Source organism: Mytilus californianus, unplaced genomic scaffold (genome assembly GCF_021869535.1).
Source record: "Mytilus californianus isolate M0D057914Y unplaced genomic scaffold, xbMytCali1.0.p SCAF_51, whole genome shotgun sequence".
Taxonomy (NCBI): Eukaryota; Metazoa; Mollusca; class Bivalvia; order Mytilida; family Mytilidae; genus Mytilus; species Mytilus californianus.
This window is the reverse complement of record NW_026262703.1, coordinates 460,611-604,789: the sequence shown is the minus strand read 5'-3', so window position 1 is coordinate 604,789 and position 144,179 is coordinate 460,611. Positions and strand designations below refer to the sequence as shown.

General features: G+C 31.4%; 1 protein-coding gene and 2 long non-coding RNA genes across 3 annotated transcripts; 1 reads left to right on the top strand and 2 right to left on the bottom strand.

Annotated features, from left to right (window-relative positions):
* The first annotated feature begins 36,623 nt into the window (after window positions 1–36,623).
* LOC127703811 (uncharacterized) lies at window positions 36,624–42,986 on the top strand. Its single transcript, XR_007983058.1, has 3 exons — window positions 36,624–36,932; window positions 38,325–38,597; window positions 42,888–42,986. It is a non-coding gene; the product is annotated as an uncharacterized LOC127703811 (long non-coding RNA).
* A 14,469-nt stretch (window positions 42,987–57,455) lies between these two features.
* On the bottom strand, window positions 57,456–126,602 carry LOC127703793 (uncharacterized). The gene is made up of 7 exons (XM_052207874.1): window positions 126,506–126,602; window positions 84,043–84,116; window positions 73,400–73,705; window positions 68,191–68,297; window positions 67,523–67,721; window positions 65,180–65,284; window positions 57,456–62,950 (listed from the first exon to the last, which is right to left on the bottom strand). Coding segments are annotated over exons 1-7 (849 nt in total). The 5' UTR covers window positions 126,508–126,602; the 3' UTR covers window positions 57,456–62,894.
* LOC127703794 (uncharacterized) lies at window positions 96,503–107,386 on the bottom strand. Its single transcript, XR_007983045.1, has 4 exons — window positions 105,226–107,386; window positions 100,861–101,012; window positions 98,157–98,229; window positions 96,503–96,787 (listed from the first exon to the last, which is right to left on the bottom strand). It is a non-coding gene; the product is annotated as an uncharacterized LOC127703794 (long non-coding RNA).
* Window positions 126,603–144,179: the final 17,577 nt, after the last annotated feature.

Here is a 144,179-nt window from a genome sequence, read left to right as displayed (position 1 = left end):
ATTCTCATTTGCCAATGGCAGTCCAAAATTGCACGATCGTTATCTCGGCCTTTATTACAGGACCTACTTGTATTTATTGTGAATTTGTTCTAGTCCTGAACATGCATGAAATATTTTCCACTGGACGTTAAGCAACCAAAAATCAATCAAACAATTTTTTAATTCTTTTTTCGCCTATTGTTTCGCTGTTTAGCCTGCGTAATCGTGATGTATGGTATTGATTTTTTTTTAAGTTATAAAAAAAATGATTTGTTCACGAAAATGAATGGTCGGTATCTTCAAGAAAATCGTTCTACTGATTTGGATTTGGAGAACTCTCATCTTAAAGGTACCCACCATTCATTTTCGTGAACAAACCATTTTTATACGCCCGTTTACCGGACGTATTATGGCATACCGTTGTCCGTCCGTATGTCCGTCCGCCCGTCGTCAACATGTCGGACATTAACTCAAAAATGCTTTAACCAATTTGCATAAAACTTTGATGAATTATTTATATCTATTGACGTGAGCTCCCTTTCGTTTTTTTATAAATTTTCTATTTTACGTTTCCGAGGTTATGGGGTTTTATTCATTAAAAAAAAGGTGGATTTTCCAGTTTTCGGACAATAACTTAAAAATGCTTTCACCAATTTGCAAGAAATTTTGGGGAATTGTTTATATCTATTGACATAAACTCCCTTTTGATTTTTATAAACTTTAGATATTACGTTTCCGAATTATGGGGTTTTATTCATTAAAAAAAGGATGATTTTCCAGTGTTTTGACAATAACTCAAAAATGCTTTCAGCAGTTCTCATGAAACTTTGTTGAATTGTTTATATCTAATGACGTAAGCTTCCTTTCGATTTTTATAAATTTTAGATTTTACGTTTTCGAGTTGTGGGGTTTTATCATTAAAAAGAGGGGATTTTCCAGTTTTCTGACAATTACTAAAAATGCTTTCAGCAGTTCTCATAAAACTTTGTTGAATTGTTTATATCTATTGAAGTAAGCTTCCTTTCGATTTTCATAAATTTCTGATATGACGTTGAGAAGTTATTGAACTTTATTCTTTGAAAACACGACGGGCGTATCATGCGCTCAGGGCGCAGCTGTTTATTTTTATTACTTTAATATGAAAAAAAAAATAACATACAGGAACATTTTTTAAACTCAATGTTGAATCCATTTTTGGAACCAAAAGATTTTTATTGCCTCTAACCTGAAAAAAATATATTTAAAAAAAAAAAAAAAATGGATTTAGACAATTTATCTACTCCCCCTCCAAACAAAATAGAAAAATAGAAAAAAAATATGAATTGGTCTGCGCCTAATTGATACAAAAGTTTACAGAGAATTTTTTAATTCAATTCTTATCGTATGTAATGTTCATGTAAATTACGTTTACATGTTGTTTACTGATGTGAACAATTTTCATGTACAGGTAATTAAAACCGATGTACAGATGAGAACAAATTTAAATTTCATTACACAAAACTAATTGTAAACAAGTTTACAGTACGCGAGGTTTGGTGTGAACACGGCCATAGTCTTGGGATGCAAGATTGGAGAATGAAATTGTATTGATATGAATCTTATCATAACTTTGACAGGTTTCCCAATCTACAAATAATTTTACGTATCAGAAGAAAGAACAAAATCCGAAAACAACATATATGTTATATTCTCAAAAACGACTTTGAAAGATCAATATAAACAATATATCCTTCAATCATGCTAGTTAATGGTTATTTAATCACAGTAGTTGTCTAACTACACGAGTAAATATTATGTATACTGTATAGATGGAAAGGCAAATGTAAAGACGGGAAACAAAAATTCGCTTTTAGTAATTATAATATTTCACACTTATCTATGCATGTATTACACTTTGAACTAACCAAGGCCGTGTTCTAATTATTCTACACTCGTTGTGGTGTAAGTGTCCTAAACATTTAAACTATTAAAACTCTACTATCAAATTTATACTTTCTACTTTAAGTATTAGATACAATACAAAGGTAACAAAGAAACAGGCCGGTAACAACCGTTGCCGGATAGTTTTTCTGCACGAGTAGTCAGGTCAAGGTCCGAGGCGATAGCCGAGGACCTTGACCTGACTACAAGTGCAGAAAAACTATACGGCAGGTTGTTTCCGGCCTGTTTTTTTGTTACTTTTGTTTTATATCTGACTTGTACGACGTTTCAAGAAAGTAATAATACATTTTGCAAGACTAAATATTTGAGAAACTTAGATAGCCATAAAGCAGTAAATGTAAGTTATAGTATAAACACACTTTTTTTTTCATTTCCCTTCAACCGAGAGTTTTTTTCAAGAAAAAAATCAGGAATCTAATAATTTGATAAAAAAGAACCATATCAAGTAAAAGATGAATGTTGTACACATTTAAGACTTTTTAAAATGCAACTTCGTAAAAAAGTAATATATTAAAGAAATATTTTAGTGGTAAGTAAGCTAACGTTTGATTTTTATGGATGAAACGGAAAGCGGGGAGGGGGGCCTAATTTAATTTAAAATAAACATGCTGTGATCTTTATTTTGATGAAAAAATGCAGAATGTGCCATTCCATCCCCCCATTCCCCCTTTAAAAAAATCGTAAAAATAGCACGTTTGTTGCCAAATACATGAATTCAATATTCAGTGGTGGGGGTCCCGGGGGTTGTAACACCCCTTTTTTGAACGATCAATACATTTAAATGGGGACATATAGTTGGACCCCCCCCTTTTTTGTCCTGGATTGGGAACCCCCTTTTTTAAAATGGCTGGATCCGCAACTGATATATATGTATATATAAATTCAATAACAATATAAATGTATCAAAAGAATGAATTTCCTACTTCATTAGTGAATGAAATGTTATGAAAAAATGGATTTTGTCTTAATATTATATATATTCAGGCATATACTTTGATTTTTTTTTTTAAATTCATGCTCGTCTCTAGATCTGCAAGTGTTGATCGGGATTAAACACGTGTTACTATATGGTCCAATCGCAGCTTACCGTCCAAAATTGATGACATAAGTTGAATGATTTTCTTCTAGATTTGCTGCTTATTTGGACGTGTATTACACGAACACTTTTTTTTTATAGGATCAATCGTGCATTGGTGAGTTGATAGGGATTTTATCTTTTGATAAGATTTGATTTTTATTTACTTATTTCCTGTCTTTTTTTTATTGAAATATGAACGTCGGTATCATCATTTCTTTACTTTCAGCATTGTCCAAAATACTATTCATGTCCATATATCGAAGAAAACATTTATTGACCGATTATTTTGCTTCATAAATGGGGCGGTATGTTCTTTTCTGAGTATATTAACTATTTACTTTTCAACGCCATCACCCAAATATTTTTGTTTAAATTAGCACTATACGGTATTCGGAAAATCAGGAATCATGCAGAACATTAATTTGTCATCTGCTTGACCATAGTAAATTTTTTCTCATAAAATTTGGGATCAAAATATCTTTTTTTAGGAGAAAACCATACCCCCCCCCCCCTTTTTGAAGTTAAATGTCTAATCCCTTAGTGTACTGATATGAATAGTATTTTACTGAAAATGTTTGAAAAAAGATATTGATGCTAACGTAAATATTTTGTTTAATAAAAAGACAGGAAATATGTCGGTGAACCAAAAAGTTCAAATCTAATTGAAAGTTAAAGTGCCCATGAACTCACTGATCACGCACGAGTGAATCTATTCATAAAAAGTGTCCGTGTAACAACTAAAAAGAGTCCGTGTATCATCTAAAAAGAGTCCGTGTAACACCCGTTAATGTACTGTTTTTCTATAGCTCTGCGGGGGGCAAAGTCGTACAATGGCAGTTCGGTCCATTAACGAAAAGCATATAAACTGTTGAGTACTAATAATATCTTTAGACAATCGGAAAGATCAACAGATAGCATAAAACCACACTGCTTGAGTTTACATGTTGGCCTGACGGAACACCTGAAAAAGAAGTGAATTGTGATACGCAAGAAACAGTTTACTTATTGTGTAGAAATTCTATTAATCCCCCATTATTTGCGTATATGCATGTTAGATTTTACGGTCTTGACTGAAGGATTGATTGACATTGATTTTCTCTTTTTGTAAATTTATACACCATCTAATAATACGGTTTAGTAAAATTTCTTTTAGTGGTATAATAGGAACGGCAAATTTTATTGGTCCCTAAGGACAAAAATTAAGTTCAAACAAGTGCTTATAATGAGATAGATTTTTATTTAAGCATATTGCAGCGAAAATGCAATAAATTCGCGTTATTTACCAAATTGTATGTATATCCCCATAAACTGGTTTATATATCTTCAGTATAGAATTGATAACACGTAAAATTTCACTTTCCTCGACATTGTTTTAAAATAGATAAAAATACAGCTACCATAATGTATGTATATGTGTTAAAAAGTTTAACCATTCTCGTTAAATAGAGATTCCAATTAGAGGTTTCTCAACATCTTACGAACGGACGAAACTCTTCGAACGTATGGATAAGGAGCAGTGATTTTGTTCAGTAACAAATTTCTACCGATATTGCAGTGTGTTTAAAGACGACAGTAAACAATTTGATATTCTTTTTTGCAACCTTGCATTTTATTATTGTGGTTAAATATTAGTGTTCCAATTTATTTTGTGTTGTTGCATGTTGCGTAATCTTACGTTGAGTTCCGTTTGTTTACATGTCGTATATGCGTTCGATTTATCTCCCTTATGCATTAAAAAAAGAACATTGTTTTTGTAATGTCGCTGTTAAAAAAAAATTCCGCGCATCTAGTTTGCATTTGATTGATTGATTGTTGGATTTTTAACGTTCAGTGGCAAGTATTCTATGCATATATATCACGACGAGATTTTCATCCCCACATTTATTAGATAGTGTTCAATAATAAATTTTAGGAACCACTTCTTGCAGTAACATAAGACGGCATGTTCTATGCTTTCTTGGATGTATATGTCGTTAACACCGCTCTGTGTGTAATTTTTTAAAATATTTTTTTTTGGGAATCAGTAACAGAAATATAAAGGGGGAAGTTATCTCGGATCTGAGAATGCTTTTTTTCACATTAAATCAAAAACCGATTTTTTCCTAGATTTGTTTTACCTCATTTTTGCGCAGGACTTTTTACATTTGATCTGAGCCTAAATAAATTTTCAAAAGGATTCCTAGCCCCTCTGATCCCAAAGTTCTACATTTACCCTTTTTCACACGTATGTACTAAAATATTCGACATGATGTTGTCATGTTTATCAAAATCTATTGTACGATTACTGTCCTTGGTCTAAATATTTCATATTCTTTTCCAAAATTTATTGATAAATTAGATTTACTACTGTGTTGATTGAATCGTTAATTGTATATTATATATTATATATATCAAGTCAATATAATAAGCAGACAAATCAAAATGGTTTAAAAAAAACCTGCATGTATATGTTTATGTAAAAGACATTTCTAAGGGAAGTGAACAGACGATAGTCCAATATCATTAAATAAATGAATGCTCCCTCTTTTCTCGTTATGTCACTTTACGTCAAGTTAAGGCGATTTTTGTTCGTTCGTAAGATGTTGAGAAACCTCTACTAAAATGACATTACTCTACATAACCAACGTATTTGAACGTATCTTGGCCTATTGCATTGAAGCATGACTGTGGGGAGCATAGACTGCATGATTTCAGTTTTGCACTTTGAATACACATATTTTTTTGGAATAGATGTTATTCAAAAATTAACCCAGTCTGCTATTTTAATTTATTGTCAACGACCTTGAAGAGAATAATTAATCCAGTTACCGGTATCAAAGGAACCAATCATTACTTGGTCATTTCTCTTGACCTATATATTTAGTTCTCAAATGAGGAATTTTCAAAACCACTAAAATCAAAGTTAAGTTGAAATAATAAAAATAATGAATCTGAAGCGAGATGATATTCTCATTTTTTTTTTTTATAAGTTATTAAGTTGAATCAAGAGTTTCAAACACGCCGGCATGACTAACTTCTGTTTAGCATAATTTTAAAATTATTTCAAGAGACTTTTTCCGAGGCAAAAATAAAGATCACTGATGTATCTATCTGATAGCACTTTGTCATCTTTCCATAGAATTGTATATAATGGAATATGGAATTTATTGGAATGCATCTTCAAGGAAAACATGATTACACTTTACTAAATCAGTATTGTTTCCCCTACTTTTTTTTAAAGATGCATGGGTGTAATTTAACGTCATTGCTCACAAATTGCTTTTGTGAAATGTTTGAAGTGCAACTAAAACAAATACGTCTGAAAAACGGACACGGACATGTATGGATTTTTTATTTATAGTTTTGTTGAGTCGGATTGTTTTATTTTCATTACCAACTTATGATAGCTAAGGTGTATTATATTTTCTTGTCTTTGTGTCCGTTCGTCCATCCGTCCCGTTCCTATATTTAAACTTTTAAAATTATACACCAAATCAGAGTTTTACCCGAATTAAGTGGTTTTCTGAAAATGGAAATGTGATAATGACAGGGGGCATGGTGTCTTACTGCCACATATTTTTGTTTCTAATGTTTTGAATATACAAGTACCTGTATGTGTATCTTACATATTCATAACCGCCTCTGTGGTCTTGACGCAGCTTGCTTGACTCTGGTGCGGGATGTCCTGGGTTCGATCCTCGGCTGGTTCAAATTAAAAAATTGGCTGCTTCTCTGGTAAGAACGCGATATACGGTATAGGATTAATAGCAACCGCAATATGTGTATGGATAAAAGTGAAGGCACTTATAATATTTTGCCTGGAAATGTCTGTTGTATTTGGACTCGTATAAAATTTTAAACTGTCATTTCCGTTAAACAAGACAACACAGACAAGCCTTATTCGAGCACACCTTCTAAAATACAATCTAATTAAGGGATTTTTTAAAATAAATTTTATGATAAATAGAAAATACTTTTAACTAAAAAATGAACTGGAAGCGATAATTTTACCCAATTTTCAACTTTAATAAATCATAGACAAAGCAAGACAAACAATGATTTTGACATTTCTGAACTTTTCAGCAATATATCCTTCGAAAACATTTTCCCCCTCAAAATAGAGTTAAATGGATAAAGAAAGAAAAAAGAACAACGAATAACGAAAACAATGAGCATTTTAAATATAGAATAATGGAGCGTTTATCTGCAATGTGTATTGAAAAATAAGTGTCATTATCAAAACCATGAAAGATAACTCAAATCGATCGTATAATAAGTAAAGGATACGTGTTTATACGTGATCTTATGACATAAAAAATTAAGGCGGGAATCAGGAGAACCACGTGATATAAAAACATATCTGATTAGTTTCATTTGTTATCCTGTAAAAATGATTTGATATAGTCTAGTGTATGGTTTTAATAGTCTTGAAATACTTGGTTTAAACTCGAGAGACGTTTTTAACCAAATTCAATAGGTCCGTACGTCGAGTTACGTACGTATGTCATTTGTTGGAAATCTCTAACAAAACTGCAATTCGCAAAACATAAGCCATTTAGAAATTAAAAGATAGTGTTCTTTTCAAGAAATAATCAACTTCGAACCTTTAATCCTCTTCCAAATAAGATAAAAAGAAAAAAAATATTGGAAAATAATATCCACAAATACCTGTAAAAGAGAAACAATAACAGATGAATGATGAAAAGATACAAAAATATTTTCTAAAAAATGTCAATTTAGGAAGTTTCTAAACAAGTTCTATAGTCCCATCCATTAATTTTTTTGGGGGACAAGAATTTTATATTTGAAATGTATACATTTGATTATGCAGTGTGGGCTTTGCTCATTGTTGAAGGCCGTATGGCGACATATAGTTGTTAATTGCTGTGACATTTGGTTTCTTGTGGAAAGTTTTTCTCATTGGTAATCATACCACATCTTCTTTTTTTTAATATTATGACCTTTCATTTGATATGCGACAACCTTACCATCTTTGAAGTTTTTATTTTTTCACTTAATACCCCACCCTTTTCCTAAGGATGGAAAGGCGGGTTAAAATGTTTACTATTGAATTGGACACATTTAGATGTTCAATGTTAACATGGTTAAATTTGGCAAAGTCCAAAACGTCATGCAATATCAATTTTATAAATAGAACTTATGAAACTTACAAAGTCAATGTAAAACATGAAAATTTCAAACTACTTATTTCTCTTTTATTTTTATCAAAAGATTTTGGTATTTAGTCAAATATATAACAATGTTAAACTCTTCAATTTCGAAAAATTTAAGGGGGCTATGTGTTGTTGATTCAGAAAGTTTTGCCCCCCTCACAAAATTTAATTTTATCTTGACATTGACCTCAAACGGAAGGTCTTTAAATAAAGGCAACAGTAGTATTCCGGTGTTTAAAAGTCATAACTCGATTGAGAGAAAACAAATCCGGGTTACAAACTAAAACCGAGGGAAACACATCAACTATAAGAGGAAAACAAAGGAACAACAGGAACACTAAAGTGCAACAAAAACAAACGCAAACACACATAAAAACGAACTATTTGATAACAACTGCCATATTCCTGACTTGGTACAGGACATTTTAAGAAAAAATGGTGGGTTGAACCTGGTTTTATGGCTATCCAAACCTCCCGCTTATATGGCAATGTAAAACATATCGCTAAAATGACAACACTACGTGACAGAAATACAGCACAAACACACGCAAGAACACTCATCACAGAGAAACGCACAAACAAATAATATAATAGTCGACACAACATGCAAACGGCAGAACAACAGCGAACATCCACAGGACATCATAAACAGTGACGCACTTATGTAACGAATATGTAATCTTGAACTTCATACAATTATTTTCCCAATACCAATCCAAACATTTTCATGACAATGATGGTATTGAAAGGCTACTTTAAAATTATTTGGACTACAAACGATAAGACAACACATTATCCAACCGAAACCATAACAGAAACATCAAAAATAAATACATGAATGTTGGATGTATAAAATACCAAGACTCGTCGTATAGCAATGCAAATTCACACTCGGTATAACAGTCATATTCGGGAATAGGTCACGTTCGGTACTTAGCAGACAGACTACATAGATGTTAAACCACAATCTAACACGTGGTAAAAATGTCATTAGTTAGTTTAGACACAGACACATCGTATAGATCAACCAATTCGTGATGGTGTCCATAAAATTTACGGAGTGCCATTTTTAATCTTTCCTCCTCATAACTCTGTTGGAGCAGTTTCTGCGTAAGAAGCACACTCCTGTATATGAAGTCCGTATAGTGTGAACATGCACGAGTATAACGTATCAATTGAGATATGTAAACATCATACGACGGAGCAGAGGATATGTTACTGCTGAGAAATGGGAAATTGATAATTGGGAAGTTAAAATCATCCCGTTTGTCATAGATTTTAGTGTGAAGTCGTCCATCTGTGTTGATATTGAGGAAAAGATCAAAGTATGAAGCAGTCCTTCTTGTATCTGTAGTATTCTAAATTTCAAGTTCAATGGGATATATGAGATGCAAGTACTGACTCAAATATGGGTTATTCAGTGATAGGACATCATCAATATATCTGAAAGTAAAATTAAAGAATTTTTCAAGGTGCTTTTTCTTTTTATCTTTTAGAAGGTTTTGAATGAATTAATACTGATCATTTCTGGAGTTTATAGCATGTCGATATCTGTTACCGTTTCAAAGATATACATAAACCACTATACTTTCAAGAATTATCAAGTCGTAACTTTTGAACAGATGATTGGAAAGTTTTGGATCTAATATATAAAATGTAGAGCTCTTCAAGAGGAACATTTTATACGCTATGTGTTTGCGAATATCTCTTATCGTTTTCCTTACATTTAAACCTGAAATTTAAGCGTAAACTTTTTTGCACTATGTGACCGATTGCAAATGAAAGGTCGCATAAACTAAAGACTATTGGTGAAGGTCCCATGTCTGTACAAACTTTAGGTTCTCGAAATATATTTTTTCACCTGGGACAATGGTGTGACAGTTCAACATAAAAATAAACTATAAAAATCTGTTGAAAAGGGCTCAGATCGATACAAATGCGTTTACGTAACTTCACATACATCTCTTAAAAAGCTTAAGTATAATCCTTTAAAACGTATGAAAGGATATGCCTACATGTAGCAGTTTTGTCATTAGTGTTAGATCCTAACTACGAAATTATTAACTTTATTAGATGTAGGATCAATCTGTCTAATTTTTAGCATCGAAATCAGACAATTATTAGAGTAATTTGAAAATTAAAGTGCATATAATTTGTTTTACGCGCAATGGTTTGAACAATTTTACATGTTTTAATGATTCTAACTTATATTGTTATATAATAGCGCAATATATGAAGTTGTGGACGACAATTTTTACGAATTATTCAAACAAGACACGATTTTGTCATAATATTTTAAAAACAAAATGTTATAGTTAATTCGGAAATAACGATTTTTTTATGTTTTTATAAAAATAAGAAGATGTGATATGATATCCAAGTTAAACAACTCTCCACAAGAGACCGAATGACATAGAAGTTAAAAACTATAGGTCACCGTGCAGCCTTCAACAATGAGTTTAACTCATACCGCATAGTCAGCTATAAAAGGCCACGAAATGACAAATGTAAAACAATTCAAACTAGAAATGTAACGGCCTGATTTATGTACAAAACAATGAACTGAAAACAGGCTCCTGACTTGGGACAGGCACGTACAAAATGTGGCGGGGTTAAAATAGTTTGCTGTTTCCTTAGGAATGACCTATAAACCCTCGTTTTACACCTATCTTCAAAAACTCTATTGTTACTAAGCACTATTCCTACCTCCTTGATAAACATGGTGTTGTCTTCCATACAAAGCGTCAAACAACATCGTTTGCGTTTTTGAATCAAGTTATATTAACTGCTTGATAAAGATATTATGTGTTCACGATTTACTCGGAAAGGCAGAATATACTCCCACGTAACAATCATAGATCGGATGTATGTGATTATAGAATGTATACCATAGTTGAAGAACTGGATCTTCTCGATACCTTAATTTAACCTACTGCTTCTTCTTAAAACTCTTGTACCAAGTTTCAGTCGTTCCGTTGATTTATAAGGTTTGATTTTGTCAGTGTTAATAGAGTCCCCCTTTTCGAATTTACCTTTGACTTCGGTATTTTTGTTAAACTTTTTATTGCATATGTGTACTAACCCTTTTCTACCCTATATACCACTTTGCCTCATAATCTTCGTTAAAATTCACACACCTAATTAAATGGGCATTTTAAAAGTCATAATGCGAATATATATGTTCAAACTCTTTTAGGTCATGTTTTAGTAACAACAGACAAAAAAACTATGTCAATTAGACCTGCTTTGATACTATAACTGCCCTGGAATTTTTACTAGATAACATTTTTGTTCGCTATGGAGATTGCGTATATCGGCAAGTTATCGGAATTCCAATGGGGACTAACTGTGCACCACTTATTGCGGACCTGTTTCTGTATTGTTATGAGTTACAATTTACTAAATGACTAAAACCAGCAAAGACCCATCGAAACAACATCTGATACAAAAATTTAATAACACTTTTAGATATTTGGATGATATATTGGCTCTCAATAATGACGACTTCAGTATGTACACTAAAGAATTTATCCTGCTGAACTGACTTTAAATTAAGCTAATACTAACAATGAACACTGCCCTTTCCTGGATCTTGATATCTATATCTTTAACGGGAAGCTTAATACCAAATTTATGATAAAAGAGATGATTTTTCATTTCATACTGTTAATTATCCATTTTTAGATGGTGACGTTCCCTTGTCACCATCTTATGGATGTATTTATCTCAACTTGTTCGATTCGCTCGTGTATGTAACACCGTGTTTGATTTTAACGAAAGAAATCTCTCTTTTACTGAAAAATTATTACACCAGGGTTTTCGATATCACAAACTAGTCAAAACATTTACTAAATGTTATCATCGGTACAAGGACATCATTCGTAAATATAAATCAACATACAGACATCTTATACGTTCAGGTATTTCACATCCAATCTTTAATGATAATATTCTTTACAAAGCACTAAAATGTCGGCATTCACCTCAAAAGCTAACCAAACCTTTAAACAGACTTATTCAGAAGGGATTTAGTTATGATACTGTTGTCAGGTCATTAAAGATGGCATATTTTGGTATTAATATTAATTCACTCATAGGGTCTTTGCATCGGAAATAAACACATTTATTCTAAAACCAGTTGTTGGCATGGTACGGATTATGTTCTTCTCATATATTTTATGATGGTATGATGGTATGATACTAAACCCCTCGGTTGTTTTCTGCTCTTTGGTCGGGTTGTTGTCTCTTTGACACATTCCCCATTTCCATTCTCAATTTATACAAACACCTTTATATTGTTTGGTCTGTCGAATGCTCCACGAATTCTTAAAAAAAAAACCAATCAGCATCTATTTTATGAGGTACTGATCCAGGCGTTATAGTTATAGTAGTGTGAAACTACAGATTCTAGGAATGAATTATATGTGAATACCAAAAAATTCAAATAGTCTGTTCGAGTACCTACAATAAAAGTACACTATGAAATACGAACACTTTTCATTTTCCTATCATTTCAGTAGTATTAATCCTTCAAAACTTAGACAGATTGAAAGAATTACTCCAGCTTTGTTTCAAAAATTCAAAATATTCTGTTTTATGTAAGGAACATCACGGTTAAAAAAACTCTGATTCAAGCAAAATATATGTAAAAACTGACACCACCAAAACGCTTGATTTTGATAAAGACAACATATTTGTAAAGTTTTTTTGAGGACGTGTTTTTCAACAGAAAATCGGTATTCCTATGGGAATTGACTGTACTCCTAGTCTTTGCAACTTGTTCCTTCTTATAAATAGCACAATTTTTATCGAAGCTTATCAAGAAAAAAATTGTTGGCGTTATCCTTTTATTTCCAGTAGGACAACCGGAAGCGTCTGAGTAAGGATTTCGGTGCTCAGTGATACAGTTTACTACAAGTTGTTATCAACACGTAATGGCGGCCATTGTTTGATGTTGGTTTTGGCATTCCTCGACTATAAAGTTGCATTTATGACATTCGTTGGTACTAAATTAATGCTATACAACATAAAAGGTAAAATTTTATTTCAGATATTCAACAAAATATTTTCAAATAAGTGTGCTTTCAAGAAATGATTTAAACGGAACAAATAAAGTGTGAAATTATTTGAACCATGAAACCTCATTCATCATCATTTCCCATTTATATATTGAACCCACTATTTACATCCAACATTCGTGAATTTAGTTCGGATTTCGACCTTAGGTATCTGCCCTTATGACCGGAAATATTATACCCAAATCACATATCATCCGTTTGCAAACTGTCCGAATTGTTCTTCACAACCTCCCTTGAAATATTATTGATAACAATCACTAGGTGCTCAGAGATTAGTTCATTTTTGTAAGTCTCAAACAGCAAGTATGGATCAAGATGAATAAAATTGGAATGCATAAGTGATCACGTCTCGTTCGGAGTGTAAATTTCCCAATAAGGGGTTTCTTTTCTTCTCAAAATGTTCAATGCAACACATGACAGGTATTACTTTTCAACTGTACTAAAACTGAACGTCTCAGTTTATACACCATAATTAATAAAGGCAACAAGAACAGGTTAAAAACCAATTGTTGAAGGTCTTTCCACATGATGATGACATTAGTGTTTTAGATCAGAAAGATTAAAAGGGTAGACAATAAGCACTTTATGGTTTGAGAAAACAGATAACATAAACACTGGTTCCAAAAATATATGGATTCAATTTACTTTCACTTGAAATATGGGACATAATTAGCTACTTCCAGTTTAGAAAATTTCACCTCTGATGTTATTTAAAAGGACATTTTATACTGAATACAAAAATATATGGTTACTAGGAATTTTTCTGTGAAACAATGGAGATAATCCTACACTTCCGGTTTATATAAGGTCTCTTTCGGTGTCATTTGAAAGGACATTTCATACTGATGTAAAACATATGCTTCCTAGGGACTTTTTTTGTAAAATTAGGGAGATAATCCTCAACTTCCGGTTTATATAAGATCATTCCCGGTGTCATCTGAAATGATATTTTATAGTGATGTAAAAACTATATGGTTGCTAGGGACGTCTTTTGTGATATAAGGGAGATAATCAGCCACTTCCGGTTTATAGAAGGTCACATCCAATGCCATAAGATAGCTTTCTTTATACTGATTCCAAAAATACATGTTTTCTAAGTTTTTTCCCTTGAATAAGTGCAAAAAAAGCAACTTCCAGTTTGCACAAGGTCATATGTCATCTTACCCCTTGTAAAAGACTTCATGGCTTCATATGTACCAGTATGAAATAATAATCAATAAACCTAAAATTTCACTATTTCAGGGGCAATAACTCCAATAAGATGTCATCATATAGCTTTGGACCGAATGTGCCATTTTTTCCCTCTCAATTACCCAAACATATTCCATCTGTTCTTTTGTATCTACCTTTTATAGTTTGAGAGAAGATGTCCACACAAGCAAAAGGCAAAATTTAGAACAAGACCTTGACCTATAACCTTGACCCATTTTTTTTGGTAGACAAAAGACTTTAAATCAATATACCCTAGGTCTCTATCAGTTACGATTCATGAGTAACATTTATATATCACTTAATGTAAACACAAAAGGGGAAATAACTCTCATATTGAGTCTCAGTATCGCCTTGAATAAAAGTGTCCAGAACATCCTAAGGATTAAACGAGCAATTTTGGAAAAAATAAATGTGTCGATTTCTTTTACGCTTGGGAGGATGTGCACACAAGAAAAACAGTGTTCGGGGAGATAAATCTTACGAAGGAATTTGTTGTTTAGCAGGTTAAAATTTGAAAGAGAATAAACTGTTCGATAACATATACCAAATATCTAATGACATGATGCGAAACAAAAATAACACGCAAGAAACAAATTTGATGGAAGAAAAACATTTTTTATTAAAAACCAATTGTTTAGAGAACAATTCAAGGTCTTTTCACCCCAAAACACAGATATTTTCATCGGAAAACTTTCACTTCCGGTTTAAACTGTCAATTCTAGTGTCAGAAAATAGCTTACCTTTACGTTGATTTTAAAAATATATAATTTCTAAATACTTTTGCTAAAAATAAGAGAGATAAGTAGGTACTTCCGGATTATAAATTTTACTTCCGGTTTTATTAAAACATATTTGTACAATGATTATAAAAAAATTGTTCTTATTACTTTAACATGAAAATAATGCAAAATTGGCAGCTTCCGGTTTACAAAAGGTCACTCCTTCAAGGTCATAAGTCTGCAAACTAATGTTACACACCCTTTGATTTTATCAAGTACCAAAAATAAGTTACAGCAAAGATCAAAATCAAGAACGTCAAATTTAACTTTCACCTTGACCTCAATTTTGTAAAGTCATAAAGCAAGGAGCTCAAATAAAAAGACCCAAGGTCTTTACTGTATATAGTTAATGAGTTATATCAACATACAGCTAATTTTAAATAAAAAAGAGGAGAAAACTCACATTTAATGTCAAATTTATCAAGAGAGATATATTCATGTGCAGAATTGTTTCCAAGTTGGTAACCCCACTAGATAACCAAGGTTGTTTGAGTGATTATTAGCAGAAAATTTTTGTTGAACTAATGCAGCATTTGATGAATGAAATTTAAGCGTACTAATGGCCCCTACTGCCCACAAAAGTTTATAAAAAGAGTAGTTGTAAATGTACTAATTTCATCAACATAGATGTGTATTAGTGAAGTGTATCTTTTTATGAGAAGCCATAGTATGGCCATCCATCTGTCAGCAGGTCAACAATTCATAAATGACTATTAATTGCTTAAACCTATTATCCTGAAATTTAAAACAAGATTAGAAAGGTCCCTTTCAATTTTGAAGATTTATTTTTTTTTCATTCCAGAGTTATTTGACTTAATTCATAGAAAATTAGACATTTACTCAAAAGTTGTACAAGAACTCAACTTTGTGATATTATTATAGAAATTGTATCACAAGGCTAGATTTGATCAAATAAGCTCACTTTTGTCATTCCATAGTAATGGGTCATTCTTCATACAAAATTAAACATTTTTTTCACGTACCAAATACTTAATCCAGTACATAAATCCATGAATTGATTTCCTTCACTTTTTGTGCTGTTGTTGAGATTGATAAAAGGAGGCTCTCGTTCAATTTAAAAATTAGTTTTCTCGTTTGAACTGTTTAATATTTGTCATATTGGGGTCATTTCTAGCTTACTATGCATTATGGGTTTTGCTCATTGTTGAAGACCATACAGTGACCTATAGTTGTTAACCTCTACGTCATTTGGTCTCCAGTGGATAATTCTCATTGGCAGTCATACTACATCTTCTTATTTGTAAATTAGAACTGAAATCAAGCCTAAAGCCGGCAAACTGGTAGGGAATTATATTACAGTAAGTAAATACTTCAAAAACAATTTTACATAAAACAATAAATCAGTGAAAATATGTCATAGGATATCTAACCATATGAAATATATTTTGTGTTTTGTGCACCTATATTTCTCTTTATTGTGATGGTGGTTATGTTGTATGGTTGACTGTATCATAGCTTGTGATATGATATAGGTGTGTAGTTTCAAATGCCCCTATGTTTACCTTTACTACAAGCTACGTTTCATTTCTGCCATTTGTATGAAAACTAAAAATAATATGTTTGTAATAATATGAAACAAATTTAGATCATACTTGTTTCCAGTGTTTTCAGAGAGGTTATTTAAATGTTTACAAACTCCTAGCTGCGAAGATCGTATATAAACATCAATAATATTATCAGTAATTTATGTATGATTACCACAGCGGTTGCAATTTTGACTTTGACAATTACACATGTATCGCAGGCAATAAAAAACTAGCTTCATAACATTGAACACATTGTATAATCGCTAGTGAAATTAGTATCACATTTTGTAATACTACATTTAACTATTTTATCATTTTATAACATCCGATCTAAGGGCGTGAGATTTCACCTCAGTCAATAGATCGTGCTACTAATTGCATAAACAAGATTACCTCGTGAAAAAAAAATCATCATTTTAGATCTGCCGTTATTGGTTGATTGTTTATTTAAAACCCAGTGGCAAATATTTCACACATATGCAGGAAGACATAACATGGAATATATTCTGCGGTGTTCAAAAAAACCATCCACGACTAAAGTGTAGTAATTGTGCTCTTTGTAAACAATTATCTGCACTGACTCTTTGAATCAACCAAACTCAATAAACGACATACTATTTTATGAGTTAATGATAAATGCATTTACTTCAACCATTACCAACCAAAGAATCAAATAAAGGAAGATTTTTGTCTTTCACTCATGAAAGAGAAATTCCATGATTAGTTTTACACATACTTAGTTTCTCATGACATACTAGTAGAGTAACATTCTATTTTGGAATTGAACTGAGAATTTTTTAAGTATATAATGGTCCTTCATTTTGGGTGACTATCAACTATGAATATTGAGCTTATATTTTTGAAAAGGGAATTTGTAAATGGATGTTTAACAAAATGCACCCAGTTCCTGCTTTTATTTCTGAGATATACATGATATATTGGGGAAACGAGTTATCTAAATGTGGTTCCAAAATTAATTTCTTCAATTTTAAGCTATATAAGGTAGATGCTTCTTTTAGCTTTTAGTTAATCCTTCTTTATTTTCAAAAGTAAATGATACAGCTAACTATTTTCTGATTTATTTAATATGAAGATTTATTTACAAATTCCTTAGTCGATACATCAATGTTTGTCATAAACTGATGAACAATATACTTTATACACACAATTAAAAAGTATAACTTCCGCAACATCATATTGATACTGATAAATTGGAATATATATAGGGAAGTAAACCTCAACGGAACATTATGCTATGGTAACTTGTAAATGCTAAAACTAAATGAGAGGGAAGATAGTTGGTGTATTTCTGAAAAATTGCATTTGATAAGGTATGTTTTTTCTTGCATGTACCTGTACATTTTATATGTATCTAGTAAGTTTAGTAACACGTATTATACTAAAGGATGTAATTAGGTGAAATTAAAAAAAATCTAGAATTTAGAATTGATACTATAAGCCAGAAGATAATTAGTTTACGAACAAAATTAGCTAAAAATATTGATAGGTTATGGAACTCCTTTTTGAGATATTTGATTTTTAAAAAGTGTCGAGAAAAGGCTGACTCGGACTTTTACCTTATATTGAGCATTATTTGGGTCTCAAATTGTAAGAAAAAAATCTACAACTTGCTAAAATTTTGGTGATGACCTTTTTATGAGCTATTGAAATCTTCTATGAAAAGAAAAGTGGGTGATGTGGGGCAAAATATTTTACCCTGTATCGTAGGAAAAATTCAAGGAGTCCGAACATTTGACAAAAATTCCTAAATCTGACATGACTTCATCCTTAATACTTAATATCCTGGTATCTATGATGAGTTTATTTACAACCACTGGGTCGATGCCACTGTTGGTGGTTTCTTCTCCGAGGGTATCACGAGCTCTGCACATATGTGTTGACATGAATTATCATTGAGATGGTCATAATTATTAATCAACTGTTTACAAAGCTTGGAATTTTTCAAAATACTAATGATTTTCTACCCCAGGAACAGATTTGATCTAAGCTGTATTTGACAAATCTTTCGGAATTTTGAATTCTCCATGCCCATCTACTTCATACTTTATTTGACTTTTTAAAATTTTTCAAGCGTCGCTGATGAGCGAAACGCGCTTGTGGAGTACAAAACTAAAATCTTGGTATTTATGATGGCTTTATTGTCATATTATGCTTTTTATTAATGCAATATATGTTTACAGACTGGCACCATGTTAACCTTTTTAAAAAGGTGCGAAATGCTTTGCAGAACCAAACATTTTCTAAATTGTATAATATGAGCTGCGTCGGATATAGATCGACCCTATGCAAGTGCACGTATATGTACATGTATAAGATGATTGATTTGCATGGAAACATTCAAATACGAAATAAAAGATGTGGTCTGTTTTGTAGGGTTCTTATAACAATTTAATTTTCAAACAGTTACAGACTTTGAATAGAGATTTTTTCAACCCCAAATAGGTTAACAGATGTATTGTTATTCATTGCATAAGGTCGATTTCTATCGGACGCAGCTCCTATGATAGTTAAGCAAATTCCTAATAAAAAGATTGATAAATAAATAAAAAAAATACATCATACACATCGTATTATCAGATATCGACAGGGTTGGCAAAAACCCGGGTTGTATGAGTATTGCCCAGGCCAGTGGGAAATACTTGGAAAACACGGGTTTTACTGGGTAATACTGGGCAAAACTTGGTAATATGAAATAGTGGCCTGAATTTTGGCCTGAATTTGTCTAAGAGGATTGATTGATCTATTACAAATGCAATATATAAAAGATTATAACACATTTTCATGATTATAGTAGTCTCAGTTTATACGTTCACTTGTTTGAAAGTCTTGGTCTTAGGATAAAGTGTATAAATTTGTGAAAGTATTGGCCGAGCAACTTCACGGCATACACGAGCACACATACACAAATGTAAAAGTTTTCTCGATAAGTTTAAAGATAATCCCGCTAAACTTTTATTAAGTTGCTATTCTGTTTGAAAAAGCAAATATCATATTTTTATCTTTTTCAAATATATAAATTTCTTAAATTAATAAGAGTCAACAATTAACTATATGTAATGAAAATGACTATTTTTGTTTTAAAAAGTCTTTACCCAATTCCGGTATATTTATATGTTACACTAAATAATAAATAATTATTCAGATTATAACACAGATTTGTTTATATTGCAATAATAAGACTTGTCATCTTTACAAGTGTGGATGACATGCCCCCTTAGGGTTTTTATTTAATTGTATGAGTGTAAAGCAATTAAAATTACAATTCACTAATGACACTACACTAAACTATATGTTTTCAAACTTTGGATTGATTCACACAAAGCTGGGTATTAAACGAGATATCCACAAATAAGCAAAACCTAATTTCATTCTTTCGATATAGTATTATCGATTATTGGAGAAACATGAGAAAAGGAAGAAATGGATTGTTTTATCCTCTGAATGTTTAATAAGTATATATTAAGTGATAATACTATGAAACTAAAATAATTCCTTGCTACTTTGTGTATAAATAAGCTTAAAAAATCATATTACCCAGTATTGCCCAGTTTTAACCGTTACAGGGAGTATTGCCCAGGTTTTCCTGCCTGGAAAATACTTTACCAACCCTGGATATCAATGATAAAATAACATTTATTGAAAGGGGCTATTTATGTATCTTTACGTACATGTATATAACATGATAAATACGTTTAATAAAGTGTTCTTGAACATCAAGTATTTGTCTCTTGAAGGATATAATGTGCATAACACCTTAAATGCAGATAAAGAAAGGTAATGCATACTAATGCATGTATCAATATTGCTTATCATAGATATTTCAATAATGAATGACGCGATCCTATAGTAGTTTAAAAAGCCATCGTGTTCTGAATAACCCTACGATATTCTGACGTCAAACTGAATTCAAATTGTCGGTATATGATATCGGCTATCCGTAACATGATCCAAATATCATAACGCATTCAGGCCAAACGAATTTTAAAACATCAATAGGAAACCAATCAGAAATATCTTTTGTTTTAAGTTATAATTTCAGATTTCCTGATGCATCGTATAAAACTATTAGCATTTACATTTTGAGATAATGACAACGATTCTGTCATGGTTTTCAACATCTCCTTAGGTATTCATAATACTTATATAGACTACACAAATCCAACCCCTTGTTATGTTTTTGTTATGTAACACCATTTCGGGCAGTTCATGACCTACATTCACTAACAGAAACGCAGTAGCAAATAAAGAATGGCAAATAAGTTTTAAATAGAGTCTTGGAATTCAGTTATGTTCAATAAGTTGCGAACAATTTCACAACAGTTATCTATAAAAAAAAACAATACAATCAACCAAACCACTTGAACGAAATCTCTTATTGTCCAAAACAAAACATATGGTTATTATCAAATAAAATAAAACTGAGTATGGTTATTATCAGTAGGTTTGTACCAGAAAAATAGTATTTAGCTTAAAAGAGAGGCGAAAGATACCATAGGGACATCCAAACTCTAGATATTATTAAACAGTTCCTAATTCACTGCGAGCTACTTGTCTGAACAGTGCTTAATTTACCGGTTACGAGGGGTAACACATGTCGAGCAGGATCTGAGATCACCCCCAGTTTTTGGTGGGGTTCGTGTTGCTCAGTCTTCAGTTTTCTATGTTGTGTTATGTGTATTATTGTTTGTCTGTTTGTCTTTTTCTTTTTTAGCCATGGCGTTGTCAGTTTATTTTCGACTTAAGAGTTTGAATGTCCCTCTGGTATCTTTCGCCTCTCTTTTACCGCAGTTGATGAGTCTTAAAATTGACATTTCATAATAATTGGTTGTCAAGACTTTCCAGGTGATGCTAAGACCAGAGTGGCAGTTTAAGACCAAAGTTCATCTACAAGTGGTGGATGTTAGCAACTATGCAACTATAGGTCACATACGGCCTTCAACAATATACAAAATAATACCTTATAGTCAGGATTAAAAGACACCGATAGGACACAATGCGAAATGACTGAAACGAGAAAACTATTGGCATTAATTATTTAAAAACAATAAACGAAAAACAAAATATGAAAGACAGTAACTAACGATTACCAATGAACAACAGACTACGATTTGTCACTAGCATTATATATATTGGAGTATCCTCTGGTTGCGGGATTTTCTCGCTGTGTTGAAGACTTATTGGTGGCCTTGGGCTGTTTTTTGCTCTATGGTCGGGTTGTTGCCTTTTTGACACATTCCCCGTTTCCATTCTCAATTTTATTTTGAGCTCTCAAACTTCCCAAAACCTGGGACAACGGTGTATCAACGTCGCTGAAAATTGTCGGTTGGTCAACTTAGAGCTACAGATGAAAAGTTTGTGAATGAAAGGTTCATATTCATGCATGGAGTAAATGAACAAGATATCAAATAAGGTATTATTTATCAACTATCTCATCGATTGTGGACACAGCCAAAGTTTGTTTGAAATGTTATGTTTGTACTGCACTTTACACTTCTTACTGTAAACATGGATATTTTCGCGGTTTATTGTTTCAGTATGTTCATGCATAAACCTTTCGAGCGGGGGTATTATGCGCACATTTACAACAAATCTGCACTTCATATCAACACTTTTCCTAAAAGACAATTCAAATACGTAAAAAGCATCAAGCGTAACAATTTGTATTTAATTTTATACGCCTGGTATCTTTGAGGAGTGTCTTTATCTCTTTCTCTTACATTTTTTTGTCTCTCTTTCAAAAGTAAGAAATAATAGTTTATTAACTTTCGTATAGTTTCCTGTTTCATATGTTCAGTTATATTACCTGATCATACATTGAATAAATTTTTGGTTATATTATATTTTAAGGAATTTTATATACCAAGTATGGAAGGAGTATTTAAAGAAACCATTATGTGGTACATAGGTTTTTACTTACTTTATGAAGGTAAATAGATTTTATTTTGTTTTTTTCTTGTCTAGAATCGCATTGGAAAAAATCCTCTTCAAACACTTAAATGTATTTGGTAGTTTTATTAATTATCGATTATTTGAGGAAGTATATTAAATGGGTTTTAATATTTGACACATTAGTTTCCGTAATAATTGTCTAGTTCAATGCGTAAATTTTAAACATATTTTTTATGTCCATTTTTTTTTTTATCTCATTTTGTTTTCTTGCGTGGTGGTCATCTGTGTTCAACATTTGGTTTAATTTTTACAAAAGATGTAAATCTTTCAATTTTAAATGAATTATTAATTTCAAAACTGTAGTTTATAAAGTAACGACAAGCATCAGCCCTAAAATTTTAGCACTGACATATTTTTTTCAATCTAACATATAATGTTAAGCATATAGCAATAAGCTTAAAAAAAGTCCTGGAAAAGGACAAACACAATAAATGAAACATTTGTGAAACATATTTCGCCTCATACTATACAGTCCGCCAAAAGTTAAGCACCACCTATTTTTATTGCATCGATTTTTTATCATTTAAAAAAATCAGTTAATCCTCGAAAAAGAGAAAATATTCATGTAGCAATTTTGCTAACATATACCATAAACAAACCGTAGATTTAAGTTCGTTCGCGTATGCAGGTTCTATGCATTTGAAATTTGCGTTCATAGAAATAGTGAAAATTACACAAATCAGAAACGGAATTTAAGATTCACTGTGATTTTATTTTTTTACAACAATTAGTCACCCAATATCATTAAAAGTCTCTACAAATAATCTTTGGTATGTTCGGCAAATTTAATGTCAATATTTGAGTCAATAGGATGTGTAACACCCTCTCTTCCGGTACAGTTCCATAACACGGAGTCTCATAATCTGTACAAGCCTTCTGAACTTTAGTTGAGTAAATTTATTCCATTCAGAAACAATTGCGCTTCTTAAATCGCAAAGATTTTGCAGAGGTGGATCTCTGCGATTGAGATTTCTGCCAATGGCATCCCAGACATGTTCGATAGGGTTCATGTCTGAAGACATGGAAGGCCAAAAGATAGTGTCAATGGCATTTTACCCTTTGTACTCGGTTACAATCCTTGCCCTGTGTGGTCTAGCATTGTCGTACATGCACAAGGGTCTTGAAGCAAGGATTATCAAAATGAGGGACTACAATGTTTCTAAGCACCAAATCCCTGTATGTCTGTCCTTTCATGTTACCCTGCAGAATATGCATACCCACCTTACAACAGTATGAGAAGAAACCCCATACTGTAACACCACCAGCAACGTATGCAGTCGTTGGGCAAATGTTGTTTTGGTCATTAGCAGTTTTATTTCCACGACAAACTCGTATTCTGCTGTCTATTGGTCGTAACAGAAACTGACTCTCATTTGACCAATGAACATTTTGCCAGCTTCTCATGTTCCAGCGTCGATGGTCATTAGCCCTTTGAAACCTGATTATACGGTGCCTGGTTGTTAGGGCAGGTCTCTTGACAACACGACGTGCTCTTAGGTAGCCTCTATGAAGTCGACGGACCAATGTTCGAACACTAACATGACCACCTTGACGCTAGTGGTGTCTAAGTTGTGGGGCAGGAGTAAATGGGTTGACTTGAGCACAACCAATAAGGAGTCTGTCATCGCGATCGGTAGTTAAACGGGGCCTTCCAGAACATGGTCTAACATTTACAGTGTCTGTGTCAACATGACGCTGTAAAAATCTGACAATGACGGTGTGTTTAACATTGAAATGGTTACCTATGCAACTAGTGCTCCTACCGGCATTTGACATATCAATTGCTTGTCAAGGTTCAGTCACATATAACTTACCCCTTGCCATATTTCACAGTGACTTGGCGAAGGTCAAATTTCACCTGTACGCGGGACAGTAGGAAGATGATTTAAAGGCATCGAAACAGTGTATTCGAAAAAGTGCAGATGACCTTTAATAAAAAATTGCTTGGCGTATTTATCGGAGTTTATTTTTTTTGGTCGTAATGAATTTTCTTAGTGTATGTTATAGGCAATTCATAACACCAAACATAAATATTTTTTTCGCAATAGTTAAAAAAATATTGCCAGTTATATTTAGGTGGTGCTTAACTTTTGGCGGACTGTATATAATATTGATTTAAGTCCATGAAGGACAAATGAGATAAAAAAAAATGGATTTGTAGTACACCATCTTATTGCAACACACCTACATTATTTTAACTGAATCCATTTATCCAATTGGTGTGATTATATTTTTTTTCAAATGAGAAAAAGAAAGTTTATATAACATGTATAAACTATGCAAATATCCAGTATTTTAAAACTCGTAGAATGAATGCATTATTATAACATTTAATGCCTATTGATATACTTAAGTTTTAAGTATAATTTGGCAGCAATGTCCTGACATCAAAGTCAAGGTTTGTATAACTAAATCGACACCAAAGACACATTTAAAAATTTCCTTGATATACTACTTTACCAGATTTCATTATACAAACAGGAAATATGTGATGGTTATTCAAATTGAAAAGCGTATTCGAGAAGTAACTGTCAATGAACATACAAGTAGATCAATTATCACAGAGTAGTTTTGAAATAACATTATGTGTGCATAGTCTTCAGGCGACCAAGAGGTGGGACAGCTGACTAAACATCTTCTAAAATATTTATGATGCGGAGGCATTCAGTAACACTCTCACGTTAAATTACTTACACTCAGAAACGTGTTGTTCCTTTCCATCATATCAGTCATGTGTACATTACTGTATGCCTAAATCGTATTGGACATTGAACTATGTTCTTACATACACACATATAGTTGCCATCAAATACTGGTTTTGGTAAAAAATTTAGAAAGTGCCAATCGCGTTAATTCGAAGTGCCGTATTTTACTTGGCGGAAACGAAATCCTGAAATAACCACTACTGGTCTTCCCTTCCTTTTATTATGATTTCACTATACAATAATGACCTTCACACTGTCACAGAAGGTTTTCCATTGTAAAACCTCATTCTTGGTTTCAACGAGAGCCCGTTATTCACACAACATTCGTTACTCTTTGGAAATATTCGGGTCATTGATATGATACAGTTTTCTGCGCCTTTACATGTACACAATAACACGAGTTATGTAATCGACAAGATACACTGAATGGTATACGAAGAATCAACTAAATGATTTATTCAACAGAGAAGCAGTGAAACAAATCATACATATAGTAATTACATTATGCAGTTTACTGAAGGTAATACAATCAATAAACATGATTATGAGTAAGATGCAACCGATATGAGGTTGGAGGCAAATGAGGCGACACACTTACCAGCACAACCGAATGAAAATGTTTTTTAAAGTCAATTAAATGGTATGATTCATCATTCTTATAAAGTATGTTTTTCAAAGATGATTTTCTTTGAAATAAAATTATTTGAAAATCATTTAGAAAAATTTGATGATAAAACCCTCCTCCTCCTGACAAACGCGTAATTTTTCAAAATTCTTTTATGTCTACTAATAAGTTATACAGTTTGAATGAAATGAAGGTAATAAATTCATTGATCTAAGTCATGCAAGTATTTGCATTTGACAACATGATTTTGTTCAGTCTTGAACTGTCAGTAGATGCTAGATTGTTTAGTTCAAATATTTCAAATGTTATTGTTGTATCCCGTGGAACTCTTTAATCAATACCACAACAATGCACTTTAAAAATGTGTTTTTAACAAGAATTCTGCAAGTACTATCAAACTTTTAAAAAAAATTATGAAAGAACTTTTTGAAAGGTTTTAAGTAAATTTCTGAGAGTGGGTGATGCATGCATAGCAGAAGAGAGGCGGAAGATACCAAAGGGATATTCAAACTCATAACTCGAAAAAAAAAAATGTCAATGTCATGCCAGTTCAAACGACGCCTACCCTGTCGTTGCGTAGTAAGGTTAGTGCGATTCTCTCACTTTCAGTTGTTTACCTTGTTACGTATCTTCTCAATGAATATATAAGATATGAAAATCTACAAACTACTGGTGCCTCAAATAAATAATTAACAAGTAATACATTTTTTTGAATACTAAGGTTTTTCTACCACAGGAATTGATTACTTTAGCTGCATTTCAGAATTTGGAGGCGGGGGTCCTGCATGCTCTTCAGTTTTGTACTTTATTTGACATTTTTAAAATTTGTTTGATTCGAACGTCACTGATCAGTCTTTTGTAGATGAAACGTGAGTCTGGAGTACAAAATTTTAATCCTGGTATCTATTATGAGTTGATTGCTAATAAAAAAAACCATTTGCTTGCACATCATACTTTTACCACAGCTTGTTTTTAAAGCAGTATGAAATAATGTACATGTTATAATTGTCTTTCAAGGATACAATTTTCGTCAATTAATGCTTAAATAATGATAGTTGCAATTAAAAGAATTAATTAAAAAAAATCGGACATTTCACTTATTTTATATATCAGTTTTTATCAGATTTAAATAAATATCGGTTAAGAAACATTTTAATTTTCTCTGTAGTCTTCTTTGTTGCCAAAAGTGCAAATACCCTCAATACATGTATACATATATTGGAAATTGTCTTATCCATAGCATTCTTTTTTTTCAAACAACAATATTAACATATTCCTTCCTTTTCAACCTAATGCTTACTTTGATCAAAGTCAACACATTGTGGAATAAAAAGTAAATTCCAAGACAATAAACTGTTCTCCGTATTGAGGATATAAAAAAATCAGCGTCTTTGTTTTTCAGAGCCTCTTGATGCTTTGACATGGTCACCGACTGTGACTTCTTGAGCAGTCATATATTATCCTTAGCAACAGAAATTGCCTGAATTATGAACCTTGGTGACAGTTTTCTGGTCAGCAGTCATGTAAACTGCCTTTACCACATCCTGCATAGCGTTATCACTGGCATCAACATCAACATGTCTTCTCCCGTTTTGACCTCTTAATCCCTAAAATTTAAATTTTGAATTAATTTCCCCATATGATAAAAAAACTAAACAAGTTTATATGTAAATGTTGTGATTACAAAATCAACTGAATCTTGGTTGTGTGATGATTTATTACTACATTTGGTGTATGGAAGGTTTCTAAGGTTGAAATGTCCACCTGACAAGATGCATTTGATCTAGATAAAATGTTCATGGTTTATTGATCATGTTAAGTTTAATAATTATCCGCGTTTCGAAGTATAGAGGACAATTATTGTACTAACGGTTCTTTCATATATACATGTATGGACACGTGATAATAACTGTAGTATCACGTGACTGGTAATTTTTCGCGCGTTAATTTCTTAATTAAACCATTCTCTCGCCAACTTCGAACTGGTCAAGTTTGCATATTATGTTGACTCATATTTTTGTTTGCGTTTTCATATTTTGTACTAAACAGGTATATTTTTTACCAGTATACATTTTTGTTGTATTTTGTTTATGTAAAAATAAACCAATTTTCAGAACTTGCCAATGTACATCTCTCGAGAATATCTTCCGAGCATTAGGATTTGGACACAGGTTTCCATATCAAATGAGGTAACTTGGTTGTTGGTTTTTCCTGGCTGGCGGGTTCGTTTATGACAGAGTAAAACTTTTCAACTCGTATTGGCAGTTTGAATATTGTTTATATATATAGATATTGTTTTAATGAAATTAATATGTGTATTAATAATAGATTATAATAAAATCCGGTGTCCTCTTAGTCTTGTGTGCGATCGGCAATTGTAAAATGTGTTTGAGATATTTTTGCCATATGTATTAGAATAGTGTGTACTCTATTATACCTGTAGTACTATATTCCCTATACAGATTTTTCATCATTCTATAAGCTTTCTTATGATATATAGGATATACCTGAAAACTCGATCGTAACGTGCTTTATTGTGTTTTTTTTTTCTTACGTTCGGAGGTTTTCGGTATTCGGCCGCTCCATTACCCCTTAAACCGGATCTGTGCACTATATTCACTATATAAATTTTGTTTCCTATTCTATAGTAGCGGTTTCGTCCCAGTGATAGGAAACGGAAATTACAATTTATAAATTTCGGGCGTTATAAGCCCTTTATGTTATGTACTTTCATCGAGAACGCTCAAACCCAAGCATTGTTAAGCCTGGGATGTATGGATACCTAAAATCTTTAGGAGAAATACATACCATATGACCAAAAATGAACACAAATAGTAAAGACAAATTCATTTGAGGTCAGGTTTGATTTAGGTAGTCGAAAACTCAGTTTCTTAATAATTTATTCATTATCAACGCAGAATTTATGTTGCATTAATTACAGGACTTATAATAAGACCAAAGACAATGTTACTGAAGTCACAGATGCCAATTTAGTAATGACGTTTTTTGGGATTGGAATACTTTGGAGCTAGAAAAAAATGGGACTAATTTTATAAATTTTAATTGGACAAGTATGGGCAATTTAGTAGTGTTTCATAAAGAAAAAATATAATGTTATGTACTCGGTCATTGTGTGATGGGTCTAAGACCAATTATAATAACTTGTTGATGACTTAGATAAAGATCTTCAGTAAATGATACAACTCCGGTAAAGATATTTCAATCAGCTGGCATTTATTCGAGAGCAACCAGTTAATTTTCAGCTTACAATTTAACTTTTTTTATGGTACTTTATATATCTTAATGATAGTAATCATTGCGTTCCAACAGTATATCATTGATTCAAAGAACGAGTTATGACTGGACAATATGTTTCAATGGGTGTTTAAATCTTCTTTGTATGTTTTAGGACTCCAAATCACTGAAGCGTCCGTGCAATTTGCCAGTATAGGTGAGAGCATTGGAATTATATGTCCGTACAAAAACGTTTATAGTTGGCAAAAGCTTGACACACAAAATATATTGGCGTCATGTGAGAATGGAATGAACAAGATTAATTCATCGATATCATACAGAATATCGGTCAGCGATGACTGTGAAAAACTGAAAATAAATGAGTTTACAGCGAAAGATGTTGGTCTGTATCGATGTTATGTATTTGGCGAACGCACCTCAAATCGTCACAAGTACGATTTTAATATAACTATTCGGAGTAAGTATATTTAGTATGTAAATTTCAAATTCAGACGTCAAATGCTGAATGTAAGACAACTTTTTTTATAGGGACAACGTACATATAACTTTATGTGTATATTCATATTGTGTTTTTATTTAATTAGTCGTGTTAATATTTCTTCATCTTAAAGCATGACATTTACAGTTGTTTGAAAACATTAAATGTTTAAAAGGATACGCCTACCCTTCGGAAGCACCAGTGTTCATCCCTAGTTTCAAGAGTATATTGCTGATTTTGCTTTAGTCTTTGTCAGGAACTGCCTTGTCGATTCATAGTTTCAATTTCAAATTTTCAAATGAGGTAATCATGGTAATGTAACAAAATGACTTGAGTTTCATAAACCGATGATTTAAACAATTTAAATATAACTATAAGGCAAAACTAGAAGAGTTTATATTTTGGATTCGAGCATCAATGAAGTAACACTTATAGTTAAAATGGTCATCAGGTGTACATGGTGTAGTCCAATTTTCACCATTTAGATTATAACTTTCTCTGGGTCGATACCTCTTCTAGTGGACAGTTAGTCACCGATAATATCACTAGCCTAGTACGTATACGATGTACTGGGGCATGGAAATACATATTTAACTTAACATGTTTAATAAAAAATTGTTCCTATGCAATTTTGAAAATCATTTTAAATCAAGTGCCGTTAATATAAATTAACCAAATCAGTGTGCGATGCCTTATTGTCACTGAACTTTTTTTCATTCACTTTTTTTGACAGGAGTTACACGACTTTCACTGTTTTGAATTGGTTAATACTGCAGCTCTGTGTACGTTTAGCTTATCTTTATCTATAATTTTGATCCTAATTTAAAGCTTTATATGTTCCGTTCAAAATTTTCGGATACGATTTTCATTTGAATAACACGTTTTATGGATAAAATTTCATCAGGAATCTACAGGCTTTAGACTTAAAAAAAAACCATGTTAGGACAGTCTAACATCAATTTTTCTTGAGGAGTTTGCTAAATTGGTTTCTGTATAATTACCTACTATAAAATAAAGAACAAATTCTTAAATATAAATAACAATTCAAAATATAATAAGATCGAGACTGTTTACAGTTTAAATTAACCTTTTAGCCCTGAAAATTGTCGAAGCAAAGAATTCCAGTGTTATTAAACGTAAAGAAGGAGAAAATATAACATTGACCTGCGTGATTGAAGGACAACAACCAGATACAATCTTGTTTTGGACAACTGCAAATGTGCTACTGGCGTCAAATAGATCACGATATGTTATCCATTGCTTTCGGGCGCATCGAATGGATGACATGAAACAGTTTGTTTGTACTGCAAACAGTAGCAACGGTAGCCATCTTCTTGAAGTTAAAGTACAACTCAGGCTAATATGTAAGTAAATAGCTACTAATACTAAAAACCCAAATTATTCAAGAAAAATGCTGTATTTAAACTAGGGATATCAACTCGGTGAAAAATAAATACTCGAGTACTCGTTGGTTTTACCGAGCGATACTCAGCTGTTTTACGTTGACATCCCTAATTTAAACTGCTGTTCTGGATTTAAACAGCATTGAAATGAACTCTGATTTCAAAATCAATAAAACAAAAAATATATGTATTTATTTGGAAAATCAATTATATTATATGATTACTAGTAAGTATTCTAGTCGTAGTCAAGCTCATTCCAAGTAGTGAGGATACCGAGGTTTCATGAAAAAAACAAGTGTACAACTAATTCCAAGGTTAATCTGAACGAAAATAGATTGGTGAAAAGTTGACGAAAAACATCCTCATTGCACATTTTAACGTCTATATTTTGTCGTTTTTGAGTACTTGGTATTTTAAGCACAATCGGATAAATGAATACATTGATTGAATGATAAATTAACTAGGGACACATATTACAACCTGACGTTCAGTGGTTGTCGTTTGTTGATGTGGTTCATAAATGTTTCTCGTTTCTCGTTTTTTATATAGATTAGACCGTTGATTTTCCTATTTGAATGGTTTTACACTAGTCATTTTTGAAGCCCTTTATAGCTTGCTGTTCGGTGTGAGCCAAGGTTCCGTGTTGAAGGCCGTACTTTGACCTATAATGGTTTACTTTTACAAATTGTGACTTGGATGGAGAGTTGTTTCATTGGCACTCATACCACATCTTCTTATATCTATGTTTAGGACCAACACTAATTAACAATTAGCACAAAGTAGGTCGACGAAGATAGATTGATTGTTCCTTGATGAACATCATTGGCAATTATTTCATGCATATTTAGGATGAGAAACAAAAGGTATGAAACGACAGGGATAAAGGATGGTAAATTTGTATGCTTGCCAATGTAAAACAATGGTTTGTTGTAAGCGCAGATCTTTTGCGTTGCATTATGTTACCTAAGGACACCTTCAAATAGTTGTTCCAAGGGTTCTAAAACATACACAGAGCGTGATACTGTCGCTTCACGAGGTGTCAGATCTAACATACCTATTTCATCCATAAAGAATTTGATGTTGACGGAATGCCACCTTTGGTTGTCATGGTTGCTTATTTCATATATCATTTAGACCAATTAAGACCCCGATATATCTTATATAAACTATTTTTAACACCGTATGTTGACCTCTATATATCTGTTGTTAAGGGACTGTGGTAAAATTGCTTTCTTATTTACTTATTACCTTACATATCATTTTATCTATAGAACTTTTGTTTTTAATTTGAATAACATTGTTCTTTTATCACTTAACATTTGGACGTTGTTTTTATGTTCATTTAAAAGGAAAGTAGTAAGTATGAGACCATCAAAACACATATTATTCTAAATAAATACTTCTATGAATTATTGGTATAAAAGCAGATCTTCGTATTCTTCGATGGTTTACAAATGAAAATCGATTAATGCTTAATTACATTTGTCATTTCAGGTTTACATTGTTTACATTGTTTACATTTTATTTAAGGTATATACTGTTTACATCGTTGACATCGTTAATATCGCGATGTATACGATGTAGTCACGATATCGCGATGTCAACGATGTAAAGTCAAAGGTATAGACTTATTATACAATATAAACACAATGTTGACTTGCTATTGTCAACATCGCGATATCTACGATGTCAACGATGTAAACACAAAGGTATAGACTTGTTAACAATTATACAATATAAAAACTATGTCGACTCGCCATTGTCAACATCGCAATGTATTCTATGTAAACACAAGGTATAGATACATTGTAAGAACTCTCATCTACTGTTTACATCGTTGACATCGTTAACATCGCGATGTATACAATGTACTAACAGTATCGTGTTTACCTCGCGATGTTGACGATGTGAACGATGTAAACACCAAGGTATTGACTCGGTATGCAATATTAACGATGTTGACACGCTATTGTCAACATCGCGATGTCTATGATGTGAACGATGATAATACAAATGTATAGACTTGTTATATAATATAAACACGATGTCTACGATGTAAACACGAAGGTATAGTCTTAGAATACAATATGAACACGATGTTGACTCGCAGTTGCCAACATCGCGATGTCAACGATGTGAACGATGTAAACACAAAGGTATAAACTTTTTATACAATATAAACACGATGTTGACTCGATATTGTCAACTTCGCAATGTATACTATGTAAACAATGTAAACAGAAGGTAAATAAACGATTTAATGTAAACACAATAACGACACGATACCGTAGACATCGCGATGTTGACAATATTAGTAAAACATCGTGCACTGGACATACTTTGCAATTTATAGCTAACTATGCGGTAAGGGTTTTGCTTATTATTGAAGGCCGTACGGTGACCTATAGTTGTTAATTTCTATGTCATTTGATCTCTTGTGGAGAGTTGTCTCATTGGCAATCATACCACATCTTCTTATTTTTATATGGAAGATTTATTTTGATCCTTAACGTTTTGTTTACAGTTAGACCTCGTGTATCCGTTGTATCATTGCCGAGTCCATCGACGATAACAAAGGGTGGCACAATTAAATTATTGTGTGAAGACAACAGCGAAAATAATGAAAATATCAATAGTTTTTCATGGAGCCATGACGGACAGTTGCTGCCAAACAATACCAACCTCTTACTATTTGAAAATGCAGATCCTGTAGTTGCTGGGGAGTACACCTGCTTGGCAAGGAATATCGCTGGCGAAGATTTTGATGTTTTAGAGATTATTGTTACATGTGAGTATGTGAGCATAATTTACCTAAACAGTAATTTTGCAAAGTAATGTTTAAAAATGCTCTCGATGTTGTTTAATTATTAGTATGGCTTCCAAAAATCCATTTTAAAGGTGTTATGATTGCAGAAACATTTTAAGCTGGCACCCAATTGATATAACGCGAAAAATACTTTATTGGATTCTGCAAGTATAGTCTCAATTAACAATTGTATTAATATGAGGAAGTTATTGATTTCAATGCAAGTCAAATTTGAAACGTTTTTGTTGTAGGTATCATTTTAGCAAAAGAACATAATTACAGAGTTTAGGGTCCAAGTTGTGTTACGTTGTTTTAATTATTCCAATTGAATTTAATAAATGAACTTTTTTTCCGGTTTCGTATGATTCAAAGTATGTTAAAGATCTAAACATAAAATGTTTAATATATTTCTTTTCAGTCCCCCCAGTCGTTCAAAACGAGACGGTCGTCTTTGAAACAAACAGTTGGCCAAGAACTCTTCAGTGTAAGGTATTAGGTGTTCCAGACAATTATACATTCAGCAAGTGGTTACATTACACTTACAGTAATCAGCAGATTAGAATTTTAGATGGACTAGGCAATGGAACACTCATTTTACCACACAATGACCGTGAAAAACTTATGTACGAAGACACTGGTATATATATCTGTAATGTAACGAACAACATTCCAGATGAAGGCGGCCATATATGGCAGACTGGAAAAATCAAAGTGATCGTTGCAGGTAAAAGTTATCATGACATCTTTTATGGGGGAATTAAAACAGAAGGAAACTCAAGTAGTTTGATTTTGTTTCCAGCAAGACATAACGTGCCAATTAGCTAACGGCACTCTCTAACATTTGGAGAACAAGTGCAGACATACGCACACACCTGTCACGGGATTAAAAAAATCTTGAGGTCTATCCCCTTTTCAATCTTGATTAGTGGAATAAGAAATGATAAATAAAACGAAAGAGTACTAACTTATCAGTATTATAGATAAAATGGATAAGCGTTGATTCTTGAAAAAGAAACCATGAGCCCGGAGGAACTTAATCAATACAAGTATGTAAGCTTGTGTTAATAACTCTTAGAATACAATAATGAAATACAAAACAAAACTGTCAAGTACAAACAGGTCAATAACATAAAATAAGATCTCCGGTTGAGTTTGATAATATTTATTTATTTCCCTTTCCCTGGAGAGATAATAAAGAGATGAAAAAAAACAAAAAAACAAAAAATAAAACAAAGGAGAACCCAATATCATGGCGATAAAAGATAGATTACAATATTTTTTTCCAAATACAATTCATTGTGTATCGTCCAATAGAAATATGACAACTAAGGAATGATCAAATATATTCATATATTGCACTGAATAAAATCATTGTGCTGTATAAAAGGCGTAATAATTATGTTAACCGCATGTTTTGTCGTTCAGTGTAGACGCTGTGGTTAGAGGGTTATAAGATAATCAGAGAGGAATACGATGATGCGTTCGATGCCACAGAATAAAATCTTAATTAAGTGAACATTAATTGAGATAGTAATATTTCCTTATATATCTTCAGAACACGAACGGATATGGTCGTAGCTGACTCTGGTTTAAATTAAATAATTCATTTTATAGTACTTCCTTTTTCTCATCCCTTTACTTTCACAGTGTTTCGTAATAGACCCACCACCGTTGTCATCAAAAGCCGAAAGCTGTTGTGAATTTAAGAAGATTTTAATTGGACATTGTAAAATCGGGAATTCCTTCATTCTAGAAAACATTCCTCAGTAAAATTGATTTTTGATACGTGAATCTACATAATTTAAGTTTAAATATACCACATGTCTATTTTTATATTCATCAGTTCTTTCAAATTGTAACTGGTCATCAGCATTTCAGAATAGGTCTGCTGTGGAATAAATACCATTTATACAAGTCGTAAGGTTCTGAAAAAGTACTCGTTAGTAATGAGCATATTTTAGTTAGTTAATGTATGCCTCATGTATACTGACTTGTATACTAAAATGTAGTTAACTAAGTACAAAAAGAAGCCATTAAAGGTTTTCCTTGTTTGTAATCTATACATTAGTTGGTTTAGTCGTTGTTGTTTTAAGGGCTTCTGTCCATATTCCTAGATTGCTTACGTATAAGGGTAAAGTTGAACTAGCAAATCAAGTGTAATACATTTCTACATTAACTGTATCATATATACCAAAGTTGACTTGTGAGTCTTAAAAACATAGAAAGCTATTGACAGTTTTACGTCATTTATTTTTGCCGTCGAGAAACCAGATAAATTAGTGGATATTGAAAGTAATCTTATGATTATTAAAAAAGAAATCATCAGTAGAGTATATTGGTTTTTATATTTGTATGAAAGTGAAAGAACCATATTTCAGTTTAGATCCATAAAATTGTCGAAACAACTAACCTTTTGTTTAGTTTATATGACAGCTTTCTAACGATTCAAATTAAAAGAGCTTTAAATAATTCATTAATCATTAGAAATGTGAAAAGATATGTATCAGCAGAACGACGAAAACATGTCTGTTTCATACATTTTAACTGAAACCTTTAAACTTAAAGTGTTCCTTTCCAAGATATCTTTACAATTATATTGCAGGCAGACCAGTTATAGCTAACCCACAAAAACACATCAACATTGGATATCTGAATGAAACTTCCAGAATAAGCATATATACTCTAAGTTCTACAAGATACCCAATAGCGACGTGGTTAGATAAAGATGGATATGTACTGAAAACTGAAAGTTGTACTTCATCTGAAGTTGAAACGGAATTTTATGGTAATTTAGTCAATGTGTCTGCTTACAAATGTGATTTTCATATTAAAAAAACACAAGAGAAGGATTTTCAAAAGTATGCCGTCAAAGTGAGGAATGATCTAGGAGAAAGCCTGTTCGAAATATCACTTATTCCTGCACGTAAGTAAACATAAGATTATTTACCAACTGCATGATTGAAATATAAACTTGTAGTCAGGAGTCGAATTTTTATCGTCCAAGCCAAAGTTTTACTGCAAAAATGATTTGGACATAAACCTGTAATTAACGTTATCTCATTTGGAATTCTTAGTCCGGTTCTTTATCCTGATTTGGCCGCCAACAGAACACATTTTCATATCCCTTATCTGTGTAAGACTAAATAAGAAAATCTTAGGACATGCACAGATATATATATATATAAATATAAATATAAAGAACGAATCATTAACGCTCGCTTGAGAAACAAAATCTTTTTATCATTTTTCTTTAAAAAAATAAATTAAAAACAATGCCGCTCGCTTGAATATAATTAATTTCATTCATTTTGTTTAAAAACAAAATTTAAGATATTGTCGCACGCCTGAAGAAAATTCTTTCGCCTCCGAAAAATACAATTTTGGAAATAGATTTAAAAACATTGTTTTGCTCGCTGGCTCCTCTTTTCGAAAACAGGAGTCCGAAGAACTAAACATTAATTAAGAGTGACTCAAGGCTTCAAATACTATACTACAAGGGAAGTCAAGGAAACAACACAAAAGAAAACAAAAGAATGCAATTCTACTAAAGTTGGTTCAATCGGTATGATGATACATATAATACATGTTTGCACTGGCACTTGTCTATTTTTTTCATACATGTAGAGTGCACAATTGTTCTCACATAGACATTAAATCCAAAATGAATTCAACTCATCAATTGTTAAATAAAGACCGGGGTTTCGCAGTTTTGCTTCGGACTTCATTCTCTTTGTAAAATGACTTGTGGTATCTTACGAAGTTCTAGTCACCACAGTTATGTTACAATAGCAAATGGATAAACGAGAACTACAGTTACCTAGTTACATTTTTCATTTTTCCTTAAGAAGCCCTCGTCATGATGTATGTGTTATACTTTTAAGGGACAAAATGCCAGAAGATCAACACATATTGACAACCAAAAAATGTATACGGATATAAATTACTTTTAATTTGCATAATATCTCCAAAAGCAGTTACCGATATTTTGTTTCAATCACTTGATGCTCTTTGCTTATTTCCCCTTCGTCAATCACTGTAGATATAGTTATTCCACATAATGAACTTCCTTTTGTAGTAGATTAAATAATTATGTAGTTAGGTATTCAGATGTGTGTTTTGTGCTTTATCATTTAGAAAAGGGTATCAGATCAAGTTATAATTTTATTGATAGTGACTTTTTTGACAGAATGAAAAAACATCGAAAACATGAGCTTCAACCGTGATTCCCTTTCTGAAGTCCTGTATTTTCCAACGTTTTTGTTGAAACACGCATTTGTTTAAAAGAGGTTGTTTGTACCTTAAATTTACATCGTAGGTAAACCAGAAATACCAAGGAGTGTTCAGGTGATTGCATTGAAGTTCAAAATCATAGTAAAATGGCACGCTGGGAATAGTTATGGTTTTCTACAAGCATTCTGCATAGAATTCAGAAAAAGTTTTGATCTAGAATGGAGTATGGTGGCTGCAGAAAGCAATACATCAGTAACAATTGATGGATTACAAATAGACACTGTATACTTTGTACGCGTGTACTCAAGGACTATGGCTGGAGAAAGTAATAAAACCGGCGAAGTGATAGTTAAAACAGGTGATTATTACTAAACGTTTTGAAATACACTTCGTTGCCAGGTTATCGATGACTCGTGAAATTTTTCAATATATTTAATATACATACCAGAGGTATTAAAATGATGAAGAAGTTTTAATGAAATATTTTCAAGATCAAGGTAAACCTTCATCTATAAATAATGTTTTTATGAATGACACTGAATCACAATTAAAGCTGTTAGAAAACAATATAGACTTCAAAGCTGAAACAAATGCTCCAATATCTTGTTCAGAAGTAAAAAAGGTAATTAGTGGACTTAAAGTACAAAAGTCTGCAGGACCAGATAGAATTATAAATGAAATAATTAAAACTTCAAATCAAGTGATAATTAGTTCAATTGTTAAAATATTTAATTTAATTCTAAAAACGGGTATATATCCAAAATCATGGAAGGACTCGTATATAATCGCACTTCATAAGAAGGGGGACAAATCTGACCCCAATAATTACAGAGGTATATCTTTAATCAGTAATCTACCTAAAATTTGCAATGCTGTACTCAATAATAGATTAATCAATGTTGTGGATAAATAGCTGAATAACTGTCAATTTGGCTTCAGAGAAAACCACAGAACTGCTGACAGTTTTTTCATATTGAAATCTTTAATTAATAAATATATACCCAAAAATAACAAAAAAATCTATGCTTCATTGACCTAATAAAGGCATTTGACTCTGTCTGGAGTACGGCCCTTCTGTATAAACTATGCAAAATGGGAGTAGGAAAGTCTTTGTACAGAATAATAAAAAACACAATATTTAAATACAAAATCCTCTTTAAAGTATAAAGATCACATTTTCGATTATTTTGACATTACTAAAGGTTTGAAACAAGGGGACTCATTAAGTCCGACTTTGTTCAATATTTTTATCATTGATATCACTAAAGGCTTGGAAGATGACAACTCAAGTCCATTGGAGCTTATAGATAGTAAACTAGGCTTCCTCCTGTTCGCCGATTATCTCCTTTTACTCTCAGAATCTAAGGAAGGTCTCCAAAATGGTCTGAATAAAGTTTCCATGTTTTGTGAAAACTGGCAGCTTTCTCTAAACATAAATAAAACAAAAATTATGGTCTTTTCAACAACAAAGCAAAAGCCTGAAACATCTATACTTGTCTATAAAAACGATAAAATAGAGAATGTTTTAGAATATCCTTACTTAGGACTGCTGATTAAATCAAATGGTAATCTCAGCCATATTACAGCTGAATTAACAAAAAAGGCAAAAAAGGTTTTGTTTTCTATTGTTTTTCTCTTGGCAATCTTCCTATCAGAGTGTCAACTAACTTATTTGACGCCTTAGTGAGACCTATATTGACTTATAATTCTGAAATAACATATTTAGATTCATGTATAACATATTTCAAAGCTAAGAAAAGAGCTTTGGTTTTTGGAAAAAATGTGGACCCATTTAATTTTATTGACAAGACTCCAATAGAAAACTCACATCTTGATTATTGCAAGTTTACCCTTGGCACTAACAACAGCGCCTCAACTTTTGGTACAAGGAATGAATTGGGAAGAGTACCTATTGAATGTCATATAAAAACCCAAACCATTATGTATTTAGCAAGGTTTTTCACCTCATATTTGAATCCTTTATTACATGAATCTTTTCAATTAGCTAAAACTTTGGATTCTAGTGGGACCTATTCATGGTTCACTTTTGCAAACGATATTCTTTCTGAAACCAACATTGATATAGATAGACTGAAAACCTGTGATAAATTAAAACAATTAAAAAATATTAAAAACTATATTAAACCCCAAATAAACTCATATAACAACAACCTGTTGATTGATAAGTTGAGTACTATTGATGCTAAAAGTAAACTTTATTTTTACAAAGGACTTGATCCAAATCTATTGATAAAATCTTACCTCTCTAACTCAAATTTTGAACATAGAAAATTAATTACAAAACTTAGAATCAGTGATAATTCATTATTAATTAAAAAAGGAAGGTATTTTAAAATTCCTCGCGAAGAGAGACTTTGCAAAAAATGCAAAGTACTAGATGATGAAAAACATTTCTTAATAAATTGTTCTCATAATTCTAATATTAGATTAGCATATTTTAATTGCATTATCATAGAAGATAATTCATTTGCTAATCTCACTGACAATGACAAAATTATATATATATACTTAATCCATCAACACCAACACAAGTGAACAAACTAGGATCCTTTATTACAAAGTCAATAGAACTGAGAACGGGGGACCCTTTAATATTTACTTGAACCTGTATATATATATATATATTGAGTTACTTAGTTATTGTCTTCATTTGTTTTGTTATATGTCACAAACTGTAAAGTTTATATGGCAATCAAATATTGAATTGAATTGAATTGAATTGTATATATCGTATCGCCAGTGCTATCTGCTTCAAAGTTTCCTATTTTAATATTGTAGCGCTTTTGATTTTATATAAAAGTTTTAGATGACTAAGATTTATTGCCCAGCAAATTAATAGTTGAGGCACAATAACATCAATTGGCCGTGTGTTCCTCTGACGGAGGAGTAACTGTTTACAAAAATTGCATTCTTGCACAAATCGGCATGTAATGGAGCACTCAGACTCATGTACCGTATTAATGTCAATGTTATACATGTTATATATATATCTCGGAAAAGTATTGTTATATAGTTAAAATCATTCTTAACTAACGTCATCTTTTTATCAAACCACTGCTAGGTAAATTCGTTACATTGACAAACCATATTATCTCTCTAGTCAAGCGGGCGATTGGTAGCATCAAACATATCAGAATGACTTTTAAACTTAAAATTGAAGATAAAAAGCAATATTTTGAAATATCTTTTACTACGCGTTTTTTTTTAACTAACGATTTTTGACGCATCCGTTTTATATCAAAATCTGTACGGGAAAAAAATGTTTTACATCATCAGCTTCCTTTGATTATAAAAAACCAACAAAATACACCTACTCAACCATTATAGAACTTATAGAATATCGATGTCTTCCATGCGATGATATCAAAAGAACAATTAAAATAAAAAATAACAACACCATGATTATATTGCGGGATTAATATTTCCATTCGGCTGTGGGAAGACGAAATAAATACAGCTGCCATACTTGGAAGGCCTGTTCCGAATGATTGTGACAATAGAAACACGCGTGTAATACACCATTTTGTAGATAATTTAATGTAAATTTTTGACATAACAATTTTTTGTGGGACAGACAACCGCAGAATCGAAATATTTACGGAAGTTCACGACCGGGTGATATTTCTCAAATATATGAGTTACGTATCTTGTGTTATATTAAAGCATATACATGTAGGTAATTTTTTTTTCAGAGACAAGTTACTGTGCACTTACAGTACCAATTTCACTGCACCAATAAACTTATTTCGATTTTTTGTTTAAAAAAAAACAAAAAAACTTTTAGTCAGTTTCAATTTTAAATCCTTATGAAAGAGAGACGAAAGATACAAAAATGATATTCAAACCCACGAAAACGAACTGACAACGCCATACAAATGAGGCAAAAATAAAAAACGGGGCAGTATGTGCGCATTTATACAAATTCGTTGTTTTGTACTGTTTGTAGGCTTAAGCAAAGGACAATTCTTTACGAAAGACATGATTTACATTCATAGTTCACAATTAAGACACATTAACTCCTACAATTTGATTGATCGGGAGCACATTGCTATATACTAATATTGATAATAGAATTATTATTAATACAATTATAATAATATACAATTATGGCCCGTAGAAAAGGAGAATATACATAGCCCTTTGAACCATAGACGAAGCATGTACCTAACTGCTGTAACAGATGGTCAAAACACTTACGCTAAAAAATCATTTTGTTTCTTAGAACTTCTCGTATGTCTTCCTGTAAATTATTAATGGTCTTGAAAAAGAACCAATTATGAGAGATATCATCAGCACTAGATGAATTTCTAAGCCTTGTTTCCTCGTCACTCGATGGGATTCTATATATATTCATGTGACCGTTGTCATTTTGTTTACATTCGTCTGTGATGTTATTTTGATGGGAGATAACTCGAAAACAAAAAGAAGCTAAAAAGGTTATTCACCGATGAATAATAGGGTTATTCATTGCATGGTGTTAATTTTAGGGTTATTCGTCCTTCCTTGTACTTAAATGAAAATTAACTGAATTATTCCATGTCACGTGTTAGTTTATATCCCAATAGAATTATTTATGATAAACAAGATATATGTAAGGTATAATAATTATTATAATCTTATCTTGCAGGTAACCATCATTTGGTGATTCATTCTTATTCATGGGAAATAGGTGTTATCACGAGTGCAGCAGGTGTTGTGTTTCTCTTATGCGTGTATGGAATGAAAGGTAATAAAAGCAAAGAAGAATTATCTATACTATGAAATGAAAAGACCTCATTTTTTGTGTGTCGCTTCCCTTCCTTCCACAATAATCATACCTCATCATACCTCTGTGTCCTAAAGGTACCATGCATAGTCGCATTTGTTATCCTCGCTTATGATTATTCCGTTTGGGTTATTTTCGGAGGAAAACGAAAATAAAGGCGTCCGGATATCGTTTCCGTCATCGGACGGACTTTTAAGTCATAGACAAGACATCCGTTTAGGACTGTTTAAAATTAGAAAGAATTATTGTAAATTTACAAACAACCCTTAATTCCGAACCTGATTACATACAATGTTTTGGGTACCTGAGCTACAGGAACCGGTATCAAACATTCCTTCGGTCCCTGGAAGCGATAAAAATCCGATTTCGTGGGACCCCTGGAACCGGTATATATTCATGTTCTATTTAAGAAATAATTCATGCAAGCCATAGATTTGTTGAAAATTTTCACATGGCCTGGGCCTTATATTGGAATTTTAACCCGAGCGTAAGCAAGGGATAAAATTAACGAATATTTTATAATGGCTCTACGAGCGTAACTTGATTACATATAAGAAAGAAGAGGCGGTGTGATTGCCAATTAGACAACTCTTCACAAGAGACCAAATGACACAGAAATTAACAACTATAGGTCACCGTACATACATGTGTTGGGTACCTGAGCTACAACCTGTGCAACCGGTATCAAACATTCCTTCGGTCCCTGGAAGCGATAAAAAACCAATTTCTTGGGACCCCTGGAACCGGTATATAATCATGTTTTATTTAAGTAATAATGCATGCAAGCCATATATTTGTTGAAAATGTTCACATGACCTTGGTCGTTATATTGGAATTTTATCCCGAGCGTAAGGCCATGTGAAAATGATTACAAATCTACGGAATGCATGAATTATTTTGATTCTAATATGGTAAAGTTTCCCACTGAAAACTCTGACGCCATTTCAGTAAAATATGGCGTTTTTGTGCACAAATCGCATTGTGATGTCGTCGATTTATAGTGGTTGTGATTTATTGAGTATTTTATTATGGCTCTATTCATATGACATAATAAGCACCCCATATTACAATTTATTTGCTTTCTTAAAAGTCAACACCTTATTAAGTCTGACGCCATTTCCAGATTTCAGTAAAATATGACGGTTTTGTGAACAAATCGCTCTGTTTATTAAGTATTTTACTATGGCTCTACTCATAATTCCAATCTTATTTGCAAATATCACATAATAATCTGATTTCATTAGTCATGTTAGTGGAATCCGTTTCGAGTGACTGAAATTGAAAAGGTTGACATATCGATTACTATTGTCTTCTGCACAACGAAACAAAAAAGCATGGCGACAAAGCAACTCGCCTCCTAAAAATTGTGCGTTCATGTTATTACAAATAGTTGAACTTTGCGTTGACATTCTTTAGATTCACATCCAATATTTTGAACTGGTAAAAAAATCAAAATGTTATATTGACATCAGTTCATGTTTAAGATACTTTTGATACCTTTCCTGAAATTCTCCAGTCATATAATCTTTCACAAAAATTCATCCTACAACAGTTTACATATTTTCAACCACGCTTTAAATGCCCGCGATTTCGCGGGTGTGTTGTAGTAATTTTAATGTTTTCATTTTTCGATGTTGGTATATGTCAACGAATTTTAGACAAAAATTCAGTTTAGGATAAACTGTTTTATTAATTTTTCTCTTATTAATCAATAAAACATAGGTGAAAAACAAAATTGTGAACTAAACTAATTCGAGTCGCTTCTTAGACACATTCACATGAATTGTTGAAAGCGTATAGTTTGTTGATTTCATTGAATGCAATAATAATAATAAACAATTTTTCGTGAAAATGTGTATTTTAACACTGGCTTGCATTATCATGAAATATACAGAGCTAGTATTGGAATATGCACGAGCTCGGTATGTTTTTAATTGAAAAACAGAATTACTAGAATTGAAATGCGTTGCTCAAGTTTATGTCATTGATAGAATTACAGAAATGGTCAAACTAAATCTGTAAAGTAAATTTAAGTTTCATTTCAACATATTTTTACAGCTCTGGCAAAAAGAATATGTTTGAACATATCACTACATAGGTACAGTTGTTATTGAATTGATACGCATGCAATAACATTTTTTAAAAATTTATTAACTTTTTATTATGTATCTTTCTATTTATATCTGCACTTTCAATTTCGTCATCTAAATTTATTACTTGTGAGGAAAAAATACCTTTCATTTTCCACTGATTATGCCACTCCAAATCATAAACTGCAGACATAAATGAAGAGATGGGAAGAGAGAAGAACCATTTGTGTGCATTTATAGAAGTTTACCTATAAAAGGGACGAGAAATGGAGGTGGCATTTTGTGTATGTTTTACCGCCTATCCTCCCTTCCACTAACTTCTAATATATTTTGTATTGACTTATTTGTTTTCAGAAAATAAAAGTATGGTTTATAAAAAGTAAAATAACACAAATACCGAACTCCAAAGAAAATTCAAATCGGAAATTCCCTTATCAAATGGCATTATCAATTTAAAGCTCAAACACATCAAACGAATGAAAAACAACTATCATATTCCTGACTTGATACAGGCCTTTCCTTATGTAGAAAATGGTTGACTAAACAAGGTTTTATAGCTTGCTAAACCTCTCACTTGTATATACCAGTATAAGAGTTATGATTAGCAACGAATTTCTATTATGACGAAAAATAGCATTAGAAATTTATTCCAAACATTAGGAAATCATTTCAAGAACCTTTCATTATTTAACATCAGTTCACATTTCGGAACATTTAAATAAGGCATACATAATTTCTGGCTACAGACTCCGTTCAGTCTTGTAATCAAGTTGTATTCTGCATTCAAGCACACGGAATACATATTGTTGGTATTAACATTGGATTTTCATTACCGGTTATCAAACCTATTGCAAATATATTCTCAATGTTATTCATTTTTAAAATGTGATGAAACTAAATCATCACAAATTTAATGTAATTTTATGTTTATTAAAGATTCCAACTTTATAAATCGAACATAATAAGAGCAAGAATGTGTGTATTTGTTATGTTAATTTGTTTCATATCATATCTTGTAATTTGAACGATAATAAGTGGTCTAAACATCATTTATGATTTTGATCACAAGGTAGAAATCAGACTGTGTAGCTTTTATTACTGAATAAATACTTAATTCAGTAATATATTTTCGGCATTATTTATTTATGCAAAATATTATTCTTGTTTAAAAGTTTTGAAACGGTAGTAAATCAGAAATAGTTTTTCGATATTAATTTAGTATTTACTTATTAGGCATGTTCGCTCATCTCATTAACAATTTGTTATTGTTCAATGTAAATATTTTCAGAAGCACATATGGCACTTACATTTTTTATATATGTTGTTTCATAATCAGTTCATATGCAGTGTAACATTTATCATCTATATCATTGTTCAGTGAAAAAAAAAAACGACAAGACAAACAGCAATACTTATTAAAAGTATAACAAAAGACTATCAAAAACAATTTACGAATAAATTTAATAAAATGACTAAAGACTGAAGTGCTTTTCATGTTGTCCATTTAACAAATATTCAATTATTTTGCAGAAATGATATGACTCAGGATAATGGAATAACACAAGTAACACATGAACATCAGTACGATGAAATAGATAGCGTGCATTATAATCCTTCAAATGTCAATGGCAGACCGGAAATTTTATTAAACAATAATCAATTTGAGACTCTGCTTTCTTCAAACAATGACAGAAATATAGCCAGTATTCCTACCGACGATGATGGAGCAACATATTACACTAACGATATCAATCTGCGTGAACGTGATCCAAACATATTTAGTGCCGACAACGTTTCCATGGGGTCATCATTAGATGATTTGTACCTTGTTCCTTGTCGAAAGTACATTAACATTGAAATTGACGTTGCTGATGAACACAATGAGCAAATGGGAGAACAATGATGTATTGCTGACGGTTAGTCGTATTCAAACAGTGTTAGAAACGAAACACAAGTAAAAAGCGTTTGTTATGAGAGTTTAAGTGATGCGCTTGAACCAGACTCACCTACATTTTATTCATGTATATGTTTAAATGTTGATTCAGTTTGAATTTCTAGCAGTTTTTTTGTTTTTGTTTTTGTTTTATAGTATTTTTGTTTGCTTGGATTTATTTTAAATTTTACTTTTTTTGTTTAGTTTATATATTTATGAATACTACACATATTACTGATAGGGATACTACTGTTAATTTGTTATGTACACCGTAAAAGTTTAACCTATCTTGAGCTCTTTTCAGTTTAAGTAAAAGGTCAAAATGAATAGTAAATATTTCATAAGTTTTGTTAAACTCAGTTTACCATATGTACACTCTACATCTGTTTCTGTATAAACATAAGAAGATGTGACATTATTGCCAATGAAACAACTCCACCAGAAACCAAATGACATAGAAGTTAACAACTATTAGTCATCGGACGGCATTTAATAATGAGCAAAGCCCATGCCGCATAGTAGGCAATAAAACTTCCCAAAATGTTAAGTGTAAAACAATTCAAACGAGAAAACTAAAGAATATATATATATATATATATATATATATAAAACGTCTGAATAATAGTCAACGATCTTTCCGACGAGGGCGCTGGATCGTTACGAGTAACGATACATGTACACAATAAATAAATTATATAAACGCCTGAAAAGTGTACAAAACAACAGACATCCATGATCAAAATCATACTGATGAAGGATATCTGTTATCCGAAATATTTATAAATAATTACATTTATAGTTTTCTTTTTTTGTTATTGGTGTTGTTTTGTACACTTTCAGGCGTTTATATATATATACAAGTCTAAATTGAAAACAACGTTCAAACCTATGATTGCGTTGGATAAAAACCGCAATTTTTATACGTTTGCATGCAAAACAAATTTCTTGTTCGAGGGGTCTATATACAGCAGAAACAACATTTTCCAAAACAGAAAACAGAAAATCTGCGGAAAAGTTGGTATACCGCAAACAAAAGGTGCAAAGGTTTTTGTACACCATATATATAAGAAGATGTGGTATGAGTGCCAATGAGACAACTCTCCATACAGAGTTATCCATATCCATATCCGGATTTCGACAATTAATGTCTCTTCAGTGGTGTTAGGAATCGAAACGGTATTTGGAAAGCCATACAATTTACCTCAATTTAGGATAGACTCTTGAATTTTGAGGGGTCAAAATAAGATGAACGGATCATATAAACCCGAAGGCAAATATAATACAATCCCAAACGAAAAAATATAAACAAGTCTAAATTGAAAACAAAGTTCAAACCTATGATTGCGTTGGATAAAAACCGCAATTTTTATTTCTTGTGCATGCAAAACAAATTTCTTGTTCGAGGGGTCTAAATACAGCAAAAATAACATTTTCCTAAAGACCAAAAAAGTGAAAAAGTATACTTTAACAAAACGCATTTGCCTAACAGGTCGAACAACAAATGTTCTTAAACCCTGCTGACTGTCATTGGCGATTGCCAAATAAACGGATCACTGATGTAATAAATGGATCTTAATTATAAATTTAATACTAAACGGAAAACAATAAACTTGCGGAAAAGATGGTATACCGCAAACAAAAGGTGCAAAGGTTTTTGTACACCATATCCGGATTTCGACAATTAATGTCTCTTCCGTGATGTTAGGAATCGAAACGGTATTTGGAAAGCCATACAATTTACCTCAATTTAGGATAGACTATATATATATATATATATACAAAACAATAAACGAAAATAAAATACGATATAGAGCAACAAACGACAACTCCTGGGACAATGGTGTAACAGTACAACATAAGAACAAACTAGAAAATCAAATAAAAAGGGCTTAACTCGTCGGACGGACACAAAGCAGAAACAAACTTACAAACAAAAACAAAAGACACAAAGTACAGATCTGAGAGTATTTGCAGTTACTTTAAGCTGGTCCAAAGCCAATAACAACTAATGAAAAGATCTTGTATCTCAGATAGCAAATTGCAATCAGATAACACAAGACTTTACAGTCATTTGAGAACTACACTTTACGAAAAGCTATTACAGTCATTTGAGAACTACAATTTACGAGAAGCTATGTCAATTTCTTAATTTTTGTTATCCGTCCATGTGTCATGACATTCAAGCTGCGCAGAGTATACAGGTCCTATTTGATATGGTATTCGAGGACTTGCATATCAAAGCATTAATTTCTTGAAAGAGGGTTTTTTGCAACGAACCTATTTCATCAAGGGTTCTAAATGTGATTTTGTTTACCGTTACTGAAATTCTTAGTAAGTTAGTGAGTAAATAAGTAAGCAAGGTTGTGATATTTCTGAGAGTTTTAATATATACAGTTCTGTGATAGAAATGTTAGGACAATAAACATGAATTCAAGAAAGCTCTTACAACCGAATATGACAGAGCACCCCAACAAGCACAGATTCATTTCGGAAAGAACACACAAGCCCACAACTATTAGTACACATAATAGTAATGCAAGATAGACACACACAACTGTCAAATACAATAGGCATACAAAATTAACATAGAAATCAGATTGAATATAACAGCATATGGATGAAAGGACCAATATCTATGATTAAGACAAACAATAAAATACTTTTTTGTGGAATTTTGAAATAATATTTCGCTATTACCAGTCATTTTGGTTCAATTTGTTCAAATTAAGCTCAAACATTCCAATATGTATTATTTAAAAAGTCAATAATTCAACTTCACTTGAATGCGACACTCAAGTTGACCATAAGCTGAAGATGGTTACGCATGTGCTGAGCATGTTCAATTATTAATAAGAAAGTGATGTCAACATTGAAAATTGATTCGGCCCCAAAAAAAATCTTTCTTAAACAGGTAAAACGATGATTGACATATTTTTAATCTATTGTATAAAATTAAACAGATCTAAAAAAATCGGCATTTTTATAGGATGCAAGTACTTATTAGGTTATACGACCATTGGCAGTCCACGGAGATGAACTCGGTTGTTAATAAGATTGTGTTCAGTCTAAGAAACGCACGAAATACTGATACAATATAACAATTTCGTATAAAAATAAGAAGATATGGTATGAATGCCCATGAGACAACTCTCCGCAGGAGACCATATGACATTAGAGTAATAAACTATAGGTCACCGTACGGCCTTCAACAATGAGCAAAACCTATACTGCATCGTCAGCCTTTAAAGGCCCCGAAATGACAAATGTAAAATAATTAAAACCAGAAAACTAGCGGCCTGATTTATGTACAAAACAATGAACGAAAAACAAATATCATGTACAGCAACAAACAACAACCACTGAATTACAGGCTCCTGAATTATGTTAGGCACATAGAGAATGTGGCAGGGTTAAACTAGTAAGAAGGCACCAACCCTCACCTAACCTTGGCCAGTGGTGCAACAGCACAAACCAAGAACTAACTATGCAAAACAATAAACGAAAAACAAAAATAGGAAACGGCAAACAACGACAACCACTCAATTACACTCGGGAGCACCTGAGATAACCCATAGTTTTTTGTGGGGTTCGTGTTGCTCAGTCTTTAGTTTTCAATGTTGTGTTTTGTGTACTTTTGTTTGTCTGTTGGTTTTTTTTTCTTTTTTAGCCATGGTATTGTCAGTTTATTTTCGACTTATAAGTTTGAATGTCCCTCTGGTATCTATCGCCTCTCTTTTACAGGCTCCTGACTTGGGACAGGCTCATATATAATGTGGCGGGGTTAAGCAAGTTTGTAGGCGTCAACCCTTCTTTAACCTTGGACAGTGATGGCACTGTAAAACATCAGAACAATCTATAAAAATCAGTTGAAATCAAATCGATGCAAAGCAGAAAGACATCTCTCAAAAACACAGACCGGACGTTGCAGGATATTTATACATCAAAACATGACTTTGTGCTATGCCAAAATACAGGTGGTAGAAACACAAACCACTTTGCGAGTACCAAAAGTTGGTTTCTTATTCTTGAAATAAGTAACCTGTATATAAATCTCTAAATTCTTTTTAAATGTGATATTCGAATATCAACCATATTCAAACATTTACTCAATTACAAATCAACAGTTTTACTAACAGAGTTCTCCCGTTTAGACCAATATTGTACAATAGGTAGAAAGAGCATCTTCAATGACCTGACGACTCTCTTTCAAATTAATTTTCGGGTAAGGATATATTGGTCATTTTTTGGAAAGTTTATAACGATGAACGATGTCGAGGTCCCCTGTAATAACGTAGTCATAAGGATCCTATTTAAAATTTACGAAAGACTTTCGGTAGTTAAATTTCGCATTCAATTTTGACGTTTCTAATCTTCCAGTTGACTTTTATCATTTCTAAGTTGACATTTCGCACTTTAAAATTGACATTTCTTAGTTCTAAGTTGACATTACTCAATTCTAACCTTACAAATTTCTCAGTTCCAGCTTTACATTTTTCAGTTCCAAATTGACATTTTCCAGGTTTAAGTTTACATCTCTCATTCCCAATTTGTAAAAAAAACCCCGATGTTTCAGTCTTCCTTTGATTAGGACTTCCAAGTCTAACTTTAATTTTTGCAAAATGTACCTATAAAATATTTTTAGTATTATCATATAGAAATGTATGTTTAAATCGAATATTCTGTTGTGTACAGGTTGATTTTTATCTTGTCTCGTACATAACCCTGTTGAATAGATAGAAGACAAATAGTTAAATACATGCAACTGTCGAAATATGAATACATTTTTGATCATTTGATCACAACAGAGTGAAACAATACCATGGGAGCAAAAACCATAAATCGAAGATCACAAAACATTTAACATAAAAAAGAAAAACGTGAGGACAAAATTTTATCGAGTTATTGAAAAAAATATTTTAAAACAAGATCCTTATCGTGGTGTGTCTCAGAAAGACACGACGTTTAGTTAAACAAGTGGCATCCGTTCTATAGCTCATACAATGAGTAAATCTGATGATTTTTTTTTGTAACAGGTCATGGACGAGGAATGGTGAAAGGTAGTGTGATCACATCAAATGGAACATAACCAGTCATTTGAGATTTAAAAGTTTCAAAATATTAGAAAATAAAAACTTAAGAAATACATGGTATATGTTAAAATGACACAAAGTGTAATTGCGGCTGTTTAACGTTCAAAGTGTTAAAACGACATAAATTCATAATAAGTTCGAATTCAACTATAAGTTGTAGGTATGACTACGTTGTTAAATCAATAACGGACGACAATTGAACAATATATAGATTGCTTGATAGTTGTTCGCTCAATGTCCGGTGACAATTAATTCACGCATACCCAGGACGACGACAAATAGAAGGTGAATCTGAGACAATTGTAGAGAATTGATGCAGTTAAATTAAAAGAGCAGCCATCTTTACATTTATGAAAGAACAAATACTATTAATGTAGTGGTGTACCTTCAAAAGTGGCAGTGCAGTTACTATTTCACTAAATTGTTTAGACAGAAAGAAAAAAGGAAGACATACAATTAAAGTACAATTTGTATTTCTTAGTAAACGATGGTTCTAAACATGTGACTTCTCACAAGTATTTTTTCATGAAAACTTAATACAGATTGACAGAATTATCTCAACTTTTATAAGACAAGAGTCAACGTAGATACAAATATCGTTTTAACAAGGGACGTATACTTAATAAATATTCCTTAAACAAGAAGTTTTATTTGTTATTCATTGAAAACGTAATGTTTGATCGGCGTGTCGTATGACGTAGAGTTCTTCAGATTTTTTGTTCAACAAGATGGGAAATTAAACTAGTAGCTCTTAAGTTTAGCGACCGTGTTGATCGCATCCTTTTGAACTTAAAATAAATGATACCTCATGATCATATACAGTTATGTTTGGTTTTTATATTGACATCTAGAAAGTGACAGAACAGTTGAGAACTAAACTTTACGACGAATGAGTTATTCCAATCCATTGTAATCTTTACATTTTTATTTTTTTAAGCACCTACATATAGAGTTTCCATCTCTCAGGAGATATTATATTCTACACCTTTGTTTCAAAAAGGATTTTCGTGATAGATAACTGCTGCTTCCAGTGGTGCTGCCATACTCAAGTTTTTTTTTACAGACACCATCTTCATTAAATTTACCGTTATGGAATATTTGTGTCACATACCGCCACGGATGTTTCAATTGTCGTAGCCACATTCCCGTCAACGTCTCCCCGTCATGGCATTACCGAATGATAGTTACATATATTACAGGGGTATCGCTACCTCAAACAAAACGATCAGCGTTAATATTTGAGCAGGAACTGCCTACCGTTCCGATGCACCTACTTGAGTCTCGGTTTATGTGTAGTTTGTGTAGGTCCTACTTTTTCGTGTACTGTTTGGTTGAAAATTGTTTGTCTGTTGTGCGTCGATTTTCTTTTGTACACGATTCTTTTTGTTGTTTTACATTTGTTTGTTTGTAATTTACGGCTTTATCTGTATATCGCAGACACAATTAACTTTATAGACGAAAAGTTACCATTGACTTCCTGACTGCATAAATCTGCACATTAAAATGCAATATAATGTGCTTTGATAAACATTACTTCGCGATAAAAATTGCTCAACTCTTGATTTTTATAGAGAACTAATGCAAATGGGCAATAAGAAGGACGAAATGAAAAGATCGAGAGAAAACAACATGACACAAACATGTTTAGATAGAAATCGTGATTCCAACTGCATATATTTGAGATTTGAAAAAAATCTAGTTAACTTATTTTAATCCAGTATAAAAACTACACCAAGGCTGTGGTTGGGTAAAAATAATTTGGCAACCTTGAATTCTCCCGTGCAGCGGTCAACACAAAACGAAATGTGGCATTTATTTGGCTATGCAATTATAAATATGCATATATCCTGGTCAGAACGGGGTTTATTACATTAGAAACCTATACATTTTGTAACTACTGGATTTATTGTTAATTTGTTCTTGTCTTGATTATGCACGGAATATTAGGCAAACATTGATAAAACATTGATTTTCATCTATAAATGCTGAAAAGGGAACGTCTAAAACCCGCTCAGGACTCCTGAGTGCACTCAGGACATGAACAGTTCACTCAGGACATGTTATTAGATTCAAAATCAAAATTGAAATATATCATTTGAAAGATGAATATATTTATAATCTGCAAGTGTTTGTTTTAAGATTATCAAAGCAATATTTGTTGCAAAATCAAAATATTTTATGGATGCAATAGATAACGATAAAAACTGTAGAATTCTTTGGAGGCATTTGAAGGATATGAATTCAACAACAAAACAGGAAATTGACATTTTAACACACGAAGGAAAAGTACTTATAAACAAAAATGATATTGATAACTGCTTAAATGATCATTTTAGCACAGTAGGTGAGAAGCTGATATCAAATCCTCACAAAAGTTTTAAATCTGAGAAAATTAACAACTATATCAAATCAAAAATAAATGATGATGCTAAATTCTCATTATATACCGTCACAAATGATGAGGTTCTACAAGCTCTAAAAAATCTAGACATAACTAAATCAACCGGAACTGATGGTGTTGGACCAAGAATTTTAAAATTATCAAGATCGATTGTAGCAAGCCCCCTTGCTCACATAATAAACCTTAGTTTATGTACAGGAATATTTCCTAATATATTAAAATTTGCTAAAGTTGCTCCCATATTTAAAGGAGGGGATAAAACAGATCCAAACAATTATCGACCCATTTCAATTTTACCCACTGTGTCCAAGTTATTTGAAAAAACTGTCTTTAAACAACTATATTTATTCTTAACCACACACAAATTATTAATACAACAGCAGTCTGGATTTAGAGAAAAACATTCTTGTCATACAGCACTCATTAAAATAATTGATAAATGGTTAGAGGAATTGGACTATGGAAATTTTACCGCTGTTCTTTTTTTAGATTTTAAGAAGGCATTTGATACAGTAAATCACAATATACTTTTATCTAAACTAAAATTATACAATTGTGATGAACACTCTGTAAAATGGTTTTCATCATACCTCTCTCAGAGAATGCAAAAAGTCAAGTTAGGAACCACCGAATCAGAATATAAAACTGTAACTTTTGGAGTTCCCCAAGGTTCTATACTTGGACCTTTATTGTTTCTTATTTATATCAATGACTTACCATTAACCTTAGAATATACAGAATCTGATCTATATGCTGATGATACAACTTTACATTTGTCATCTAAATCTATCGTAAATTTAAATATATGTTTGAATAAAGACTTAGACAATGTTATTAAATGGTGTAAAGAAAATGATATGATGATAAATAGCAAGAAATCAAAATGTATGCTTGTTGGATCAGACAGAAAACTACAAAGCTGCAATGAATGTTTATGTGTTTTATCACAAGATAATATCACTTTAGATAATGTTGAAGTTGAAAAACTTCTTGGAATTCATATTGATAAAAATCTATCATGGTCAAATCAAATTGATAAAATATGCGAAACTATTTCAACCAGAATATACCTGTTAAAAAGGTTGAAACGTTATTTACCGTTAAAAGGTCTTATTCTTTTTTACAATAGCTATATATTACCCATTATTGACTACTGTTGTACAGTATGGGGTCTTACCACAAACTGTAATCTGGAGAGGATACATTAGCTCCAAAAACGTGCTGCAAGATTAGTTTTATCTGTTTCTTTTGATTTTCCCTCAACATTAATGTTTAAAAAGCTTGCATGGATGACTATATTTACAAGAATACAATATTTTCAAGCTGTGTTAATGTTTAAATGTATGAATGGTCTAGCACCTGATTATCTATCTATTAAATTTACTGCTTGTACTGATCGTTATAATTATTGTCTCAGGTCGACAACATCAAGACTTCTTCATGTACCAAGACCTAATTCTGAATTTTTAAAAAGAACATTTAAATATTCTGGTCTTATTACTTGGAATAAATTACCAAATAATATTGTAGAAATAAATAATTTAGATACATTTAAGATCAAATGTTCAAACTATTTTCAAACTGTACAGAATGAAGATGCTTGATTCTAATGTATTTTTTCTTCTTCTATTGAATGCATATGTACTTATTCAATATTCAAGCTGCTATGTATAACAGTATTATGTTTTTTATTTTGTTTGTATTTTGTTTTTTTTTTTCTTGGTTTTTTTTTTGTTTTTTTCTTTTCTATTTGTATTAATAGTTTTTGAAGGCCTCATTGAAGATTAACATGTAATTGTTAAATGTGTTACCTTCGTTAAATAAAGAATTTTATTATTATTATTATTGATGAAGATATTAAAATTCTTATCGGCACTTGTCATACTTCTGTGATATGTCATGCGTGACCAATGTTTACTAACCAGAACCTCTGAAATTTAGTATCAAGCTTTACGGGTTCATACTTTACCTTGTGATGCGTTTTCACATCAATTACTTATCGATTTTCTGCTGATTGAATACTTAATTTATTATACAAAATGGATGTGTATAATATTTTCGTCGCATTTATACATCGGAAAATGACCTGAGGTCATCATATCTGCATAACAATATTATATAGTAATATAATAATTTTTTTTGGCTATTTCTCTTCAAGTAGTGAACAAACGTGTATTTAGTAAATGCAATGCATCCAATGTAGCCGTGTTCCTGGTAAATCGATACTGAAGTAACAAGACACAAAAACGTGTTGTATGTGTCATTATTTTCAATAGCTCTCGAGGAAACGAACCCCAACATTTAAAATTGTTACGGATGACGGCACAGCTCACTGGTTCATAATGAGCCATATGGGCGCATGCTCTGTTAATATTTCCTCTTCTTGAAAACTTATGAATATTATGACATCAAATTGAACCGAAATCCTTCTTTCAGGTTCTAACGTTTTGATGTTTCTTCAAATTGCGTCCTACTGGACAAGTAAATTGACATACATGAATTTCAATTTCTGTTGTTTAACACGTCTTATGAATGGTTAAACTCATACATGTAATCACAAAAACTTGATAGATGTGTTCAGCATTGGTAAGGTGCCGTTCGAGATTGCATAAAGTTCAAATGAGTAGGGCTAAACGCGACATTTAAACTCATCAAATTGTTAAATTTAGATTAAAAACGATGAAGTCAAGTATAAATCATATATTTTTTTCACGTATTGCTTATTAGAAGTTTACTTAATAAACTCATCATAGATACCGTGTAATATCGTCTTGATAAAAAGTAAATTCTGGCTTTAAGAGATTTAACACAAAGTGGATAATGGTTTTCTGAAATCATCACACTGGGCATTATTACCCATATCTATCCAGGTGGCGATCTATGTTGAATTAGTATCAAGAGATTTTAGGCAAAGAAGATCATTTTAGATTTTAGTTTAAACATATTTCTTCTACATTTAACATATTTAACAATACAATATATAAGAGCATACATACATTACATATTATTTCAACATTTGTATCAATTGGACAGAAAAATCAAGTGACACAAAAGAAGCAGCAAATAATAAAAAGAAAACAAAAAGAAATAGAATACAGAAAAACAACAAGAAAATCAATTAATAAAATATATGAAAAAAAATAAAAAAATCCAAATAACAAAAAACTACTGAACGTAGTGTGTATGTTCATGTTTTACTATCTAAACAATAAGTAATCTATTTGACCCTTCAATAAACTCAAACATATGTTTAACGATATGTTCATTCTGATACTGAGTAAGTAGACATTTATCCGAGGTAAATAGTTCTTTATTTAATGGACAGTAATTTGGGAGCTAGCTAAGATTTTCTGAAAGCTTACTTCGTCTGTTTCCTTAATATAATATACATTTAAAAAAAAGAAATGATGCCATACACACCGCAGCAGCAAGATGGATCAGAAATAATATTAACTCTATAAAGATCATAATTTAAGAAGGAAGTAAAACATCGAAGTTGGTTAAGAATAATATTGAGTTTGCGACTTCCAAACTCATATGGTTTTGGCATGTATGTATTACTATTGTTTTTTAAGTTTTTTTAGTTTCGTTTTTAATTTTCCTATTGTATCTGCTTCACTGGTTAAATTATCAAAATTCATTAGTTAATGCAAGTCTGCAGAATGGAAGTGTTATTTCGTTACCATTATCTTCAAAAATGTTTTTTTACCGTCGTAATGTCGACTGCTTATATAATGACTTTATCGTCGGGTGTTTGTAAATGATTCTAATGACCGATCACATCGCCGTTATTATTTTCAATTTACAATAACTTGTATGCACCTCTTTACTGTTTCTTTTTCTAGCAGAAACTGTAAACACACGTTCCATTTCCGCGATAATATTCCTCTGTTCGACATTTTCCCTTCGAGGGACAACTTGCGATTGCGCATTGGGAACTGCAGAGTTAAGGTCAACATAGGTCATATGAATAAGGGTTGGCTTAACATCGAATTTTTGTCTATAGACAACAATGAAATTCAGGTGTAAAACGTTAAAAAGCTTCTAAATGCTAATTGGAAAGTAAACAGTGATGGTTTGATTCATTCTAAATAAACCTTTTGTACAAAATCCGGCATATAGATTAAAAAAATAATTTTAATGAAAATCGTAGCTACTATCGTTTAACAATGATGATAAGCTACCGTAATGAACAAGGAAAAGACAGGCGTTTTTGATAAAAATACATATCCAGTTATTTGAATATTATTAAAAATGTGGTGAAATTACCAAACAGTAGTTTAGAAAAAATCCTAAATAAGTTTACTGAAATAACAAAACAAATAATCATCTCATTATAATTGGCTCACAGAATATACAAATTCAAAAACGGCATAGCCAAACCAATGGTTACATTTACTAAATAATTAAAAAACAAAGCGAAGAAATATCTGTTTTACATTTACAGAAAATTGGAAATAGTATGTTATAACAAAAAAAAAATGTGTAACAAAATATAAAAATTGGAAATAGTATGTTATAACAAAAAAAAAATGTGTAACAAAATATAAAAATATAAAAGAATATACAAATTCAAAAACGGCATAGCCAAACCAATGGTTACATTTACTAAATAATTAAAAAACAAAGCGAAGAAATATTTGTTTTACATTTACAGAAAATTGGAAATAGTATGTTATAACAAAAAAAAAATGTGTAACAAAATATAAAAACAAAAGACATATATGATATACCAGTTAACGATATAACCCTATACAGTTATTACATAAAATAACTGACACTTGTTATTGTGGAAAAATAAGAGTTATCTCTTTGTACAATTCGATTTTGGGTACTGATACAACATGTACAATTTAACATAGAAACTACAAAAAGTTTTGCAGAGGGAAGATATAGAATTATAAAAATACAACACTATACAAAACTTATATTTTTATACTGAAAATTAATAATTTTAAGGTGCAAATTGCATCTTTGTAAATGACCATGTAAACATATAAATAGAAAACAGGACAATAGATGCTTCTCCTTTATGCAATAAATTAAAGGTTCATGAAAAGTATGAACACTTTTTATCACATGCAATAATTCGAAACTTTTTTGAAAGTTATAAATTATTTTTTGATAAAATAAAACTAGAATATCGGATAACATATATTTTCAACAATATCAAAACATATCTATATATAAAGACAAAGGGAATTTAATATCTAAGCTTCAAATCGTCAAACATCTGCAATTTAACTAAAACAATATATAGTAACACAAAAGATAAACATGTCACCTTTTAAAAGATTCTGTTCGCATATTTTTTTATAAAATCTCAGTTGATAAATCACCCAGTTGATTCATATTTTTAATTGATATACAAAATGTTGCACCTCCCTCTGGTGAAGTTGTCCTTTGACAAGTGTTTTGGTGTTTTGTGTAGAACATTTCGTGATTTTTGTGTATGTTCAAATTTGGATGTTTCGCTTTTAGTTTGTTTTTGTCTCTTGAGTAAGTTATTAGCGGTACTACAACATAAAGTGTGCATAGCAACTGTATAATATGTTTTTGAACCTCTCTAAGTAAAGATAATCTTTGATAAATTTCGCTGTTTTAGGTCCGTATTTATTTATCATTTCCCTCTTATCTTTGGTTGTGTTAATGGAAAGCTTTAAGCATTCCTTTGAATATTTAGCTAATAATGTCAATCGAACGCCGGAGAACAGTTGGTGTATTTTTGATTGTAATTTATGCAGTGTAATACTAAAGGTAAAGACTCCCCCCTTTTTTTGACTTAACATCAGCAACATTAAAAAAAGTATTTCAATGTATTTAGAATCACATTATCCCTTTGTGTTTCTTTTGGATCTTAACAACACTATTTTGTAATATGAAAATGTATTATAAATACTCAAGGTTGTTAAAGACTACCGTTTTGATAGTTGATGATAAAATTTAAATTATTCCGTTCTTTAAACAAGAATTACATGTATATTCCTTTCTTTTTATAGAAAGCAAAGCTTAGTATTACCTTTCATATATTAACTTTTTCGTTCATTCTGTTTTTTACTTACTTTATCAACATCTTATGTTATGATTAACTTCATTAGGTTTATTAGTCTGATGATCTGAGAAAAACAAACATAGGACATATATTTTTACTTGCTTAGGGTTAAGGAAAAAATTATTACTTTATAACGCGAGCGTATTTATCCCTTCAAATACTTTTCATATGAAGATAAATCACATGTTTGTAAAATAATTTGTGAAAGTGTTTGAGAGTAAAAAGTCCCGATTCCAGACAATAATAGGTATATAACAATAATGAGCTATGTAATAAAGATAAACAAAAATAATTGTATATTTTGTTATAGTGCAACATGCTTAAAAACATATACATTTCATTATAACAATAAATGATCTAGCCATAACTCAGATAAGTTAACTACTGTTAAAAAAATGTCACCACAAAATTATGTAACAACTATTCAAATACATCTCTTTCTTCTCTGATAAAAATGAAAAGTGCATATGTTGATGAGGACTGGATTTCTTACATTTGATAAGATAAATGAACTGACTGTCCATAATCTAAGGTATCATTTTTTTCAAAATTAGTTGTTGGTAAATAATAATTGGTATACATAATGTCATCGTGCATGATGCATCTTATCAGAACATGTATTTTGTTATCTATGGCACAGTTTGAACAATAACTGCATCGCCTTTCTTTAGCTTGAACTTGTGATCATTAGTACCAATGTGCCTTAGTGTCTAATGGGAACAACTCATAAAGGACAGACACCGACTCGTCGGATTGATCTAAATAACTGCAGGTTCACTCTTTGTTTTTCTATATCTGATTTGTAAAATGTTTACATACGAAGTTTATTAAAATCAAAATCCAAAACGTTCAAACGCTCCTATATTGTTCTCCTTGCTGTTATTGTCATATAAGAAGAATCTAAATTAAATATATCATATTAAAACATTGAAAAAAAACCTATACAAACATTTAGAGAGTACCGTCCGTGTGTCCTATTCTTAATTGTAGGATTTTTTCAAATAAGAGATTCTAAATATTTAATATACCTCACGCCTCACTCTTAATTGTATTTGATTTGTTTATGATTACGTTTTTACTAAGCTTATTTTCTGTAAGATTTGTCGTTGCTCAAAATTGTTTATTATTTTTTGTGTATACGTGAACGTCATATTCAGGCTAAAGTTATCTCTAGATCTTGAATAACAGCTATTACGTAGTAATTACACAGTTCATTCATTACTTTAAATTAGAATTAAACTAAAATAATTAACCAACATTAAAACTTTTTACACAAAATATCAGAAACTATTACTTGAAATGTTACGCTAAATTTTATTTCAATTTTCAATCTAAGTGATATTTACTTCTATCACAAAATCAGTTTACACTGAATACTTTAACAATTGTAATGCGTTTCATAAATCGCACAGAACTCGAATTCAAACTCAAGGTCTATGTGACCTCAATGAACCCTTATTCGACTACAAAGAAAATTTAAGTTTTGAATTTCTATAACGTTTTTGACTGAGAATTTGTGAATTTTTAGGTTTCAGAAACAGTGTTTTAGTTTTGAATATCTTGTTTTGGATTTTTATTTTTCCAAAAACAAAAAACCAACAAGATAAATAAAAATTACTCTAAAAAAATGTCGGGCGTTTGAAGTGCCTTTTCTAGATTTATGTTTTTGAGGAATGCTCAAACCATACATTTAAAACAGCGATACCTAGACACGTCAGGAGCTTCCTGACCAAAACCACCGAAAGAAAATACCTTTTTACATTTCGTGCGTCTAAGGCGCTTTTTTGGATTTACCTTTATAAGACTCGTTCAAACCGAAAACAAAGAAAACCAAGAATGATAAATGCTCAAACACTTCTGGAGCTATATAACTAGAGGAGACCGAAAAAGAATAGTCAAATACATCTAAATTCAACCTTGGTAAAGGAAGTTGGAACCTTATTGTCGATCATTTTCTAAATTTATCAACGGAGATATCAATAAAGCAGTGTTATAAATCATATCAGCTCCGAATCACTGACTACCCAGCTAATGATACTTTCGTAAATCTACATTGAAAAACGTTGTACGGACTTTTGACGATGTAAACAGTTAAAATTGGAAAAAAGATACCTTATACTGATATCAGATTATTACAATAAATATTTTTCAGTTACCGTCTCCATGATTACACTTCAAAACAATATGATGTTAAGAAATACTGATATAATTGTCATTGTCTGTTAATATCATCTGTCCTTATTACAAAGGAATAATATCCGTTCATTCGTCTAGCTTATTTTTTTTGCTCTGTTTTTTAATTGTTATCCTGTCGTTGGATCTAAGAGATTATTGCCAGAGTCAGTTGGATGACCACGTTCTGGAAAAGATAAGTGTTAATGTAACTATAAATTCGTGTTTCCAATTGATGTTAAAACGAATCGGTGCAACAAATGAACTTGCTTTTTATCGAACGACTTTCATCTTATGGTACATTCAGTTTACGTTTTGCCATGGTATTGTCAGTTTGTCTTCTACTTATGATTTTATAATGTGCCCTTGCTTTTTCCATACTCTTATTTGTAAAATAAGAATAATGTCAATATGATGTTAAGGTCCTGGCGCTTGCTTTATGATAGTCAAGCGAATCGAAGTTAATATTCCTGTTTGATATTTCTAAATAAGAAATAATGATTGTTTACTTTAAAGGTCGAACTTTCACAACACAAAAATGTCTGAAATCTTCTACATACTGCATGAAATAAAACGGAATAAGTCTTATTTCTAATCAATGTCCATTATTTTATGTCTGTTGTATGTTGACTGTTTTTATATTAGAACCCGCCAATTCAAAACATATTCGGAGGATTTCCCGCGTGTTGAGATCCGAATTAACATTGCAGAATTCTAAACCATTAATTATTATAGTTGCACCTATCATTTTAAAAGCGATATTTGACATTGTAAACGATATAAAGTATGTTTGTTTCATTGATGGTCATCTTATGAATCGTTTAAATGGCCAACTACGTAGGATGGAGACGACTCTTATTCTAATTTATTAAATGTGCGTACGCAAAAAAATCTTAACTGCAATTGTTTAAAATAAAATGAAAATAAATAATTGAGATATGATTTGAGTTAAGGCAGATTCATTATATTTCGCCATTTTTGATTGTACAATAGCAGTACACAATCGGTCTAGTGCTTTGCCGAAATCTGCAAATTTTGAGACAGATTAGAGATTTATTGCATTATCAAAAATGTTTGAACAAACACCCAATATTTTATTTTTTAGAATCATATTTTTTAACTTGGTCATTTAAGGGGAGATATCTCTTACAGTAAAATTTTTATACTGGAATGATAGTGAATTATTCATTTTTTACTTGTAGAAAGATAACAAGTTTGGTGACATCATTTTTTCTTTTTATGTTTTTAATGCATATTCACTGTGTCGAAACTACCCCGGCAAAAAATATTTAGACTCAATGGTATCTTATATCCGGTACGGTGACGGACCATCAATAGACAGAAGAAATGTAGGATTTCTGTTTACTTTTTTGTTATTTTTATGATATTGAGGAATATAAATACATCTATAACTGTTTTCGATTGTGAGATGTTATATGTTCTACAACCGTTCTAGATTAACGGAGACATAAGTAAAAAGGCACGTCAAAATGATGAAATGAGTGAACCTTACTTCGAATTTGTTTAATTTCTCGTAAAACTGTGCACGTTGTACGGAAAGAAAGGTACGGAAAGAAAGGTATTAACATGGAGATTGCAAGACTAGTCACGTTGAGCACCAATGTTTGTGCTTCTGTGCATTAAACGAAGGAAATAGGTCAACAGCTATGCGTGCTCAAGTGTGAAACTCGCGTTAGGTATAAGATACAAAACAAAGATAAAAAAGAAACAAGCTGGTTGTTACCACCACGTTTCTTTTGTTACTTTTGTTTTGTATCTGATTTGTTCGAAGTTTTTAATTAGAAAGTAATACATTTTACATTTAATGGACGTTTGGATAAATAAAACGATTGAACACCAAAAAATATCCATACCAGTTGTATGTACTACGATGTGTGGAGATATCTATTGTCTATAAAAAATAGGAATTTTGTGTGAACACTGGCGCTTCTCAATTCTATAAGCTGTGTGCGAGTGAAATTATTTCTTTTTTTATACATATATCATATATATTTCATTCCGTACAATGTGCACAATTTAACGAGAATTTAATCAAATTCGATACAAGGTTCACTCAATTCATCATTTTGACGTGCCTTTTTGCTTATTTCTCCGTTAATCTAGAACGGTTGTAGAACATATTATATCTCACAATCGAAAATAGTTATATTTGTATTTATAATCTTCAATATCATAAAAATAATAAATATATAAATAGAAATCCTACATTTCTTCTGTCTGTTGTAATGCTGTAGACTATTTGCCTGATATCGTCCATTAAAGGACAACTTTAAATTATATACTGGTAGACTAGTTAATTCCGTTTTTTTTTACTTCGTTATTTTTCGTGTTAATAAGGCCCAGTTAATAGTTTCATTAACTCAGTATTGTCAACATTGCTTATATGAAAACTTACCCCTTTTATACCTGTACCTGATCAGATAAATAAGCCCAACTACTGAAGCGAAGGCAACTATTGTAATCAACGGGATCAGATATTTGTCGTTATTATCCATTTTGTCTGAAACAATAATTTATGTGTTGAGTATTTCAAAATATATTATTTATCCATAAAATCAAAAATTACGAAGTTGAGCAACAATAGGGTGTTAAATGTTTAAAATGTTACAGTATTTGTATCACTTTAAATTTGGTTTAGGAAACCAATATTTGTCTAAACTGTACACATTTCTTTCTAAAAAGTGCTAAAATGGCAATAGAAACACCTCTATACAAGCAGACCCAAATATAATGAAAGTTCCAACTATGTACTGGCTTCGAAAGCTGCACAAAACTCCTTACAAATATAGATTTATTTCGTCTTCAAGTCATTGTTCCACTACTAAACTATCTATTTACTTACTAGTACACTTGGTACAATCAAAAACCTGGTAATAAATTCTTCAAATAAGGCCTTTGAAAATAGTGGAATTAATTACTTTTGGAGTGTCAAAAATTCGTTGGAATTACTTGATAAATTACATGCTTATATTGCTTATATTGGTGATTTCGAATCCGTTCAAAGTTTTGATTTTTCTACCCTATATACCACTTTGCCTCATAATCTTATTATGAAAAAAATCACACACCTAATTAAATGGGCATTTAAAAAGTCGGAATGCGAATATATATGTTCAAACTCTTTTAGGTCTTTTTTTAGTATCAACAAACAAAAGAACTATGTCAATTGGACCTGCTTTGATACTATAACTGCCCTTGAATTTTTACTAGACAACATTTTTGTTCGCTATGGAGATTCCGTATTTCGTCAGGTTATCGGAATTCCTATGGGGACTAACTGTTCATCACTTATTACGGACCTGTTTCTGTATTGTTATGAGTTACAATTTATGACTAAAATCAGCAAAGACCCATCGAAACAACATCTGATTCAAAAATTTAATAACACTTTTAGATATTTAGATGATATATTGGCTCTCAATAATGACGACTTCAGTATGTACACTAAAGAGATTTATTCTGCCGGACTGACTTTAAATAAAGCTAATACTAACAATGAACACTGCCCTTTCCTGGATCTTGATATCTATATCTTTAACGGGAAGCTTAATACCAAAATTTATGATGAAAGAGATGATTTTTTATTTCCTATTGTTAATTATCCATTTTTAGATGGTGACGTTCCCTTGTCACCATCTTATGGTGTTTATATATCTCAACTTGTTCGATTCGCTCGTGTATGTAACAACGTATTTCATTTCAACGAAAGAAATCTCTGTATTACTGAACAATTATTATACCAGGGTTTTCGATATCACAAACTAGTCAAAATATTTACTAAATTTTATCGTCGGTACAAGGACATCATTCGTAAATATAAATCAACATGCAGACATCTTATACGTTCAGGTATTTCACATCCAATATTTTATGGTAATATTCTTTACAAAGTACAAAAATGTCGGCATACACCTCAAAAGCTAACCAAACCTTTAAATAGACTTATTCGGAAAGGATATAGTTACGATACTGTTGTAAGATCATTAGGGACTACATATTTTGGTATCAATATTGATTCACTAATAGGGTCTTTGCATCGGAAATAAACACATTTGTTCTAAAACCAGTTGTTGGCATGATACGGGTTATGTTCTTCTCATATATTATATAATGGTATGATACTAAACCCCTAACGGGAGGGATTGTACTTGATTTTCATATGATGAAGACATAATCTTTCAATCAGTTTAATTGAGGTCCGGAGCTGGCATGTCAGTAACTGCAAGTAGTCCTTTGTTAATTTATGTATCATTGTCATTTTGCTTTGTTTCTTTTGTTACCTATTCTGACATCGGACTCGGACTTCTTTTAAACTGAGTTTTACTGTGCGTATTGCTATGTGTTTCTTTATTCTACATTGGCTAGAGGTATACGGGGAGGGTTGAGATCTCACATGTTCAACCCCGAGTAGTTTTGCGCCTGTCCCAAGTCAGGAGCCTCTGGCCTTTGTTAGTCTTGTATGTTTTTTAATTTTAGTTCATTTATATGTTTTGGAGTTTAGTGTGACGTCCATTTTCACTGAACTAGTACACAATTTTATGTAAGGGCGGCCAGCTGAGGACCACCTCCGGGTTCGGGATTTTCTTGCTGAGTTGAAGACCCATTTGTGGCCTTCGGCTGTTGTCTGCTCTTTGGTCGGGTTGTTGTCTCTTTGACATATTCCCCATTTCCATTCTCAATTTTAATATCTGATTTTTGAAACATATGCAGGGTAGTCACCTATGTTTTTATTCCATACCTTTGCAGAAGTCAATACTCTGACGAATAAGAGTATAATTCCGTTTTCCAACGTTGCAAGTGAAAAGAATTTCTCCTTTGCATATATAACTATGCATGTCCAAAGTATAAATGATCCGAACATTATACAATTGGAAGTAATCTTCTCTGAAGGAATGCTTAGTTGGAAGTTTGAAGATATTAACCGGTATGACATTTCTCTGAAAAAGACTTGCACTGTTTATTCAACAACTGGTGCATAATTGTCACAATGTGGTCAAATGCATACATTTTTAATCATAGGCTTATCATACCTTCACAAATCTCATTTAACGAATAGCTTACCTCTTAACGTTGCGATATGTTATTTACGTTTCATGATACATTTTCGTATGATATATGAATGCAACGCTAAATTTTCTATGTTTTTATAAAAGTAATTTGTTGAATCAAAACTATTAATCATGATTAAATCACATTAGATATTTCATATGAAAATGACTTTAGCCGGCGGATCAGTTTTTGCACAACAAAATGCTTAGGATCACTACCTTAAATTATTACACGCGTCATTTTATAGTTAAGAAAGGCATCCAAATTCAGTTTCATTATAATAAAAAAATGTGTTTATTCGAACGACTTAAAATGAAAATAAATATTTCTGCCATGCAGCATTATAAATAATCATACCTCGTATGTTAAAAAACATTTTGGAAATGGATAAACGTTCAGCTGAATGTCAATCTGATATTTTCCAGCTCTTTTCATAGTGGTAATATTATGTATATCTGGAGGATCTGCAATATGTAAGATATAATTAAAAAAACGGATAACATATTTTATTTTTATTGCTTTCTAGAGGACATTTCTGTTTGTAAACTATGTCATTAGAATACACAGAGTCATACTTGAGCTGAAAATGGTATAATAAATCATTTTTGAAGCGTATACTGTAGGCATAATTTGTTCCAAAACATATAGGTTGCGCTTGTAAATATAGTCAACACAATGTCCCATAAGAACTCCTTTTATGGCTAAACCTGGGCCACTTTTACTGTGAAGTTTCGTAAAAAAATAATATTCTAGAGTGAAAAGTTAAACGCGCGGCTGGTGCAAATGCAAAATTTCAATCCTTGTATCTATGATGAGTTTATTTAGATGAATTGCTGTTTTGTAGAGGTCAAAACATAGGTCTGTGCGGCATATTTTCAACATGTATATGCCTCGAACTTCTAAAAGTTTAAACTTATTCTAAAATTCTTTACTACCCCTGTCTTTACTTTGGGTCTTCCTAAGAATTCAATTTGGCCGCTATTCATGCGTATGTATACTGGTGAAATTTTCAAGTTCAGTCTCAATGAGATGAACAATAGAGATCACATCTAGGAAGTAGTAAGTCATCAAAACAAAATATCGATAAATGCTTTAAACATTGTATCTTCCAAAAAAAAACTCGTTTTCTGACATGAAATGACTAAAACCTGTATAAAAGAACTCCTGTAAGAAGTTGAAAGCATTTCAGAATACTATAAATGTAAAGTTTAGGTGGTCGATAATTCCAACATTCAAGATAATATAAAGTATCAAATCCTGCCTCTGATTCCAGTCCACATCTTACTGTATGCCTATTTATCTATAAAAGGTCTAACATAATTTGGGTAATGATGAACTAAAAGTCTTAAAACAAAATCATATTTGTAAAAGTTGTATGAATGAAGTTACAAAATGTACCAGTTTAATATATAAATTCATTATTTTTTTTTAGAACTGAGTGTTAAAAACTTCAAAGCATAGTTATTGTTTTCTATACAAAAGACCTTTATAATAATAAAATCATTGACTTTACAGGTTACATTTTCTGTTTTATGACCCAGTGGTTAGTGATTTTTCTCAGTTTTTTGCCATTGTGATCTCAAAATTTTAAATAGTTCTACTGTTTCTATGAATATTGAATAATTTTTATGTAGTATATTTTTAGGATTGAACACACTATTGTTAGTTTTACAGATGTATTTTTGTATCTCTAGCTAGTATTTATGTATGCCACAGTCTCATGTAAAGACATTCAGGTGCTCCTGCTTACTTATGGGTTTTCAACAGGACAAGAATCACATAAACAACAATGATCATAAAGGATCTATGAGTTTCAATAACTTCTTAACAATTTAAATTAAATGTACATATATATGAATATATTATAAAATTACTTTGCATACCGGACTTTAGGTAACTATGTTAACTGTAAACTGTGAATGTATTCTGAGTCATCATATTTTTAATGCTAATGCAAGAGGGACAATAGAAAACTAAACACTAAGCAACACGAACCCCACCAAAAACTGGGGGTGATCTCAGGTGCTCCGGAAGGGTAAGCAGATTCTGCTCCACATGTGGCACCCGTCGTGTTGCTTATGTTATTACAAATGCGGTAAATAGTCTAATTCGGTAAGTCACATTCGTGAAAAGGGAAGGGTATTGTAGTTACGACATAAGGAACATATCCGATATCATCTGTGAAATGGCTATTCCATAACGGTCAACCAACGCGTGATGGCGTCCGTAAAATTTAAGAAGGGATGATTTCAACTTCACCATTTGGAACTCTTGGCTTAATAGCTTCGTTGTGAGCAGCAATCCTCTATCAAGGAAATCATGATAGGAAACACAAGCCCGGGCATATCGTATCAATTGGGAGATATATACTCCGTATGCAGGCGCTGCTGGAATTTTGCTACATAGAAATGGAAAGTTCACAATAGGGAAGCTGAAATCATCTCTTTTGTCGTAAAGTTTTGTTTTCAACCGACCCTCATTGTCAATTTCTAGATGTAAGTCAAGTTATGAGGCAGACTTAACTGTATCTGTAGTATCCTTTATCTCTAGTTCGATGGGATAGATTCGTTCAACATAGTCACCAAATTTTGTATTATTTATCGAGAGAACATCATCTATATAGCGGAACGTAGAGTTAAAGGATATTGCTAACTTCTTATCTTTCTTCCTAACAAGTTCCTGTATGAAGTCAGCCTCATAATAATAAAGAAACAAGTCGGCAAGAAGAGGGGCACAATTGGTTCCCATTGGAATTCCGACAGTCTGTTGAAAAACACGTCCTCCAAACGTAAAACATATGTTGTCAATCAAGAAATCAAGCATATTGATTATGTCAGTTTCAGAGAATTTTTTGTTTAAATCAGATTGATTCTTTACAAAGTAGGATTTATCCCTCCCCAAGACAAGATACTTGTATCTACGTTCGCCATTCTTTTTGATGAAACAAAGTAATACCAACTCTTTCAATTGCAAGATGAGAGAGTCTTAGATTGTATGTACTCTAAAAGATCTTTGGAATTTTTTAGTATCCACATCTGATTCACGCCACCTCTAGAATAGGCAGTTTCACAATAACTTTGGAGCCCGGCTTTGATTGCTGATAAAATAAATGTTAATAATTTAAAAAGAGGTTTCGTGGAGCACTTGGAAAACCCAGCAATATACCGTTGTTTGTAAGGACACTTATGTAGTTTTTCTCAATCTTCGAAAAACTTTATATTTGAGTTGATTTGATTAAAATCTCTGAAGATAAACCAGGCTTAGGGAAATTCTACATGTGCTCTTCTTCATCCAATATAGGTTGAATTTCTGTGAATATACTCAATGTAATGTCCCATAAGGATTCCTTTTACGGTTTAAAGTGTTCCACTTTTAGTTTGAAGTTTCGTAAAAAAATTATTATATCCTAAAATGGATAGTGTATATGCACTGCTGTTTTTTCAAAGATCAAAACTTAGGGTTACGCGGCATATTTTCAACATTTATATGCCTCGGACTTCTAAGTGATTTAACGTATTTTAAAATCCTTTACTACCCCTGCATTCACTTAGGGTCTTCCTCAGAATTCAATTTGAACGCTATCCATGTGTATTTAGGAAAGGAGTTTAAAACCTCACTCAAAACTGATGGATTTGATGTTATTTGTGACAATAAATCATGGATTAACTAACCCAAGTTGAAACAAAGCCTACATCATGTATATTGGTCTTACTATGTACACAATATTCTCTACCGTACTTTAAAGACGCACAATTATTAAGATATGTTTTTAAAGTAAACTACCGACTCAGTAATACAAGCTCATATAATTGTCTATTCAAATACGTTGTGTGCAGCTTTCATCGTTGTATTGTCAGTACGTTTTCGTCTTATTAGTTTTAATATCACTTTAGTATCTTTCGCCTTCCTCTTTCTAAGAACAGCAACACAATGTACTTTACTCTTGTGGCAAATTTTTAATTTCTTAATACAAAATCAATTTGAAAAAAACAACAACAAAGTCATATGAAAGCATAATTGGCGTCGTTATTTTATAAATAAACTCATCACCATGATCATAAATACTATGATTAAGTCTTTTACTCCAGGCACTCATCTTGTCCACCATCAGTGAGAGTCAAATCCAAAAGGTCAAACAGGCCAAATAAAGAACAAAGTTAGAGAGCATTAGGGATACACAATTTCAACAGGTGTTGCAAATACAACTGGGGTAGAAAATCCTTAGTAATTCGAAAAAGGCAAAGTGTTTTAAACAGCTAATTTATAGTTATGACCATATCAATAATAATTTATGCCAACATACAAGTGCTGACTATAGAGGATGCCCAATTCAATCACTCAACGATGAAATTTCGTATTCATGATAACATTTTCTCAAATCAATACTTTGGTGGTACACAAAGACGTTATTTGACTATTTATCAACTAAACTGTTATTATATTCAGCAAATGTTATAACTTGTAGCTCGTATACAGAGCAGCAGTATGTAGAAATTCTTTTTTGGCAAAAACAAGATCGATACACAGTCATGCTCTGCCGTTTTTCAGTTTTTTTCTTTAATTCTAAAATTTTTCATTAGAATTCGTTTAATACTGGAACTACTGGAAAAAATAAGTAAACTTTGTTATACAAAACTGAAATTTGAAGAAGTCGTCATGAGTATTGCCTCGGTTTTATACGTGTTTTGAAATGATTAATACAAAATTAAAACCCATTACAAAGAAAGACAATTTTGAAATGTTCAAAGAAATCGATACAACCTGTTGATAAAATCATCCGTTAAACGTAAATAGTGATTCCCAGTAGAACATGTACAGCCTTAATTTTTCTTCAAAGCTGCGTTAGGTTCATCTCTATTAAATTATTTCTTTCATTGTAGAAGAAAGTTGTATTAGTTTCAGTAAATAAATCTGTATTTTTTTTTAATAGGAAAGTTTGAGTAAATAAAAGTAATTCTGCTAGATAAGAACGTGTGAAACTTTTGTGTAGAGGGTCGAAAAACAATATTTAAGGACAATAACACTTCTAAAAGTCGCTTCATGGTGTTAATTATTAGGCATTATGTGATGCTGATAATTTTTGCTGTTGACATTATCTATATATATTTGAAAGTTTTCTGGATAATGTGTCGACTTATTGTTTGCCGATTACTGAGAGTCATAGAGTCAAATAAACGATTAATAATTTAAAAACAACTTGAGATGTAGATATCCGAGAACGTTGTTGTTTCAATGTGAATGTTTAAAAACTCGTATCATATGTCATTTTTATAAGCAGTATCTTTTTTTTTTAAACACACGAATTAAGCAGATGGACCTCCTCTTTAAAATTTGAATACAAACGTTACTTTTAATTTTAGAAACCCTCACCCTGATAAAAACCTATTGTAAGATTATCACAAATAAATTGATAGTCTGCATCCAGACGATGTTGTATAAATCCAAACACAACAAAGTATTATGAAATTACGTTCCAAGGAGACATATGTGCTTGTTGTGACTGAACAAATATGTAAAACTGAGAACAAAAATGATAAGGTTTATCTGTATATTACATTACACTTACAAATATAGTCAACACCCTCTAAATCTAACGTTTCTGTATGTTGATGTAATCCACAGGCGCAGGTATATCTACAAGAGGTATCTTCAACTGCAATATTTTTTATCATCATACCAAAATCAGCAATAGTGTCATTGACCATAATTGCATATTTTGAGGAATCTGCAGAATAACCATTATAACACAACAGCTTGTAGCTAGGTCCTCCAATCCATTTCTTTATAGTATTAGGTTGACATGCACTTCCATCACAAGAGAGTTGAACATCCTCTCCAAAAACCAATGGTTTAGATTTTAAATTCCATATAGCTAGAAAAAACATACTTTTATATACAAAACTGTAACATATCAGTCATTGATATCCACATATTATTACGCAATATTCATCCTCATAGTTGACACAGCCACAAATACATCCCAAAATACCGCATGCATGGAAAATCCTGATCTGAAATGCTCTCAATTATAAACCACATATACTTTATTTCCTATATAGAACATAAGACAATGTGTCTATATATCAAGTTTATACGAACACATGAACGCATGTTTGTAATAGTTGTACACAGAGGGATAGGTGTGTAGGCGTTGTATTTGGCAGAGGAGACTGAACATACCGAAATATTAATAACCCAAAGTACTTATCAGTCTAATGAAGGTAATCATTAATGTATTTTACATGTTTATTAAAAAAATATGTAGAAACTCCACTTTTGGGGCTATTGCTAATTTTTATAGGGATAGACCCCTTTTTAAGTAACGGTTTTTATGTTCGAACACCCCATTAAATATGGGTGGACTACATACCATTCTGTTATTTTAATTCTAAACAGAACGGACATGTTATAGAAAATTCCCAGCTGCTCCCCTTGTACTTTCAATTGTTTTCCAGTAACAAGGAAGTTATTTTTATCATTTGTTTTTAATTCCCCAAAAATAATAAGTATTAAAATAACAATTATGCATATTATTGGATCTTTGATTAGTCAATAAACTATTGTTACCAGAAATCCCATAGATGATGTAAATATTTTAACACTCTAGAAACATGAATTTTTTTACCTGCAGTTAACGATGTATTTCAACTTTTGCTTCAAGATGAATGTGAAGATTTGCGCTTAGGAGAATGTGGTTCTAAATGTATTAATAGTAGAAAATGTGTTAATCCAATGCATAAATTCGACACAACAACGAAAAGTTTCTAGAAGGCTGATCATATGCATCTTTTATAAAAAATTAAAATCCTTGAATTCATGAATATAACTGATTTCAGGGCTACCCCGATCCTTGATTACAGAGATAGCAGACTTTGCATTGATTCTATAATACAAAAATGCAATTTCTATAAAGTAATGGTATCCATTTCTGTAAAAAAATTTTAACATGTTTCGATTTATTTTATAAACTAGTGAAACTGCATTTCTATATACATTTACATATATGGACTGAGATAGAAAATGCTCTTTAAGTGCTATACGTCAGACCAGAGCTCTTTGAGCATCACATTTGAAATGTTTCATAACTATTAATTATCTAAATTATTCAGACAAAATCCTTGTAACATCAAGGTAACATAATTATATTGAAATTGGTAGATACATATTTGTATTTATTGACTTTTCGTAATAGTAAAAGTTCAATGATATGTTAATATTGATATTAAAAGACCTCCGAACAAAAAGGGATGTTCAGATCCCCGAGCCCGAAGGTCGAGGGGATTTGAACAGCCCTTTTTGTGAGGAGGTCTTTAAATGTAAATATTTCCTTAATCATTGAACTTTTACTGACTTACAAACCGTCAAAAACATTACAAATAGTACACAAAAAAGCACTCGCAGAAACCCTAATTCCCCTGAATTGGACGAGTTTAATAGTCCAACTAAAATGATAGTTAAACAGTACTCAGACTGATATGTTATAGATATAGCATATTTTAAGGTTTTTCTTGTCGAAGAACACACCGAGGGGTGTCAGGATTGATCAAATGAAAGACCGACCGTAGGGAGGTCTTTATTGGGAAATCCTGACACCCCGAGGTGTGTTCTACGACAAGAAAAACCTTAAAATATGCATTATCTGACTTATATACCGTCAAAAAAATATTATTTTCTACAAAGATTTGCAGAATAAGCATCCTATTTTACCGACCACACTAAAGTGGGATATTCCTTTCTGATGCGTTCAGGTTTTAATACGCCCTACGGCTCATTTAGAATGTGAAATACAACTCACTAATTAATCTAGATATAAACGTTAGAAATCATTATCCAGAGACAATAAAAATATTACTGTAACTGCATGAAGAAAGACACAAACGAATTGTTACCACCCGATAACGGTGAATGAAAAATACAAGTCACTTTGTGAGTAATTTATTGTACCAACTTAGTTTATGGAAGGGGATGCTATGTTGGTTTTTTTTCTATTTGTAATGACATTTTTATCGCGGAAAAGTGTTTATTTTTTCAACATTTTTTAACGAATGAACTATTCAAAATAATTTTCTTTTGAATTGCAGTACATTTTTTTTAAACAGAGAATCAGGATTTAATTCTATACTCCCCGACCCCATTGTGATGTACGTGGCTGTTATTCAATAGAATATAAGAATATTTTATCAGTTTATCATGTTATATATATATATGTAAACACGAAGAATACATGTACACGTAACACGAAAACGAATATCAATACATGTAGGTCATAGTATGATTTCCTATGCAGTGTGAATCAATAAGATTTTCAAAATCCTACACACGAATGTGTTAAATCTGGCTTGTTTTAAAAGTGTAATGAAAAGTTTTACATTAAAATTAATCTCACATCTATGATAATGTCCCTTTATTGTAGCGATAAATTGACAAAACATTACATTATTTGTTACTAAAGTTGAAATGCGCGTCAATGACGATTTTTTGTTAAACTTATTAAAGATGGAACTTTAAAAAATAAATTCACTAATTGGCAACAACAAACTATCAAACGAATTAAATGTTGAAGTAAATTATAGTTTGCATTTTTATCAAGGAAAATAATGACCTCACACAGGTCATTATTTTATGCCTTGAAGCATATTTCATTGAAACATGGTATCGTCCGGGTTGATTCTTTGAAAGAATGACCTATCGTTCTGAAAGAAAATAACTCCATATAGGTATATAAATACAATTAACAGTTACCAAATTGCAATGTAAACGGACCGATTAAATTGCAGTACATCATTCAATTATTCATTTATTATATTTTTTTTACCATTAAAATAACACCAAATGATAGTTTTACAAAATTACGGGGTAAATTTATATTTTTGAATTCCACTTTTCAAAATAACGATTTCTTATTTAATAAATGAGGCAATAAAAACCCTATACAGACCTCATTTATAACTGACCAATGAATATTCTGCACAACAACTTCTTGTTATATATATATATTTGATGTTTTTAATCTGTCAGTGAATCATGAAACAGATTCGTAAAGACCAGACCTTAGAAAAAGTAAGTAAACTCTTCCAACAATTAGCTTTTTATAAACATCTTGTTTCAGAACTTCTAATCGAACAGACCTAGATGCATAAGGTCCTTCACAATATTCATCCGGTAAATGTTCATTCTGTTTTTGATTCTGTCATTTTCCTACATTACGTTACATGCGAATGCAAACAATTAGTGCTGTCTGTTCAGTCCAATTAATTAATAGATCTTGCTTTGTTTTTTTTTTAAATAAAAACTATGCATGCAAACTTCAATGAATAAAATCGTATTAAAAAGCATAAATGTAACATCTATAGCATCAACAAGGTTTCACTGGCCCGATCAAAACGTGTTTAGGTGGGATATATTCGCAGGTTCAATGTATCATATGAAAACAAACTCTTTTATTCTAGTCGTCCGTTATTCCCTTTTCATGTCTAAATGAAGCAAAAACACCTAAAAAAACCATTTACCTTTTTTAGTTTAATCCTTGCCTGACAAAAATGTTAAAAATCGTATTAAAACAGTAGATAAGAACCATAGTAAAAAAATATTTAAAACTTTTTTATAAGCAGTCAGTTATGTAATAAATTGAAGAAAGAAAAAAATAAACACAAAAAAAACCGTAAAAAATTTAAATGAAAATTGTACATTATAGCATTTTACCAGATCTTGTCTTTGAGTGCTAAGTACATGGAACAAAGTTGATTGATTGTTATTTGCTTTACGTCCAGTGGCAAATATTGCATGGATGTTCATGACTATAACACATGAATTCTTTAAACACAATAGGTTTGTCGTGCAATAGGAGGTCTACAGTGATGTTGGACCTGAAACTTTAAAATACCACTGGAAAATGAGGGTATATTGAATAAGGACAGAAATTTAGACTTGCAACAGCTGGCCACATTCGGACCACACAAATAATTGGTGCAAGAGTTTTTAATTTGACGAGAGCGTTGATCTATGAAATTTACATTAAAGTCGATCAGCGATGTTTACTTGTAGTTTACAATATCATTTCACGCATTTAATTCAGGTTAGATACTTTTACATGTAGCTCGCTTTAGCTTTAACTTGTTTTGATTCGAGCGTCACTGATGAGTCTTTTGTAGACGAAACGCGCGTCTGGCGCAAATATAAAATTTTAGTCCTGGTATCTATGATGAGTTTATTTAGTAACTGTGAGAAGTCTGTGAAACTGTATTGTTTTTTGTACTTGAGTTTTGGGTATGATATTATGTACTACCGCTCTCCTGATTGGTCTCATGTGAGGGTGTTCCCCTCGAGAGCGGGAGGCTGTTTGTTCGAATCCCGACCGGGTCAAAGAAATACGTTAAAATTGGTATTTGCTATTTCAACGCTTAACACGTGGCTTCATAGAGTAAGAGCACAGACTGGTCGGCTCAGAGTCGGAAATGTGTCCGGGTAGGGTGACTTTTCTTCCTGCGAACTTATATAATTATATCTTGTGAACTTACGTGTAAAAACACCGACTCAGCGTGTCAGTCTAGTAAAAATCGGGGTTAATACTCATATTGTTTTTACATGTTATCGTCCTGAATATTCTTTTTATTTGGCGCTGGTCGTAATCCATTATCATCATTTATTTTACCGTTAAATCATACAGTGAAGTGTTTTTCTTCTACTGGTTTATATTACAACTTCTTAAATTTTCACCGATCAAAAATAAAATAGGGCAGGTGAAATTTTTGAATTTCAACCAAACACTTGTGTTTGTTGGGATATCTTTGACGGTAAATAATATCAAATCAAATTTGACTTTTGGGATAAATAATATTTGACGGGTACTAATATTGAATTAACTCCGTATTACTATTATTAAGTCATTAGGCGGTTTTGAGACTATTTTTCTGTATACGGATCTTTCTATAAAAAAAGACTGAAAGTTGACTATAAATGTTTTGATTTGTCTTTGTCTTTGGCTCTCGCATTAATGTATACCTTTATCTCCTTTTATTCCAGACCAAATGATTCACTTGGGTATAGAAATATTGACATCTCTAGACCTCTCCCGTCCCACAGTGTACCCTTGCTAAATTGGTGCGTTCGTTTGGCTTATCAGATATATAAATACGCAGTTCTGTCCCATCGAAATAGGAATATATATCCGATTCCTGGTGTAGTGAGAATTTCACGCTACCTATACGTTATGAAAACATTAGAGGGAAATACGATCATTGCACGAGTTGAATGATCGAAATGTGTAATTCACAAAAAAGGTCAGCTAAATCTTTTCAAATAAGTCGCATGGCTGATTTTAACACATTTTTGCGACTTTTGCTAGCACAATTGTAGATGATAAAAAAAAGACGAAACCGATTAGCAAGACAATATCTAAAAAAAGAAAAAAAAAAAGAAACGCCCAAAATAAGTTGAATCCTATATAAATTGTTGTCAACCTTTTTTTTATCCATATTTGCTTTTATGACAACTCTTATACCAGTCTGATATATAAATAAACTTGAAACAGCAAATGTTGTCACCTAGACGAGACAGCCGTCATTGTACGCTTCAATATATGAGTTATTGGTACTCAATGAAGATTGTTTTTCTGTTCTTATTCCCTCTCCTATTAGTTTTGCTAAATGATACAATGTAACTCCTGATGTGTACTACGACAACATTTTTTAATGTTTAAAATAAAAAAATTAAATGCAAAGAGAAAAATGATGGAAGGAAGATTTACGCTTAAAAATTCATATGTAAATAAAAATGAAATATATAAAAATTGGAAAACTGTTTGAGACGATTATCAACTGAAAACAAATGATTATACATCACTAAATGAAGCTGATTAATCAATTGCTCCATTTATGTCCAGTGGCAAATATGTCATGCATATTTACGACTAAATGCAAAGTGGATCAACCTGAGGCGAATGATTACAATTTTAGAGTGGCACATTTTACAATAATACAGAGCTAGAGGTAAAACGTTTGCCGTAAAAGAATACAGTTGAACCATGATCGAAGTCGTAAGCTAAGCTATTAGCCCTCCTCCCCTCTTTTTTCTCAACGGTAGACGAATGCCAAAAACAAAACGTCATAAAATTTACAACCAATAACGGCCACTATAAGTAAATGAGATATGGACTTTTTTGTAAATAAATTCCTATTGCAGCCAACATTTCTCGGTTCGGGGCAGGTTAGTGTTTCCACTTAAATACCGTTTGATTATTGACCGGAGATATTAAAGCAACCAAAAGCACTTTGAATAACAAATTTTCTAAAATTGTAAATTATGGTATTTTCCTGGGTGTTTTTTCCCGATCCTATTCCGGACCTCCTGATTTTAAGAGGGCGTATCTAATTAGTCATGCCCGATTAACTTTTAATAAACCTGAACTTAAAGACCTACACCGGGTATTTAAGTTCGAGGTATAATAAGTAGACAATAGAAATCCTTTGTGAAATGAGATCGTCCCAGGTATCTTAGATAATTATTTGGCGTTGAATAACAGTGCAAAATACACGAGCAGGTTTGTAAAAGAAAATAAGGCCTGTGACCTATGTTTTTTTCGGACTTTTTCTATTCATCTTCATATCTTGAGCTGACTGTTTGAATGTGAGTCTACCTTGATTAGTTACTGATCAGAATTACCTTTTGTTTTGCTTTATTACTTTTTGCCGAAACTACAGGCTTACAAACATTTCCTAAAAATAACAGTTGCAGGAAATGGCATTCATGTCGTTCCGTCACATCAGTTTTTTTATGCTTTTGAAATATTTACAAAGAAAAATCAACTTTCCTCATATATTTGTATAATACCAAACATTAGGGATAATATAACCACCAGCAGCGGCTCCTACTGTTAAAAAAAAAACAACCACAAGCGGCTATATTGTACAAGCCAAAACAATTACAACAAACTCCGACTCAGTTTCATCGTTTGTCTTCAACAATTAATTCATAATGTTTATTTAAGCAAGTTATGATGAAGCCCAAACTATATATTGTCTAATATATTTTGCAAATACAAATTATTTACATGAATGTATGTTCTTTAATACATTGACATATGGGATTACAATCTATCTTCAAGCAAACGAATATTTTAATAAATTTTTTTTTATTCAAAATAGTTGCTAAATGTTTTTTAAACTATTTTGAGTCCTGAAATATGTTTTTTTTTAATATGTCTTAAGACAATTTGCAGTGAGCACTACTAGTAATCACTTCTGTATATGCTATTGAAAAACATCTATTGTAACAGTTATGAATAACAATGGACTGTGCTTTTGGAAGGTAGAAGCAGGGGTGTCCAGAAACCTTGCTCGTCACACCCTGTTGCCAAAATCCATTGTCATTCGTAACAATATATATATCTATTCACACATGTTTCTTAACAAAATATGTAAAAAAATATAAAAGATAATACATAAATATGTTCTCACATTTGTGTTTTTTGAAGTATATCATTCTTTGCTCGTATTTTGCAGTTTTTATTATATATGATATTGTATTTTATTTACACTTCTATATTTATACATTGGGTATCTCAAGAATATTTTGTAAAACAATCTTATCATTGGTGAATACAAAATAATCATCATTATGTGTATGTATCCTTTAAAATGTATGTGCCTGTTGTATTGTTATGTTGAGGATACTAATTATTGATTGATCAGGCCACAATCATAAAAACATGTATTTACAAAAAATACCGAACTAAAAGTAAAATTTAAAAAGAGGAATTTCATAAAACCTGACAAAACGAAACGCTCCACTTTGAAACCAACAAAACTTTTGGAAAACAACTGTCATATTCCTGATTTGATACGGGCATTTAAAAACAATGGTGGGTTAAACCTAATTTAGTAGCTAGCTAAACCTTTCACCTATTTCGGATGGCATTTCCACTAAATATATGTTTTAACTGTTGTTTTTTTAAGAAAAACTTAAATATATGTTATTATAAGATGTACATTACTTTTCTGCCTGGAAACGCTGGTCGGCACTTTCCAATATCTTATTGAATCCACACTGATGACATAAATGCTAGGAGATTAATCCGTGTATTGAATGTTTTATTTAACAATTCAAGAAAGGTGAAATTAAGTAGTAAATTAGTTTTGTAAAAACTGTCGTATCCATAAGCCCGCTCTATTTTCTTCTAAAATGACATCACGAATTATCATCGAATTTGTTCTTGCACTGAACAACACGAGGAGTGTCTTCAGTGAAGCAGATCTGGTTTCCTTCTACCGCAACTTCGATCACACGTCAATTTTTGTCGGAGTTTTTTATTATGTTTTTGTTTAGCGTGGTGCAGACTGTTTTATCTCCTATGAGTGTGGTTCCTTTTTTCATGGTTTTATCAGTTGCTCTTTCGTTGATTGTATTTATTGTCCTTTTGATATCGTCTGAATCTTAAAGTAAATGCATTTCATTTTTTCATCGATGTGTTAACTACTTGATGAATTAGAAAATTATTAAGAAACTAAGGCTGCAACTCCCTAAAACAAAATTGCTAAAGATAAATTAGGCTTTACTTCTCATGTATTTTTTTCTCATTCCGTTCTAACATTTCTTGATACATAAACTTGCTTTGAGCGTTCCTTATAAATAAACATCTAAAAACGCGTTTCTGACGGAAGGAACTTTAAAAGGTGTTTTCTCATCTTGGCTTTCAAAACCTTTATGATTTGGAGTATGTGGTATTGATGTTCTCAAACTAATAACCTCATCAAAATCCGGCGATGCTGTTTTATCTAAATATGTTCTATCTGACTATAATGTGTCTTTATAACATCTTAAACTTTACCATTCGTATTTTCAAACTGAAATTAAACCATTTCTATAATTTCTGCGGTAAACATGATAATCAAATTTGTTTACGCCTATTTTTTTCAAGATATGGTGCATACTGCAAAGACATAACATACTGTTTTGCTTTATTAAGATTAAAACGACGAAAAACTTAACATTTGAGTGTGATATTTAAGGTATAATTGATTATAGAATAGATATGAAAGTTCGTTTATACATAAGAAATAAAGCACATATAGGACGAAGCATCATAAACAAGGCAATTTGGATATATAGATTTTTCAACGCTCGTTGCGTTCAGCAAAAATACTTGACGTCCTTCAGTGTACTTGATATGATGTCTTATTATTTGAATTTTAATAGCTCCTCGTCGTTTTCTAATTGATAAACTTAGAGAATCCTTAATTCTTTCTTAGCATTCGTATTGTTGGCTTTCCCGTTGAAATTCTTTCTAGCTACTCTCCCCATATACATTGTCCGTCTTTTACTGGGTGGACTATCTTATTGATGACAACATTAATAGAATGCTGTTTGTTTTGTTAGGACCCTTCATCCATACTTCATTGCCTACATATAAGATTTCATGAATTCGCTGATTGTTTTAAGAACAACTTAACATTTATTCAGCAATTTGTTATGTTGTTATACACCGCTCTTATGGTAGGGAAGACTAATCTTAACTGCATACGTTGTCGTACATGAATTCAGGAGTTTGGTATGATATTACAGAGAAACTTGCACTGATCATTATATAGGCAATAAAATGCTCTTATCTTTTAATTAGCATTTCTAACTTTGTTGCTGAAATGCCATACATGTAAAATGGTGAAAAGGTAATTTTGTTTTTAATTGTTAAAGTTGATCGACATATCAAATAAGATGTGTCACGTATTTGAATATTTGTTTATTTGCACGCGATTGTACACGATTGAGTTATAAGACGACGTCAAATAGCTAGTGTGTAGATTTATGTATGATTGGATTAAATGATTACAATTTTGGCAATTTAGTTTGATTAATTTCTGTACCTGTTAGAATCAGATTTCCACCTAAAGTCCTACATTATCATTATATAATTGTTTGATATTTTGATATATCTATTTTTTTTTAATTCTACAAGTCATACACTCTAGGAATTGTACAAGAAAACAACGTTTATAACAGAAGCTATTTTGTCAAATTATTCAGGGAACCAACGTGGTAACAAATTACATAATAATAAAAAATGAAATATCCGTAACAACAAAACTTGGTAAAAAAATGACTGAATATTGCTATAAGCCAATAAACATACATCTAAATTAAAATTGTATCCTTCTAAGACAATATTAACATCTGCTATTTACGTACTCGAACCATCTGAATTTCTAAAATACTTACATGATTTAGGGTCAACAGAAGCAAAAAGCATGAATATATAAATCCATAAACCATTGATTTTTAAACTGGTACACCTGAAAACAATACAATAATGTGAGTACAGCATGCATGGTGCATGTACTGACCAAAACATATTCTAAGACCAAAAAAAACGAAAAATTGACGGAGCAAACTACAGTACAAAAGTTTTCATCGACACAGCTAATATCATATTTGGTTAGACACGGAACGTTAACAATGAAAACACAAAGGTAGAAGAACAGAGAATAACATATATATGTAGTAAAATTCAAACAAGAGTGCACACGCTGAAATGTCTCGTCTGCTTAACTCATGATTGAATCTATGTTGAATCTCTGTAGTATGAAGGTTATGCTACAAATTTCACATAAACTTAATATTATTAATGATCCATGCAAATAAGTCCAATGTCAAATGAATAATGCCAGACAGACATGTACACCTAAAAATCGTTCCGTACACCAAGTATAGTGGTCCTATCTGTAAAGTACCTTGAAAACAGACCAAATCACAAAAACCTTAACATTGACCAATGAACCATGAAGGTTAAGGTTCAGGTCCTATGAACCCTGCCAGAGAAACATGTACACCTTATAATTATTCCATACAACAAATACAACTGACCTACTGCTTATTGTATCCGATAAAGAGAAAACAAAAAAAAAAAAATAGAAAATTGACTTTGACCAATGAACCATGAAAATGAGTTCAAGGTCATATGAATCCTACCAGACATACATTTTCACCTTACAAACATTTCATACACAACATATATTGCGTTTAGTATCTTAGAAATAAACTAAACCACACGAAACATTGTTCATCGAACGATAAAAATGATTTCAAGGTCAGATTAAACCTGCAAGTCTGACATGTAGACCTGGCAATCATTCAATATCTGTTCTTTGGTCGGGTTATTGTCTCTTTGACATATTCCCCATTTCCATTCTCAATTTTAATACTAGTACACCAAATATAGTTGACCTATTTCTGAAAGTATCTGAGATACGGACTTGATCATGTAAACTAAACCTTCATCATTAATCAATAAAATGAGGTCGAGTTTAGTTCAACCTTGTCTGACATACATGTAAACTTGCATGCAAGAGGACATATACGAAATACAGGTATCCAATTAGCCAAGAACAACGGACCTATTATAGACGGAAATTTCTTCACATAAGGAATCTGCATGAAAGGATTGATAGCATCCAGATCTACTACCTTCTAATATATAAAGCTTTACACAAGTAGTGTACGCCTGGTCGTCGTCGCCGGATTGTAATCCCTATGTCTTGCATTCTAAAAATGATTCAACTTTCTTATATGAGATTAATTCTTTCTGTATATTGAAATCAATGTCCATAATTTGTTTGTGTATGGAAGAATTACGCATTACTGGAACTAAGAAATGTAAACTCCTGAATACTTATTTTGATTTCAAAAACAAGACTGTTTCACTGGTCTCTTCTTGACATACACAATATAACATTAGATGAAGTATGTATTTATTTTCGATAATTGTTTTAAACGTTTTGATATGCTAGCGACAACATCGAATCTTTTATTTCCTACACAAGGGCGTAGACGTAATCCCGTTTCGTTTTGGTTTTGTTACGCACATAGATTGAAATACATACATAAAAGAGAAAAAAAACAAACAAAACAAAACATAATATAAGAAAAACAATCCTGCCAATTTCTTAAAGTTTACTATCAGGTATATAGATCATACGCTGTCGTTAAATAATCACGTGCAAGTTAGTCTAATATATTTCATATGCAATTGATATAGATGGTATAAGGACACTAGGAAGTTTGCTTTACATGTATATATTGATATTTTTATAAACTTTACACAGATGTCAATATACGACTTCAAACTATAACAAACGTGAATATATTTAAGTTATTAATTTATCATTTTTTCAGCATTAAGAGAGAGAGAGAAGATACTATTGAAGCTATCAAAATTCATAAGGCTTATGAAAATAGAAAATCGATGAAAAGACAAATCATCAAATACAAATTGAGCAACTCGAACCTTAGTAAACACCCTAAGTAAACATCCGGTGAAAGTATAATTCAGTATCGTCACAGTTGAAAAAAATGAAGGGATTTAAGTTATAATGTTCTTTATAAATATATCACGGCTATCATTCGGTATAGCGAGAAAAAAGATCGTGAAAAAATAAGTATTGCGATTGAATCGTTAAAGAACACGTATAGGGTCGTGAATGACATCGTATCGGGAAAAAACACATGCAACATCAGTAAATAATCTAATTTGATTAATTATAATGACCAATATTGGAAAAATAAAACTGTCTGTTTAAATGATTCAACATTATGATAAGTATCTGAGAAAAATCAAGTACATCTTTTTTTTTTAAATACAAAAGGTAGATTGCTCTTCGAAATTTCAGAGTAATAAAAATGTAAACAAACCTGATATTTTTCAAATTTTTTATGCATAAAATATTTTGCTCCTTAAATTATCGTTCATTATTACTGTTTCAAATAGTTTTTAAAGTTATTTTTATTTAGTTTAATCAGAAACGGAAATATTTGTAAAAATTTAATATTTCGGATCGGGAAAGATCGGGTACCGCATTTTGAGGATCGTGAAATGGATCTGTGTTGTTTTTTGTAAAAACTGAAGAAAAAAAAACATTGTTAAGAAAAAAACTGCAGGATTACAAATGTCATAATCCTGACTTGTCACAATCCAATGGTAAGTAAAATCTGGTTTTCTAGCTAGCGTATTCGCCCACTTGTATTACAGTTGTTTAATGTTCCGTGAAATTGCCAAATTTGGTGAGCAACCCATACAGACATAATTGGTTAAGTGGCAATATCTGGGATCCAGCAGCCAAAACTTCATGTAACCATACATCACAGACATACAACTGAGCTTGGTTTATCATTAAAACACACTTACAATTATATCAAACAAAGACTCCAACAAAAAGTTGTTGTAGCTGATAATACAATCATTATAGTAAAGCATTATTACGAAGCCCTTTAAGTGTCATGTGAAAGTGTGCACACCAGTTTTTGAAAGTCGTGCGCATGAGTTTAAAAGTCGTGTGCACGATTTTTCAAACTAGTGCGCACTAGATTAAATCTCTGGAAAAAGAGAATATTTCTATTAACTTGGCACTTAAGGGGCTCTGTAATGGGCTCCTTACATAATGAGATATACACTTTCCCAATAAAATAAAAAAAAAGTAAAATATAAAAGCAAGGGTTAACATGATGAAACAACATTATAAAACCTCATGTGTCCAAATCGCATCTCTGGACCCATCCACATAACGAAGTCCAAATCCTAAAACCTATAAAATTGAAAACAGACTTTATGTGTCCGAAGAGCTTTTCTGGATGTACCTTCATTATGAACGCACAAAGTCAAACTACTTAGTAGCCAAAATGAATGAATAATAACCATAACAGTTGAAGAGCTATATGACCAAAAAGGACATAGAATAGCCAAATTTATCTAAAGTAAGCTTTGCCTGAGGGAGTTGAAACCTTAGTTTCTTATATATACAAGTTTTATTAACGGAAAATTTTAGAAAGGTTTGTTGTGATTTTGAGCTGATGATACCCTTGGGGATTAATAGTCCACCAGCAGAGTAATAGAATCAGTACTGTGAAAGCTGGATGCATATATACCAAACCACGTCAAGAGGCATACGATTAAATGGAACATAAAATCACAAATAAAGGTAAAACTTTTAGTAGATAAAATGCTACACAGAGTCAGTATCCAAATAAGCATCTATAACTCAATACCATACTGAATTATTTGTTAAGTAGACACTGAATATTATTTTTTAAGGTATTTATTAATCGTTGCTTAGGTGAAAAAAGTACCGAGATGACCGCTGTAGTCAAATTCGGGGTATGTCAAAAAATGAGGTCGAGGAAGCTGTATATGTGGTGTATGTAATTTCTAGTTCATAGAAATCAATAGGACCAAATCAAAAGAGTATGTATTGCTATTGTCAATAAACTTATATGTATAATTAAATGATATATTAACTTCTTTTATATAACCCTTACAAAAACAAAAAAAAAGTACACATTAAGATATTTTCAGGGGGAGACCACCAGACCCACCCTCTTTTCAATTATTTATGGATGCATTATGCATTATGCATTACAACGATATTTCCCTTTCGATAATTTACGCTCCTTGAGATCGTATTATCTTGGATGAAAAGTTACATGTAGCATTATCTCTTAAATAAAAACAGGTAAAAAATATGGGTATATATCATAATAAAAATTTAAGCGTTGATTAATGTTCTTATTAAGTAATTACACGCTTCAGCCAATTATAATTTTATCAATTGGTTAGGAAATGATGTTTTCTGATCATTAGGTCTGGTCACGCCTTGTCACGATCAAAATAATGCGTTGAATGATCTTACACGATCAATATTGATTAAAAATCAATAAAAATATAATTTTTTGATGATAATATAAACTTTTTCAAGTAATAACATACTTTTTTTACTGAACTCTCTGACACAATAAAAAGTCAGTTTTAAATATATCATTATATATTGAAAAGAGCCTACATTTATAGTTAAGACTGGGTCGAGTAATATTAAGTAAAATTCAGATTTTTAAATTAAAGATACAAAACGTGATTTTTTCTTAAAAATTCTCATAGGATTGTGTTTCGCCTTTTGTGTTTTCTAAAAAGAGTACTGCATGTTTTTTTTAACTTGGGGCTCAGTATTATAAAGGAAGTTTTGACAGACAGTACTTTTTATGATTTGTTTCTACCGTTTGAAAATACAGCAGATTTTTCTCAGATTATGAAGTAGAATTACACTTTCACGATCCGATATCAGATCTTTCACGATACGATCGCAATGATTGGCCACTGTTAGTTATTCTTTCACGATCATTTCTTTCGATATACCGAATGACACTTGTGAATATGGTTTATTGCCTAGTAAGATATTTTGTGCTTTTCCAAAAAGAAAACAATGTTGATTTCAATAAACATTTTGCTGATTTTCTCAGTTTTAGTACTATTAAGATAACCTCTTATCATCTCTACCATGTCTACATAAGTTTCTAAGATGACTGTTGACAATTAATCGGAATTTGTCATACGAAATTTGGAGTCACTAATGACTATAGCCTTGTTTTTCAAACCTGTTTAAATTCCTTATTCAGTTTCAAATTACTGCCAAATTACCACCTTTCCAAGGCACACCATATAACTTATTGCTATAAAGAAAGTTGTTTTCCTTATGCTTAATTTGAACATGTAATTTGTTTGTATAAGTATTTTCCTGTATGTCTCTGTCGTTGCTAGCTCGTGCACTTTCATCTTGTTTTGATTAAGATTCAGTATTGGCAACCTTCGGCGTTATACTTTTTGACGTGAACTTGACTGATCGGTGAATGATCGATGACGCAAAATTGACTGATCGGGGAATGATCGATGACGCGAAATTGGCTGATCGGTGAATGACAGGAGATCGATACATTGAAGCTTAGTTGACTTATTTGACAGATTCTATCTGACAGTTACATGTATCGTAACAATCCTCATCAATCGATCAGTCAATTAATTATATGGAATAAGATCCAAGTTACAGGATACCAGTCCAGTACGCACGAATGTAGTCCCTTGAGAAATCTACCATTTATAAATGGGATATTGTACCGAGATGATTATGCATTGATGTTTACATTTGTGGTACACCCATGGATTTTCATTTAACTTTCAATTCTTTTTTTAAAGTGGATTATTGTCTGAGTAAATGTTCCAAATTTTATTTTTGTTTTTAACACGGAAGTTAATGAAATGACCCTATGGATACTCAAAACAGTATTGCTCAGTAATTCAAAACAGAAAGTCGAATGGCAAACATCTGTCATATTCCTCACTTGGAACAGGTATTTCCTTATGTAGAAAATGGTGGATTAAACCTGGATTTATAGCTAGCTAAACCTCTCACATGTATGACAAGCAGATATAATTCATTCCATTTTATTATCAACAATGTGTGAGAAAAACAAACAGACGTAGAGATAGGTGAACATGTTAAAGATTGAAGTACATCAGTTAACATTGTGTTCCCAGTCAACAGACTAACAGTGGGCCAATGCTGGCAAATTATCAGTCCGTTGGGAAAACATTGGTGTTGACTGCACAACATTGGTTCAACTTTGGCCCGCTCATGTTAGTTATAAATAATCGGGCCAACGTTGGCATTATGTTAGTAGCAAAAACCATTTGTTGTTGTTTGCATCACAATGTTCAACTAATGTTGGCCAAATGTTGGGCTGCTGTTGGACACAACAGATCAATATCTGATCTCTGTGACGAATTATATTCACCTTGTTCATATTCAAGTTCACTTTATTATCCATATAAGTTTTGGGAAATGTTTTGTACTGTTGACTAGAACAAATTATCAATATGTAGATGCCTGCTTTGCATAAAGTTCAACTATCAAACTTAACTTGATAGTAACATCGGGCCAGCATAGAGCCGATATGAAATTTGGTTAATACAACTTGATTATGAAATATTTTACTCTCTTGGGAAGGCGGAAGGCGGAAAATTTCGATTGTTGCATGCTTTATGAAAAGTGAATGTCATACCGAATGTGATCATTGACTGATATCAGATGTACAACTTTATGTTGGTCCAATCTTATACTCTATAGAAGAGGGGCGGAAGATAGTAGGGACATTCAAACTCATAGATCGAAAACAAACTGACAACGCCATGGCTAAAAATAAAAAAGACAAACAAACAAATAATAGTACACAAGACACAACATAGAAAACTAAAAGACTAAGCAATACGAACCCCACCAAAAACTGGGGGTGATAGAAATTAGCCAGGTAAAACAATATATTGGTACATGTATATCAATACTGTAATAAAACAAACTTTTATTCCTTAACAATATATTGCCTGATCAAAAGTTTATATTTGTTATTATCATTATGTATTATAACTTTTTTCATTCAACTTTGTGATACATAATAAGAAATTATATATAGAGTAATATTTGATACAACCATTATGTTAATCAAGCACATTCTGATAAGGTTGACCACATGTTAGACAAAGTTGAAAGATAGCTGCTATGATAATTAGGTTTATAGGAAATAGGAATGCAATGAGATGGTCATTTCCTGTTGTGTATTTGTAAGAAAGCAGTCATAACGACGAAAACAAGAGGAAAATCATGTCATCTGAAGTTGAGAGAAAGAAACGTGTAAGTTGGAACTTTAACAATTTTGTTATATATTATTTTATAATTACGAATAACAAATACAATATGGTTTTTTAACCAGTGGGATGTTGATCACAAATAAAATAATAAATTTCTATTATTTTATAGTGTTAAAAGTTTACGTTTCGGGTGAAATATTTTTGATTTTGTTTGATGACCTTGTTTGTTGTGAGAAAGAAACGTTTAAGTTGATACTTTAACAATTTTGTTATATATTATTTTATAATTACGAATAACAAATACAATATGGTTTTTAACCAGTGGGATGTTGTTCACAAATAACATAATTAATTTCTATCATTTTATAGTGTTGAAAGTTTACGTTTCGGGTGAAATATTTTTGATTTTGTTTGATGACCTTTAATGATATCTATTTGATAGAAATATATGAGAATTTGTTAGTTTTATTATTTTTGTCATATCATTATCGCAAAACGTGAACGATATATTTGTGAAACATGATCATTTACATATGTACATGTGTTTCATGTTTTAGATATTAAATAGTGCATTTATTTCTTAAAAGTTTAAAATTCAGTGCAAGAATTTGTGATTTATATATATATATATATATATATATATATATATATAAACAAGTCTAAATTGAAAACAACGTTCAAACCTACGATTGCGTTGGATAAAAACCGCAATTTTTATACGTGTGCATGCAAAACAAATTTCTTGGTAGAGGGGTCTAAATACAGAACAAACAACATTTTCCAAAAGACCAAATGAGTGAAAAAGTATATTTTAACAAAACGCTTTTGACTAGCAGGTCGAACAACTGATGTTCTTAAACCCTGCTGATTGCCATTGGCGATTGCCAAATAAACGGATCACAAGATGTAACAAAATAGATCTTATTATTAATTTATTACCAAACAGAAAACAATAAACTTGCGGAAAAGATGGTATACCGCAAACATGAGGTGCAAAAATTTGTACACCATATCCGGATTTCGACAATTAATTTCTCTTCAGTGATGTGAGGAATCGAAACGGTATTTGGAAGGCCATATAATTTACCTCAATTTAGGATCGACTCTTAAATTTTGAAAGAGTCAAAGTAGGATGAACGGATCATATAAACCCGAAGGCAAATATAATACAAGCCCAAACGAAAAAATATAAACAAGTCTCAATTGAAAACAACGTTCAAACCTATGATTGCGTTGGATAAGTACTCGACTGAATTTCATATTTTATCTTCGGCAAAAAAATCGGCATTTGAATAGTTTGTAGGTGTAAATATCACAAAAAGCTGAAGCTACTTCTTTGAATTATATATTTAACGCGTTATAATTTAAAAAGTAGGAAATAAAAATAGAACTGCATCAAACGATTAATATAAGAAATGAAACGTCATGTATGTGTGATAATCATATTTTTTTTTATTATCTTAGTAATGGTAATGACCGACTTAATAATATAACGAAAAAAAAAAATATAAATAAGTTTTTTTTCTTGAAATATATATACATATAAACAATGATAGATTTATAATTCAGGTATTTGAGTACTACAGAAGACAAAAGTAATCAGAGTACAAAAGGAATAGTAGGAATCATTGCCAATATTCTGACTGATCATTCATAGAAATGGAGACTGGACATATTGCATTTTACCATTTGATAGAACAGAATGAAATACTAAGTAAGTAACATAATAGCAATATTTTATGCTACATCGGTTTCGAATTTCACAGATATACATAAAGTGTTAAATATAACCGTTAATCATGTTAATGCTAGTGTGTTTAGATTTGACGCGTTTTTTTAACTAGAATTATTTATTTAATTAGAACGCATTTTGATAAGGTTATGTTTTCTGTATCCATACCTACAAATGTACCCTCAATTTTCCTGCTTCACTTAGCTAGCACAGTGAAGTCTAACTATAATTGTAAAACATGCATTTTGCCTATTACTTTGCCTTGTATAGTCTGGTCAAATATTAAAAAAAAACAGTATTTACTCTACATATTTAACCTATCTCGTTGTGCCAGGAGACCGGAAACAATATGTTTTGGGATCTTTTGTTTATATTATAGGAAGTTTACATTGAACACTCATTTATTCATTACCTTATTAAAGGGGCAGTGAAATAATTCTTATGAAGATATACTACTAGATAAAGGATTAAACATAAGAGAAAGTCAGAAATAGTGACAAAACAAAGTGTAGCAAAAGGCAAAAGGAACGATCTCTCGTGAATAAAAACATATTAAAATACAGGAATAGGAAAATAGTTGTATGAATTGAATAAGCAATGCATTCATGCAGAGCTTTGACAGTGCAACATAAACCATAATGATTTTATACAGATGTGAATTATTATGACATGCATGAATAGACTTTTAACTTTCATTTTATATCTGATTAAGCAATGTATAGATACCAAAACAAAATATAAAAAATAATATTTTGCTGGTCGTCTAGCTAATGATCAATTATTCAAATTCATACCTTTTTTTTTAAAATTATTTAGGAAAAGTAGGTAACATAGATATGTTGATTGAATCCATTCAAATATGGGTAAAATTCAAAAGTACCATTCCTGGAATGAAAGAGACAAAATACCAAAGTTTCAGGGTAGAATATAAGAAACAACGTGGTAACAACAGTGGATGAGTAAAACGCAATAAATGCAGCATCCTTCATATGGATCGAAAAGTTTGCAAATTGAACCAACATAGATCCAACGTTTGTTGAAAGTTTGTATTACTACGTTGGCCCAACGTTTGTTCAAACTTGGCTTTATCATTCAATTATTTGGTCAACGATGGACCTATGTATTGTATAAAAACCTTACAACGCTGTGCCATCGTTTAGCAATCACGATTGGCAAACAAAGGGCCACTTTGCATTTATACATTGGAACGTTGGGCCAATGAATGTTAATACGTTGTTAAGATTTTTTCAACAAAGAAGTGCAAAAGGACATACACAAATGTATAGGCACTCTATAGACACATAAAGTGCATAAAAAACATATGCATATATATTTTTGAAGTTCATACGGAGTATTTATCAACAAGGTCTTAGTACATGTATCTTCCGATGAACTATTTGAAAAAGAAAGAGACGTTCTTTGACATAACCTTGGTTCATTGAATTTGACACCTTGACCCGATAATTTATATTCAACTTGGTCGAAATGACATATGTAAAACTATATAAATTACTTTTAAGGAGTTATACGTGATTATTTGTTCTATATTCTTCTGCTATAAAAAAATACATTATTGCAGAGTAATGACATGGCCAGACTGTTTCTGTATCAGTTAAAAGAGAGAAAATGTTATCATGCATTTTAATGCCACTATCGTTAGTTTTCATAACATGTTAATAATATAACGGTAAAACTACTTAAAGCTGTGTTTATGTCGATTACAAATGTAAGAGTGTAATCATACTTTTATTTTTAACTTCAAACATGGACTGTCATTTGTTTTAAGTACTTTTTTGTATTTCAGGATTGGTTGTTTTCATAAAATATGATCATTATAAGTGATAATAAGTATTAAGTAAAATGTTGTTTGCATTTAAAAAAAAAATGCCAATATTTCTTCCTTTTATGAGAATCAATACACCTTTGTTTACAATACGTCATTTCAAATCCCTCTGTGTGAGTTATATTTCTGAAATGTGAATAATTTAAGGATAAAGATGCTTCAACTTATGCGTGTGTTGAGTAAGTATGCTATTATTCTTTTATTTCAACATGTTCAATGAAAAGCACGAACTGCAATTGGATTGTAACACTTTTTGTTCATCAGGATGTGTTGTTTTTTCATAAAAAAAAGATAAGTATATAAGATAAGTAACTAACATTTTGTTTGCGTTGTTTAAAAATGCTCACATTTTTTTTCTCATAAAATTCAGTTCACTTCTATTTGCAATCATTAATTTTAAATACATATTGGTGGTTAATTTCTTTTTTAAGAATATAAATAATAAGAAGGATAAGAAAACTTAAATTGGTATGTGTTGAATAAAAGTGTGATTATTTCTTCATTTATACCAGAAATCATGACCCATCATTTGGTAAAACTTCTATTTGTTCACCTGGATTGGTGGTGTATATCAGAGAAAAGCTGATATGATATGTATTTGCATTGTTTCAAAATGCCCATATTTGTTCTTTTTATAAAAAATAAAGGCACTGTTATTGGCAATAAGTCATTTCCAATGACTCTTGATATATATTTTTTATTAGATATATATAGTATTAGGATAAAAATGCTTAAACTTATTTGAGTGTTTAATAAAAGTGCAAATATTTATTTTTATGGAAATGATACACCATCATTGGTTTATATAATTTTTTGAACATCAGAATGTTTTTTGTTGTCATACAATATGATCAATCAGAGAACAGATACTTAAATGTTGTTCACATTTTTAAAAATATTTCTTCTATTTATCAAAAATTATTCACACATATTTGCAATCGGTCATTTTTGTTTTTGACGCTGTACACTTTATTCTATTTATAAAATGTAAATTATATCAAGGTTAAAGATGTTTAAACTTTTGTTTGTGCTTAATAGAAATGCAATCATATCTCCAATTAAACGAAATCATGCATGATTGGTTGTTTTTCATTAAATATAATAATTATAAGTAATAAACTATGACGCTTTCATACAATATGATGAATATCAGAAACAAGATACTATTTTTGTTTTCAATAATGTAATGTTATTTGCAATCAGTCATTTTAAACGCCACTAGATTTTTTTTTTCAAGTGTTAATAGAATAAAGATATAGATTCTCAAAGTTGTGTTTGTGTTTAATAAGAATTCAATCGTTTCCTAGGTTAATGGAAGTTATGATCTGTCAAGTTAGTACCTTTTGAACATCACAGGGGGTTGTTTTTCATCAGATATGTTGAATATCAAAAGAAATATACACAAATTTCCGATTGCATTCTTTAAACGTGCTAATTCTTCTTCTTTTAAGAAAACAATGATGCACTGCTTTATCTTATCTTTTTATCAAAATAATGCACTGTTAGTGATTATATCTTTTTATCAAAATAATTTACTTGATACACATTGCCCAAATATCAAAATATATACGAAGACATGATTGATGACGAATTTGTATATCACTACACCTAATAACTATCACTACTTTTGTTGGCTAATGAATTGCCATTGTTATACATTTAATCAAAAAATAAAACAACAACTACAACAACATACATAACACAACCAAATTAATTGTCAATCGAAATAAAAAATCATAACATTGTATCACAACTTGGCGATTTAAATTTGCTGTACTGAAGGGCGGCCCAGTCTGCAATATTTCACAAGTAGCAGTTGGGATATCCATAGTCTGCATAAAATCAAGTGGAATACGCTCCTGATGTGTAAGTAAATATGTATTGCAGGATGTTACCATGACGGAAACATTTACGAAGACTGGATCATCTGAAAAAAAAATAATAACAACTTAAAACAAAGCTCAATTTACAATGGTCGAGGATGATGGGTCTAAATTTCCCAACGTCTTCTCAACTTGGTTTTAAAAGAAAATATAAACTATGAAGTTGCATGAAGTTTTACACAAACTCTCACACGCTCGAATCAGCATATCAATGACAGGAAAGGACGACTCGATTTGCCTAGCCTGTCAGAACACGTATTTGCTGATGCAATTAACGAATTTGATTGCAATTTAATCAAAATTGTATTATTAAATATATCTTTTTATCAAAATATTATACTTCATGTACATTGCCCAAGTACCAAATTTTATAGGAAGACATCATTGGTCATATTGATAACGGATTTGTATATCACTACAACAAATAACAAACACTGATTTTGTTGAGCTAATGAATTGTCATAGCAAAACTTAATCAAAAATTAAAACAACAACAACAACATACATTACACAACCAAATTAATTGTCAGTCAAAGTAAATTCTTGACGACGATTGAACTTATCATTGCTCGGCTATCCAAAAGCTGATGTACTGAAGGGTGGTTCAGTAAGCAATTGTTTTACAAGTAGTAGCTGGGATATCCTTAGCTGGATAAAATCAATTAAATTACACCAGAATTAAGTAAAGTTAAGTTAAGTAAAGAATGATTATCAACCACAAAATTTACCCCTTGACAATTCAAACCATATCAAAGCTATGAGCAATTTTAACAACATTTCAAACAAACGGAATAATTCAACATATTTTGTAATAATCATTTTTACAGCAACTAAGTTTCAATACCGACTATGTATTGGTGTTTTGTTTGTTAGCGTCAACATAGATTATGTTTTTTTTTTTGATACAAAACAATGTGGATACTTTATGAATGTTTCTATTGATGATTGTTTTTGTTTGTAAATAAACACCATTTCCTAAAAATAAAAAATGTATTTCGTCGTCAAAATATAAGACTGGAGACCGTCAAAATCAGGATACGTACTCACATATCCTCCAAGTTTTAGAATAAAAGCTTAAGATCCCACTTTTCCTTCGTTTAACTCCCATTGAATAGTCATCATTGAGTATACGTAACGCCATGAACGCCGAGAAATAATGCCCATATTAGTCAACATTTTGGAAGCATATGTGATAAAATTTGCTTTTCAAATTTAAGTGTGTGATAAAGAAGAGCACCACACGATACCTTTCCAATATCATTCCAAGCACAATGCAATACTAAAGCTGGTTAACTTTTGCTGCGCAAATTGAATAGGTTATAAACTGTACCAACAACATTATCCCATATCATTCCAGACTTGGCTGCGAAGCGCAAAAAAACAATCGACATTTTAAGAGATCTAAATGTTTACCTGATTGGCTGTTTTCTGAGTGATCTCGAGAATGGCAAAATTTTGAAGAACCAACAATCAATATGTCAAGCAGCTGAAAATATAATTTAATTTGTTAGCTCAATTTTTCCAACGATCTAAGTCTGTATGAACATTCATTGCAAGATATGTTGCTTCACCTATTCGAAACGAATGCTTGTTGATCTCATTAGAAAAATAACCAATAAATCGCATGGTCTTAAATAGTACTTTAGAAAATTGATAACGTGTTGCATCGGTCTGTTAAAATAACAGACCTGGGTCCATTGTTTTTGTGTCTGACTGAAAGAAACTTAAATAACATATTTACTAGTCAACTATTTCTTGATCAAACTTTGCTACTGTTTATGTTGTAAATCAACCTTTTTGGTCTATTTTTTACATCAACTCTGTGTTTATTACTTGTTATCAATTTCCCAGATTCTCATACATGCATAGAATGCGAAATGACTGAAAACATGGATCGAAATGATGTATTTTCATCCATAATCATGTAGATGGCTCACCCTGATTAGTCGTAGTATAGTCGAAACTTTTGAATACTAGGTACTGCGGGTACGATGCATTATACAAGATGCAAAACAAGAGGCTGTCAGACTGACAGCAAACCGGATTTTCCTGCAGAGGTCGAACCCTGAACAGTTGAGCAAGTATGGACACTACATTTAAGCTTGAAATAGCTCTAAATTTGGATTGTGATTGAATATTTGACACAGCATACGTTAATGACACAAAATTTATATAGTCAGAGAACAGAAATATTTGAAATTAAACATTTACCTATTATGGTCCAATATCAAAAATCTAAGTACATATTAGAATCAGCATATCAAAGAACCCAAAGAATTCAATTTTTGATGAAATCAGACAAAAGTTTAATTTAGGACCCTTTGGACCTCAATGTCGACCAATTTGATAAAGGAGCCCACAATCCCAAGGGGACTCGCCCTGTATTTCATTTGGTTTGTTTTTTTTGTCCCATACAAGAATATGTATGGTTTAGGGGAGGAAATCTCAACCGTTTACAAGTTATCAAACCGGAGGGTGGTGGGAGTGATCCCAGGGGACTCGCCTTTAATTTCATTTGATTTGTTTTATTGTCCCATACAAGAAGATATATGGTTTCGGGGTGGGGATCTTGACCGTTTACAAGTTTTCAAAAGGAAGGGGGAGGGGGGGGGGGGGGGGGGTGTGACCCCCGTGAACTTCCCCTATATTTCATTTGATTTGTTTTATTGTCACATACATGAATATATATGGTTTAGGGGTAAGGATCTCAACCGTTTACAAATTCTCAAACAGAAGGGGTTGGGGTGATCCCGGGGACACTCCCAATATTTCATTTGATTTGTTATATTGTCCCATACCAGAAAATATATGGTTTACGGGTGGGGATCTCGACCGATTACAAGATAAAAGCACATTCTCAAATTGAAGGACGGGGGGTGGTGGGGGTAAGAATATATATGGTTTAGGGAGACTTAATTATCTTCAAAATTTCTAAAAATGATCAGTAAATTTCTTACTATATTTATACAGTCCTATATAGTTTATAATCATCAGCACTTGGGAAACAGAGAATTTTCAAATAAATCTGTCACTCCAATTATAATTGTGAGATAAGACATTTACAATATGCTTTGTCATAATCTGATAACAGGAGAAAATTATTTAAAACCACTTAATGTAATCAAACTTTATATATATAATTAACCATTTCTGTACAAAGAGAAATAACTCAATCACATTATAAATACCACTTTTGGATATTGAAAAGGGTGATAATTCAACAAGGAGAAAGTTTAAAATCGTGAAAATTGAACTTGACCAATTTAGTCACAGGAAACAAAATATCTAAATTTGAAAAAAATTCATCAAAGCGTTTTCATGTTATTGTACGGACACTGTTTGGCAGGCGCCCGCTCGCCCGACCGCCTGCCTGCCCGTCCGCCCGCCCGCCCGCCCATCGTACAACACCAAAACAATAACCGATATTTCCTTCGAAAATCCGATTAATAATATATTTTCCTTTTACCGAAAAGAAATATATTATAAGAAGTCTTACGTATGCTGTAACGAGACATTTATATTGAAATGCAGAATTGCTACTTTGAGTCTAAAAATGATCTACAGAATGGTGGTTGAATGTGCCTCTGCTGAATAATGCCAATTTTTAAACCTGTCAATTTGTTATGAAAAATACAATCTGCATTTATAAATGTAAAACCAGGGGAAAAATGCTTCTTCGTGAAACTTTCAGAATAATGACCAAACATACAATAATTCTATCAAATTCCTTATGCGCAAGGATTTGATGTCCAACTAATGATTGAAAAATTCCGAAAAAGATATTATGTGACTGTTAGATATTTGTGAAGCAGGCCATAATTTATCGTCAAATCTGCTTCTTTGGATTCTAAAGTTTTGAGTCAACTCTTTGAAAATATGTTGAGTCAAACATCAAACAGGTCTTACTGTTATTTGATATGTTCCCATGTTTTCATTTTGGAAGCAATGCTAACTTTCCTTGATAATTACTTGTTAAAAAACAGAAAGCAAAAGCGTGTGCTTATCCGCATTTTAAACATGAATTGGTATAAAACAATTCTGTCAATAATACGCATCCTTAAAGTTAAAATTTCCGCATGTTCGACAACATACAAAAATTATAATGTAGTATGATTACCAATGTGTATCAATTCTCCACCAGAGACACAATTTCATAGTAGTTTACAACTATAGGTCACCGTACAGACTTCAACTGTCGAACCAACTGTGCCCCCTCTTCTTGACGACTTGTTCCTTTATTCTCATGAGGCTGACTTTATACAGGAACTTCTTAAGAAGAAAAAAAAAGAAGTTAGCATTGTCCTTTAACTTTACTTTCCTCTATATACATTATGTTCTCTCACTTAATCATTTAAAATTTGGTGACTATGTTGAACGCATCTATCCCATCGAACAAGAGATAAAGGATACAACAGATACAGTTAAGTCAGCTTCATATCTTGACTTACATCTAGAAATTGACAATGAGGGTCGGTTGAAAACAAAATTTACGAAAAAGAGATGATTTCAGCTTCCAAATTGTGAACTTTATATTTATATGTAGCAACATTCCAGCAACGCCTGCATACGGAGTATATATCTCCCAATTAATACGATATTCCCGGTCTTGTATTTCTTATCATGATTTCCTTGATAGAGGGTTGCTGCTCACAAGGAAGCTATTAAACCAAGAGTTCCAAATGGTGAAGTTGAAATCATCCCTTCGTAAATTTTACGGACGCCATCACGAGTTGGTTGACCGTTATTTGATAACTATTTACACCCCTGGGTCGATGCCACTGCTGGTAGACGTTTCGTCCCCGAGGATATCACCAACCCAGTAGTCAGCACTTCGGGGGTTGACATGAATAAAAATTATACGGTCATTTGTTTTTTAAATTAACTGTTTGCAAAAGTATGAATTATTCGAAATACTAATAATTTTTTTATCCCAGGCATAGATTACCTTAGCCGTATTTGCCACAGCTTTTTGGAATTTTGTGTCCTCAATGCTCATCATCTTTATGCTTGTTTGGCTTTCTAACTATTTTGATCTGAGCGTCACTGATGAGTCTTATGTGGAAGAAACGCGCGACTGACGTATCAAATTATAAGCTTGGTACCTTTGATAACTATTTACACCACTGGATCGATGCCACTGCTGGTGAACGTTTGGTCCCCGAGGATATCACCAGCCCAGTAGTCAGCACTTCGGTGCAGGAATGGGGTAATGCAAATTTGTAATTGTAATGCATGGTAATGCATTACATTTTCCCAAGTAATTGCATGTAATGTGTAATGCAGCTATTTTTGCATTACATGTTATTGTAAATTTATGCCTTACTTTAGCAAAAAGTTGTGTAATTTCATGCATTACATAACATTACATGGCATTACTTTTTTCACATACTATATATCTTTAACAGATCGTTGGAGATTTAACTAAAGCAGAATTTAAGATTTCTTGATTAACTAAGAACATAATCATTTGGATATTGATTTTCTATTTTCTATTTATTTTTCACCCTTTACATAAATCGCTAGAGGGAATTTGGAGATTAAGCCTTGCCCCAGGTAATACTTGAAAAAAAACTGGTATAAATACTAGAATGACCAAATTACAATTCTAAATGAATAACACAACACTGTATATCATATTGAGTTCTTTTTTTATTTCATTTTATTGCATACTTTTTTTTACATAAAAAAAATGATATTTGAAAAGCAATACTGTATTCCATTGTTGTAAAAAGATCAATGAATACCTTGTCATGATTACAATCATGTAAATAACAGATACTTGAACATTGTCTTAAAACACTAATTAGTTTGTTTTACAATCAATATTTTCACCATTTTGACACTTGGTCATAAATTAAGCTCTATGTTTATTATATAATTAGGAAAGAAATTCTCATTAAATATTTTTATTGAAATTAAGAAAACAAATGTATATTTATAAAAGTAAAGCTTACATTGAGTTAACATAAGTATTAAACTTCATCTCTGTAATTTCTTTTTGGAGAAAACACAGAGATGTATACCTTGAAACATAGAATGCGCATGAAGGATGAAACCTTCAAAACCCTCATGAGGTTAAAATGTAATAGTCGTATTGAATAGACTTTTTACATCTATATTTAAATTCAATACATGGAACACTTACTCCATATGCTAGAATATTTTGTGACTTCATGTTGTTTTTCAAAATGTTGGATTTTTCTTTTAACTTGATAATAAAATTTACAAATGTAATGTGTAATTCAATGCATTACTTTGCAAATGTAATTGTAATTTAATGCATTACTTTGATAAATGCATGTAATTGTAATTGTAATTTAATGCATGGTTTTGTCAAAGTAATTGTAATATAATGCATTACATTGCAATGAAATTCGCCCCATGCCTGCTTCGGTGTTGAACTGAATACCAATTATACTGTCTTTTTTTAAATTAACTGTTTGCAAAAGTATGAATTATTCGAAATACTAAGGATTTTCGTATCCCAGGCATAGATTACCTTAGCCGTATTTGTCACAAATTTTTGGAATTTTGAATCTTCAATGCTCTCCAACTTTATGCTTGTTTGGCTTTCTAACTTTTTTGATCTGAGTGTCAATGATGAGTCTTATGTAGACGAAACGCGCGACTGACGTATCAAATTATAAGCCTGGTACTTTTGATAACTATTCTTTATCTCGTAACTACAATCCTGTTCCCTTTTAACGAATGTGGACTACCGAATAGGACTGATTACCGGTTTTGTACTAACATCGTGTTGCTTAGTCTTTATTTTGCTATGTTGTGTTTTGTTTACTATTGTTTGTCTTTTTGTCTTTTCGTCTTTTTCTTTTTTAGTCATGGCGTTGTCAGTTTATTTTCGATTTATGAGTTTGAATGTCCCTCTGATATCTTTCGCCCCTCTTCAACAATGAGGCAAATAATAGGTCCCGAAACAACAAATGTAAAACAATTCAAACGAGACAACTAACGGCCTGATTTATGTACAAAACAATGAACGAAAAACAAATATACTTTATATTTATTTATTAAATTATTTACTACAAATTTTCACTTCTTCGTACTATGAACATCAAAATTATTTATTTTTCCTTACATGCTGTTCTTGGACCTGTACAGGAAGTTTTATCTAGCACTAATTGTATATTTTTATTGTTGATATTCACCCCATATGTACCAAGTGTTAGATTAGTTTTATTGATATTAAAGAAATTTCTTGGTATTCCTAAACGGAAGATTTTATACAGAAGAAGAAGTATACTTAACAACAAAATTATTTTCATTTACCTGTGTATAATATGACGCAGGTTTCTTCAAAAGTGATGATTTTCTAAATTCACAGTGATATCATACTTTAACTTTGTTTAAACCTGTTTATTTACTTTTGACTTTAATTATTTATCCCTTGTAATTTTTTATTAACTGTGTATTTGCATTCAGACGTCACAGGTCAAATTTATTCGTTCATTGTGTGTTAATTTACGTTTTTTGATTGAGTTAAGCCTTCCAATTGATATTTTATAGTGTGTTTTTCTATGTCGTAATGTTATACTATTGTTTCAGAAAAGGGAGAAGGTTTGGTACCATTAAAACGTTTAATCCCGCTGCAAATGTTTGCATCTGTCCTAAGTCAGGAATCTGATTACAGTAGTTGTCGTCTGTTTATGTAGTTCATACGTGTTTCTCGTTTCTCGTTTTTATATAGATTAGGCCGTTGGTTTTTCCGCTTGAATGGTTTTACACTAGTAATTTTTTGGGGCCCTTTATAGCTTGCTGTTCGGTATGAGCCAATGCTCCGTGTTGAAGGCCGTACCTTGACCTATAATGGTTTACTTTTATAAAATGTAACTTGGATGGAGAGTTGTCTCATTGGCACTCATACCACATCTTCCTATATCTATATAACAAAACAGTAACAAATGGCAACCACGTGCACTGAATCATTTTCTCCTGACTTGGAACAGGCACATATATGAGGCGGGGGTTAATACACTTGTCGTTTGATTTTCAATACTTTTTGATTCCCCATTTGCTATAACAGTGTACCATAAAATGTCACCAATAGAAGACCATGATCTTGTAAGATTGTTTACAATTCTTAGCCTTAATTGCTGCTCATAGTGATAGATCTTCTCAAAACAAACCTGTGTACCTCTAAATATTGACATATAAGTAATCAATTCAATGGTTAAATTTGGAATATTTGGCAAAAACATCTTAATATATTCAATAAATGTATCGGTCCATGACTCAATATTTTGGATAGATTGAACTTTGTTTTTTTTATAGGCAAATTGACAAGTCAATCGGTGTTTTTATTATAATTTATCATATGTTTAGGCCTGTCAATTTGACTGACAAAATTTTTATAAAGAAAACTGAATGACTTCTCTATTCCCTATTTTTTCTTTAAATTTTTTTTTAATGTAAACATAACATTCTGACTGATAAGGGTTTAGCATATTATCAATATTTATCTCACCACTGTGATTATGCATAGGTACAGGCTCTGGTATCTCTACTTGTGCAAATGTGGCTTGTACGTTCAATGCTGGTTTTGTAAACCCTTACATGCGATGTTGTCCTTGAAATGGTCTTTTATAGAAAATAATGCTTAGACTTCACCTGTAGTTACAATTTTAATATCTTGATTAGCCGGTGAAGCGACATCACAGTTCTTCCGTCCACTTCGTCTCTCTGGTAGTTGCGCTTCACTTGCAGGCACTCCTGCGTCCCCAATTCCATCCCCTTCTAACGACATCAGACTGTAGGAACTTGTGCAAACAAAACATGATTAACAATTAACTTCTAATAATTTGAGTTGTTTTAAATCAATGGTTCAATGTCATATATTTCAGTTTTCCAAATTAGGATTATGTTCCTTCTTATGTTTCAATATAAACACAAAGATTTGATAAGTAAATTTGGCTGTATATGTAGAAAACTTATTAAAAACGGTATGTCACATCCTAAATTTGACGGTTATATTGTACTTAAAGGGCAGATCTCTGTGTGATCCGTGTAAACTCATCGAACCTTTAAACAAACTTATAAGTAAAGGTTATCTTACAAATGTTGTAATTATATCTTTGAATATAGTTTACATGGGCACAAATATCGATTTTGTCATCAACAAATTAAAAATAACTAAATTTGTATTTTTTTCAAGCGGGATGTATAAATACACATCCACGTTCATTTTTTCTATATAGAGGTTTACTCCTAACTATCCAACAGCCTGTCGATACTTTTATTTTTAGCATTGCACAAGTCATGTCTTCTTTAACTGTCCATGGCGTTAAAATACTAAATCATTGGTTGAATTTAGTCTTTGATGCATGGTTTTTCAACTATTATTTGAATTCGGCTTTTAACTAGCTTTCAGTAACTGCGAGTACTCTCAAATCATCGTACTTTCATGTTTATTTGACCTATTGATACAATTGTTATGCTTTTTTTTATTTAATGTTTCTCTATCTTTAATATATACCAGCTTTAATAAGTGTGTAGTATGACTATAATTTTATCTTCTGTTTTTCGTACTATGAACAACAAATTTTTTTTTTAATTGTTTCCGTTCTCTACCTTACAAAATTATTTTCTTTTAATTATTTGGCGGCAAGGTTATTTGTTCAAGGTTATGGTTTACATTCTGTAATCATTTAACATTTCACAGCTGTATACTACTGTTGCCTTTATTTTTTCACCCCTCTTTTTATTGATTTTGTATTTACATTGTGTCATAGATCAAATTTATTCAGTGTATGTTCACTTGTGTTTATATGTCTTTTGATTGATTTAAGCCATTTCAATTGATATTTTATAGTATGTCTTTCTATGTTGTGATGTAACACTATTGTTCCGGGTAAGAGTGAAGGTTGGTAAAACGTTTAAACCAGCTGCATTTATTTGCACCTGTCCTAAGTCAGGAACCTGATGTTCAGTAGTTGTAGTTTGCTGATGTGGTTCATAATTGTTTCTCGTTTCTCATTTTTTATATAGATTCGACCGTTGGTTTTCCCGTTTGAATGGTTTTACACTAGTCATTTTTAGGGCCCTTTATAGCTTACTGTTCGGTGTGAGCAAAGGCTCCGTGTTGAAGACCGTACTTTGACCTATAATGGTTTTTCTTTTACAAATTGTGACTTGGATGGAGAGTTGTCTCATTGGCACTCATACCACATTTTCTTATATCTATATATGGAAATTTGAAAATCCACATTCTTTCTCATCGTACTCTTAAATTTAATAACTTTACACTTAATAGATATGCGATTACTACATGCAGTGCCATATGTTCCAAAAAAAAGGTTTTAAATATTGAATTACAATGAAATTAATATACATGACGTTTAAGTATGGATCTATTCAAGTACACATTTTTTAGTTCTTTCAACTTCAGTGACCAGCATGATGTTTTTGGAAAAAGTTCCTTGTAAACTTTCAAGCCATATATGCTAGCCTACCATGTACAAACAAGCGTGAATAAATGTTTAACATGTTATAATGAAATATTTTGTGTAAAAAAACCCTTGTACCCTCCAAAGAAGGCTTGACCTAATTTGCTATAAAATATTTTTTTTCCACAATATGTAACGAAATAATAAATATTATTGCTGTAAAAGACATCTCCGTTTGGGTAAATGTACAATATGGCATGTCACTAAGTATATTCGCTGTTTTGAAACTATATAACAGTATGAGAACTCCGTCATACAAAAACGAGCGGAAGGTTCATAAACCTCAACTAATATCTTTTAAATTATTAATCTTAAAATATACCAAAGTATCGATACTTGTGTTCGAACTCCTCAAAATTAAAATTTGTATGGATAAATTTCCACCCTATATTCTTTAATGTGGCATAAATTTATCAAAACGTAAGCCTATAAATGCACACACATCTTTTATTCAACAAGTCTGGCGTATATACCTGTACTCACGTATTATTGTGTACCGTGTAATTCTACAGAAAAGACAAAAATAAAACATGTTATTAAACAAATTTAAGTAACTCGTGTAGCAAGATGCAAAAATTATTCATTGTAATTTTTCATTATTTTTTGCATTACCACGTGGCTGCGAGTTGAGTCTAGTGAAATGAAGTAAATTTAAATGCTTAAGTACTTTAAATACTCGAAAACAAAATAATCAATTACTAATAATTCAATTTCGAAATCAAGTTACAATATTTATTCCCTTAAACTTAATTCATGCAATACTTATCTTTATTTATTCGTTTTTTCCCTAAATTTTCCAACGTCTTCTCAGCTTGGTTTTAAAAGTAAATGTGAACTATTGAGGTGCACGAAGCTTTCCGGAAAACTCTCACATGCTCGAATTAGCATATCAACAGCAGGAAAGAACGACTCAGTTTGCCAAGCCTGGCGGTACACTTATTTGCAAATGCAGTAAACGAATTTAATTAAATCTGATTTTAATTAAATTCTTTTGTTTGCAATCAGTCATTTCAAATTACTCTGAATGATATTTTTTGGATTGAATATCAATATCCAGAGGAGGGACGACACTCTAAAAACGGCACGCATATTGGACTAATATTATCGATGCGTCGCGGTTAGAATGTGTCATTTATTATAAGCAGTTCGTGCTGTGAACATCACCATGATCACCTGGGCAGTAGAAATTTGTCGAATGAGATGATAAACAAAAGCAGTAAAATACAGTTGTAATGATCATACAAATTAAATACAAGTATACATCACGTACATGATAACCGAATTTGTTATTTGTCATCATTTGCCTGGAATATAAATGTATTCCCGTATTTAAATGATATATCCTGTGGCCTTTTTCGTACGACAGGACATTAGTAGAATACTCGTTTATTTAAGTCATTTAACTATTATTGAGCTTTTATTCGAGTCAAAACTTTATTTTAAGATTCGTTCTCCAATTATCACCAGGGAATATACAACTCACCCCCAGTTTTTGGTGAGGTTCCGTTTTGCTCAATCTTTATACATACAATTTACATAAAAGAAGTAAAAATTTGATGAATACTTATATGATATATATAGTCATATATTGTGTAATATTGCTTATATTTCTTCTTTTTACCAAAATTGATTCATTGATATCTGCAATCAGTCATTTTAAGGCCTCTGGATATTTCATGTTTTGATAAAATATATCAACATTTTAAGGATATCAGAGAAAAGATACTTTCATGCTGTTTGCATTATTTAAACATGCAAATTCTTGATATTTGTCAAAAATAATGCGCTGATATTTGCAATCAGTTTTTTTAATGTCTCTGGATAAGATACTTAAAAATTTTTTTTATTAGTATAAAGAAAAAGATGCTTTAACCTTTTTGATGGTAAAAAGGGATCCAATCATTTCTTAATTTGAATTGAACTGATTCAAAGTCATTGTTTTGTTGGTACTTTTTGAACCTCAGGAGGGATTTGTTTTTCATAAGATATTAAGAATATCAGATAAAAGTTTCAAAATATTTTCTGCATTGCTTAGAAATGACAATCTTTCTTTTTTTTATCATAAATAATGCCCCTTATTCTGCAATCAGTCATTGTATCGCCTCTAGACAAGATGCATAAACTTTTGTTTGCGTTAACGTTGAAATAAGGCTGCGCTTATTTCTTTATTTTAATTCAAGTGATGACTGTCATTGGTTTTTTAGTGCTTTTCGTACCTCGGCAGTGATTGTTTTTCTTGAAATATGATCAATATCGGAGAAAAAAATACTTAAATGTTGTTTGCAAATTGCCAATTTTTCTTCTTTTTACCAAAATTGATGCATTGATATCTGTAATCAATAATTATTTTTTTGATAAATTATCAACATTTTAAGGACAAAGGTACTAAAACTTATGTTTGTAGTAAAGACGGATGCAAGGATTTCTTCTTTTAAATTGAACTTATTCACAGTGTTTTTTTAGCCTCAAGATTGGTTGTTTTTCATAAAATAGGATAAATATAAGAGAAAGATACTCAAACTCAGTTTACGTTCTTTAAAAATGTCATATTTCATCTTTTTATAAGAAATAATGCACCGTTTTTAAATCATTGATTTTAAATGCCTCTTGAAACCTTAGTTTTTTTTAATTGATAAATAGTTTTAGATTAAAGATGTTTTTACTTTTGTTTGTTTTAAATAAGAATGCAGTTATTTCTTTTTTTTCATTCAAGTCATGACTCGACATTGGTTAGTTTTACTGTTTGTTTCTCAATTCGGGTTGTTTTTCATGAAATATGTTGAATATCAGAGAAAAGATACTTAATTGTTGTTAACATTGTTTAAACATTCAAATATTTCTTCTTTTTATCAAAGATAATGCACTGGTATTTGCAATCAATAATTTTTAATGCCTCTGGACATTTTTTTATTCTAAAGTTTGAATAATATAAGGATAACGATGGTTACACTTCTATTTGTGATGAATAATAGAATTGAGAGGGGAAAAGGGGAATGTGTCAAAGAGACAACAACTTGGCTAAAGAGCAGAAAACATCACAAGGCCACCAATGGGTCCTCATTGCAGATTTTTTGGTCTTTAGTACTTTTTGTACCTAAAGATGGGTTGTTTTAGATAAAATATGATGAATATTAGAGAAAAGATACTTAAATGTTATTCGGAATGTTTAATAGTGCCAATAAGTCTTATTTTTTTTTTATCAAAAATGATACATTGATATCTATATTATTCATTTTGAATGTCTCAATATAAATTATTTTTTGAAAGAATATCATCATTAAAGCTTAAAGATACTTAAACTTATGTTTGTAGTAAATATTGATGCAATCATTTCTTAATTCAAATTGAACTGATGCACAGACCAGTGAAAAGATAGGTAAATTCTGATCGCATTGTTTAGATATGCCAATAGTTCTTCTTTTAACAAAGATATTGCAATGTTATTGAAATAACTCATTTTAAATGCCTCTATATAAGATATATTTTCATGAAATAATATCAGACTTATGATGCTTAAACTTTTGTTTATGTTGAATAAGAATGCAACTATGGCGTTATTTAAATGGAAATCACCGTGTTTTTTTATTATGAATATCAGAGAAAATATTAATAAATTATGTTTACATTGTTTAAATGTGCCAATATTTCTTCTTTTAACAAAGATATTTCAATGTTATTTGAAAAGCACTCAAAAATTACTTTTGAATCTAAGATGGGACGTTTTTTTTTATAAGATATGATGAATATCAGAAAACCAATACTAAAATGTTGTTTGCATTGTTTTTTAATGCCAATATTTCTTCTTTTTATAAAAAGTAATGCACCTTTTTTAGAGTCATTGATTATAAATGCCTCTTGATACCTTAGTTTTTTTAATTGATAATAATTAGATATAAGAAGATGTGGTATGAGTGCCAATGAAACAACTCTCCATCCAAGTCACAATTTATAAAAGTAAACCGTTATAGGTCAAAGTACGGTCTTCAACACGGAGCCTTTGCTCACACCGCACAGCAAGCTATAAAGGGTCCCAAAAATTACTAGTGTAAAACCATTCAAACGGGAAAACCAACGATCTAATGTATATAAAAAACGAGAAACGATAAACACTTATGAACCACATCAACAAACGACAACTACTGAACATCAGATTCCTGACTTAGGACAGGCGCAAACAATTGTAGCGGGTTTTAACGTTTTAATGGTACCAAACCTTCACCCTGATCTGAAACAATAGTGTAACATTACAACATAGAAAGACACACTATAAAATATCCATTGAAATGGCTTAACTCAATCAAAAGACATATTAACACAAGTGAACATACACTGAACGAATAAATTTGTTCTATGATACAATGTAAATACAAAATCAATAAGATAATGGATGAATAATTAAAGTAACAGTATTAACCTTAAACAAAAATCCGCCATTTACAATAATATTGTACACATGTAAATGAAAATGATTTTGTTGTTAGGTATACAGTTTAAAAGGAGAAAGGAAATATTTTTACAAAATAAATAATTTTGATGTTCATAGTTCGAAGAAGTGAAAATTTAAAGTAATACCAAGCACTTATCAAAGCTGGTACATTATATAGACCAGATATTACCCAAAATAAGTAAACATTAAATAACAAAAAAGCATTACAAATAGTATCAACAGGTCAAATTAACAAGAAAGTACGATTTGAGAGTACTCGCAGTTACTGACAGCTAGTTAAAAGCCAAAAACAATTAATAATAAAAAATCATGCATCAGAGACTAAAATCAACTAAAACTCATCCCAGGGATTTAGTATTTTAACGTCATGGACAGTCAAAGAAGACATGACTTGTGCAATGCCAAAAATAAATGTATCGACAGGCAGTAGGATAGTTAGGAGTTAACCTCTTAATAGATAAAAATGAACGTGGGGGTGTGTCTTTATACATCCCGTTTGAAAAGAATACAAATTTAGATATGATTTATTTGCTGATGACAAAATCGATATTAGTGCCAATGTAAACTATATTCAAAGATCTAATTCCACCATTGGCCAGATAACCATTACTAATAAGTTTGTTTAAAGGTTCAATGAGTTTACACGGATCACATAGTGATTTCCGCGTTTTTAGTACAATATTACCGTAAAATTTAGGATGTGAAACACCGTTTTTAATAAGTTTTCTACAGGTACAGAAAATGTATTAATCAAATCTTTGTATCTATGAAAGAATTTAGTATAAGTTTTAAGTAATTTATGGTAACGAAATCCCTAACTTAATAATTTACCAGTGATGCATTGATTACGTTTGTTAAAATCTATGACATCACTACACACACGGGCATAACGAATGAGTTGGGATATATAAACACCGTATGATGGAGCCAAAGGAACATCGCCGTCTAAAAAAGGAAACTTAACAATAGGGAATGAAAAATCGTCTCTTTTGTCGTAAATTTTAGTATGAAGTTTCCCTTTAGAAATTGAAATGTCTAAATCTAGAAAAGGCCAACTACTGCTGTTTATGTTAAATTAAGTTAAAGTAAGTTCTTTTTGGTAAATTTCGGTAGTATATTTTGAGAACTCTGGATTATTTAACGAAAAAATATCATCCAGATAATGGTAGGTATTGTTGAATGTATCAACCAAATGTAACAATGACGTGTCTTTACTGAGTTTGGTCATAAACTGAGATTTATAGCAATACAGGAATAAATCTGCTATTAAAGGGGCGCAGTTAGTGCCCATAGGAATACCTACTACTTGTTGATACACTTTATCGCCGAAACGTACATATATGTTGTCCAGGAGAAAATTTAAAGCTTCAATCATATCTTCACATATCCAGTAAGTGTATAAGTCTAGATTAAAGCTGTTCAAACTTTTGTTTGTGTTAAATAAGAATGCAGTTATTTCTTTTTTTTTTATTCAAATATGAAATGGCATTGGTTTGTATTACTGTTTGTTCCTCAATTTGGGTTGTTTTTCATTTAGCATGTTGAATATAAGAGAAAAGATACTTAAATATTGTTTACATTGTTTAAACATGCAAATATGTCTTTGTTTTATCAAAGATAATGCACTGGTACATTGTATTTGCAATCAATTATTTTTAATGCCTCTGGATATTTTTTTATTCTAAAGTTTGAATAATATAAAGATAAAGATGCTTAAACTTTGTGATGAATCGTCATTGATTTTTGGTAGTCATTGAACCTATAAGATTGGCTTTTTTTTCATAAGATATGATGCATATCAGAGAAGAGATACTAAAATTCTGTTCACATTGTTGAAAATGCCAATATTTCTTCTTTTTATCAAAGATATTGCAATGTTTTGTGCAATCATCATATTTAATGCCTTTTGCCATGGATAAGTTACTTTTGTTTTATTAAATTGAATAATATAAGGAAAAGGTTGCTCAATTTTTTTTTGTGCTGAATAAGATTGCAACTATTATCGAAACCTCAGGATGGATTATTTTTTCATTAAATATAATGAATATGAGAGAAAAGATACTAAAATGTTGTTTGCATTGTTTAAAATTGACAATATTTCTTCTTTTTATCGAAAATTATGCACCATTTTTTGCAATTAGTCATTTGAAATGCTTCTTGATACGTTAGTTTTTATAAAATATAAGGTGTTTTCTAGTTTCAAAATAAAGTAATGAAAGTAGGACGGAACAATACTCCCAGTTAGCAGCACATAATCATATTTCCCCTATGTTTTCATTTAACCATATGTTTTCTGTTATGATGTTGTGTTCTATGGTTTAGATAAATATATTTTCTATGATAGTTAAAGGTAAGAATTTAAACCGTTTTTTGTGTATTAGTTGAAAAATTAAATAAACGGTACTAATTTGATTAAGTTGAAGGTTGTCAGGTCAGGTTTTACTTAAATGGTTAAAAATGAAAGTTGAACCTTATTTGTTATCTTCATTTAACAAATGATTAAATGTTAATATAGTTGAATAGTTAAGCCTATCTTTTAGAAGAATAAATACCTTCGTCACTAGTGGCAACCATTTTGTTACTTTCTACTCCTTTGTCGTGTTTGCCACACTATTCAGTAATAGTAAACTAAGCGTAACCACAGAGAAACTCTCAGTATTTTTCTTGTAAATAGAAACCTTTTAATAAAGGTAGTACGTTGAAAAAAACAAAAATAGAATTTTTTAAGACTTAGGTAGAAAAATAAGAGTCAGAAGATATCAAAGAGATAATACAAAAAATAGTTTAACAAAAAACCAATACCATAAAAAACATCTACAAGTATATGAAGTCTTCCTAAAGGAACGATAAAAAGAGAAAAATAATTGTTGAAAATATCGTTAAAAAGAAAGAAAAAAAAGGTTACCGGAGTAGTTTTCAATCAATAGGATGTGCAGGATCCTCCGGTTTATGTTTGGAAAAAGGCACAATAATTATTTGCATAAACGGAAATATATATTTTTTTCCAATTAAGAGACATGAAATGCTTTCAGAATAAAAGAACAAAGTTCCAATGTCCCCCACGTTGCACATATTTTATTTATCTTAAGGGCACAAACTGAAAAAAAATATAAATGTTGTTCCTTAAAACTTTTTAAAAATATCTTAGAGAAACGAAGGCTTCAGAGCAAATGCAATGTGATTTTCGAACTCGTCCAATACATTGCTAATATAAACCTATATTCCGCTCTTTGATTAATTTGCACTTCTATTGAGTGAAAATTGGAACCACATTTTTAACGGTAGAATCATCAAACTTGGCAATGATGTACTTCTGGGGATAGATAAAACAATACAAACAAATTTTTGATATTGCTCGCCTGGTTCTGCAATACGCGTGAAAATAGTGACAACATTCTGTAGGATATTATTTGCTCCCATAGGATTTTTAAAAATCATACAGATTGTACATGTTGTAATAAATCCTAACGGATAAAGTCATAACCCCGTTGCATATTTTTAATATCCTATGGGATGTTAAGGTCCCTTTGGATTTTTTTATCCTATACGAAAATTTATCTCCTACGGAAAATAATTAATATAGGATTTTCAAAAATTATTTTTCATCTTATAGGATTTTTTTTATCCTACAGAATTAGCATGAACGAATTTTTCTCAGAAACAAATGTTCCTAAAATTTTTTCTCCTTAAGGATTTTTTTTTGTCCTGTGGGATTTACTTTCTCACATAAGATATTTTTTCATCACTTGTTTTTGAAAGTGTCAAAGATATTGCTGATATAAACCTATGAAATAATTTTCATAAAATTCTGGTAAGAATTGTACACATGATAGCGCTAACGGTACAATTTTCAATATAAGTATTGTTTCGACGGGTCATCACTCTTTTAAAATAGGGGCCTCGGTGGCCAAGTGGTTTAAGTAGTTACTACTGTAATCACTAGCCAGTCAACACTGAGGTTGTGAGTTCGAACCCCGCTCGTGTGGGTGCACTCGACTCCAATCTTAATTGACTAGGATTGTCAGTTTTCCTATCGTAGGTCGGTGGTTTTCTCCGGGCACTCCGGCTTCCTCCACCAATAAAAACTGGCCGCCACGAAATAGCCCAAAAGCGGTGCTTAAAAGTGGCGTTAAAACACAAAAAATCAAAATCTAAATCTTTTAAAATAATTGATCGACACTGATGTTTGATATAAACCTATGATATGAATTTTATAAAAATCTGGCAAGAATTGTACATATGAGAGCGCTAACAAGACAGGACGGACAGACGGACGCCCGGTATTTCTATGTTCCCCGCAACGCTTTGCGCAGGGAATAAAAAAAGGAATGATGCAAAGTCGGGCAGAAGTATACATTCGCTGATAAGTATATATTGAAGAAAGATTTCATGATCATGATTGCCAAACTTACACTGACTAGCATATACATCTTAAAAGTATGATATTATACGAGCATCCCTTTATACAGAAATTTTAAATAATTGGGTATAATAGAAATTCACCCGACTTTGTCTTTGCGATAAGATTATTGACCATTTTCAGGGATTGTTTAATCATATACTGTTGCCGGGGATGATTAACATACATGATACAGTTTTAAAAAGATAAATCTTTCATCTTTATATAATTTGAGTATAAACAAATATATAAACGCAAAACATCCTAAATTAAGCACCTTCATTTAACTTCTAAGGGAAATAGAACAATATTTAAACAATTATAGGTATAGAACCACTAATTCAGGACCGGTAGGGAAGAACATACAAGAAAGTAGTACATATTTAAAACAATATAGTTATTACGCATAGCTGTATCTTTGTCAATAGGTGACATATTTGGGTAGTTGTGGTATCAAATGAAAGCGTGGAGACTTGGGATCACTGTAGAACCTTTGTTGAAAGTTTCATTTGATTTATAAAGAAGTATATAACATTATAATAGGAGGGCACATTTACCCTGTTGTTTAGATCAGAAAAACAGGTTTTGGTACTATCAAACTTCCGGGAACCAGTACGTTCTAATATGCAATTAAACATGTTAAAGGTATGTTGAATTTTTCAGCACAAGTTAGGATAAGGTATAGTTTTGACATGCAATGACTGCCACTTTATTTGAACTTAAGACAAAGTAGCCATTAATGCTTGAAATAGCAGAATTAAACATATAAGGCGTTAGGGCTATGAATTAGTGGTTTTATATCTTAAATATATCAATTTGGCCATTTTTGCCTGTTTCATAAGGTTACAAGAGCGCAATTATTTGTTTACATTTTACCGGCAAGTTTTTAACCCAAAGATGGTACTCAAAATAGAATTCTGTGCGGCTTATGATACAGGATTGGAATTACTTTCAATCGAAAGCTTATCCAATAAGGTTTAAAAGTTCCTGAAAACCAAATTCACATTTGAAAAAGTATAGAAAATATCTTCCATTTCTGCACGTAGGGGCCATTAAAATATACCTTTTTCATTAAGCGAAAAAAAAAAATAGACGATCTTTTTCAACTGCATTTTAAGTCAATTTTTGCCGCATGACCATATATATTTTTTCGGTTATTATGCAACACTGGCATTTTTAGTAACAGGAACTTCTACACGTTTTTCCCTAGTTTGTGTGGTCTTCGAGAAATAAAATACGGAACACCACTGGTACCCTATGGAAAATGCATTACAAATAATTGCGCTCTTGTAACTATAAAGAGTTTTATTTCTTTCTTTTTTTCAACTGGACATCTACTTGGGTTTATACGAATTTAATTCTCAATTATAAATTTTCTTATTTCAAAAAAGCAAATAATATTATACAGTACTTGCAACCTTAGGCGTTACTTTTTGACGTGAACTTGACTGATCGGTGGATGATCGGTGACGGATGTTTGACTAATCGATAACCAGGGTTTCCCCCTGGGTCAATTTTCTTTTTCGCCACCTCTTTCACCAATACAATATATTTTTCACCACTTTCCATTTTTTTCGCCATCAAACAACTCACATAAACACATTTTTCTCCAAGATTTTGCTTCTTTTTAACAAAAAAAATCAGTTTGACCCATTGTTGTCTATGATAATTCTACAAATCTTTTTTTTTTATCGTGATTGTAATGAATAAACACTAAGCATTTACTTTTCAAAAGATACTGTCAAATTGCAATATAGATCATAAATCATAATTTTCGACTTCTGAGAACACGAGATTCATTTTAGTAGTTTATCGGATATACATTTTCCAGTCTAGTTGAAGGATAAAGACTAAGTCAGAGATTTTTCTTTCTTTTGAATATATTTCTTCGTAGCAACAGTTTTCTTCTCCGGACCTTCGTAAAAAGAAGAAGTCAAGACGTAAACATATGATTGAAACACGTGCGTCGCTAAAACGGTTGTGAAGTACGGTACCCACTTCAAATCAATTATTTCTATCAAAGTTAAATGATGAAGTTTAAAGTCGTAGATTTGTCTTACTTTTGAACAGTTTTCATCGTAACAACAGTTATTTTTACGGACCATCGTTAAAAAGAAAACGAGGAGACGTAAAATGCTTCGAAACACGTGTCTTTGCAAAGTTGTAAATAAATCCTTTGTGTGACATGTGACGCCATTTAACCACATCATTTTATAAAATCATACAATCACCACCTCTATCAATTAGTCTATTGTTGCCTACAGCTATAAAATGCAATCAGCTGATTATTGGTTTTCTGTCAAAATGGTAACAAAACCAAGGTGAATTGCGAATATTGTATGATCAGGCAAAGTCCGAGACACCAAAATCAGTAAACAAGATGGATGAAATCGAATCGTTATATATTTCTTTCGCCAAATTCTTTCGCCAATAACCAATTTTAATCGCCACAATTTTTATTTTTTCGCAAAATGCCAGCGGAAACCCTGTCGATGGCTGATCGGTGATCGATGACCCATAGAATCCGTCAGATACGTCAAATAAGCTATGTGAGAGTTACCGTGACAACAATTAGCGATCGATCAGTAAATTGAATTATGCACAGATCGGACAGATACGTATATAATTGATAAAATTCTTATGTGAAACGAACGCGACAGTATTTACATTTGATAAACGCGGACCTCTACGTAGACACCTTTACTCGTTAAATTGTAATCAACTTGGTCGCAATAACACATAAAAAAATACTCTAGCTTCGGAAAGATCTGCGCATGTATAACCTAATTAGTCAAGTTATAAAATCACACGATAATTCCCGAGAATTCATTAACTTGGGGCATCACCCGATAGCGGTTGATAAGAAATATAATCACTTATTTCTAAAACACGCATTAGCGTTTACATTTTAACGTGTAGCGTTTGACTTGAAAGTTATTATCGAAACAATATTGATTACACTGACAGATTAAAACAGACTACTTTTATTATTATGTAGTTGTTAATTGATCTTAATTACAAAATAAACGGTTTGATAATTCACCTGACTTTGCGTATCACCTTCACGCAAACATGGACAGATTCACGCTGTGAAGTTTACTTAGCAGATATATTCAATAAGTTACAAATATATGCGGGTGCCATTTCATTACCATATCTAAGGTAACAAGCATTCTGAGAGTATTGCATGGCAATACATAGTCCCCTACCGGGTAAAAATTCATTATACTGGAACAAAATGCTAACTTGTTCTATAACTTGTCATGGTGTAAACAAAAAGTAAATATCATGTCAATATCTTCAAGCATGACTAAAAGCAGTGTAGAAAACTGATTATATGAGTGATTTTTTCAAGTCCAAGACTCCAAGGACCATAACTCTGCACAAAATTATAAGACCGAAACAAAAATTTGCACTTGATCTGTAACTTGTCATGATAAAACTATATATGTACCAATTATCAATATATATCTTATAAGCATGATGAAAAAAACATCAGATATGATCAATAGTTCTCTAAAATTAGATATGATGTAATACAGTGTATATCTATTTTCAAATCATAATCAAATATGATTAATAGTTCCAAATATGTTTTCTTTCATTTGTCACAAACTAATATAGATTTGTTACTTATCTATAAAATGTCAACAACTTTTATCTACACAATGTAATGTATTGAAATATATACAGTAATAAAAATAGATTATTATCTAATTACAGGATTTCTCTTGAAGTTCATAATTTTTTTATATAAAGATAGCATTCAGAAAATTAGTTTATACTAAATCAAAAACAAACCTGCCAAAAAGTTCTTCAAATAATTTAACAAAGAATGTCTTTTAAAAAATGAGTTATCTCCCTTTGTACAGAAATATGGTTTAACATAGTACTCTAATATTAGATATGGTCCAGAGTTATGGTCCATAACTGTGGACTAAATCATCAGACCGGAACAAAATTGGAACTTGATCTATAACTTGTCATGTTAAATTATATACCAAATATCAAATCAATATCTTCAAGAACGAAGAAAAAAAGTGTGGAAAGCTGTTTGCCGGTCTAACGGATGGACAGACGGACAGACGGACAGATGGACAGACGGACAGACGGACAGAAGGACGGAGTGCAAACCTAAAGTCCCCTTCGACTTCGTCGGTAGGGGACTAATAAAATTGAAAGTCAATAAACACCTAGGCCATATGGAATTGTAAAGTTTTACTTAAAACTATTAATCTCACCAGGCGACAGTTGAACAAAATATACCCTTATAATCATAATTATGTTCTGACAGTTACCGCTAAAACATATGTTGAAAATGTTATCCCTGTTTGCATACGTGTATTAAATTTACATTAAGGTATTGTGTTTAATTCAAAATGCATGATATGTACAATAAAGAAAGGAAAAAGGGGGGAGGGGGTCTGGGTTGCTCAGCAATTTAAATTGTCTTATCATGAAGCATTCGATCTGTGGTTAAAGACTTGTTTTGAATCAATAACTTTGTCACACATACATGAAATTTTATGAAATTGGGACAAAAGCTTCTTTATGACCAGAAAACAGTATCCAGGGCAAAAATTTGCAAATATTCATTTTCATTTTTCCGTATTTTACTAAGAAATGGATTTCTTTTTTTATTTTATTTTTCACAGTTAACTTCAGATTTTGTCTGAGGAAAAGTTTTTCAGTCATCAATAACTTTGTCAAATCTTCATGGAATTTCATAAAATTTGGACAGAAGCTTGTCTATGATCAACATATAGTACCCAGAGCAAAATTTTGGAAATATTTATTTTCATTTTTCCATATTTTTCTGATAAATGGAATTAGTTTTTTTTTACAGTTTTAAACGAGTAGTTACAGTCTGGGATTAAAGTTTGTTACACACCAATTAATTTGTCAAACCTGCAGAGTATTACTGTTCACGCATCATATGTATTACTTCATATTCTCTTATTTTAATTTCTGCCAAATAAATTACATAAGTGCAGAATAATGTCATGCTCAGAATGTTTCTGTACCACTAAAAAGCGATAAAATGCAAATGCTATCATTTAAAATAAGTACTCTATTTGGCTTTTTTTTTTGGGCTGATCAAGTGTGTTGTTTTAACTATTGTTTTAAATAACCAATATGTTTTTCTTTTTATAAAAAATAATGCAATTTTAATTGTAATAAGTTACTTCAAAGGCCTCAAGATAAGTTTTTTTTTATAGAATTTTAATAAAGAAAGGATTAAAATACTTAAACTTTTACTTGTGTTGAATAAGAATGCAATCATCTCTTTTATTTTAATGGAAATTATTGACATAAATTATGCTGCATTTCAGGGAAAAGATACTTAATTTTTGTTCGTATTGCTTAAACATTTAAATATTATTTATTTTATATAAGAAATATAGCAATGTCAATTGCAATCAGTCATTATAAATGCATTTAGATAAATACTTTTGTATAAGATGTGAATAATTTTGAACAGATATATCATGTTAAGGAGGGGTATTTGCGAAAAATACCAGTCGAGAGAATGTTAAATTTCGCGAGCCGTAAGGCGAGGGAAATTCATTCTCAAGACTGGTATTTTTCGCAAATACCCCTCAAGAACATGCTATATCTGTTTAATTACACCGAATGTTAACGTACAAAACGCATTGATGACCGTGACATAAAACGCATTGATGATCGTGACATTACAAGCGTCCAGTCGGATAGAGTATTTTTTGGCAAATACCACGGCAGAGAGGGTGAAAAAGGCATATCCTTTTTGCATATACCCCGGCGCTGTTTAAAAATGAACGATATTCATTTGATAAAAGTAAATGGGTGAAAAATACACTGGCTATCAACCAATCAAAACCCAGGATTCTTACATAAGGTGTAATTAAAGGATAAATATTCATAATTATTTGTTGTTGTTGAATAAGAATGCAATCATTTCTTTATTTTAATGGAAATTATTGACCGCCATTGGATTTTTGTACTTTTTATAGTTTAGGATTGGTTGTTTTTCATAAAATTAAAATAATGTCAGAGAAAATAAACTTAAATTTTGTTCGCATTGTTTAAAATTACCAATTTTTCTAATTTTGTTAAAAAATAATGCAATGTTTTTGTAACTAGTTTTTTCAAAGACCGCACGATTAGATTTTTTTATGAGAATTTTGATAATATCAGGAAAAAATACTTAAACTTTTGTTTGTTTTAAATACGAATGCAATAATTTCTTTATTTTGATAGAAATTATGAATCGCCATTTGATTTCAGTACTTTTTTTACATCAGGATTCAATTTGGTTGTTTTTCATGAATTATGCCGAATTTCAAGGAAAAGATACTAAATTTTTGTTCGTGTTGCTTAAAAATGCAATTTTGTTAATTCTTATATCAGAAATAATGCAATGTCAATTGCAATCAGTCATTATAAATGCATTAGGATAAGTACTTTTGTATAAGATGTGAATAATTTCAGGATAAATATGCATACATTTTTTTGTTGTTGAATAAGAATGCAATCATTTATTTATTTTAATAGAAAATATTGCCCGCCACTGGATTTTGTACTTTTTATAGTTCAGGATTGGTTGTTTTTCATTAATTAAAAGAATATCAGAGAAAATATACTAAAACTTTGTTGGCATTGTTTAAAATTACCAATTTTTCTACTTTTGTAAAAAAATAATGTAATATGTTTTTTGTCACTAGTTTTTTCAAACACCACAAGATAAGTTTTTTTTTATAAGAAATTTAATAATATGAGGAGGAAATACTTAAACTTTTGTTTGTGTTGAATGTGAATGGAATAATTCCTTTATTTTGATAGAAATTATGAATCGCCACTTGAATTTAGTACTTTTTGTACATCAGGATTGGTTGTTTTTCATAAATTATGAATTTCAGGGAAAAGATACTAAATTTTTGTCCGTATTGCTTAAAGATGCAAATATTATTTTTTTATATTAGAAATATAGCAATGTCAATTGCAATCAGTCATTATAAATGCATTTAGATAAATACTTTTGTATCAGATGTGAATATTTTAAGGATAAATTTGCATACATTCTTTTTTGTTGAATAAGAATGCAATCATTTCTTTATTTTATTGGAAATTATTGTCCGCCATTGGATTTTTGTACTTACAATTTTTCTATCTTTGTTAAAAAACAATGCTATGTTTTTTGTAACTAGTTTTTTCAAAGACCTCAAGATAAAATTTTTGTATTCGAATTTTGATGATATAAGGGAAAAAAACTTAAACTTTTGTTTGTGGTGAATACGAATGCAATAATTTCTTTATTTTGATAGAAATTATGAATCGTCATTTGATTTCAGTACTTTTTGTACATCAAGATTGGTTGTTTGTCATACATTATGTTGAATTTCAGGGAAAAAATACTAGATTTTTGTTTGCGTTCTTTTATATCAGAAATAATGCAACGTCAATTGCAATCAGTCATTATAAATGCCTTTGAACAAATAATTTTGTTTGAAGTGTGAATAGTTTAAAGGTAAATAGGCATAAACTTTAGTTTTTATTGAATAGGAATCATTTCTTCATTTTAATGGAATTGATTGACCGACATTTGACTTTTTTACTTTTTTTGCATTATAATTGGTTGTTTTTCACAAAATTAAATGAATATCAGAGGAAAGATACTAAAAGTCTTTCGCATTGTTTAAACGTTAAAAAATAACCAATATTTCTGCTTTTTGTAAAATAATCCAGTAATGTTATTTGTAATAAGTTATTTAAAAGCCCTCACGATAATTTTTTTTATAAGAATTTTAGGATAATAATGACAAAAATACTTAAACATACTGAAAATAAAACACCGAAATTTGCAATAAATGATCATATCATTTCATTTTCAAGAGCATGTTCGGAAAATAAAAAAAATAACAATCGCGATAAACACTCGATCTTCGGGTTTGAAAATATATAACCTAAATACAAACAAAATTCACCGCTCTTTTATAATAATATTTAAATTTAGTTTTCTCTGCATATTTTTCTTCTTTTAAAATTGTTAAAAATTTGCTGAATAATTATTAAAAAAATATGTTGAGCTTTTGTATTTGAACGTTTTGTATTTTCCATGGCGTCATTTTAATTAAATGAAACGAAACTAAGATTCCATAATTTGTTTTAGTTCATCATATGACGTAGTAGAGTTCAATCCGTCAGAAAGGTTAATCGGTCCGATCCGTCCGATCCGTCCGATCAGTCAAATATTTATACTATAAGTCTGACGGATTGATGACGTGAGTTTGACGCGATCTTGACTGATCGGTAACTGATCGATAATCGTTGATTGATCGCTAAAATAATAACGTCTAAGGTTGCAAGTACTGTTCTCATATCAACATGATCTTTATATACAAATAGGGAGATGTAGTACGATATTTATCCACCAGAGCTCAAATGACGGAGATAAACACAATTATAGGTCACATCCATACCACATAAATAGCTATAAAAAGCAACGACATGAAAAATGTAATAAATTCAAAAGAAAAAACAATGAAGGCCTAATTCAAACAATACAATTTACGAAAAAGAAATATGACAGTTATGATCAACGTACATGAAGAAGCTACAACAACTGAATTATAGGGTCCTAAATTTGAACAGGCACTAAATGAATGTTACACGGTTAAACTTGTTTTGTTCACGCAACCTTCCCTCAACTAAGTACCAGGTTTGAGGTGATTGTAATCATTACTAAGCTGTAATTAAGTACAATTTTTCACGTTATCATTGTTATCATTAACCAGCCTAAAATCAGATTACATGTCATTTAATTTAACAAATTATTTTTCAAAACACCTTGTTATCTTGATTACTGTATGATAACATTCTGATTAAAAGTCAAAATCAAAGCACAGAGTAAACTTTGTACAGGTGTAATACCTGGACATACAAAGACAACTTCAAATTTATACAATTCAAAACTTTAAGAACCAATATTGCATTCTTCTGAAAATGAAACTCATAAAATCTCCACTCAAAAAGTGCTACATTTATAACCTCTAGTTATTAACATCATTCAAATGGGTTATTTTGAAGTTATTTGTAATCAGATGTAATCATGATTACTTGCCAATGTTATCATTAATTTAACTAGTTACTTTGAGAAATCGTGTCATCATTAATTCAATTTAATCGTACAATTGACAATTGAAAGTAATTGTAATCTAATTGATCACATTTAAATTAATCAGACCAGAATCTGCTTGGGACAGTGATGATATAACACAACGTAAGAACAAATATTAAAATCAGTTGTAAATGGCAATTAAATGGATCGTTCGAAGCACAAATAAAAAATAACTTAATTCTAAACCCGATATAAGAGTACTCGAAGTTGCTGAAAGGTAGGTCAACTAATAAATAAAGCATGTTTTCCTAGACTAAAGAACCAATAGTACACATCCAACATATTTAGTGTAAAGACGTCATAAACAGTCTGAGAGACGCATTATCTAGTGCAACGCATTATTATGAGTAAGCAGTATGCTATGCATTGGTCTAATTCTGGAAAATTTATCAATGGATGAATAATCATAATGGAATAACTCCAAAAAAATATTACGATTTGAGTCAAAATCTCTGATTGACATTCGGTTGACAATCGAAATCAATTAATGATGAAAAAAAAAACATAGTACGCCATACCCTTGTGGATACTGTGATTTAATTTGGACATTTGTAAACTTGGAAAGCTATTTGATAGAGATGATGTAATGAGTGGGGGTAAATACCTCACTTGCAACCCCGAAAATTGAATTGGGCATGTGTTGAGGTCTCAGCCTGAATATGGCGCATCATACATATGCGTGTTAGCGATGTTACTATTACCGCGTAACTTATTTTATATGAACATCTTATTCTGCGGAAAAAGAGGCAGAAGATACCAAGGGGCATTCGAAACTAATGGAAATACGACGACGAATTGAAGACGAGATGACAAACACATTCAAAAAATTACTGCATGAAAATCTAAATCTAAAGACTGAGAAACACAAGCCCCATCAAAATTTTGGGTTAAGCTCAGGTGTTCTGGAAGGGTGTTATCGACAAAAGAAAATGGCTGAATAAATATGCGCTCAATTTCTCAACTTACTAGTGATTTTAGACACTGGCATAGATCTAACATGTCAAATATGTCAATCTGACATTTTTACAGGATTGAAGATGTTCCTGGCATTGGCATATATTATTGGATATTAAAATTTGGAATCGTTGGAGAGATTTTATCTTCCAATCGTGACAGATGATACATGCAAAGCAGTTTATCTATGTTGTCTCACTCAATTTGGAGTTCCTATCATCCATTTATTTTTTCTTCCTGTTTTTCCCCCAGTTTTATACTTTAAATCATTATGTATTTAATTAACATCAGCATCATTTCAATTAAAACAAATGATTTTAATGATTTAAGTTTTTTAATACATACATGAGTAGGTAAGGCGTTAGCCAGCAATGGTTCGATGTTACGAAATTTTTGATATTGTCTTGCTGTTTCCAAATCTCACCACGTGGAGGTCCCTTACAAGAAGATTCTTATCAGTCTACATACTGTCTTTATCAAATATACATTTTGTTTATACAACCGTCAATTGAACCTGTCTTTTTTCGATAACAACAAAAGCAAGTTTCTCAGTTGCTGATCAACAAAACTGAAATAAAAGAGAAAAATGGATAATGGATATTTGATCATGCTGAAGATGGATGTGTAGTTTTCAATAACATATATTTCTAATTTTTATGAGGATGTTCGTCTTATTTTGACATAAGATCTTTTAGAACCATATATGTTTTAAACAATAGTTTATAAGAAATGTCTTGGTCAACCTTTGTAAAATACATAAGAATCGCAGGGATACCAGTATACAATGAGTATATTACTTCAACTGGATCAACTGATATGCAGTTTGTTTAAAGAAGAATGGATTGCTGAGTAGACATGACATACACAAAGGCGTTTTTAAGTGATACATGGCAAAACCTTAGCTGAAAACAATAATGTTTTAGTACCAAAAGTAAGGTTTCGATTTTCAGGGCAATATTGATATTAGTCATTCTTATTTTTGCTGTTCTATGTAAGCCCTTTTTTTAGTAGTGTACTCTTAAATGATAAAAGTTTTGACTTTCTGTAGATTTTGGCTGGAACGTTTTTAAACTTTAATCATAATAGTATGAAGACAGTATTTGTGTATCTGACATACATACATGTAACGTATAAACGTTAAATACACATACAAAGTCTCAACAAAGAGGGATAAAATTCATTTCCTCAAGTATACGTTATATACTTATTCACATGTTTACTGTAATATAGTAAAACACTTATGTTTTTTCCTTATTGAATTCAGAAAGTGTCTATAATTACATAATTTGGAATGTGAGTTATTGGTTGAAAAGTGCATTCTTAAACAAAAGTTCCAATTTGGAGTGGTCAGAATATCAGTTTTGTCACATTTTCCATTTTTGTTTTCATTTTTGTTTAATTAATGGCTTGCTAATTATTGCGAAATTAGCATGTTGAGTATGCTCTTTGTAATGTTTACTGTTACTTTATATCTTAGACAAGTTCTATTTGATTCGTTTTATACCGTTAAAGTCGTCTGTTTTGTATCCTAAAGATTTGAACGTCGATGTACAATAGTACCTATTTTTCTTGTTTTAAAAGTTTGCATCTGTTCATTTCTAAATTTATCACATTAAGTAGTGTTATTGTTATTGTGATATCTCTCGATTCTTACTTTTTGTTTTAATTATAGGATATTTTTTGCATTGCTCTTTAGATACCATTTTCTTAAGGAAATGACTGTACCAAGTCAGGAATATGTCAGTTTTTTTCAAATGTTCCGTTGAATGATATTGTTTGATTATGTCAGTGTCAGAGACTCTCCTTTTTTTAATTTAGCTTAAAGTTTAGTGATTTTGAACAACTTTAGTTCTAATTTCGATCATATACGGTTGTTTATTTGTGAAGTGAACAACAACGTGTTTTGTAGTATTATACGTAGTGGAATGTAAAAATAAGAAGCGGTCCAATTTGAAACATTTTTAGAGTGTATATGATTGTGTAGCGATTGGAATGTATATTCCTCATTACAAATTTTTGGGATACCACATAGCGCTTTATCTCGATTAGTCTTTACATGTATACTAGTTAGATAAAACAAACAATACAGTACATAGCAGGGCACTTTATTCTAAATAAAATTTACGGTAACAATATCAATGCATTAGAGGCGCATTTCTACAATTAATGTCTTTTCAGTGATAGTTTATCTGCTGACGAAGAAATCACGTTATAAATTAGTTTCGAGATCTTCACCGACTAGTATCTTTTCCAGCTTAATGTTTGTTTAACGTGTTAAAAACAAATTGTGTGGCGCTAATTCGCATCCGCACATTCTTACAGGTTGCACTTTGTAAATACAGCTGTTTCTCAAACCACGCCTCTTTTGGAGTGATTTATAATATTCATAGATAATTAATTTTGTTTACGCACTGATTCTCAGATATGATCTCTATGTTTCATCTCGTAGAGACATAACTTGGGAATGTTAACAGTAAACATACATATGCATCTTGGTCAAATTAAAATCTGTGGGAACCTAAAGTCAAGGATGGGGTAGTACAGAATTTCAGTGTTAGTCTAAACTCTTAGAAGTTCGGGTCATATAAACGTTGAAAATATGCCGCACAGTCCTATATTTTGACCTTTGAAAAAAATAGTAGTGCATATGAACTTTCCATTCTAGGATATAATTTTTTCCAAAACTTCATAGTTAAAGTGGTACAGTTTTAGCCGAAAAAGGAGTTCCTATGGGAAATTGCATTGTTGATATTTACAGAAATGCAACCTTCAAGCATAAACATGTTATATGTACAAATTTATTTTGTAGGCACCTTTGAAAACAAAGCTCTCCCAACTTTAGACAAGAGGCTGTCGAGTGACAGCAAACCGGATTTTCCTGCAGAGGTCGAAACCAGAACAGTTGAGCAAGTATGGACACAATTGTCAATTTAAACAGCTTGTATTTGGATAGTGATTGAATATTTGACACAGCATAGGCTTGTGACACAAAATGACTGTAGTCAAATAACTGAAAAATTTAAATTGGACATTTACCTATTATGGTCTAGTATCCAAAATATAAATACATTGTTTGAATCAGCATATCAAAGAACCCAAAGGAATCAGTTTTTGATTTTAAATTTATAAATTACATTTCTGTTCAAATAAAACGTACGTACGTACGTACAGACGGACAAGGGTAAAACTTAATGCCCCCTCCGCTACGGCGCGGGCATGAATGTACCAAAGAAAGAAGATAAAAATTCTAAAATGTTATTGATCATTATTACAATATCTCTTAAAAATCTATAAAACTTATCTGTAATTATCTTCAAAATGCCTAATAATGAACAGTAAATTTCAAACTTTATCTATACTGTCCTACAGAGCTTATCAGGAAACAGAAAATTTTCAAATAAATCTGTCACTCCAATTATAATTATATGATAAGATATTTTCCAGATCTAATTGATAATGAAAATGATATTTGCAAATATGAAGGGTTATTTCCCTTTGAACAGAAATATGGCTTAACATTAGATATGATTTATAGTTCTCTAAAATTAGATATGATGTAACACAATGTATATCTATTTTCAAATTATAATCAAATATAATTAATGGTTCTAAATATTTTTCCTTTCATTTGTCACAAACTAATACAGATCTGCATCTTATCTATCAATGTAACAACTTTAAATGTAATGAAATATATCCTTTAATAAAATAGATTATTATCTAATTAAAGGAGTTCACTTCATAAAAAAAATTTATATATATAGCATTCAGAAAGTTAGTTTATACAGAATAACAAACAAGCCTACCACAAATTTCTTCAAACAATTTGCCAAAGAAAAGACAAAAACATCCAATGTCATTTATCATTAATACATTTTTTTTTAAAACCTTTTAAAAAAATGAGTTATTTTTCTTTGTACAGAAATGAATTAATTCTTCAAAAAATTGAATTCTTGGGAAAGGGCTATAACTGAACAACGAGAAAAATAGAAATCGAAAAAATTGAACTTGACCTTCATTAAGTCACAGGAAACAACATATCTAAATTTGAAAAATTTCTTCAAAGCGTTTTCATGTAAATGAACGGACACTGTTCGGCAGCCGATCGCCCGCCCCCCGCCGTACATCCCTAATTCAATACTTGATTTTTACTTCGAAAATCCGGTAAAAAAAGAAAAATAACATTATTTACTATGCAATACTAGTCAACAAAAGAAACGGTACAAGGCAATGTTTTATCCGTACATAATAAAATTGGATACACTATCCCAAGGTAAATATTTTCCCAGTTAGTATAATATTTACAGAGTGTTATTTTCTTATCAAAACCATTAATTTAAGGCAAATCCGTAATTTTTTTTTTTTGGAATTTTTGTTATTTCAAAAATCGTATTTTCACCCAAAAATTGAAAAATCCATGTTATAACTCAAACCTTCAAACCTAAACATGGTCTGCGTAAACTTTTGAATGCCTTTGCAGATATTTGAATACTTAATTCTCATAATCAAAATAAAGGGCCGACTTTTGTCCTAATTTTCCGCAAAATTAATTTGACCCCTATGTCTAATAACACGGTATTTTCTCACTTTCAAATTTAATCAGATTATTTTAATCATATGCATTTGCTTTGCAAATGAATGTTTTTCATTCGATGATTTAACAGTTTTTCCTATTTATTATATTTTACGGTAAATTGGAGTTAAAACTTGTGTATCGTTACTTTTGTTGACTATTATATATATAAAATACTACTTTTGGTGAACCATTTAGGTCGCAAGTTAAGTCCACAATTCCCAAGAGTAAGGAGAGTTGTACAAATAATGTGAATATACAGAACTCCTATCCAATCTTTCTAATACTAAAAGGGTTCATTATTCTCCGTTTTATATCGACTAAAAGCATTCTATTTTACTATAATTTCCATTTTAGTCTGCAAATATCTGCATCAAAAATTGATATAAAATTTTGCTGATTGGTTGAAATTTTATTTTCGGGACGCATTCAATATCTGCATTAAAAATAGCTGTGTTAAAATTAAAATTCCACTGATTGTATGGTCAAAATTCTAATTCCATTGATTGTTTAAAATTTACTTTTCGAAACGCATTGAATGACGTCAGCGGTCTCCGGAATAAGCTCAACTTTCCAAAACGTCTTGTAAGAAATATCTAGGCCATCGCTTCAAAAGAAGATGGAAGCAATTAAAACACTTAAACGCATTTGTGAGAATTTTTTCGCTTTCAATTTTGAACTGGGTTGAATATATACCTATATTTAGATGGAATGTTGATTGAGAATTGAGATCACAGAAAATCTAGTGAAAGAACAAATTGTCTACCATGCAAGCATGCGGTTTTATGTACAACCCTTCAAATGTTATCTGTAAGTTCAAGATAATATGACACAATTTATGCAGTTTTATATTTTTTCACCATGGTTTTATAAAGCTGAACATGCACTGTACTATACAAAAATTGAGAATGCAAATGGGGAATGTGTCAAAGAAACAACAACTTAACCAAAGAGCAGAAAACAGCCCAAAACCACAAATGAGTTTTCAACACAGCGGGAAAATCCCGCACCCGGAAGCGGGATTTAGCTGGCCCATAAACAAAAATGTGTACTAGTTCGGTGAAAATGGACATCACACTAAACTCTGAAACATATAAATATAAAACTAAAATTTGAAAAAAAACAACATACCAGACTAACAAAGGCTTTGGACAGGCGCAATAATGCGGTCGGGTTAAACATGTTCTGTGAAAACTGAACACTCCCGTTTACCTCTAGTCAATGTAGAATAAACAAACACACAGCAATATGCACAGTAAAACTCAGTTTCAAGGAAGTCCGAGTCCGAAGTCAGAATAGGTAACAAAAATAAAGTAAGTAAAATGACAATGATACATAAATTAACAAAGGACTACTAGCAGTTACTGACATGCCAGCTACATGTTCTCAACATGAAAAATCAAGCACAGTCCCTCCCGTTAGGGGTATAGTATCATACCATCATAAAATATATGAGAAGAACATAACCCGTATCATGCCAACAACTGGTTTTAGAATACTTGTGTTTATTTCCGATGCAAAGACCCTATGAGTGAATCAATATTAATTCCAAAATATGCCATCTTTAATGATCTGACAACTCTATCGTAATACCAACAAATCATTGCACGCTACAACCGGTTGCATACGAAAATAGGTCGAAAAAATTATTTCCTTGAATTTGACAGTTGTAGGTAACCCGTATCATGCCAACAACTGGTTTTAGAATAATTTTGTTTATTTCTTATGCAAATACCCTATGAGTGAATCAATATTAATTTCAAAATATGCCATCTTTAATGACCTCATAACACTATCGTAACTATATCCCTTCTGCATAAGTCCGTTCAAATGATTGGTTAGCTGTTGAGGTGAATGAAGACATTTTTGTGCTTTGTTTAGAAAATTACCATAAAAGATTGGATTGAAATACCAGAACATATACGATGTCTGCATGTTGATTTATATTTACGAATGATGTCTTTGTTGATATAATAAAAGAAAGAAACTATAAAATGTAGCATTATTGAATCATTAGCTCCATGAACTGCCAAGAACGTGAACAATTCTTTTACACAGGAGAGTAAAATTCTATCTTAATTGAGCCGCAGTTGGGTCTCTTTTTTTTCTTAGTTTGACAAATTCAACACTGAAATGCTTGTAGTTTACTGAAATATTGCCTTACCCCATTAACAGTTCCAACTAAACTAGACAGTTTCCAATTTTGATAGATCATGTCTTGGAAACAGTTACAGAATAAGTGATACATTTAGGAGCATTACAATGCCAAAAAAGGCAAATATTTCAATAAAAAATATTTGTCGCGACTTAAGGTGTAATACCACCAAATCATAGTACGCCACATCCGGTTGCATACGAAAAAAGGTCGAAAAAAATATTCCCTTGAATTTGACAGTTGTAGGTTATTTATCCTACATTTCATTGCAGTAAAACATTTCTGGGTCATAAACATATATCTTAAGTATTTCAAAGCACCATTATATTTTTATTTGGGGTTTCTATAGAAAATTTTGGAAACTTGAGGTTACATGGTTACTAAAGCTTGGACACAAGTAAAAAAGAGGTGAAAATTTAATTGGTTAACTTCCAGTGATGGTTATTTTCTTATATGCAATGAAATGTTATGTGAAATTTTTTATAGTACTGGACAAGATAAAACGTTAATCATGCCAAGTATTTCTTTATTTCGAAAAAAGATAAATCAGCACAATTTTTTGAAAATGCAAATTTAACAAAGACTAATGGGGGGAAATTAATGGTAGTATAACACCTGATATGGGAAGCTGTACATGCATCTTTGACCTTGTGAGTAGTATCATTTGTTTAAATGTCTTGCTATTTAAGTGAAATATTACAAAAAATGAAATATTCTGAGTGGATTCAGTCTCTAAAACACATTTTATGAGAAAATTTCCTTGAAATAGGACTCTATCATGAATATTTGTAGACAGAATATTTCTTATATTCTTCTATGATAGAAAAGTTTTCTAAGTTAAATTTTAATAAATATATAGTCACATTTATAAGTAAACGAAATTATTTTTAAAGCAGTAACAACAAATTATTCACTAAAAGAGAAGCTTTTTATGTCCCTCCCTGGAACGCGGCGCAAATTTAAGTTTTACGTAAGGACTTATTTAAACCTCCTTGGAGACAGTAAACTTTTATATGGATAGTTCATTCCGCTTTAATACTTCAATTACTCATTTATTATAACATTTGTATCATGAATGAGTGAAAGTTACCCCAAAATTTTTATTTATTGGCATAAAAAGTGGAAATTATGAGGAAATGAGAGGTATAAATGGACAAAAAGAGACCTCATAAGGAAGAAAAAGAGGACCATTAGTGGTATTTATCATCATAAAGTCATCTTTTGTATCATATTCAACTGTTTGTAGGCAGATGAGATAAATATTTGATCATTTATTGGTCCACACTATATTCTATAATGATGCGGCTTGGTTTGGATTTTTCGAAGAAATTTTGCTCGAATCGCTGAATATGTCGTCTTACTTTAGACTAGATTTTTCTCAGACTATTGAACTGATTATGACAAAACTTGACAGGAATGCTTGAAATAACCAGTATTACAAAGGCAAAAAAAAAAGACACATTCAGTTTATTCAACAAAAAAGTCTTCTTTTAGTTTAATACCACCAAATCATAGTACGTCACATCCTGTTGCATACGAAAATAGGTCGAAAAAAATATTCACTTGAATTTGACAGTTGTAGGTAATTTATCCTACATTTCATTGCAGTAAAACATTTCTGAGTAATAAACATAGATCTTGGGTATTTCAAAGCACCATTATGTTTTATTTTGGGTTTCTATCGAATATTTTATGGTTATATGGTTACTAAAGCGTAAACACAGGTAAAAAATAGGTGAACATTTGATTGGTTATTACCTTATAGGCAATGACATGTTATGTGAATTTTTTTCTATCGTACTGGACAAGATAAAACTTTACTCGTGCCAAGTATTTCTTTATTTGAAACAAAGATAAATTCTGCACATTTTTTTTTGAAAAGTTCAAATTTAGCAAAGACTAATAGGGGAAACTCGATGGTGGTATTACACCTTAGATTCTTGTGTTTCCAATTGAATCAATCATTTACATTGCGAAAGGTTTGAAACAAATACAAAAAAAAAACTAGAGTTTGGTTGATTTTATACAATGTTGTAAGCAGCTTATATTGCAAACCTGGAATAAAGTTTTAAATCAGTACCCATCAATTTGACTGATCATGATAACTCATTATTTTTCTCAACACAGTATTGGTGCGATGAATATTTTCTATTTTGGGGAATAAAACACAAATGTACTAATCAAAAGCTTTAAGACTGTGCAATATAACTAAACTCTGATGGATTCTGTTTTCCCTTGTTGTCTCAGTATAGGGAAAACAGAAGTATGTATTCTTCCAAAGGCGACAATACTAATTTTTTTCTAAATTTAACACTTTTAATGATAAAAACCTGGGCAAAACATTTGTGTGTGATATAAGTACTTTATCATTCTGTTTTAGATATTGAAGTAAAATGGTATCATAACCATAAATCTGACAGAACAATCCTTCTGTGAGTATTGCATGGCAATACATAGTCCCCTACCGGTTACAAATTCATTGTAATGGAACGAAATTCTAACTTGATCTATAATTTTTCATTGTGTAAACTACATAAAAATATCAAGTAAAAATCTTTAAGCATGACGAAAAAAACTGTTGAAAACTGATCATTTAAGTGAATTTTCTATGTCCAAAGAACATAACTCTGCACAAATTATCAGACTGGAACAAAATTCCAACTTGATCTGTAACTTGTCATGATAAAACTATATACTAATTATCAAATCAATATCTTCAAGAATGACAAACAAACCTACCACTAAATTCTTCAAACAATTTCCCAAAGAAAAGGAAAAAAATCCAAAATGTCATTTTGTCTTTTAAAAAATGAGTTAGTTCCCTTTGAACAGAAATCTACTAATTAATAAGTATTTCATCAAAAATTTAAGTCTAGGGAAAGGGCTTTAACTCAACAAAGAGAAAAGCTAAAATCGTGAAAATTGAACTTGACCTGTAACTTGTCATGATAAATCAATAAACCAAATATCATATCAATATCTTTAAGCACGAAGAAAACAAGTTTGGAAAACTGATTTGCCGGACTGACAGATGGACAGACAGACAGACAGACAGACAGACGGACGGAGTGCAAACCTAAAGTCCACTTCGACTTCGTCGGTAGGGCTACAAAACCCAAAGGCAAGGAAAAGTATTTTCAGGTTTCTTTGACCGATGCTATTTCATTCTCTAATCTTAATGAAAGACAATTTCCATCTTGATACTAGATCTGACATCTCATTTTCACGTATTGAGTGTAGGATAGTCCACGTGTTTCTGAAAGGTCGGGTTGAATTTGACATCAAGAATAACTGTACTGGGGTCCGTTAACGATAAGAGTATTTCTAAAATGTTGTTGGTATATCTTTGGTGCTCCTCCTATGGAGTAAAAAATCCGGGCGGTCCCGATATGGGAAAATGAATGGCCACCCAATGAGTTCTTTGCTTGTTACAGTTATTCGTGTTGACCACGTACGTTTTTGGTCTGTCACTCACATAGGCTGGTAAGTTGTCTCCACAGCAAAGGGTTGCCGATGTTCCCTCCAAAATACCCTCAACTACCTCTCTAGGCATTGGTAGGCGAATCGATTTATTTCGACACTAATGGTTCTCTAAACCCTGATAGTGTGCATAGACCAGTCTTTATCGAAAAAGTCGTCGCTGTCTGAATCGACCAGGAAAGCAAGGAAAAATTCCACTCGTAAAAGCACTGTTTTCTGTAGTTATCCCATATCTAGTATCTTGTACAATCAAACGATTCTTTCTGGGCACGGATGGCACATCCTCCGTTCTCGTTGTAGCATGTTCTTCATAAAATACATCTTTCCGCACGAGGTCGGTCTAGATACCATCATGATAAACGGGTGATTAAAAACAAAATCTCGTTGCTGAGAAAATTCCTGCTCCTCTTTCGGAGGATGGTACTGCTGCTTAGGAAAATCAAAATCTCCCTGTAGAGGATGGATCTGTTGCTGCTGTTGTGGCTGTTGCTGCTGTTGCGGCTGTTGCTGCTGCAGCTACTGTTGTTGTTGTTACTGTTTGGCTGCTGTTGAAGCTGCTGCTGCCACCCAGAAAGTTCATATTCCTTTTTCAAAGAAGGGAACTGTGCTACTGTTGCTGCTACTGTTGTTGTTGTTGCTGCTGCTGCGGATGTTTAGTTTTCGATCATAAACGATTCGACATTGCTTGCAAATGAACATCTTCTCTTTTTCTGCATGTGAATTCTATCTCCACGTATAGGTTTCTTCCGAAAATGCAGCAAGCAAAATAGGTGGTCATCCTTCGGGCGACAAACTTGGAGATTATCATCCCTCAAGACGAATTCGATTTGGTACAATTTGTTTCTGGTTACTTTGAGGTTAATTGGTTTGTCATATACGATGAATTTTTCATTATTTTTTTAGATATTTCTTCATTTTAAATTTCTAATTTTGGGTTTTTTTCTTCATTTTTTTATTTAAAATTTTTGAAATCTTTGAAATTTTAGAAATTTTAGAATTTTAGTTTTCATTAAAGTGAGACATGTTGATGTATATTGAACGTACTAAAAATGCCGACCATGTGTTACTGAGACATGATGTCAATTTAGGGGATTACCTAATTTTGAAGATTGAAGAAAGGGGTCACCTAATAAGGAATGATGATGTCTATGACTCATACAGGGTGTGGCACCCTTAAAATGAGATGACGTTACTTCTGGGCTGCGTCATCGGATATTTCGGACAATATCCGATATGGACTTCCGCTGACGTCATCAGTGGGCGGATAATGCCTTATATGGGTCCCTCCTGTCCTCTTTTGGTTTTCGACTTGACTAAAATGTGTCATACCCTACTACAAACATACCATGCTTAAACAGCTATTCCAATATTGTATATACGAAATTGGAGAAATGGTATGTGCCAAATGCATGAACATTATTTGTTAAAATGATCAGAGTGTTCAAATTTATACTATGTTTGAATTAACACATGAAAACGGAGGGATCTCATCTTGCATATCAACGGTTTCGCCTTTCCTATAAATATTTCTATAAAAGCCTCTATATAAAAAAGCAAAATGAATCTACTGAAGAGTAGTTAAATATCAAAAATAAATTTGACCTTCATATTTTATTTTATTCAAACGATAGATTAATGTTTTATAACAACCACACACACTATACGATATTTTCGAGTGGTCTGATTGATGTGTTTTAACGTATACTTACATCTCTTAATGTATAGAATATCCCCTTGATACAATCTATCTTAAATACTTGTGTTGGTCGTTTAAATTATTATATCATATTACGGATAACCTAAATAAAATGTTATACGATATATTGCCTCATTTAATTTCCATTCTTTTGTGTTTGTTCATTTTGTCAATCAACCTTCCACGAGTTATAAACCACGAAGTTAACATACAAAACAAAATAAATTTAGATATATCATATTATATGGTATTGAAAGACATGTATTAACTGATTTGGCAAAGGTTCAAATTAAATGTACGGTTAAAATAAAAAATAGATATACATTATTTCTAATCCGTTGGCAGTTTGCAAATGGCTCCATTGGTATTTTTTTTAGTGACCCATGGATACCTGAATGTATTTTTTTATTGCATAACGTAAAAGACTATAATGAACAGATTGGAAAATTATACACAAAATAGTCATGTCAATCTCATATTAGTAAAAAATATATCAACAAATAGCATGTGGTAAATTACATTTGTTGTAAAAAAAAATTGATAACAGTTAATTTGGTTTCATCTTGATTTATATTTACACATAAAATGTCAAGAACTGCGTTTTGGATAATTCAATCAATATCAGAGGTTGCATTATGGTCTAGCTGACAATTTCAAACAAAGAAATTGTTGTTTTTTGGGTTTTTTTTTTAATGACAGTTATAATTAAATTCATTAAGAACGATTTGGAGACCATATATTTGAACTCTGTAAACATTATCTTAAATGTGATGTATTTTCTTTCAAAAACAGTACAGGTTCAATAGATATATTTAGACAACTTTTTTCTATTCAATAACAAAAGAGAGGCAAAAGAAATTCATGTTCAACGATTTGACTCAAATTCTCATATTAGATTTATAATAATGTAAAACATTTATCCAAATTATAAAAAGTCTAAAATAAACAATTCACATGGCATGGGCTCGACAATATGTAGCTTCGTTTCGTGTGTATTTTAGTCTAGACGCCATCTCATTAACTATCGAGATGACCCCGAAAACAACCGACGGTCACATAACACGATATAAACATAAACATAGATATAAATAGATATATGGACCTCGTGCAAATGGATTTTCTATGTCTGTTTGATTTCAATTTTAAGGTTAAAAAATAAGTGAATTTTCGAATTTATCTGTATAAGAATGATTTTTTGTGGATCAAACCAGTCAATAAGATGATTTACCTTTGTTTCACTTTCAATGTTGACATTCTTTTCTTTTAATAGCCTAACACGCATCAATCATGCATAATCAATCTCTAGCTAAGGGGCTAAATTGAAGTTCACATGAATACGGATTCAATGAGGTCGAATTATTCACTTGCAAGTGAATAATTCATCATCGATGTTTCTTAGCTTATTTTGACAAAATTAAAACCATACTGGCTGCTAATAGCGAATTTGTATTTCAATATTTCACTTTCCTTAATGATTGAACAAAAAAAATCATAATTTAAATTTTTTATGTATCTCGTAGCTAGTGCCCCTTTAATGAAAGATTAGAAGAGATAAGATAAGATATTTTATTAGTATGAAATTATAGTATAGAATCCGGATTACTACTTAATACAAACACAAATAAACAGTTAACAATACAAACATATAACATTTACAAAAACAGTGAAATGGTGAAATAATAATTCGCTGTTAGCAGCCAGTTTAGTTCAATTTTGTCAAAATAAGCTAAGAAACGTCGCTGATGAATTTTTCACTTGCAAGTGAATATTTCGACCATATTGAATCCGTATCCATGTGAACCTCAATTTAACCCTTTAGCTAGATATTGGTTATGCATGTATTATGCATGTTCAACCATTAAAAGGAAAAGAAAGGCAACGTTGAAAGTATAACAAATGTGAAACATTTCGTTGACTGATTCTATCCACTAAAAATCATTCATAAACAGGTATAAAAAACGATGTTTATCTTATTTTTTTTAACATATAATATGACATCAAACAGACCTAGAAAAATCCAATTGCACATAGTCGCAATCTATTTATATTTATGTTTATGTTTACATCGGGTTATGTGACCGTCGGCAGTCTTCGGAGTCATCTTAATGATTAATAAGATGGCGTCTATACTTAAATTCACGAATTGCTGATTATCGATTCTAAGCATTTTTCATTGTTTATTTCAGACTTATTGTAATTTTGATGAACATTTAGAATGCTATAAATCAAATATGAGAATTTGAGTCAAATCGGTGAACATGAATTTGAAGCTAATGTCCCTTTAAATATAACTTGTTTAATGTTGATATGAGTACTTGAAGCAGTATAACGCTTATACAAGAACAAGATCATGTTCTTTAAACACCAAACATTTGCAGTTGAAGTGTATATCTTCCCACCTTAAAATCAGTCATCAGAGCAAAGAAATGAATTCTATTAGTGATCATAAATCTGCATGAAAAGTTGTATTAAATTTGATATATTAGTCGTTTGTGTCTATGATTTATCAAATTTAATGAGACATCATTTTCACACAAAATATTATGTTTATACTATTAGACTATCATTTCGTTTGCAAGGCCACTTTATTGTTTATTTTTTCTTTGACACCTTCCTACGACGTCATATGGTATCATAATAAGATATGAAACTCGGTAGAATATGGCAAGCACGAATTTCCGACACCGTTCGATCTACATGTACATTATTCGGAAATCCGGGTCTGCAAAATTTACCGAGTTTTGTATTTTATTAATTCAGGAAGTGACGTTCCTTGGAAAATATGGGAAACCATTTTGAAATCAAAGTAAATCTCTGCACACCTCAAATGAAATCGTATCTTATTTTATCTATTTTGGGATAATTCTGGAAATATTTAGCACCAATAAGCACACAAAAGGTAAAACTTTGTATTTATGCAAAGATTGCTAACCGCCAATGACCTCACATACCAGACGTATAAACGGCTTCAGTGTTTTGACGTTTTAGGAAGGCGTCAAAGAAAGAAAAATAAATAAATAAATTGGCAATGTGTCCATGGGACACAGATGATGTCCCCGCTTGCATATCATATAAAGTTATAAAAGAACATAACTGAGGAACGGCAAAAGTGACGCTTCCCAAATTTGTACTTGATCTGAGTTTTGTGGTAATAAGTATTGTGTATAAGTTTCAAACATTTGGTTAAGGCAAACTTAACATAGAGAACAGAAACGAAAAATTCAGCAATCTTTCCATTTATAAAGGGGCATAACTCTAGAACGGTTGAGGTGACGCCATCAAATTTAAACTTGATCTGTGTTTTGTAGAAATAAGCATTGTGTATAAGTTTCATAACATATGGTTGAGGCAAACTAAAGTTAGAGAACGGAAACTTAAAAATTCAGCAATTTTTCCATTCATAAAGGAGCATAACTCTAGAACGGTTAAGGTGACGCTACCAAAGTCAAACTTGATCTGTTTTTAGTGCCTGTGTTTTTTTATTTGATAAAGAATTAGATACACGAAGAATAATAAATGATTAGCCGATTTGTAACCTCGTCGTTTTAAGGTATTACTTATTACATTTTTATTTACGAAATTCCTCATTATGAAAAAACCCCGATATTTTGATATAGTGTTGTTTTTGTTTACATTAAAAATGACGTCATAATTAAAATCCCTAACAACGGGACCAACATCGGAAACGTTTCCATATTTCCTTTACTTTCTCAACAGAACTTAAACAATATTGTATGCTGAGAATTATTATCTTTTACAATTTGGTAAAGGGTTATTTTTTCTTCAGACCTTGTTAAATTTAATGATTTGGAGAATATCAAAAGTTAGGGATTGTTTTTAAATGATAGTGTGTTTTTTCTATTTTAATTTTAGCTTAAATTTAAATTTTGAAGAAATCTGTATTTATATAATAATTCAAACGGAATGTTCTCTTTCACATATAACACCTTTCTTATATCAGTTTTACACGACTCTAGTGTGCTGCAGAAAATATTTGCCCAATATAATTTACTTTTTTTTTTAAATTGACATAAATATTCATTTTACAATTTATATGAGGACGAATTCCTCAATACCAGTAGGTAATTCAATAAAAACAATATTCTATATTAAAAAATAGATTGCTTCGCCGAGCGCAGCTTGATACGACCGCAGAGGTCCAACCGTGAACAGTTGGGGCAAAAATGAACACAATATTCGCGCTTGATACAAGTCTGAATTTGGATTGTAATTAAATATTTGACCCATAATAGGTTTCTGACACAGAATAAGCGTAGTCAAAGAACTTAAAATTGGTTACATGATTTGAAATTATATTCAATTTTTTGCTGTTGTGCAATACATTATGCTGTTGCGCATTGACCCTCTCCCCAAAAAAAGAAAAAAATTTACCCCCCCCCCCCTTTTTTTTGTAAAAAAAAAATACTTGAAGAAATTTTTTTTTTAATTTCTGAAATCTGAAATGAGGAAAAATTGTTCCCCCTACTCACAATTTCTTTTTTATCCCCCCCCCCTTTTTTTCACCTCCTCCCTCCCCTTTTTCTTAAAAAAAAAATTCTTTCCCTCAAGATATGGTCATAATCTCAATTCAAATTTCCAATGGAGTTTGCAACCATAATTACCCATTTAAATACATCATAAAAGTCTTAAAATAGAAAATGACATACATAATCATGGCTAAAATTAATATTCCTTAATCAGCATTTTTAAATAGTAACTTCTAAAAATAAATTGACAGCTAATCACCTCAAGACAATATAACATTTCTTTATACATAATTTAAAAGCAGTGTAAGAGAGGTAATCCAAACATAACATTGTACTTTTTTTTAATTGTCCATTAACCAGGAAACCCTTGTTTTTCCCCCTTTTTTGCCCCTAATTCCTAAACGGTTTGAGCCATAACCCCCCAAAGCCAATCCTAACCATCCCTTTGTGGTATGGAAACTTGTGGTATAATTTCAGAGAGATCAATACACCGTTCCACAAGTTATTGTCTGGAAACTAGAAAAATGCTTATTTGGATCCCTTTTTGGCTATAACCCCCAACCTTCTTTTTGTGGTTATAAACATTGTGTTTAAATTTCATAGATTTCTATTTACATTTACTAAAGTTATTGTCCGGAAACCAAATGTCTTCGGACGACGCTGACGACGACGACGACGACGTGATACCAATATACGACCCCAAAATTTTTTGCGGTCGTATACAAACAGCTTATGAATCCATAATCGCATTTCTATTATTTTTTCAGCCTTTCGCCTTTGCGGCGAAGAAATCTCCGGTATCTGTTCTTGCTTCCGGTTTCGTTTCTTTCAGGACGTAAAATATAAGGGAGCAGCATCGTATATGTATGATTTCTCGCAAATTTGTTATATCTGATTACCAAAAGAATATTGGCAGTTAAACAATGAAAATAAATTCCGTATTATATTTGTAATAAGCTTAAGTCTCTTGTTTATTCAACATACGGTTTTATAGCAAACAAAATGGGTTTTATAAAGAAACTCATCAGATCAGGCTGATTTTTGTATATGATCAATATAAATTATTATGCATGTATTTTCTTACTTACAGGCATTACATTTTTTTCTTCGGACTTCTTTCACTATGTTATATAAGCACTCTACTTGTAAGTTTTAACCAAATTTGATAACCTCTATATTTTGCATAATTTTTTTTGTAGACTTGGTGTTAAAACAATAAACGCATCATATTAATGTCAGGAGTATATTACAACAGTAAATTAACTGTGTTTACTTTTTTTTGATTGAATAGCTGAAAGTAATTCTCAAATTTTAATTAATAAAAAAACAAGAAATTTGACTGAGAAAAAAGTAAAATAACAAAAATACCGAACTCCGAGAAAAAATCTAAACGGAAAGTCCCTAAGAAAATGGCAAAATCAAAAGTTCAAACACACCAACCGAATGTATAACAACTGTCATATTCCTGACTTGGAACAGTCGCGTGTTTGGCTGTCGATATCGAGATATTGGTATTGAGTCAAATCTTAACAGGAAGTTGCCATATATTAATATTAAAAAACCAACACGGAAAAAAATATAAACAATGTCAAAATGTTCAGGCTTTTATAAATCTTTATTTGGGTATG

What these genes read in the sequence shown, in the direction of transcription:
- LOC127703793 (XM_052207874.1), bottom strand. An exon ending in AGAGGGTGTTGACTATATTT is followed by an intron (nt 68,298 to 73,399) that starts GTAAGTGTAATG and finishes TACATATTGCAG; the next exon opens with ATCCTCCAGATATACATAAT. An exon ending in AATGTTTTTTAACATACGAG is followed by an intron (nt 67,722 to 68,190) that starts GTATGATTATTT and finishes AGTCTTTTTCAG; the next exon opens with AGAAATGTCATACCGGTTAA.